This window comes from Salvelinus namaycush, chromosome 23, assembly GCF_016432855.1.
Source record: "Salvelinus namaycush isolate Seneca chromosome 23, SaNama_1.0, whole genome shotgun sequence".
Classification (NCBI taxonomy): domain Eukaryota; kingdom Metazoa; phylum Chordata; class Actinopteri; order Salmoniformes; family Salmonidae; genus Salvelinus; species Salvelinus namaycush.
The window spans coordinates 15,353,214-15,497,392 of NC_052329.1; the positions used below are offsets into that span (position 1 = coordinate 15,353,214).

At 43.2% G+C, this 144,179-nt stretch overlaps 3 protein-coding genes across 3 annotated transcripts; 1 reads left to right on the forward strand and 2 right to left on the reverse strand.

Moving 5' to 3' along the window:
* Window positions 1-6,968: 6,968 nt before the first annotated feature.
* Window positions 6,969-105,298, forward strand: LOC120018111 (glycerophosphodiester phosphodiesterase domain-containing protein 5-like). Its single transcript, XM_038961105.1, has 16 exons — window positions 6,969-7,280; window positions 38,228-38,406; window positions 51,628-51,731; window positions 55,788-55,881; window positions 56,124-56,183; window positions 58,979-59,077; window positions 59,403-59,496; window positions 69,061-69,206; window positions 76,037-76,119; window positions 78,984-79,134; window positions 81,748-81,969; window positions 98,181-98,338; window positions 98,429-98,576; window positions 99,756-99,838; window positions 102,854-102,966; window positions 103,825-105,298. Exons 2-16 carry the CDS (start codon window positions 38,290-38,292, stop codon window positions 103,908-103,910), a joined length of 1,758 nt encoding a protein of 585 aa, XP_038817033.1. The 5' UTR covers window positions 6,969-7,280; window positions 38,228-38,289; the 3' UTR covers window positions 103,911-105,298.
* LOC120018112 (heat shock 70 kDa protein 13-like) lies at window positions 105,299-112,872 on the reverse strand. Its single transcript, XM_038961106.1, has 5 exons — window positions 112,754-112,872; window positions 112,160-112,500; window positions 110,145-110,358; window positions 109,348-109,515; window positions 105,299-108,132 (listed from the first exon to the last, which is right to left on the reverse strand). Exons 1-5 carry the CDS (start codon window positions 112,776-112,778, stop codon window positions 107,543-107,545), a joined length of 1,338 nt encoding a protein of 445 aa, XP_038817034.1. The 5' UTR covers window positions 112,779-112,872; the 3' UTR covers window positions 105,299-107,542.
* A 528-nt stretch (window positions 112,873-113,400) lies between these two features.
* LOC120018740 (SAM domain-containing protein SAMSN-1-like) lies at window positions 113,401-120,360 on the reverse strand. The gene is made up of 7 exons (XM_038961946.1): window positions 120,204-120,360; window positions 117,217-117,426; window positions 116,699-116,816; window positions 116,041-116,198; window positions 115,722-115,934; window positions 115,095-115,242; window positions 113,401-114,330 (listed from the first exon to the last, which is right to left on the reverse strand). The coding sequence occupies exons 1-7, from the start codon at window positions 120,258-120,260 to the stop codon at window positions 114,179-114,181; spliced, it is 1,056 nt and encodes a 351-aa protein (XP_038817874.1). The 5' UTR covers window positions 120,261-120,360; the 3' UTR covers window positions 113,401-114,178.
* Window positions 120,361-144,179: the final 23,819 nt, after the last annotated feature.

Here is a 144,179-nt window from a genome sequence, read left to right on the forward strand (position 1 = left end):
TCTGTCAAAATGAATTGATGTCAGAATGATAGCAATGGAAGCATTTGCTGTTTGCTTAGATACATATAAATAGATGTTCCTTTTCTGGCCACAATTCCCCTTCCGCTTGTGATAGGGATGCACTTTAATGCCAACCACAGATTAAACTACTTGATAAACAGAAAGTTATACCGAGTGGCGCAGCAGTCTAAGGCACTGCATCTCAGTGCAAGAGGCATCACTACAGTCCCTGGTTCGAATCCAGGCTGTATCACATCCAGCTGTGATTGGGAGTCCCATAGGGCGGCGCACAATTGGCCCAGCGTCGTCCGGGTTTGGCCGGGGTAGGCCGTCATTGTAAATAAGAATTTGTTCTTAACTGACTTGCCAAGTTAAATAAAGGTAAAATTACATTTTTTACAATTAAAAAATATATATATACATATATATACAGTGGGGCAAAAAAGTATTTAGTCAGCCACCAATTGTGCAAGTTCTCCCACTTAAAAAGATGAGAGAGGCCTGTAATTTTCATCATAGGTACACTTCAACTATGACAGACAAAATGAGGAAAAAAATACAGAAAATCACGTTGTAGGATTTTTAATGAATTTATTTGCAAATTATGGTGGAAAATAAGTATTTTTTCCAAAAATAAGCGGCGGGGGAACGACTCCTCCATTTGAGACAGGGGACGAGGAGCGCCCAGGAGTTCGCCCTGGAATTCCGGACCTTGGCTGCCGGAGCAGGATGGAATGACAGGGCCCTTATCGACCACTACCGATGCAGCCTGCGCGAGGACGTCCGACGGGAGTTGGCCTGCAGGGATGCCACCATCACCTTTGACCAACTGGTGGATCTTTCCATCCAGTTGGATAACCTGCTGGTCACCTGCGGACGTCCAGAGAGGGCTCTGTTGGTTCCATCTTCCAGCACCCCCGCTCCGGTGCCCATGGAGCTGGGAGGGGCTGCGCTTAGGGTGGCTGGAGGAGGGGCCTTCACGTGCACCATCTGTGGCCGCAGAGGACACACTTCCGGTCGGTGCCGGGTTGGTCCCTCTGGGAGTCGAGGCAGCAGGCAGGGCACTCTAGCGTCACCCCAGGTGAGTCTGCACCACTCTCATCCAGAGTCCTCTGTTGTCCACCTGTTTGTACCTGTGTGTTTTCCTGAGTTTTCCCCGCATTCCCAGCATAAGGCGCTCGTCGATTCAGGCGCGGCTGGGAATTTTATCGACAGAGCGTTCGCCCTTAGTTTAGGGATCCCCATTATTCCTGTGGTTAGACCTTTCCCGGTACACGCTCTGGATAGTTGACCATTAGGGTCCGGGATAATCAGGGAAGCCACCATCTCCCTGGTCATGGTGACGCGGGGGGGTCACAAGGAGATAATTAGTCTCTTCCTCATTGACTCTCCTGCGTTTCCTGTGGTACTAGGCCTTCCCTGGTTAGCTCATCATGACCCCACCATTTCATGGCAACAGAGGGCTCTCACGGGGTGGTCGCGAGAGTGCTCGGGGAGGTGTGTAGGGGTTTCCATTGGTGCTACCATGGTGGAAAGTCCAGACCAGGTCTCCACTGTGCGCATCCCCCCAGAATATGCCGATTTGGCTCTCGCCTTCTGTTAGTAGAAGGCGACTCAATTACCACCCCATCGACGGGGGGATTGTGCGATAAATCTCCTGGTAGACGCTGCACTTCCCAGGAGTCACGTGTATCCCCTGTCGCAAGCGGAGACGGTGGCTATGGAGACATATGTCTCTGAATCCCTGCGTCAGGGGTACATTCGGTCCTCCACTTCACCCGCCTCCTCGAGTTTCTTTTTTGTGAAGAAGAAGGAGGGAGGTCTGCGCCCGTGCATTGACTATCGAGGTCTCAATCAAATCACGGTGAGGTACAGTTACCCGCTACCTCTCATAGCCACGGCGATTGAGTCAATGCACGGGGCGCGCTTCTTCACTAAACTGGATCTCAGGAGCGCGTTCAACCTGGTGCGTATCCGGGAGGGAGACGAGTGGAAGACAGCGTTTAGTACCCCCTCAGGGCATTATGAGTACCTCGTCATGCTGTACGAGTTGATGAATGCTCCATCAGTCTACCAATCCTTTGTAGACGAGATTTTCAGGAACCTGCACGGGCAGGGTGTAGGGGTGTATATCGATGACATTCTGATATACTCCGCTACACGCGCCGAGCATGTGTCCTTGGTGCGCAGGGTACTTGGACGACTGTTGGAGCATGACCTGTACGTCAACGCTGAGAAATGCCTGTTCTTCCAGCAGTCCGTCTCCTTCCTAGGGTATTGCATTTCCACATCAGGGGTGGAGACGGAGAGCGACCGCATTTCAGCCGTGCGTAATTGGCCGACTCCCACCACGGTAAAGGAGGTGCAGCGGTTTTTAGGGTTTGCCAATTACAACTGGAGATTTATCCAGGGTTTTGACCAGGTGGCTGCTCCCATTACCTCACTGCTGAAGGGGGGACCTGTATGTCTGCAGTGGTCGGTTGAGGCGGACAGGGCTTTTGGGCACCTAAGAGCTCTGTTTACCTCGGCTCTCGTGCTGGCCCATCCGGATCCCTCTTTGGCGTTCATAGTGGAGGTGGACACGTCCAAGGCTGGGATACGTCCAAGGCTGGGAGCCGTGCTCTCTCAGCGCTCGGGCACGCCACCGAAGCTCCGCCCCTGTGCTTTCTTCTCGAAGAAGCTCAGCACGGCGGAGTGGAACTATGATGTGGGGGACCGGGAGCTGTTGGCTGTGGTTAAAACTTTGAAGGCATGGAGACATTGGCTTGAAGGGGCTAAACACCCTTTTCTCATCTGGACTGACCACCGCAACCTGGAGTACATCCGGGCAGCGAGGAGACTGAATCCTTGTCAGGCAAGGTGGGCCATGTTCTTTACCCGTTTTGTGTTTACCCTGTCCTACAGACCAGGTTCCAGAACATGAAGGCAGACGCACTGTCCCGGCTGTATGACACAGAGGAGCGACCCATGGATCAGACTCCCATACTCCCGGCCTCCTGCCTGGTAGCGCTGGTCGTGTGGGAGCTGGACGCGGACATTGAATAGGCGTTGCGTACAGAGCCCGCTCCCCTCCAGTGTCCCGTCGGGCATAAGTACGTTCCGTCTGCTGTCCGTGACCAGTTGATCTATTGGGCCCACACGTCACCCTCCTCTGGTCATCCGGGGATCGGTCGGACAGTGCGCTGTCTGACTGGGAAGTACTGGTGGCCCACCTTGGCTAAGGACGTGAGGGTTTATGTTTCCTCCTGCTTGGTGTGCGCCCAGTGCAAGGCTCCTAGGCACCTGCCCAGAGGTAAGTTACAACCCTTACCCGTTCCACAACGGCCGTGGTTGCACCTGTCGGTAGATTTCCTGACCGATCTTCCTCCCTCACAGAGTAACACCGCGATCCTGGTCGTTGTGGATCGTTTTTCTAAGTCCTGTTGTCTCCTCCCTTTGCCCGGTCTCCCTACGGCCCTACAGACTGCGGAGGCCTTGTTACCACATGTCTTCCGGCACTACGGGGTGCCTGAGGATATAGTGTCTGATCGGGGTCCCCAGTTCACGTCGAGGGTCTGGAAGGCGTTCATGGAACGTCTGGGTGTCTCGGTCAGCCTTACCTCAGGTTTTCACCCCGAGAGTAACGGGCAGGTGGAGAGAGTAAACCAGGATGTGGGTAGGTTTCTGAGGTCCTATTGCCAGGACCGGCCGGGGGAGTGGGCAGCGTTCGTGTCCTGGGCAGAGATGGCCAAGAACTCGCTCCGCCACTCCTCCACTAACCTCACCCCCTTCCAGTGTGTATTGGGGTATCAGCCGGTTCTGGCTCCTTGGCATCAGAGTCAGACCGAGGCTCCTGCGGTGGACGACTGGTTCCCGTGCGTGGAGGAAACATGGGACGCCGCCCATGTCCACCTTCAGCGCGCTGTGCTGCGCCAGAAAGTGGGCGCAGACCGTCACCGCAGTGAGGCCCCGGTGTTCGCACTGGAGGACCGGGTCTGGCTCTCGACCCGAAACCTGACCCTCCGCCCACCCCGCCGGAAGCTGGGCCCGCAGTTTGTGGGGCCATTCAAAGTCCTGAGGAGAGTGAACGAGGTGTGTTACAGGTTCCATGTGTCTCTCCTCAGGCCGGTGGGGGTTGGTCCGCTCCAGGAATCTGAGGTACGGGAGGTTCCTCCGCCCCCTCTGGACATCAAGAGGGCCCCGGCGTACTCCGTTCGTTCCATCCTAGATTTGAGGCGTCGGGCAGGGGGCCTTCAGTACCTCGTGGAGTGGGAGGGGTACGGTCCGGAGGAGAGGTGCTGGGTGCCGGTGGCGGATGTGCTGGACCCTGAACTGCTGCTGGAGTTCCACCGTCGCCGGATCGCCCTGCGCCTCGCTCTCCGGGTCGTCCCCGAGGCCGGTGTCGGCGCGCCGCTGGAGCCGCGAGTCAAGGGGGGGGGGGGGCTGTCACGACTTCCGCCGAAGTCGGCTCCTCTCCTTGTTCGGGCGGCGTTCGGCGGTCGACGTCACCGGCTTTCTAGCCATCGCCGCTCATGTTCTCATTGTTCCATTTGTTTTGTCTTTTTCCCTGCACACCTGGTTTACATTCCCTAATCACACTGCATGTATTTATTCCTCTGTCCCCCTCATGTCTTTGTGTGAAATTGTTTTGCTATGTGTTTAGTGAGATGCGCCAGACTGGTTTTTCCCCCGGGTATCGTATTTTTTACCCGTTGTATGTTTTTGTCATACATTTGTATATTTGTGAGTATTTTCGCGCTTATTGACTTTTATCTGTGGCTGAAGGATTTTTGACTCAGTTGCATCTGTCTTTTGTGCTTTTGCCAAATAAAAGTGCGCCTGATCACAACTCACTGATCTCCTGCACCTGACTTCGTACCAGTAGCGCACAACATCGACAGAATGAGTGGGCAAGAATGATCCACTACTGCTTCTCTCACCACTGCCAACAGTAGCCTACAGTACATCACCCTCAAGCTGCCATAGTTTACATTTTGAATAAAAAAAACTTTCAATCACTGCCACCCAATCATGCATGATGGGCCTTATCCCGACTTATGAATTTATGATTTATGTCTTTCCAACATACACCTTTCCTACACACTTCTCAGTATTTTGTATTCAGACTTGTGTTTTTTAGCCGTGTAAGGGAGCCCTGCAGCTCTGGCTACCTTGAACATCCTGAATAAATTTCATTCAACCACTGAAAACTCTCCCACTTACTGATCAACACATTTTCTCGTGGAGATTTCATTCAATGTGGTTTCCAGTATATTTATCTTAAGCCATCCCTTTGAATACAGTGTACCATTAATTATAATTTTGTCTACAGACTCAATGGAATACATAGAGAAAACGAGGTCAGAATATAAGGATCAATGAAAGAAAGCCATCTATGCATATTTGTCTGTTTTAGCACCAACTGGTAGACTTAAAAATACTCTGATCTTGTAGATTATTTAGACACATTTTTTGGTTAGGAATAAAAAATACAGTGGTTTGATTCACCCTGAAAATTGTTATATTCAAGCTCAATCCATAAAATATTGGAAGGTGGAAAAAAAGTGTACAATAGGGGTTGAACAATAGTCCTACAAATCCACCCTAATTCTCACTAATCATGGAACTGTATGACAACAGTCCAATCTTCATGAACCGTGCGCCAGGCTCCAGGTTTAACCTGCTACGTGTGGTATGAGTTCCATAATGATTCAAAAGGCTACATGTCCCAAATTATTGCACAACGTTTGCCTAATATGATCCACTAATGCTAGCGACCCCCAGGAACAACTACACAGACATGACAGAGGAAAGAAAGATAATACAAGTATTTTGCTAAATCTGCTAAACACGTTTATGTGACAAATAAAATGTGATTTGATTTAAACAGAATGGAATGGAATGATTAAAAAATAAATGTATGTAGGTATTAGTGACTGTGGCTCCTGATAGTGGCTAATAGTTAACATGATACAAATGATAAAATAAAACAGAGTAAAGCCCAGGCATATAATCAAAACATTCTAAAGCGCATACATCAACTCGGCAGGTCCCAATAGAAGCCAATAGCTTGGGTCTCCAAATTTCATCCACGCAAATTATGAGGCCACACAATTAAAATTCGGAATTACGGCACAGCTATTAATATTCTATTTGTGCAAAAGGGTCCGCAATACATTTGTTTCGAAATGGATGGTTTCACATTAATCTCCAGGGATCATTAAGAAAAATCATCTAAAACAATTGCTATGTGTTTTTACAATCCCCTTCTCCAAACTGATTACTCCTTTACCTTGCTCTTATCAATTTATAAATTACAGTGCATGGAGAATGGTGTTATTTCTATAAGAAAAAGAAAGTAGATGATTTCCCACTTAGAACCAGCAGCTTCGCTCAACCTTATTTATGATTTATTCAGTGTAAAGATGGTGGAATTATATGAGGGAATTTAGTCAAGGTCGGAATACAGGTATCTGTAGTGTAGACACCTCTGCCACACCTTAATTTATTCGTGCTTCACCTCAAACGACTAGTGGGTCAATAGAATGCTATTCTCGTGCTGAAGTTCAAGGTCAGAATACACATAGTGAGAAAAGCACATAAAAGGGTAATTACTCTCCATTTACACGCACTTAACTTGGGTCGGAATCGGGCCACGGATGTGTTTAACCCTTTTTCTTTATTAAATGGATATTGAGTCAGTGATGATTTTGGCAATGCCCCATCAGAGCCACTTTATATAATATTTTACTGTATCTATGTTGTGGGTTATAGAGCTATTTTTGATTAATTTAACATTAACATAACCGCATCCATTGTTTTTTTTTGCCTTTTGAAGCTTCCTACAATGGGAGATGTCGCGTACCGGAAGAGGGGGGACGCTCTTTCACTGTAAATACCCGTTCTACAAGAGCGCAGGCGATAAAAGCTACAACTCCGCCCACTGGTAGTCATTCAATTGATTTACTCGCCGGGTGTTCATAGACAAGGCATGCTTTAAACTCAGAGGATTGACCCTGGAATATTATGTTAAACTGATACACACTTCAATGTAGCATAAACCCACGAAGTGGAATTTAACAGAATATCTCTGGGTCGAATGTTTTTACCTTTGTTGCGGCAGGACACATTTCATTTTGTCCTCGGTAGTATTTAACAACCTTTGGCGGTCACCCACCTCAACACGTTTGACACAGGCAGCAGCCCATTTACTGAGTGGTGTGAGGGCAGTTGTTCGGAGGACTTCGTAAAATTTTCCTACATCTTCACTTGGGAGAAAAAGCCTGAAATAATTGATAGAGGTAAGTAAGTCTTGTCATATCTAAACGGCGGGTAGCGTTTGAATTACTAGCCTATTCGAGTATCTGAGCAGTTTAAGTAAGTAAGTGGTTGCCATGCCATGGTATGAAACACTTCTTTGTAAAGTAGTTTGTTGTTGAAAATTATCAAAACACGGTGGTTATTTACCTTGTGACTTAAAATAACCTACCTATTCGTCCATTCACTCAAATGTCCTTTTTATTTCTGTAATTCAGAAGTTTACATGCAGAGGTATACTTATCATTAAATATTAATTCACACCTTGTATTAACCCAATAGGCTACAAAGGACACGCCCGTGTATGGCGAGACATAGCCTATGGGTGGAAAACACTGACTGTATTTAGTTATGGATGTATTATGTATCTATCTATAGGCTACACACCACCGCAGACAACCAGCCTATACAGGCATTTTCATCTGCCCATTTTACAGTCAAAGCAGCAATAAAATATTGTCAGGTGGTGGCTTTTATCATAACGCCCATTAGGTCGTTAGGGGCGGCGCCCCACTTGTGATGGCAAAATCTATATATTATATCATTCATGGATTCTGTTTTAAATGCTTATACAAGTGTGGTAAATGTGTACATTTTCCTGTTTCAAAAATATATTGTTCTAACAAGCTGTTCAGTTACTGCCCCTCGGTGTCTGCCAGCAGCAGCAGTTCCGCCTCAAGGGGCGCATAGGCTGTGCGTGCGAACATTGCTTGGGTTGTTATGACAGCTATTTGCTTTGAGGAGAACTGCTAGCATAAATTATAACCGCACAAAGTAAATGGACCGTCCTGCGTCGCTCAAATGGGCGTTTAGTCAGAACTTCTATGTCGGCTCTAGTCTTCATCAGATTGTACTGTTGGTGACAGTGCGACTAAAACACCCGGTTTTATGCTGTATCTCAAAGCATGATCAAATTAATTAGGCAGCTACAGTAATTTTGAGAAACATAAATACATTTTTTTTATTTAAAGTTTTAGTCTAATCTACCTTTGATAAACAGCTAGCTAGTTGATAGCTTGCTAGCTCCCATGACAATTTCAAGTCTTTCAAAACTAATATTTGACTAACTCGGAAATATGAAATATAAGTTATTTCAAAATGCTTTGTGACGTGATTAGCTAGCTATCCCCATTTAGATAATGTGTTTTCAGTTATTGTATTTGCATGCTTGTTGCGTTCTACCTGGTGCACTCGTTTGCTGGCTGCTCGTTCTAAATAGTGTAATCTAATCTGTTCAAAACAGTGGCAGCATATGCAGCAGTGAGCATCAGGTTTTTGACATGCAAAAGTGAAATAGGTGTATTTATGCTGTTGTTCAAATGCGCAGATCACTTTATGCATCTTCCCCAATAAACTACCAGTAGTTAGAAAACTTGGCATAATATTTCTGTCATGATGCTTTGTTGACAACTCAAACCACATCGCGCCCCGGGTATTCAGCCAATCAGCGGCCACCACTGAGGTATGGAGCATTTCAAAATGCATAACAAACTGCAGAGTTAATCAACCACACATCTATGACCATACAACTGTCTGTGAGCTTTTGAAGGTATGTGATCGATAATCTGTCAAGTATGCTATCAGCGTTGACTGACAGTGAGTCATCATATTTGTTGTGTAAAGCAATGCATTTTATTTTGACACACACAACTCAGGTGTTTGATGGCAATTTCTCCACTCCTGATGTAGACAGACTAGATGTCTAAAGTTATTGGCGGGTGTCAAAACTTAACATAAAACATCATTCATTATAGATATTGGTGTTTAAATGCTGAAATCTTTAATTTTTAATGCTTAACTCAGCATTATTGCAGCAGTCTGGCTAGGACAGACATACTGTAGGAGATTGGACTAGAACATTCCATGGAATGCACTGGTGTCCTCAACAGTTATTGCTATTATGTGTTCCATATACACACACACACACACACACACACCAGACACACTGATAGGGGTGCCCAAAGCCCACTCCTTGACTGGAGTTTGAGTCAGTTTGAGTTTCATTGTAATTGATTCTGAAGAGAGTATCAGTCTCACTATCCTTTGTGTATTTATAAATATCATAATACAAATGTAAAGATGACTAATATCTGGAACCTTTTCTCAGACTACAGGTTTTTCTGTATTTCGAGCATGAGCTGTGTTCATTGCACTGGTGCGGTTCTCAACATTTATCTTTACCTAAGAATATCATGCAGCCCATCTTGCTTTTGGGGGCACAAACTGCCGGAGGAATGTTCATCCCATAAATGGTGCCATCGTTTTTTTTATTTTTATATAGCCATTGTGTGTTCCTTGAGAAAGACGACAGTCAAGATCTGCTGTTGGTCTTGCATCTATAATAAAAGCTTCTATCACTAAGGCAACAACTGCGTGTTTCCCTCAATTTAGCAGGCGAGATGAAATGGCAGTGTGGTATTATCCTAATTAACATGTGGGAGCGGAAGACTGTGAGAGAGCCTGTTATTACAGCCTGTCCTGTGGGAGGTAAGCCCTCCACCACCCACCCTCTCTCCGACCCTCTATCTCTAGTTTAGACACACCCTCTCTTTGATTTCCCCCCCATGTATCCTGGTGTGATGAGTAGGCCTAATGTAAGAACGGAGTCACAGCTTGCCAAACCACACCCCTTTAGCAAAATATAAAGGCAACAATTTCAAAGATTTTATGCAGTTACAGTTCATAGAAGGAAATCTGTCAATTTTAAATAAATTCATTAGGCCCTAATATATGGATTTTACATGACTGGGCAGGGGTGCAGCCATAGGTGGGCCTGGGAGGGCATAGGCCCACCCAATTGGGAGCCAGGCCCAGACAATCGGAATTAGTTTTTTCCCACAAAAGGGCTTTATTACAGACAAATATACTTCAGTTTCATCAGCTGTCCGTGTGGCTGGTCTCAGACGATTGAGCAGGTGAAGAAGCTGGAAGTGGAGGTCCTGGACCGGCGTGGTTACACGTGATCTGCAGTTGTGAGGCCAGTTGGATGTACTGCCAAATTCTCAAAAATTTAGTTGGAGATGGCTTATGTTAGAGAAATTAACATTTAAATTCTCTGGCAACAGCTCTCGTAGACATTCCTGCATTAGTCATGCCAATTGCACTCTCCCTCAACTTGAGAAATCTGTGGCGTTGTGTGCCAAAACTGCACATTTTAGAGTGGCCTTTTGTCCCCAGCACAAGGTGCACCTCTAATGATCAAGCTGTTTAATCATCTTCTTGATATGCCACACCTGTCAGGTGTATGGATTATCTTGGTAAAGGAGAAATGCTCACCAACAGGGAAGTAATCACATTTGTGCATAACATTTGAGAAAAATACACTTTTTGTGTGTATGGAACATTTCTGGGATCTTTTATTTCGGCTAATGAAACATGGGACCAACACTTTACATGGTTTATATTTTCATTGTGTGTGTGTGCGTGCGCACTACTGTTCAAAAGTTTGGGGTCACTTAGAAATTTCCTTGTTTTTAAAAGAAAAGCAAAACAAATTGTACATTAAAATCAGAAATACAGTGTAGACATTGTTAATGTTGTAAATAACAATTGTAGCTGCAAACGTCTGATTTAAAATAAAAATGAAATATCTACGAAGGCGTACAGAGGCCCATTATCAGCAACCATCAAGCCTGTTTTCCAATGGCACTGTGTTAGCTAATCCAAGTTTGTCATTTTAAAAGGCGACTTTGGGATGCTGGCCTTCTAGGCAGAGTTACAAAGAAAAAGCCAAATCTCAGACTGACTAATAAAAAGAAAAGATTAAGATGGGCAAAAGAACACACACTGGACAGAGGAACTCTGCCTAGAAGGCCAGCATCTCGGAGTCGCCTCTTTACTGTTGACGTTGAGACTGGTGTTTTGCGGGTACTATTTAATGAAGCTGCCAGTTGAGGACTTGTGAGGTGTCTGTTTCTCAAACTAGACACAAATGTACTTGTCCTCTTGCTCAGTTGTGCACCGGGGCCTCCAACTCCTCTTTCTATTCTAGTTAGAGCCAGTTTGCGCTGTTCTGTGAAGGGAGTAGTACACAGCGTTGTACGATATCTTCAGTTTCTTGGCAATGTCTCACATGGAATAGCCTTCATTTCTCAGAACAAGAATAGACTGACCAGTTTCAGAAGAAAGTTCTTTGTTTCTGGCCATTTTGAGCCTGTAATCAAACCGACAAATGCTGATGCTCCAGATACTCAACTAGTCTAAAGAAGGCCAGTTTTATTGCTTCATTAATAAGCACAACAGTTTTCATCTGTGCTAACGTAATTGCAAAAGGGTTTTCTAATGCTCAATTAGCCTTTTAAAATGATTAACTTGGATTAACTAACACAATGTGCCATTGGAACACAGGCCCGTTATCAGCAACCACCACTCCTATGTAGGTATTCCATTAAAAATCAGCTGTTTCCAGCTACAATAGTCATTTACAATTGACAAATGTGCTTTTCTAAGTGACCAAACTTTGAACGGTAGTGTGAGGATACATGCATGCATACACACAATACATTGGTAAAGTTTTCAGACCCCTTGACTTTTTCAAAAATATGTTTACATTGCAGCTTTTTATAAAATGGATAAAAATAATAGTAATCCTCAGCAATCTACACACAATACCCCAATACACACTTTTTTCTTGAGGCAAGCCGAAGTGTATGCCCCTTCGTCGGTGATTGGTCAATAGTAGGGGGTTCTTGAATAAAGTCTTTATTGTCATTCAATGAGAAATGACTAGTTTTCTTACTAATTTTGTCATTGAGAAATACTGCACCAAACATCTTAGTTAGATGTAAAATTGTGCGACTAATATCTCCTCGGCAAAAACAACTCAAGAAATGTCATTCATTTTATCTTAGATCAAAATATTCAGAATTAAAGAAAGTGTGTACTGGCTCTGGCATCTCAAAATGGAAAAACAGTAGTATTGCTGCATTTTTTTCTCTGTTTTTCAAGCGAAGTTCTTTTAAGGGAGTATGGGAGCACACTCGTTCGGATCGCTAGCCGAACTGAAGCGTGCTGACGCCTTTACCTTATTAGATAAGTACAGTTTGCACTGCTTTTTGCCAGAAATGTAAGCTTATTTGAACAACCGTGACATTGGCATTAAGGCTGGGGATTGCCAGGGACATCACAATATATGTATTGCGATTCCCTCTTTCTATATGTTGTGATTCAGTACTGTGATTTTATTGCGTTTTGATGTTCTAAACAAATTGCTCACCTGTCTACTGCACAAGGACGAGAGCCGTGAGGAAACAAGTTCTGACCTGTCATGGAAATAAGTGCTGAAAACAAATTGGCTCCTTATTGAAAAGAAGATGGACCACACGCAATGAGGGAAAAATGCTGGAGTTTTGCTGCAGGTATAGCCAACTAGCGCAAAAATAATATTGCAATATTGTCAATCCGATTTATTGTCAAATAATATCCTGATATGTTTCTGTATAGATTTTGTTTTTTACATCACTAATTGACATGTTTTCTTAGTCTCCATAGCTTGATGAGAATATTACCTAGACCCAAAGCAAAAGGCACCCAATTATGTCATATTTCTACCCCAAAGGTGAAAGGGAACACTAGTTTAACAGAATATCAAGGATAATTGTTTTTATTTCACCCTGAGAAGTAGGAGTGTGCTAAAATCCCCACCATATGGTAAGTCTGAGCCAAGCGTGTTCCTTGTCTTTGCAGATGCAAATGTTTATCCTGTAAAACAAGGATGAAATGAACCTTCCAATGATTTGAAGAGTCAGTAGTGCCCCATCTCTCTCTGCATGGGACCAGTGGAAAGGGGGAGAGGGAGATGGACAAGGACTGCATCACAGACTGGGCTTGTCTGTCTGTCCCTGACTCAGTCTACCTCAACTCTGAGGAGAAAGTCACCTGACACAGATCAGTCACCTGATGAGGACATAGCTCTGTGTGATGCCAAAAACAGACAGATGGCTACCGAACAGACCAACCACCTATCACCCAGGCATACAGATACTGCCTGCGTCCTACATTCAGGACAGTAAAATACGGCTGTACTGTAGAGCACGGAATGAGTTAATGAGAACCGTTAAACACCAACGGCGAATGGCATTCATTCGTTCACTCAACAATAGTTCCCCCTGTGTCTGCATGCCACGGAGGCCTTTGTCAGCAGTTTCCTTTCTAGGCCATAGTATCAGCACCTATGACTAGGCGCCAACACCAGAATTACTTTCTCTGGCCTACCTCGACCTGGGAGGGAGCCATTGTTTTAATACTGAGCAGGCAGTACCAGCAGGAGACACTGGGAACATTGTGTGAGGCAGACGGGACAACGTTTGAGGAAGCGCCCCAGGTGGGGGGAGGGGGGGGCCTGCAACTTGAGACCGGCCGGTCAAAGCACTGTTTGTTCAGACGGAGGGCCTGGTTGTGTTGCTCCTTCATCTGAGATGCTGCTTCAGCCAACAAACTAGAGGCAGTAAAAACTGAAAGATTTTTCTAGGGGTTATTTTTCATGTGGAGGTATAACCCAGCCACTGAGATACTACATCTCTACAGTCTTTGACAGGGGTTATCTGCTGGCATAACCAAGGGCCTTTTTTGTTGTAAAAGAGCATGAAGGATTTGTTAGGTAAGAATCCCCAGTTATGTGGCGAGAGGCGACTCGCCCGTTGGGAAGAGTGTATCGAGAATTGTAAAGAGTTCTTGCTGAACAATAGTCCTACTGCTTCAGTCCTGGAGTGGCTGGGCAAATTGTTGCAATTACATATTATGACTTGCTATATAATTTGTAGTTTTATAAAATGGACCATAGCATAATTTAATGATCTCTCCATTCCACTATCTATGTCCTGAGTATCCAAAAACAAGTGTAATTCCGGATTCAATTTCAAACCTAAAACGTCATGGTCCATAACACGTATTTAAAAAATAAATAAATAGACAATTATGTGGCTGAGTGAGTATTATTAAGTCTCCTTTAGTCATGTAGCCTAATCCTCCTCTGTATCTAAAATAGTTCTAAAAACCAACCACAGGGGACATCCCCTCACACAAACTGCTGCTACTGTAGTAATACGATTTAAAATACTTTCATAGCTTCTTGAGACTGCAAAAAAATAAATAAATACAAGCCTTGTTATGAAGCTCAGGTGGAGAGGAGGGATCCCGAGATGGCCTGCACCTGCTGTCAGTTTTGGTATAGTAGAGAACCAGCCATAGAGGCAGATGCCAGCCTGCCAGCAGGACGGTGTTTGAACACACCAGACTGACTTCTGTTCTGCATGGAGATTGCCAGCCAGCAGCGCATGTTACATCATGTCTGGTTGATGGTGAGGAAGGCTGCAGGTCTCATATAAGCCTGCAGGCAGAAACAGCCTCTAAAATACCTGAGGGTAACGATCATTAAAGGAAAGGTTCACCCATTTGGAATGTTATATTGTTTTTGTGCATCTCTGTGATATTCTGTCAATTCCTTGGGTCATTTCAGGTTTTCATGTGTATCTGAGTTATTGGCATTCAAGCAGGCAGAAAATTGTCCGGTATGACGTAGGACTGTGAAAATGTCTATCGTACATGTCAGATTTCAATACTGTCCATTGTCATAATTTGGGAGGATGTCTTCTCTCGAATGGGAAATGTGTAATTTAACGGGTCTAACACATTTTTCCTACTAATCCATGGTGCCGTTGCCAGAGATATTATAGAAAGGACATAGGAATCCAATGAAGGAATGTATAATGTCCCACCCAGCAGACTGGTTGACAATCTCATTCATGTTATCAAGCTGCGTCACGCGGCTGCGAAACTCATCGTCACGCAATCCCTTCTCAAACTGTATATGTTGAGAAACGTGCCTATTCTTCTCAAGTACAGTCGTGGGCAAAAGATTGGAGAATGACACCAATATTAATTTTCACAAAGTTTGCTGCTTCAGTGTCTTTAGATATTTGTCAGATGTTACTTTGGAATACTGAAGTATAATTACAAGCGTTTCATAAGTGTCAAAGGCTTTTATTGACAATTACATGAAGTTGATGCAAAGAGTCAATATTTACAGTGTTGACCCTTTTTCAAGACCTCTGCAATCCACCCTGGTATACTGTCAATTAACTTCTGGGCCACATCCTGACTGATGGCAGCCCATTCTTGCATAATCAATGCTTGGAGTTTGTCAGAATTTGTGGATTTGTGTTTGTCACCCACCTCTTGAGAATTGACCACAAGTTCTCAATGTGATTCAGGTCTGGGGATTTTCCTGGCCATGGACCCAAAATATTGATGTTTTGTTCCCCGAGCCACCTAGTTATCACTTTTGCCTTATGGCAAGGTGCTCCATCATGCTGGAAAAGGCATTGTTCGTCACCAAACTGTTCCTGGATGGTTGGGAGAAGTTGCTCTCGGAGGATGTGTTGGTACCATTCTTTATTCATGGCTGTGTTCTTAGGCAAAATTGTGAGTGAGCCCACTCCCTTGGCTGAGAAGCAACCCCACACATGAATGGTCCCAGGATGCTTTACTATTGGCATGACACAGGACTGATGGTAGCGCTCACCTTGTCTTCTCCGGACAAGCTTTTTTTCCGGATGCCCCAAACAATCGGAAAGGGGATTCATCAGAGAAAATGACTTTACCCCAGTCCTCAGCAGTCCAATCCCTGTACCTTTGCAGAATATCAGTCTGTCCCTGATGTTTTTCCTGGAGAGAAGTGGGTTCTTTGCTGCCCTTCTTGACACCAGGCCATCCTCAGTCTTCGCCTCACTGTGCGTGCAGATGCACTCACACCTGCCTGCTGCCATTCCTGAGCAAGCTCTGTACTGGTGGTGCACCGAACCCCGCAGCGCAATCAACTTTAGGAGACGGTCTGCTAACTGCTAGCTTGCTAGCCCCGGTCTGCTAACTGCTAGCTTGCTAGCCCCGGTCTGCTAACTGCTAGCTTGCTAGCCCCGGTCTGCTAACTGCTAGCTTGCTAGCCCCGGTCTGCTAACTGCTAGCTTGCTAGCCCCGGTCTGCTAACTGCTAGCTTGCTAGCCCCGGTCTGCTAACTGCTAGCTTGCTAGCCCCGGTCTGCTAACTGCTAGCTTGCTAGCCCCGGTCTGCTAACTGCTAGCTTGCTAGCCCCGGTCTGCTAACTGCTAGCTTGCTAGCCCCGGTCTGCTAACTGCTAGCTTGCTAGCCCCGGTCTGCTAGCTTGCTAGCCCCGGTCTGCTAGCTTGCTAGCCCCGGTCTGCTAGCTTGCTAGCCCCGGTCTGCTAGCTTGCTAGCCCCGGTCTGCTAACTGCTAGCTTGCTAGCCCCGGTCTGCTAGCTTGCTAGCCCCGGTCTTCTTGAGTACTTGATGATCCGATAAATGGTTTAGGTGTAATCTTACTGGCAGCAATATCCTTGCATGTGAAGCCCTTTTTGTGCAAAGCAATGATGACGGCACGTTGTTTCCTTGCAGGTAACCATGATTGACAGAGGAAGAACAATGATTCCAAGCACCATCCTGCTGCCAGTAAGATTACACCTAAACCAAGCTTCCAATCTTATTTGAACTCAACTGTCTGAAGCGCTGTGTCCCCAGCCAGCCCAACCACTCACTGGACCCATATGATCACTTGGCTATGCATGCCTCTCTAATATCAATATGCCTTGTCCATTACTGTCCTGGTTAGTGATTACTGTCTTATTTCACTGTAGAGCCTCTAGCCCTGCTCAATATGCTTTAACCAACCATGTTGTTCCACCTCCTACATATGCGATGACATCACCTGGTTTAAACATCTCTAGAGACTATATCTCTCTCATCATTACTCAATGCCTAGGTTTACCTCCAATGTACTCACATCCCACCTTACCTTTGTCTGTACACTATGCCTTGAATCTATGCTATCGTGCCCAGAAACCTGCTCCTTTTACTCTCTGTTCCGAACGTGCTAGACGGCCAGTTCGTATAGCATTTAGCCGTACCCTTATCCTACTTTTCTTCTGGTGATGTAGAGGTTAATCCAGGTCCTGCAGTCCCAGGTGCTCTCATTTGTTGACTTCTGTAACCGTAAAAGCCTTGGTTTCATGCATGTTAACATTAGAAGCCTACTCCCTAAGTTTGTTTTAACCTGGATGTCTTAAGGTGACTTCCAGGTGGCTTAGGAAAACCACCAAAACCCCTGAAATCTCCATCGCTAACTAACATTTTCTGCCAAGATAGAACTGCCAAAGGGGGTGTTCCAGATCTGTACCCAAACAATTAGAGCTTCTACTTCTAAAAATTCACCTTTCCAGAAACAAGTCTCTCACCGTTGCCGCTTCCTAGCCCCATACACTACCCACCACTGCGACCTGTACGCTCTCGTTGGTTGACCCTCGCTTCATACTCGTCGCCAAACCCACTGGCTACAGGTTATCTACAAGTCTCTGCTAGGTAAAGCCCGTCCTTATCTCAGCTCACTGGTCACCATAGCAGCACCCACTCGTAGCATGCGCTCCAGCAGGTATCTCACTGGTCACCCAATTCCTCCTTTGGTCGCCTTTCCTTCCAGTTCTCTGCTGCCAATGACTGGAACAAACTGCAAAAATTACTGAAGCTGGAGACCCATATCTCCCTCACTAGCTTTAAGCACCAGCTGTCAGAGCAGCTCACAGATCACTGCACCTGTACATAGCCCATCTGTAAACAGCCCATCCAATCTACCTCATCGCCATACTGTATTTATTTATCTTGCTCCTTTGTACCCCAGTATCTCTACTTGCACATTCATCTTCTGCACGTCTACCATTCCAGTGTTTAATTGCTATATTGTAATTACTTCGCCACCATGGCCTATTTACTGCCTTAACTCCCTTACCTCATTTGCACTCACTGTGTATAGACTTTTTGTTTTCTTTTTTCTACTGTATGTTTTGTTTATTCCATGTGTAACTCTGTGTTGTATGTGTCGAATTGCTATGCTTTATCTTGGCCAGGTCGCAGTTGCAAATGAGAACTTCTTCTCAACTAGCCTAACTGGTTAAATAAAGGTGAAAAAAATATATAATAATGGCAACCAACCCTGGCTGTTGTCTTTAGCTGATGAGTGGGGTGATAATCAAACATTCCACCGTTTTCCCTAGCACCATCCTGTTGGTTAGCGCTGCTATCCTCCGCTGTCTCTGTGTTAACCTTAATCACAGGCTTTCACTTCTCAGGGAGACGAGGTCTCTGCAAACACCTTGTGCCCACATGATAATCGAGAGGCTGCTGGGAGGGACGGGCTCACTGTTCCTGAGACTGCATGACTCATTGAAACGCACCACCCCTTTACAGGCTGAAAGTGCGCTACTGCTGATTTAATGCCAATCTGATTTAATTGGCTGTTTGATCAAGGAGAACTAAACTGTGTTTGAAACCAAGCAGTGTGCGATTATGTAAAATTCTTTGCCTTGTGTATCCATGCAATATCTTCTTTGCATGTTTTTTCCCCCCATGTGATCTCCACTCTAGTGCATATTTTAGAATTTTCATCTTAATATGTGATCCTTAAAAATCTGTAGAAAATATGGAAGGTAATTCTGGATTACAGCATATCCGCCTTGCCTGCCTTTGTATGCCCGCAGCAATATGAGGACACCTGTTGTAACTGATGGTTTGGTGCCCCAGCAGATGATGCCTCCCTCTGTCTCCCCAAGGATTAGGCTATATTTACCTAAATCTATTGTCTGATCTGAGCTCCATCAATCACCTTCTCCTGCAGCTCTGACTCCAATTGCACCCTGGATGCAGTATAACCCAGCATTACCAGCCGGCTGACTCGGCTCTTCTCATCCTGCCTGCGTCAGATCACACCTCTCCTTGGCCCATGAGGAGACCGGGCCTGATCCCTTCCTCTGAGATTTATCCTTTTCTCTGATAATAATTGAGAGGACGATCTCTTTATGGCATTTGACCCACTTCTAATGTAACTCTCCTCTCCTGGCATACTTTTGGTGCTCCATGATCCCAATGCTGACCTTTCCTGGCAGACTTCCAGCGCGCCATCATGATCCCAATGAGCTGGGTGATGGCTGTTCCTTTATTTATTCATTGTATTAACATTAAATTAAATGAATGACCCAGTGGCACACCCTCTATCATTCTCAGTAATACCAAAACATTATTAGACTTACCAGTGACCCATTTATCAGAATGATGAATCTGGTTTAGTATCAGCCTTGCCTTTCATGCTGTACAGTATTTCGAAGAATTTAGAGCTGGGGAAATTCAGTGCTTGCAAATGTTGAATCTGTTAATGAGGCAAACCGCATTGACTGTAAATCTTAAGAAATGAAGATACTTCTTCATTGCTTGCTTCAGTGTTATTATTGCCAAGGGAAAAACGTTGCTGCCAGCTTTCCCCATGACACTGTTTGCAACGTATTAGATTATACTCTCGCACACAGATGTCAGCAGTTTGGAAAGTTTCCCTGTGACTACTCCGTGAAATATTAGGCTTTACTGCAGAGGGACTTTGCTTCAGGTTACTGTGACGTTTCCTGTGCCTTCTAGCAATATGAAGACGATGCCTTTCGGACATTCTCTTTCTGTAATGCCTCACTTGATGTTAGTTGTGGAATGATATTTGAGTGAATGTACCATCTCGCAGTCTGTCTCCTGACTCTCCTCACTGGATGCCTGCCTATGACAGTGGCACTTAAACAAATTGCGCATTTTATATTCCATTTGTGGAATTCAAATGCATTCACACATGTTAATCTACGGTAGGCCTACTTCCTTTTTTAGCTGTAGCTGAAAAATATTTATATTTTACTTAGAATATCTTTAATCTGTAGGATTTTGCATATCTAATATCTGTCTAGATCATTACGAAATGGAGGTTAACATGCTCTAAGACTGGATCATTAGTTCATCTTGAGTAAATACAGTGCTTGAAGTCACATGTTCACAATTTTAGCAGAGATATCTGGAAACTTGTCGGACAACATTGCACCTTTTCAGTGGTGAACAATATTGAGTAACTGTGTCAAAACAACTGTTCTACTGTAATTACCCACCACCTCTTTGAACTTTGTTTTCACATGCTTATATTGAATATAGTGTGTCTGACTCAATCACCTTTGCCTTCCTCACCAGAAAGGTAAACCGATCAACATGTCTATAGTTTCATCAGTATCACACGATAAGATGGGCCTATTCCATCAGGCGCCCTTGTTTGACTTTTGAAAACCTGCCGGCTCAAGTCTTCCTAGAAAGGTGTTTCACAAGCACTGCAGTCGGTGCAACATTTTTTTTTTTTTACCCACAAAGTCGACACCTCCCTCGGAACACTCTTCAAAGCTCTGCCCTGGCTCCTTTGTGCTTGTGTAGATAGGGACTATGGGGAGCAGTGGTGGTGAATAGTTTGCTTTGAGGTAGGGGCCTAAACTCTACTTTTCTGATTCTTCTGGTAGTAGCTAGCTAGCCCTGGTCTCACAGTCCCTGGCATAGAGGCAGCTCTCCTGGTGTGTCTCTGGTAACAGCTAGTAGATAGCTTGCTAGATAGCTATCCCTCAACAGGCTGACTGGGAGGCTTTATTTCCCTTGACTCCAAGCCTTCCTGTTACAGTTTGAATTGATGCATGATTCATCTTCTGCTAGCATATTGAAGGCAACAGCCTGTTCGCCTGCTTTCAATATGCCAGGCAGCAATCCACAAACTAGTGACTGTATTAGGCTTGTCACTCATTCTTTACAGTGCACACAGCTCTTAAAGCACTTATTGCTCTTTCCTGTCTGCAGGGCGTGCACAGTGAGCGAAATGACTTGGTAATAGATATCTAGTAGTGCTATCTTGCACAACATCTCAGGTAGAATAGACTATGGCTTGTAGCTTCACCTAATGGTCATGATTATGAATCAATAAAAATGACTCGTCAAGTGCTTGTTGAAATGTGCAGAATGTACATGTTGACAGATCCAGGAGGACATATTATGCAACTTTATATGGGCCTCTCCAATAGAGGTCAAAATGTTCTGACAGCCAGGTTTTCTTAACAAGCTGGTGTTGAATACTCTGAGTTGTTGTTTCAACCCAGTGTCGTGGGGTATAGACGTCAGAGAGTTGAGGTACCTTGAACTGCCATGCCACCGGTCTTGTGTGCTTTCTGTACATAAAATCTGTATTCATTCATGTGATTGTTTTGAAGGACATGCTTTGTAATGAGTCAACCATTTCAAGGATAGCAAGTAAAACAAGACTCATCACCTTAATTATTCTTATTGAATAAGATGTTCACATTGTGATGGATTTTCTTTACTGTGACATTCTCAAAAGGTTCACAAATTTCTGAGACATTCTCAAAATTTGCTGAAATAGTGAGATTGTATACTCAGAAATGATTCCCCCTTGAAACATAAGGTTGCAATTAGTATAGTGATCTACAGCCAGTATTAAAGGCCCAGTTCAGTCAAAACGGTGAATTTCCAGTGTTTTTATGTTTTCACACAGGTTGGGATAATATTATGAAAATGATAATGCCCCTTTTAAGTAAGAGCTGTTTGAAAAGACTGCCTGAAATTTCAGCCTGTTTTAGTGGGGTGGAGATTTGACCTTCAATGGTGACATCACCATGCGGTAAATTGGTTAATAGACCAATAAGAGTTCCAAACCTCTCTGCCAATAATAGCACATTTTCAGTTTTCCCCTCCACACTCTGACAGTCCTAGTGAAATTCTTGCTTGAAAAATGGCTCTTTGCTAAGAAGCTATTTGTATTTCTTTTTGACAATTATAATTGTCTGACTAACTCTGGCATCATAATTGAGAAGAATGGGATAAGTGATGCTTTTTATTTTAGAGAAACGATGGTGTATTGACCCTGGTCAGTCAATCAACTGCTTTTCCCTCTACCACCCTCAGTGTTTTTATTACGTTTTTATTTTTATTTTACCAGGGAAATTGACTGCGGACACATTCTCATTTACAGCAACAACCTGGGGAATAGTTACAGGGGAGAGGGGGGCTGAATCAGCCAATTGCAACCTGGGGATGATTAGGTGACTGATGGTATGTGGGTCAGATGGGGAATTTAGCCAGGAGGGGTTAACACCCCTACTCTTACGATAAGTGCCATGGGATCTTTAGTGACCACAGAGAGTCAGGACACCCGTTCAACATCCCATCCGAAAGACGGCACCCTACACAGGGCATTGTCCCCAATCACTGCCCAGGGGCATTTGGATATTTAAAATAAAAAAAATTAGACCAGATGAAAGAGTGCCTCCTCCTGGTCCTCCAACACCACTTCCAGCAGCATCTGGTCTCCCATCAAAGGACCAACCCTGCTTAGCTTCAAAAGCAAGCCAGCAGTGGGATGCAGGGTGGTATGCTGCTGGTTAACCCATCATCTTCTAGTGAATCTTTGTTTTCATTTCAGCAATTTACTATCTGTGATGTGCTATATACCTTGCTTAAGATTGATGTATATGCCTTGCTTAAGATCTGATATGCATGATCCGTTTTTGCTGCGGACTGTCTGCCGCCCTGATTGCTGAATCATTAACCCATATTTTAACCTGACGATTATATCTGGTACTATCACCAACGTTTGGAAGGCGGCCCATGTACTCCCCCTTCACAAAGGTGCTGACCCTTGTGCCCTATTTTAATTATCGGCCTATTTCTAAACTTTCTTGCCTAGCTAAACTATTAGAATCTTTGCTAAATACGATCTTGGCTGAGAATTAATCTTTGAAATGTATTCTAAATGTACATCAGTCAGGTTTTAGGCCAGGTCATAGCACTATCTCTGCTGCATTCTTAGTTATAAATGATGTGGTTAACTGTTGATAAAAGGCAACATTGTGCTGCACTCTTCATTGACCTGTCAAAGGCTTTTGATACTGTTGATCACTCAATGCTAATTGAGGCGTTCCTCAATTGGCCTAGACCAGGCTGCATGTAACTGGTTTAAAAGTGATTTAACAGTTCGAACTCAATATACTTCTACGGATGGCGTTAAATCAGGTTTCCTGGATATTATGGTGTCCTGCAGGGGTCCATTCTGGGTCCTGTACTTTTTACTGTCTACATTAACAATATCGACTTCTCTGTAAAAAAATGTTACCTGCACATGTATGCCGATGATACTGTTGTGTATGCTATGTTCTGTTCGGACTGCGCACGTTACAAAAAGTCATGCCACAGCGCACTGTTACAGCCACGTGCATTATTTGAATATTCCAGGCTTGTTGGCTACAAAATCAAATCAAATTGTCACATGCGTCGAATACAACAAGTGTAGACTTTACCGTGAAATGTTTACTTACGACCCCATTCCCAACAATGCAGTTAAGTATGAAAATTAACAAATAGAAAAAAGAAAAAAAAAATAGTAAACCAATAACCCCCCCCCCGCATCACCCTGCACACGAGTGTGCAAAGCTGTCAAGGCAAAGGGTGGCTACTTTGAAGAATCTAAAATCAGAAATATAGTTATTTTTTCAACACTTTTTTTGGTTACTACATGATTCAATGTGTTATTTCATAGTTTTGATGTCTTCACTATTATTCTACGATGCAGAAAATAGTAAAAATTAAGAAACGCGAGTACGTGTCCTCACTTTCGACTGTTACTGTATGTAAATACGGTATTTTTGTTTTTTTAATAAATTAGAAAAAATGTCCACCTGTTTTTGCTTTGTCATTTTTTAATAAAAAAAAAAAAAAAATGTAATCCATTTTAGAACAAGGTTGTAAAGTGGAAAAAGGGAAGGGGTCTGAATACTTTCCCAATGCACTATACAAGGAGTACCGATATCTAGTCTGTGTACTGTGGTACGAAGTAGTTGTGGTGGTTAATTGAGATAATATGTACACTACCGTTCAAAAGTTTAGGGTAATTTAGAAATGTCCTTTGTTTTTTAAAGAAAAGCTAATTTTTCATTAAATAGTACCTGCAAAACAGCAGTCTCAACGTCAACAGTGAAGAGGTGACTCCGGGTTGCTGGCCTTCTAGGCAGAGCTCCTCTGTCCAATGTCGGTGTTCTTTTGCCCATCTTAAACATTTTCTTTTTATAGGCCAGTCTGAGATATGGCTTTTTCTTTGCAACTCTGCCCAGAAGGCCAGCATCCCGGAGTCACCTCTTCACTGTTGACGTTGAGACTGCTGTTTTGCGGGTAGTATTTAATGAAGCTGCCAGTTGAGGACGTGAGGTGTCTGTTTCTCAAACTAGACACAAATGTATTTGTCCTCTTGCAGAGTTGTGCACCGGGGCCTCCCACTCTTTCTATTCTGGTAAGAGCCTGTTTGCTCTGTTCTGTGAAGGGAGTAGTACACGAGATCTTCAGTTTCTTGGCAATTTCTCATGTGGAATAGCCTTCATTTCTCAGAACAAGAATAGACTGAGTTTCAGAAGAAAGTTATTTTGTTTCTGGACATTTTGAGCCTGTACTCGAACCCACAATTGCTGATGCTCCAGATACTCAACTAGTCTACAGAAGGCCAGTTTTATTGCTTCTTTAATCAACAGTTTCATGTGTGCAAACATAATTGCAAAAGGGTTTTCTAATGATCAATTAGCCTTTATAAAATGATAAACTTGGATTAGCTAATATGATGTGCCATTGGAACAGGAGTGATGGTTGCTGATAATGGGCGTCTGTACGCCTACGTAGATATTCCATTAAAATCAGCCGTTTCCAGTAGAGGTCGACCGATTATGAGTTCAACGCCGATACCGATTTTATTGGAGGACCAAAAAAGCCGATACCGATTAATCGTTAAATGAATTTTTTTATTTTTTATATATATGTGTAATAATGACAATTACAAGAATGCTGAATGAACAATGAACACTTTTAACTTAATATAATACATCAATAAAATCAATTTAGCCTCAAATAAATGAAACCTGTTCAATTTGGTTTAAATAATGCAGAAACAAAGTGTTGGAGAAGAAAGTAAAAGTGCAATATGTGCCATGTAAAAAAAAAAAAAAAAGCTAACGTTTAAGTTCCTAGCTCAAAACATGAGAACATATGAAAGCTGGTGGTTCCTTTTTAACATGAGTCTTCAATATTCCCAGGTAAGAAGTTTTAGGTTGTAGTTATTATAGGACTATTTCTATCTATACCATTTGTATTTCATATACCTTTGACTATTGGATGTTCTAATATGTACTTTAGTATTGCCAGCCTAATCTCGGGAGTTGATAGGCTTGAAGTCATAAACAGCGCAATGCTGCTGGCAAACACAGTAAAGTGCTGTTTGAATGAATGCTTACGAGCCCGCTGCTGCCTACCAACGCTCAGACTGCTCTATCAAATCATATACTTAATTATAATATAATAACACACAGAAATACGAGCCTTAGGTCATTAATATGGTCAAATCCGGAAACTCTCATTTAGAAAACAAAACGTTTATTCTTTCAGTGAAATAGGGAACCGTTACGTATTTTATCTAACGGGTGGCATCCATAAGTCTAAATTATTCCTGTTACATTGCACAACCTTCAATGTTATGACATAATTACGTAAAATTCTGGCAAATTATTTTGCAACGAGCCAGGCGGCCCAAACTGTTGCATATACCTTGACTCTGCGTGCAATGAACGCAAGAGAAGTGACACAATTTCCCTAGATTAATATTGCCTGCTAACCTGAATTTCTTTTAGCTAAATATGCAGGTTTAAAAAATATATACTTGTGTATTGATTCTAAGGAAGGCGTTAATGTTTATGGTTAGGTACACATTGGTGCAACGACAGTGCTTTTTTCGCGAATGCACTTGTTAAATCACCCGTCTGGCGAAGTAGGCTGTGATTCAATGATAGATTAACAGGCACCGCATCGATTTATATGTAACGCAGGACAAGCTAGATAACTACACATTGTTGATGATATTACTAGTTTAACTTCTTATGGCTGCAGGGGCAGTATTGAGTAGCTTGGATGAAAGGTGCCCAGAGTAAACGGCCTGCTCCTCAGTCATAGTTGCTAATATATGCATATTATTATTAGTATTGGATAGAAGACACTCTGAAGTTTCTAAAACTGTTTGAATTATGTCTGTGAGTATAACAGAACTCATATGGCAGGCAGAAACCTGAAGTTCCACTTCCTGTTAGGAATTTTTCTGAGGCTGGTAGATTTTCAACCAAGCTCCCATTGAAATTACAGCAAGATATGGATGAGTTTTCACTTCCTACGGCTTCCACTAGATGTCAATAGAACTTTGTCTGATGACTCTAATGTGAAGGGGGGCCGAAGGAGACAGGAATGATTCACCACTGCCATGAGGTGACCACGCATTGAACACGCGTGTTCACGTGAGAGGCAGCTCCGTTCCATCGCTTAACTGAAGTCAATGTAATTCTCCGGTTGGAACGTTATTCAAGATGTATGTTAACAACATTCTAAAGATTGATTCAATACATCGTTTGACATGTTTCTACTGACTGTTATGGAACTTTTGGACATTTCGTCACGTTATAGTGGACACGCTTTGACTTTGGAATTGTTTACCAAATGCGCTAACCAAAGTAGCTAATTGGACATAAATAACGGACATTATCGAACAAATCAAGCATTTATTGTGGACCTGGGATTCCTAGGACTGCATTCTGATGAAGTTCATCAAAGGTAAGGAAACATTTATCATGTATTTTCTGGTTTCTGTTGACTCCAACATGGTGGCTAATTTGGCTATTGTTCTGAGCCGTCTCAGATTATTGCATGGTTTGCTTTTTCCGTAAAGTTTTTTTGAAATCTGACACAGCGGTTGCATTAAGGAGAGGTATATCTATAATTCCATGTGTATAACTTGTATAATCATCTACATTTATGATGAGTATTTCTGTTGAAACGATGTGGCTATGCACTATCACTGGATGTTTTTGGAACTAGTGAATAACGCGCCAATGTAAACTCAGATTTTTTTTATATAAATATGAACTTTATCAAACAAAACATGCATGTATTGTGTAACATGAAGTCCTATGAAGATCATCAAAGGTTAGTGATTCATTTTAGCTTTTTTTCTGCTTTTTGTGACTGCTATCTTTTGCTGAAAAAATGTCTGTGCTTATTGTGGTTTGGTGTGACCTAACATAATAGTTTGTGGTGCTTTCGCTGAAAAGCCTATTTGAAATCGGACACTTTGGTGGGATTAACAACAAGATTACCTTTTAAAATGGTGTAAAACACATGTATGTCTGAGGAATTTTAATTATGAGATTTCTGTTTTTTGAATTTGGCGCCCTGCATTTTCACTGGCTGTTGTCATATCATCCCGTTAGCGGGATTGCAGCCATAAGAAGTTAACTAGTGATTATGTTAAGATACAATGTTTTTTATAAGATACGTTTAATATGCTAGCTAGCAACTTACCTTGGCTCCTTGCTGCGCTCGCATAACAGGTAGTCATGCCATGCAGTCTCCTCGTGGAGTGCAATGTAATCAGCCATGATCGGTGTCCAAAAATGCTAATTACCGATTGTTATAAACTTGAAATCGGCCCTAATTAATCGTTAAACCTCTAGTTTCCAGCTACAATAGTCATTTACAACATTAACAATGTCTACACTGTATTTCTGATAAATTTGATGTTATTTTGGACGAAAACAAGGATTCCCTAAACAGGATTTACCTAGAATGATTGCCCCTGAAATAGGAAGAGGATTTGAAATGTGAGAGGGTGGGCTACATAATAGCTTTCTCCATTATCACTCAATCTGCTGTTTTTTGCAAATGATTGTACGTTTCACATTGTGCCTTTTGAGATTTCCCTCGTTTCATTGTGGTCCCATTTTATAGACAAAGTTCAAATTTTATTTCAAAATGGAATGCCTAAATGCAGAATAGTGAATGTTTCCTTGAAGAAATGTGTCATTATTATAAATCAACCACTTTGATGGTGCTTTTGTACCTCAGTGGGTTGATGTGGAGTGTGCAGGCACTCATGAATACTTCCACTAGATCTACTCCCTAATGTATTCTGGGGTGCCCTTTTACTAGGCCTGAAGAATCTAATACAGGACTGGAAATGGAGAAACCAAATATTTCTGCCCACGGAACTCTATCAAACCTGCACAGAGTGAGGCTGAAGCCCACACACCTAAACAGGCAGTCGTAGCGTGCCACTCTGCGCCTCGCGGTGAGCTCTCTGGCTCATGAATATGCGTCACAGTTCCTGGCGAGGGATTTAGAGCGAATGGGACAAGGAGCTGTGTCAGCGTTTTGGAGCTGTGTGGGAGAGTGACTGACTCGGAAGTAACTTGTTTCGCATTTGACCAAATGAAAACCAACCATCTGTTAATTAAATGTGTTGAATCACAGAAGGCAGACGTTGCACTGAGTGACAGGGTGAGACTGTCATCACTCCACTGATGCATCAACTCTGCCCGAGATTGAGCTGCTTTTAACGTCTGTGATCTGAGCACTATCAGCCTGCTCGTTAAAATGGACTCCTCACAGGGCATTTAATTAACCAAAGCCTCCCCTATTCATCTATGAGCTTGATGGCCTTAGCTCAATTCTCCAAGGAGATGATGGTGGTTTTTAATTGCAATGAGGAGAGATTTATTAAAGCCAATAACATCCTTTTAATGAGGTACAGTAGTCTTATGATAGAATGTCTGCTACTAATAAATGGACCAAAGTCATCTATCAATTGAAAAACAGAATCCATGCTTGGAGCTCAGAGCTCCATCTTAACAATTGACCCTTCGCTAAGCCCCGCCTCCCTTGGTTACTGTTGCAACCTCAGACAACATTTTCCCGGGAAGGCCAATTCCCCATTCAACCACTTGCGAAATCCCCTGATCTCAAACTGTTTCTAATACACAATTAAATTAAACACAGACTACCCCTTCCTAATCGGGAAACTCTTGGGTATGTTGTGGTGGACTGCATTACAATGTTGAATAGCCCTTAAGTCACTGTCAGCATGCAGTCAAAGCTATAACCACTTTTGGAGCTAACTAGTGTTCTCAAATCATATCCTGAGGGCGACAGCAGATGGGAGCTAGCTTAGCTAGCTAACGTACATTTAGAAAAAAACAAGTTGTATTAAGTGGCTAGCTAGCTTTAGCAATGCTTGGGGGTCAATGAGACTGAGCTAGCTAACCAGCTGAGCTAGCAAACAATGTAACATCAATTTCAGATTAGAAAAATACTCAGGTTCTGCACATCTGCACAGGTTCTGCACATCAGGATTCACAGCAAGTACTCCTGGTGCACTGTACAATTTGTTTAGCCATTTGAAACATTTATTTTATTAGAGAACTATTTTTCCATAGCCCTCATTGGCATTCCTGCAATTATAAGGAAAATTTAAGATTTGATCTTTTAGAAACGATACAAAACATACACATACAAACGACTACATCATACACACATCACTACAACACACCTGCGCAGACCCACTAGCCCTCACCATTATCTTCAGCGCTCTTATCACTTTCTGCCACCTGGCCTCACTGCACCATTTTGTTTCTCTGTCACCCATGCACTTAAAAAAAAATATAAAGCATTTGACCATTCCATTGCGTGAACGACAGAGGATTGGTTAATTTCCAGTTTCATGTGATTTAAAACGTGAGATTGTCCGAAATATCAGACTCAACGACAGTTGCTATCTGTTGGAGTGCTGCGATTGGTTGCCCTAAATTCTGGGGCGGGGCTTAGCGAAGGGTCAATTGTCCATAGACTTTGTGTAATCTTAAACAGCCTTCGGAATCCGACTGACACTGTGAGCTGTGAAGTTTAGCAGCCTCTTGCGTCTTTGAGCTCCTGCTGATTCCAGTGTGTTAGGTCAGCTATGAGAGTCTGAGAGGTGTTCTCTGTAACACTCCAACCCAATAGCTGTGGCCTGGCATCTGGTCATGCTGAAGGCCTGTGCTACTTGGTCTGTCTCCTTCCAATCTGTTTGTTGGTTAAAGGAGTCTCCCCTCTGTCTGCTGGCCTGGGAAAAGTGCTGAAGCATTTCCTACCCTGCAGACTGTTTCTCTCTACCTCTTTGATTGGAGGAAATGAGGCAGCAGAATCTAAGATGAACATTTTGGGGTCTTCCTCGCCCTTCAATCTTATTTTTCAGACATTAGGACAGAGGGCATTCAGGGCAACAAGTGATTTACTGTCCGCAACAAATATTTTGACAACCTTGGGCTTTATAAAGAAAGAGCTGGTCTTGTTTAGCAGACGGTAACAGACAATCTGTGACTTTGTTGGGGCAGCCCACTCTCCTAACTGTATGCTGCCAGGCTTCTTGACTGGCAATCGGTCACTATTGCATAATGCTCAGGAAAACTAACAGTGGTGAGAAGAATGCACTTCATACACATTTCAGTTATGCTTTTACGCAATTGGATCACAATGGATATGATGAGAACAAGATTGCTCTGCAATTAAATTCTACGCCGCATAGGCTATATTTATTCTGTCGACTCTGATCCAATACAGTATACACACAACCTTAACATGTACTGTATCTGAACACCAGTGGGAAATGTTTAGTTGTGAAGGTGCCATGCAGTGAGGGTTAGTAATTGGCATATTATGTTAATGCATATGGCCTTTAATAAGGAGGGACTGATATCACTAGTACTGACGCTGTGAGAAACATGACCATAATGCTTCCCTTGCACATCTCGGGTGTTAAAGCTGCTGCCTCAACACCCAGACCCCATGTTAGAGCTCAAACTCATCAAATTAAAGGTTTTGCTGACACTATTTGAATTACACATGTCAATATGTTTAATGTTGATGTTGTAATGATCCATCTCTACTCTCGAAACTGGACTGGAAGCCTAAATACAAATAATTATCATGATCCAAGATATTCACTACAGGCTGCTTATTAACCCTACTACATAATAGGATGACCTAGAATAGAGGTGTATATGTTTTACTTGAGCTCATATTTGAAGTTGGTTAGTTCAGTGTCATCATTCTGTCTATGGAACTAAGACCCTCCCAAGTCCTTTCTTCTCCATATTAATACACACACAGGATGGTGCCACAGAATAGAAGCCAGTACTACTTAATTATGCAGTACTCCCTTTAATACACTACCATTCAAAAGTTTGGGGTCACTTAGAAATGTCCTTATATATTTTTTTGTCAATTTTAAAATAACATCAAACTGATAAATACAGTGTAGACATTGTTGATGTTGTAAATGACTATTGTAGCTGGAAACGGCAGATCTTTTTATTTTTATGAAATGGCTACGTAGGCTGACAGAGGCCCATTATCAGCAACCATCACTTCTGTGTTCCAATGGCACATTGTGTTAGCTAATCCAAGTTCATCATTTTAAAAGGCTAATTGGTCATTAGAAAACCCTTTTGCAATTGTTAGCACAGCTGAAAACTGTTTAAAGAAGCAATAAAACTGGCCTAAAATGAAGAAGCTATAAAACTGAGAAATGAAGGCTATTCCACGTGAGAAATTGACAAACTGAAGATCTCGTTAGAGGTCGACCGATTAATCGGAATTGCCGATTTAGTTAGGGCCGATATACAAGTTTTCATAACAATCGGAAATCGGTATTTTTGGACACCGATTTGGCCGAATAAAAAAAAAAAAATATATATATATATATATATATGCACTGCTCAAAAAAATAAAGGGAACACTTAAACAACACAATGTAACTCCAAGTCAATCACACTTCTGTGAAATCAAACTGTCCACTTAGGAAGCAACACTGATTGACAATAAATTTCACATGCTGTTGTGCAAATGGAATAGACAAAAGGTGGAAATTATAGGCAATTAGCAAGACACCCCCAATAAAGGAGTGGTTCTGCAGGTGGTGACCACAGACCACTTCTCAGTTCCTATGCTTCCTGGCTGATGTTTTGGTCACTTTTGAATGCTGGCGGTGCTTTCACTCTAGTGGTAGTATGAGACGGAGTCTACAACCCACACAAGTGGCTCAGGTAGTGCAGCTCATCCAGGATGGCACATCAATGCGAGCTGTGGCAAGAAGGTTTGCTGTGTCTGTCAGCGTAGTGTCCAGAGCATGGAGGCGCTACCAGGAGACAGGCCAGTACATCAGGAGACATGGAGGAGGCCGTAGGAGGGCAACAACCCAGCAGCAGGACCGCTACCTCCGCCTTTGTGCAAGGAGGAGCACTGCCAGAGCCCTGCAAAATGACCTCCAGCAGGCCACAAATGTGCATGTGTCACTTTTTTTTCCCACCTTTTGTCTATTCCATTTGCACAACAGCATGTGAAATTTATTGTCAATCAGTGTTGCTTCCTAAGTGGACAGTTTGATTTCACAGAAGTGTGATTGACTTGGAGTTACATTGTGTTGTTTAAGTGTTCCCTTTATTTTTTTGAGCAGTGTGTATATATATATATATATATTTTACACCTTTTATTTAACTAGGCAAGTCAGTTAAGCACACATTCTTATTTTCGATGATGGTCTAGGAACGATGGGTTAACTGCCTTGTTCAGGGGCAGAACGACTGATTTTTACCTTGTCATTTCAGGGATTCAATCTTGTCCTGCGTTGCATATAATCGATGCGGTGGCAATTGTGAAAAAGGACTGTCGTTGCTCCAACGTGGACATAAACATCAATGCCTTTCTTAACCTGTCTGGCCGAGGCGTTCCGCTAGCGGAACTCCTCCCACATTCCACTGAAAAGGCAGAGCGCGAAGTTCAAAAAATATTTTTTAGAAATATTTAACTTTCACACATTAACAAGTCCAATACAGCAAATGAAAGATACACATCTTGTGAATCCAGTCAACATGTCCGATTTAAAAAAAATGTTTTACAGCGAAAACAGCACGTATATTTATGTTAGCTCACCACCAAATACAAAGAAGGACAGACATTTTTCACAGCACAGGTAGCATGCACAAAGCCAACCTAACTAACCAAGAACCAACTTCATCAGATGACAGTCTTATAACATGTTACACAAATCTATGTTCGAAAAATGTGCATATTTGAGGTATAAATCAGTTTTACATTGCAGCTACCATCACAGCTACCGTCAAAAATAGCACCGACGCAGCCAGAGTAATTATAGAGACCAACGTGGAATACCTAAATACTCATCATAAAACATTTCTGAAAAATGCATCGTGTACAGCAAATGAAAGACAAGCATCTTGTGAATCCAGCCAATATTTCAGATTTTTTAAGTGTTTTACAGCGAAAACACAATATAGCATTATATTAGCTTACTACAATAGCCTACACACAACCGCATTCATTCAAGGCACGTTAGCGATAGCAATAGGCACGTTAGCGTTAGCGAATAAACCAGCAAAAGATATCAATTTTCACTAACCTTCATAAACCTTCCTCAGATGACAGTCCTATAACATCAGGTTATACATACACTTATGTTTTGTTCGAAAATGTGCATATTTAGAGCTGAAATCAGTGGTTATCCATTATGCTAATGTAGCTTCCTTTTCCCAGAATGTGCGGATATTTCTATTAGACTCTCACCTATTCTGACCAAATAGCTATTCATAAACATTACAAAAAAATACATGTTGTATAGGAAATGATAGATCCATTAGTTCTTAATGCAATCGCAGTGTTAGAATTCTAAAAATATCTTCATTACGACATAAGGCTTATGTTATAGCGAGAGAGTGGCCAAAACCGGGGCGCAAAACTACTAGTATACAGTTCGACAGATATATGAAATAGCATCATAAAATGTTTCTTACTTTTGGTGATCTTCCATCAGAATGTTGGACAAGGGGTCCTTTGTCCAGAACAGTCGTTGTTTGGATTTAGAACATCGTTTTCCCCTCTTGAACTAGCAAGCACACTGGCCAAGTGGCGCGAAGCTCTCCTTTCTGAAAAAAGGCACACAACGCAACACGCCTAACGTCCCGAATAAATTTCAAAAATCTAATAAAACTATATTGAAAAAACATACTTTACGATGATATTGTGACATGTATCAAATAAAATCAAAGCCGGAGATAGTAGTCGCCTATTACGACGGCTTTTCAAAAGGCAATTCCAGGTCCATCTGCGCGCTTTCCAGAAAACAGGAAATGGATGACTCGTCGTGCCAAGAGGATATATTCCACCTCAGACCAAGATAAACACTTCATTTTTTCTCTCACATCCTCTTGACATCTAGGGGAAGGTGTATGACGTGCATGTATACTCATACGTATCATGCCCATTTATAGGCAGGCCCTTGAACAGAGCATAATTTTCAGACTTTCCACTTCCTGGTCAGAAAGTGTGCTGCCAAATGAGTTCTGTTTTACTCACAGACAAAATTCAAACGGTTTTAGAAACTAGAGTTTTCTATCCAATAGTAATAATAATATGCATATTGTACGAGCAAGAATAGAGTACGAGGCCGTTTAAATTGGGCACGTTTTTCCCCCAAAGTGTAAATAGCGCCCTCTATCCTCATCAGGTTTTAAAATCAATACACAGAAGTATATATTTTTAAGCCTGCATATTTAGCTAAAAGAAATCCAGGTTAGTAGGCAATATTAACCAGGTGAAATTGTGTCACTTCTCTTGCGTTCATTGCACGCAGAGTCAGGGTATATGCAACAGTTTGGGCCGCCTGGCTCATTGCGAACTAATTTGCCAGAATTTTACATAATTATGACCTAACATTGAAAGTTGTGCAATGTAACAGGAATATTTAGACTTATGCATGCCACCCGTTTAGATAAAATACAGAACGGTTCCGTATTTCACTGAAACAAATGTTTTATTTTCGAAACCAGAGTTTCCGGATTTGGCCATATTAATGACATAAGGCTCGTATTTCTGTGTTATTATGTTATAATTAAGTCTATGATTTGATAGAGCAGTCTGACTGAGCGATAGTAGGAACCAGCAGGCTCGTAAGCATTCATTCAAACAGCACTTTACTGCGTTTTGCCAGAAGCTCTTCGCTGTGCTTCAAGCATTACGCTGTTTATGACTTCAAGCCTATCAACTCCCGAGATTAGGCTGGTGTAACCGATGTGAAATGGCTAGCTAGTTAGCGGGGTGCGCGCTAATAGCGTTTAAAACGTCACTCGCTCTGAGACTTGGAGTAGTTGTTCCTCTTGTTCTGCATGGGTAACGCTGCTTCGAGGGTGGCTGTTGTCGATGTGTTCCTGGTTCGAGCCCAGGTAGGAGCGAGGAGAGGGATGGAGGCTATACTGTTACACTGGCAATACTAAAGTGCCTATAAGAACATCCAATAGTCAAAGGTATATGAAATACAAATTGTATAGAGAGAAATAATCCTATAATTACTATAACTACTACAACCTAAAACTTCTTACCTGGGAATATTGAAGACTCATGTTTAAAAAGAACCACCAGCTTTCATATGTTCTGAGCAAGGAACTTAAACGTTAGCTTTCTTACATGGCACATATTGCACTTTTACTTTCTTCTCCAACACTTTGTTTTTGCATTATTTAAACCAAATTGAACATGTTTCATAATTTTTTTGAGGCTAAATTGATTTTATTGATGTATTATATTAAGTTAAAATAAGTGTTCATTCAGTATTGTTGTAATTGTCATTATTACAAAAAAAGAAAAGAAATTGGCCGATTTTTATTATTATTTTTTTTATCCTCAGCGGCTTTTTTTTGGTCCTCCAATTATCGGTATCGGCGTTGAAAAATCATAATCGGTCGACCTCTAGATCTCGTACAACGCTGTGTACTACTCCCTGCACAGAACAGCGCAAACTGGCTCTAACCAGAATAGAAAGAGGAGTGGGAGGCCCCGGTGCACAACTGAGCAAGTGGACAAGTAAGTACATTAGTGTCTAGTTTGAGAAACAGACACCTCACAAGTTCTCAACTGGCAGCTTCATTAAATAGTAACTGCAAAACACCAGTCTCAACGTTAACAGTGAAGATGTGACTCTGGGATTCTGGCCTTCGTTCAAAAACAAGGACATTTCTAAGTGACCCAAAACTTTTGAACGGTAGTGTATATCCATTCCTCACTAGACCCTTGAAGTACTAGTACCCCCAGTTCCTTCGATACGAAGTGCATGTGGTCCCTTAGTTACAGCCCTGAGCCAAAGGATTCTGATGGAAGCAGTGCAGCCTGGGAGGATGAAGACTTTGGACAGCAGTTTATTGCCATAGCAGATTTTATAAGCTTGTGCTTGTGTTATGCAGCCATCCACTGCTCTGATGTGATTTATTTAGACAAACAGATGATCAAATAACTGCTTCTGCGAGGCAGGGCAGGCAGCAGTGTCTGATCCTCAGCTAAACCCTACAGCGCCCTGAAGCTCCTCAACCAGGACTAGTCTAACTCCACCACAGTGCTCAGCCTGACTGGTCTGCTCACGGAGCTGCACCACAGGGTAAGCTGGGGTGTGACAGAGTGGTCTTGATGAGCCCACTGCCCTCCTCCCGGTAGTTCCACTAATGACAGGAAGCACAACCCCCTCTGAGGCAAATAAACAGCTGTCCAAAGCCGCAGAGCTCACGCTGCCCTGATTGCATGCTGATGGGTGTAATTAACATGTATTTCAAATCCCTCATGAAACATAGCGCTGCTCACAGACGGCCCATAGGATAGCTGCAATTTAAAACCGGCACAGTGGGAGGACTAGCAAATCAGGCACAGTCTTCAATTGAGAAACATGCTGATAATATTGCATTCTAATCTTCATTTGTAGTCATTTTTGTTAATCATGTTTACTTGGAGTTTAAACTTACATCTTGGGTTGTAATCTTGTGTACAGGTCAATTATTTACACTCTTGATAACATATTGGGTTGTTTCACTTTCAGATTGTAATCAGCATGCGTTTTTCAGAGTTAACTTGATCAGCATGCTCCTTCATACCCCAGGAGGACGGTGACACTTATTGAGCCAGCCAGGCCCTGGCTTAATGTTATTGCCATTATTATTGTTATTACAGCTGAAATGAGTTGCTGCTGAGCCATTAGGACCTTTAGTCATTCTCTGAGTAATTCATCTGGGATTAGTCAGAGTAGACCTAGGCCAAGGCTGGATCCTGCCCCGCCTGCCCAGTGGGCACCACACACACATCTAGGCCGACAAAGTCCTGGTGCCCTCTACTCTGCCATAGAACCCAGCCAGGCTGTGACCCTCTGAGAGTAAAGGGATATTCAACAAATTCAATGTCATTGTAGTTTAATGTAATGTTCAATAGACACTCTATGCACCTAGTCCTTTCAATTAGATTGTCATTTAGCTCTGACCTTGTATCGATGGAAGCCACGGGAGGCAGCCACAGTTGTCATTGGAAATGGGGCTTGACAATGGCAATTCAAATTTGTGGCTTGGCATCAAAGCACTGAAGGTGCTTTTCATTGTACTGTGCAGGGGCGGACTGGGACCAGAATTTGTCCCTAGCATTTATAAAACACCAGACCACCCCCCCACCCCCCCCCCCCCCCCCCCCCCCTGAAGCCTCCATTACCAGCCAGATGATGATCAGTTTGCGCAATAAAACCAAATTAGACAGGCCCGCTGGACTAAAAATGGACCAGCCCAGTGGCATGTGCCTGACATGCCAGATGGCAGTCTGTCCCTTTTATTCTGTGTGTTCTATTTTACTGAAGTACTTCAATTGTAACATGTTTTTTATGCTTTGATGGTAGATCTTTAACTAAAGATAACAACTAAAATATCCATCAAGAAGGCTCTCATATTCTGGGGGAATTGTTGAATCGAAGTTTAGCAATGTTCAAATTGTAAGCCGATTTTTCTCCCAGGGGGTAGTGAAATTAATCTGCCATAATTAATTATTGTGAGGTAATAGTTCAATCTATTCTAATTCAACGACCACTTTCTTGTCTTTCTAGTTCAGTGCAATATGTTGGTATTAGTGCCTAGATATGCGTGTGGCATGTTGATATTCAAATGTCTTCTCTTGCTGACTGTTGATATTCAAATGTCACCTCAGTGAAATACCCACAACAATCACCCATACACCTGTCATGTCCTAATGGATGCAATATTTCCTTGTTGAATGTATTGAAGGCAATACTGATGTTTCTGTTTCCTTGTTCCGCTCCCAGGCAGGCTCCAGTTTGGTCAATGGGATGTTAGTGGTCTGGAGGCGTGCCAGAACTGAAGGAGCATGGTGAAGCACCAACCCCTGCAGGTCTATGAGAGGCAGCTGTGTTTGTCATGTCTCACAGGGATCTATGGGTGCCGCTGGAAACGGTACCAGCGGTCACATGATGACACCACCAAGGTGAGTTCTGCCCAGCAGACCTTATGTTTGTACCTAAATGACCATAATGGACATGGTGTATCTATATGGTAGTTATTTCTGGAAGGTCTGTTATGGCCCAAATGTCTGTTGGTTGAAGGGAGCGAGTGTTATTGAATGGTACCGGACAGTTTATTTTTCTGTGCAATTTCACTGCAGGATTACAGTGCCACACTGCATCTTGTATCTCACTATTAATTAAAAACACTTGAATTTGGTGTATGTGTGAACGTGCATGTGGGCAGTATTCCTCTCCCATGCCTTCCCTTACCCTACAATAACCTTCTTTTAAGATGTATTTATAAAGAGCCATGTAGGCCTATCTCTTACCAGATAACCTTGCAGCCCATCCCTAATAACATGTCCTTGTGCTCTCACTTAAGTTGTCTTTGACCTTGGGACTGTGTTTTAAGCCTGTAAGTGCTGCAGATAGTGGGTTTTCCGTATGCAGCCCAGGTCTGTCTGTCAGTGATTTAGTATTGCATGATAAGTCATTTAGAGAGAGCATGAGGGCTGGATCACGATAGTCCATCACTTAGCTAGCCTGGGACATGGAGACAGAGCTGAGGGGGCTGAAATGTGTGTGAAATATAATGTACCATACATGTTTTATATGGCTTATAAATGTGATATAAGGCTTGGAAAGATCCATATGGGGAGAGAGAAAGGGAAAACACACCATTCCCTCAGGGGTATTGCATACAATTTGACACATCATAACATGCATTGCAGTGTCATCCTACAACTCCCACTCACTTCAAACAAAAATATGTTCAAGTACCCTTTTTCTATTCGTAGGAACAAGCTCTCATCCGGTGAGCTTTACTTGCAGGCTCTGCTGAATGGTGGATGGATGAGCTATACATTTGGACCTTTCATTCCTACCCTATTTGCCCTCAGGATGGGAATGCTGCAGTTTAAACCTTCCGATAGACGGAACACATTCATATTTGACTGGACCAAGGCCACATGAAAAGAAAATCAGCACAGAGAAACAACAAAATGTATCTGGATTTTTTGTTTTCATCCTTCGATGGGAATAGGATTCTGTGTCTGTTTCCTGTCTCTGAGATGGATAGCTATGGTACTGCAAAGTTAGTGTGTGTGTGTGCGCGCAGTCCTGGCCACCATGGCCATGTGTGGTGGACTCTTTGACCCGCTGGGGGAGAATTGGACAATCAGCAGCCTGTCTGTGCACAGTACCACAGGATTATATTGGACCTTCCATGGTGCTACTGAGTCTTTGCCAGTCTCTTCCTCTGCCAGAATCTGCATCCCAACCTCCCACCCCCACTATGCCATGTTTCAGTAGCTTATTTTTCTGGGTCTGCCCACAAGCCTATTATTGAAGTACTGTACATTTGAATGCTGCTAACTAAGCGTGAATAAAAACTCGGTGACGGAAATATACCAGTAAAAATTCAGTTAAATTGGATGTCTGTTTTATGCAGCTCCAACAGCCGAGGCCCTAGGGCTACAGCACCAAAGGGTCTCTGCAGAGATGGACTGACGTCCAGGCCAACATCGAATACAATTATGTCCCACAGGGTAGAACCGATGCACAGTCACACACAGCCCTTTCCTTTGTCACCATTTTGTTCTCTTTCAAATCAATTCAGTGTCAAAGGATGAATTTAAAGGAAACTTCGGGATTTTGGCAATGAGGCCCTTTATCTACTTCCCACAGTCAGGTTTTTATGTCTCTGCATGTGGTTTCAAGGAAGTTGCTAACTAGCGCAATTGCTAGCAGATACCCATAGACTTCCAGTCATTGTGCTAATGCTAACTAGCATTGGCACATGAAACTACCTCTAACATCCTTCATACTGGACACAGGGCCATAAAAATACTATCAACAAGATCATATGACTCTGGGGAAGTAGATCAAGGGCCTCATTGCCAAAATCCCGAAGTATCTCTTTAACTATGGCTGCTGTGCTGCCTTGTATTGGAGGCCTATAGTCATCTTAGATTGGGAGATTTCCTGTTTGTGTGCCAGCACTGCCAGGTCAGATGACGTCATACTGTAGATGCATATTTAATGACCAAAGTGCCCAATCAGTGTTGGTAATCAAAAAATGGTATCAGTTACATGATGTGATGTTTTGAACCTGGTCATGGTTCAGTGATGCTGCCCGCCATGAGAAACCACAGGTCTTACTGTGACATGCACTCCCTTCATAATGCCCAGATTCCGAACAGAACAGAAGTGGTTGCTGTCGTCTCCTCTCAGAGATGGATAATGAACAGGCCAGTTTGCCTGAGCCTCCCTCTCTTTGTGAACCTGGCCTCTGTGTTAGAGCTGTTTGTAGAAAGGCCGCCCACGTCACTGGCACTGCAAGTTGATCTGGCCTCGGTAATAATTGAGAGTTCTTCCATTTAGCCAGTCTTTACCTGGAGCACAATGCGTCTAGAAGTAGGAATGAGCATCATTCTGTGGCATTGGTCTGTCAAATGACTTACAGGGACATGTGAAATTGAAATTCTGTTTTCAAATCACTCGCTACTATTGCTATTTTACCTCACAGCTAAAGACTGCACTAGACTAGAAAACAGGTGTTGTAGATTCTAATATGGCAGAGAACATTCAGCCAACATCATGCAGGAAACATTCTCTGAGCAGAATGTAAATTATGAATTTCACTCCCCTACTAACGCTCTTGTCTTCCATTACCTTTTTAGTTCCCTACAGAATGAAAGGTCAAAAGCTTCAACACCTCTGTCAGAGCTGTAGAAGTAACTGGGACACAAGTTAACAAGCGTTTAGGAGAATGTCTCTATATTCTTGTTCATGTTCATAGAAGACTTTCAGTTAAGCATTTGCATTAATACCCTATGGTGGAGGTCATGATCAACTGTCTTTGAAAACAAATTTACTGGTAACCTTTGCTAATAGCTCCTTGTCTACCCGTCTCCATAGTTCAATAATCATATCTATGAACCTTTCAGTCAGTCTGCACTTCCAGGAGTGCTGACATTCAAACAAGTCTCTAATATTGGGTGAGGGGAATAGCCTAATCTTCCTGAATCCTGTCTCTCCAAAGGGAAATGTGTTCTGTCTGTCGGTTTTAATCCCTCTCCGGCTGTCTGTCTACTCTACCCAGATTCTCTGGGAGTTTTCTAGTTTCACAGCGGCAGGAGGGGACTGTTTACACACTATAATTGCTGACTATTTTGAGGGGAATTATACCATGTAGACGTGTTATTAAAATCTGTACAGCACTTCCAACAACATAAACAGCCAGGCCTGGCTGCCAAACTAGCTCTGTTTTTTCCTTTATAGACTAGCCTATTAGGTGGTTTTCTGTTGTCATCAACCATATGGCTAATGCCTTGTCATATCCTTTCTGTGTGTAGAGCTAAGCAATGAAAGATTGATATGACACCAATTTATACATGGATGGTTCTCATTAGTTAAGTACTTGTCACCAGCTCTTGGTACTGTTAGTGTAAAGACATTCTATGGGTTTGTGCTTTAAAAAAAAAGTTGGACACGAACTTCAAGAGAATATTTGAAGCACTGTTTTTCATTTTGTTTAAAATAATCATATAGCTTTCGTTGGTTGGTGGAAGTGTAGGCTACCTTCTAGAAGATGTTATGTTCAAAAGGCTAACTAGAGAGAACATACTTTCAGCAGTAGTGTGTCTTTTACCACATTCAGTGTGATTTTTATCAGAGGCTGTATTCTCTCCCTTGTGCTAGTGTTCAGTGAGTTCAGCCAGTCCGTGAGGTTACCAAGGTCTCCAATGTTTTCCTGAACTTTTCAACTCTTCAGATATGAGCGTCCAAGGACAACACAACATGCTGTTTCAGATCAAGAGCTGACCAAGAACAGGCAAGAGCAAAATCTCTAGGGCATTATTGTATCATATTATTTGTTGCTATGAGGTCAGCAGCTCCGAAGAAGTTGTTCTGTATTAAGTGAAGCCACTGCCTGTTGGTGCTCCAGACAGTTCTGCCATTACTGGAGAGAGGTTGGAGGAACAGAGGGCTGGAACACTCTAACCCTGGTCTTCTCAGGGTAATGCTGTTGGTCTGATAGGTGGGCCTGGGCTGGGTGGGGAAACACACTAGTGATTTTCTACAGCAGCAGGAATTGTGAAGGGATTTGGGCTGTGAGGAGCTTTGGGACATTCAGTGACAACTCCACCAGCTGCTGGTCTGGCCCAGGACACTTAGCCAGGACAACAAGGAGACTGGGGCAGACCACTGCCTGAGGAAAGGGTGGGTGATGGTAGGGAGGACACATTCTCTCTGTGTTGTGGTCTGTGTCCCTCTCTCTGTGGCTAGCACACTCTCTAGCCCGATCTCTGTCACTCACGCTTTCGGTACTAGATTCATTCTCTGATCCTTTGATTGTGTGGACATGTTAGTTCATTCTGCAAGAGCTCTGATAGGTTGGAGGATATCCTCCAACCTTTCATAATGACTGTGCAAGTCTATGGAAGGGGGTGAGCCTCCTAGGTTTTCTATTGAAGTCAATGTACCCAGAGGAGGACAGAGGCTAGCTGTCCTCCGGTTACACCATGGTGCTACCCTACAGACTGCTGTTGAGGGTACTGTAGACCTTCATTGGAGAACTGTGTGTTTTAATAAATGATTTGATGACGTGTATGTATTTTGTGTAGTTTTATCTAAAAAATAACTTTTGGTCCTCCCCTTCCTCCTCTGAGAAGCCTCCACTGTTTCACATGTACGCACATACATAAACTCGATCCACAGAAATACTACTTTTGCACATCAACAGTCCTCGGACTGAATGCACTTACGGAACACTTTGAATGACACTTATTTCACATGGCAATGCTGTGCAAGCAAGATGAGAGGCGTGAGGAGTAACCCACCCATTACTCATAACATACACGATAGCACACTTGCAAATATCCATGTAAGTCTCCATATAAATGTGTTAAGTGTTCTATCCCAGAGAACCAATTCCTTCTAGCATTCACACTCCTCAATCTCATAGGATAATGCTCTGGTTAATTTCTGTACATCAAAACTATGCATCTGTCCAGTCCTGTATTAAAACGCTCTTCACCACTTAACACTACGGTCCAAAGTGTGTTATCATATAATTATTTGGAATGTGCCAAACGACAGAGATGGAGGGAGACACCTATGTTGAAGTCATAGGCTAGTTTATAGCAACCTCAGGATGGGTGTAGAGAGATGTTGAAGTCATAGGGTAGGTTGTAGCAACGTTAAACTGGGTGAATGGAAAATGTATGACAGTCATCCAATGTGCTCTAATAGAAATAAGACCATGCTCATGAAATCATTTTCCTCCCTCATCTTAAACGTTCCCGACCGCCACTGATGTGGAAGCTCAAGTCTAGCAGCATTCATTATCATTTCCCTGCCTGTGATGTATTTTTTTTGATGATTGTGTTGTGGGAGGACTGACTCGCTTGCTGACCTGCAGTGAAGGTGGATTGTGCTGTGTGCCATGCTAGGTGTGGGTGTGCTTGATCAATGTCTTCCTTGCAGCCATATGCTTGGTAGGTCCATCTATAGTCATAATCACACTATAGTAGCCTGGACTCCTAGCAGGCATGGGGCAGCGGCAGCTTCTATAATGACTTTGGTTCTGTCAGGTAATGAGAAGAAGTGACCCCACGAGAGAAGTCAATTGAATCATAATACACTACACTGCTGACTGCTGGCTGTTTAGATGGAGCCACTGGAGAATAGTGGAGAATACCCTGCTTGCCTTGGTGCTAGCCGGTAGGAAGGGAATTGGATTGCATGCAAGCAGCTTTTGTGGAGTAGCCCCAGTTGGGCACAACAAGATGGCCTTAAACTAGAGGTCGACCGATCTAATCGGAATGGACGATTAATTGGTGGTCCCGTGTGGTCCCGTGTGGCTCAGTTGGTCCCGTGTGGCTCAGTTGGTAGAGCATGGCGCTTGCAACGCCAGGGTTGTGGGTTCAATTCCCACGGGGGGACCAGGATGAATATGTATGAACTTTCCAATTTGTAAGTCGCTCTGGATAAGAGCGTCTGCTAAATGACTTAAATGTAAAAAAATGTAAAATGTAATTAGGGCCGATTTCAAGTTTTCATAACAATCGGTAATCGGCATTTTGGGACACCGATCATGGCCGATTACATTGCACTCCACGAGGAGACTGCGTGGCGGGCTGACTACTTGTTATGTGAGTGCAGCAAGGAGCCAAGGTAAGGTGCTAGCATTTAAACGTATATTATAAAAAACATTCAACGTATATTATAAAAAACATTCAATCTTAACATAATCACTAGTTAACTACACATGGTTGATGATGTTACTAGTTTATCTAGCGTGTCCTGCATAGCATAAAATCGATGCGGTGCCTGTTAAATTATCGTTGAATCATAGCCAACTTCGCCAAACGGGTGATTTAACAAGCACATTTGCGAAAAAAGCACTGTCGTTGCACCAATGTGTACCTAACCATAAACATCAACGCCTTTCTTAAAATCAATACACAAGTATATATTTTTAAACCTACATTTAGTTAATATTGCCTGGTAACATTAATTTCTTTTAACTAGGGAAATTGTGTCACTTCTCTTGCGTTCTGTGCAACAAAGTGGGCCGCCTGGCTCGTTGCAAACTGTGTGAAGACTATTTCTTCCTAACAAAGACAGCCAACTTCGCCAAACGAGGGATGATTTAACAAAAGCGCATTTGCGAAAAAAGCACAATCGTTGCACGAATGTACCTAACCATAAACATCAATGCCTTTCTTAAAATCAATACACAGAAGTATATATTTTTTTAAACCTGCATATTTAGTTAAAAGAAATCCAGGTTAGCAGGCAATATTAAACTAGGGAAATTGTGTCACTTCTCTTGCGTTCATTGCACGCAGAGTCAGGGTATATGCAACAGTTTGGTCTGCCTGGCTCATTGCGAACTAATTTGCCAGAATTTTACATAATCATGACATAACATTGAAGGTTGTGCAATGTAACAGGAATATTTAGACTTATGCATGCCACCCGTTAGATAAAATACGGAACGGTTCCGTATTTCACTGAAAGAATAAACGTTTTGTTTTTCGAAATGAGTTTCCGTATTTGACCATATTAATGTGAAATATCGTACCAGTTCTAATGCCATTTTTTTTTAAATAATTCATAGTAGAATGATTGTGTGAACCTTGTTTTTGATTAACCTCCTTTAAATGTTCACACCCAATGGAACAAACATGTTCTTCGATGTATGCCCATACTTAAACATTTTGTCATTTGTTTTCTTGGACATAAGGCTCGTATTTCTGTGTTATTATGTTATAATTAAGTCTGATTTGATATTTGATAGAGCAGTCTGGCTGAGCGGTGGTAGGCAGCAGCGGGCTCATAAGCATGCATTCAAACAGCACTTTTGTGCGTTTGCCAGCAGCTCTTCGCTGTGCTTCAAGAATTGAGCTGTTTATGACTTCAAGCCTATCATCTCCCGAGATTAGTCTGGTGTAACCGATGTGAAATGGCTAGCTAGGTGTAACCGATGTGAAATGGCTAGCTAGTTAGTGGGGTGCGCGCTAATAGCGTTTCAATCGGTGACGTCACTCGCTCTGAGACCTTGAAGTAGTTGTTCCTCTTGCTCTGCAAGGGCCGCGGCTTTTGTGGAGTGATGGGTAACGATGCTTCGAGGGTGGTTGTTGTCGTTGTGTCCCTGGTTCGAGCCCAGGTAGGGGCGAGGAGAGGGACGGAAGCTGTACTGTTACACTGGCAATACTAAAGTGCCAATAAGAACATCCAATAGTCAAAGGTATATGAAATACAAATGGTATAGAGAGAAATAGTCCAACAATTCCAATAATAACTACAACCTAAAACTTCTTACCTGGGAATATTGAAAACTCATGTTTTAAAGGAACCACCAGCTTTCATATGTTCTCATGTTCTGAGCAAGGAACTTAAACGTTAGCTTTTTTACATGCCACATATTGCACTTTTACTTTCTTCTCCAACACTTTGTTTTTGCATTATTTAAACATGTTTAAGTATTTGAGGCTAAATTGATTTTATTGACATATTAAGTTAAAATGAAAGTTTTAATTCAGTATTGTTGTAATTGTCATTATTACAAGAAAATAAGAAGTCGGCATCGGCTTTTGGTCCTCCAATCGGTATCGGTGTTGAAAAATCATAATCGGTCGATAATCGCTCTACCTTAAACCTACAAATATTTTGCTTCACCAAAACTAAAGGCGTTTTTACCTAAACTGATTAGAAGAAAGCTTCTGTAATGTAGTGTAGAGCTCTTTACAGAAATTTCATAAATTCAATCTCATTTTTTGATTGAGTAACAGTGGAGGATCCTGTGTCAGATTTTTTTGCAGTAATTCTAGTGTTTACGGTTCCACAGAAGATAATTATCCCCTGATCCTTTTTATCCCCTGATCCTTTTTATCCGTCTATTTTTAGCCTATGTTGGTCAATGACGCTTAGGCTATGATGTATTCCATCCTAATTCAGCTGCCTGCCTGCCTAGTGCCCTTTAGCCAAGCAGAACAGCAATTTTCATGGCATTTCCCCCAAAAATATCTCCCCGGTAGAGGAAAGTAATTTGCCCTCCCCGCTCCCACTAGGAGAGTACAAGGCTGAATGAGTCGGCTCTGTTGGGCTTAAACCGCTCTTTCAATACAATATAAAACCTTTATTTCCCCTCAAACCAATTAAATACGTTGACCATTTTTTCCCTGACCCATCTTGACCATTTAACCTCACTTGGACACAAATGTCTTGTGGGAAATATAACAAAAAGGTTGCATCCCTCATGTCCCCCATTTTGAGTGGAAATTCATCATACAGTATGATTCAACAGACTACTAGATGTATTACTCAGTACACTAAGTTGGTTCCTTGTTTTGACACTAGTTAGAAAGCAGTTTTTAATGCTATGGTGTCAGCCATGCCCTGAAGGCGTATGTTCCACCCTAACTAAAGCAAGCCGTGCAGAATGTGATGTCATCATAGGTCAGGCAGGCTGTATCATGCCAGAGTGCTCTGGTTTGATCTGCTCCTAAACAGCAGCGGAGAAGAACAATGAGACAGGATTAATGTTCAGTCATATACTATACACATTGCACATACTGTACATGACACTGACTTGACTGAATATTAATTTAACCTCACTAGGGTATGTGGAACGGTACCCACCTCGTCAACAGCCAGTGAAACTGCAGGGCGCCAAATTCAAAACAACAGAAATCCCATAATTTAAATTCCTCAAACATACAAGTATTTTACACCATTTTAAAGATCCAGCCAAAGTGTCCGATTTTCAAAAAGGTTTTACGACGAAAGCACACAACGATTGTTAGGTTAGAGCCAAGTCACAGAAAAAGACAGCCATTTTTCCAACCAAAGAGAGAGTAACAAAAAGCAGAAATAGAGATACAATTAATCACTAACCTTTGATCTTCATCAGATGACTTCATGTTACACAATACATGTATGTTTTGTTCGGTAAAGTTCATATTTATATCCAAAAATCTGAGTTTAGGCACGACGCTACTGTCTCACTTGGCAAAAATGCAGAGCGCCAAATTCATATGAATTACTATAAAAGTCAAACTTTCATTAAATCACATATGAAAGATACCAAATTAAAGCTACACTGGTTGTGAATCCAGCCAACATGTCAGAATTCAAATAGGCTTTTCGGCGAAAGCAAACGATGCTGTTATCTAAGGATAGCACCATTGTAAACAAAGAGAGAGAAGCATATTTCAACCCTGCAGGCACGACACAACGCAGAAATAAAAATATAATTAATGCCTTAACTTTGACGAGCTTCTGTTGTTGGCACTCCAATATGTCCCATAAACATCACAAATGGTCCTTTTGTTCGATTAATTCCGTCATATATATCCAAAATGTCCATTTATTTGGCGCGTTTGATCCAGAAAAACACCGGTTCCAAATTATCTCAAAGGTTACCTGTAAACTTTGCCAAAAAATGTCAAACTACTTTTGTAATACAACTTTAGGTATTTTTTAACGGAAATAATCGATCAAATTGAAGACGGGAAGATCTGTGTTCAATACAGGATTAAAACCAACTGTAGCTAGCTTTCTGGTCATGCGCTTCTAAAAAACAGGACACTTCGAGTGACCCTCCTTCAAAATGGCCGTACTTCTTCATTACACAAAGGAATAACCTCAACCAATTTCTAAAGACTGTTGACATCCAGTGGAAGCGGTAGGAACTGCAAGAAGGTCCCTTAGAAATCTGGTTTCCCAATGAAAACTCATTGAAAAGAGAGTGACCTAAAAAAAAAAAAATCTGAATGGTTTGTCCTCGGGTTTCGCCTGCTAAATAAGTTCTGTTATACTCAGACATGATTTTATCAGTTTTAAACTTCAGAGTGTTTTCTATCCAAATCTACTAATAATATGCATATCTTATCTTCTGGGGATGAGTAGCTGGCAGTTGAATTTGGGCATGCTTTTCATCCAAAATTCCGTATGCTGCCCTCTACCCAAGAGAAGTTAAGGAATAAATGTGGCAGTCAGCCTAAATATGCTCCTAACATGTAAAAATATTAGCTTTTATTATTTGAGATTTGAATTGCACATTGTATGCAATATTTGCCACTTACACAACTGGCTTGGCAACTCGGTTAGCTCCCAAGCAGCCAGTTTAAAATGATCCCAAACGTTTAGTCTCATTGTTGTACAAACACTACCTACTAATAGACAATCCAATCCCTCCTCTCCCAGGGGTGTCACCTCTGTAATCCATCTTGATCTCAGCAGGTGAACAATGCCCCCTCACATGCCCTCAAGGTGTCCCTCTCCCAGGTGTTTCTGGGTAGTCATTAAAAGCCAGGGGGACAGTGCCAGAGCAGTTGGATCAATGAGCAGGGTTGCCATTCAGACCCCAACCTGCCATAGGGTTAACCCTATGGTTACCTTGACGTCTGGCTTTCTCACATTGCAGTGAATTATTATTATTATTATTATTATTATTTTAAATTTTTATTTTACCGTTATTTTACTAGGTAAGTTGACTGAACATATTCTCATTTACAGCAACGACCTGGGGAATAGTTACAGGGGAGAGGAGGGGGGATGAATTTAACCGAATACGAGACTTGGAAGTGTAACCATGTGAAACTAACCCTATGGTAACCATTCTGGAGTCTGTATTACTATGATTTCTGAAAGGGAGTGATTTTCTTAGTACGGTCATAGAAGGAAGTAGTAAATGTTCTAGGTCAGAAAATAGGAAATAGCCTAATCTTCATGACTAATGTTCAAACTTATGCGTCAAACAGTATCAAGTTTCTGGTCTATATTATTAATATTAATTTGTCTTTATTATTATAATTTAACATAAATGTTGTTTTCACGACTTTAATTCCTTATCTGGAAGAGATTGATGACTAAAAAGAATCGCCACATCCAAATCCCACAGGCTTCCTTCCATCATACTACTACATTCCCAATCCCTGCCCCAAATCAACAACTTTGGTATGTAATAATCCTCATACCATCTCAAACATGTGCTGTAGTGTCCCCCTAGTTTAACCGCTGTTTGGCCTTTCCACAACTCCACATAAACACATTAGGCTCTCCTCTCCAGTGCCCAGGGAGACGGTCAGAGTGGAGGGCAGAAGGTATACAAAGGGCTCAGGCTGGTATGTCACCACCCAGCCATTAGACCTGGCCCTGTCTGACATCCTGTGCCACTGCCAGCCAATGCACTCCATGGAACAGTCATCTAAGGTGAATGTCCAGACATTTGTTTGTGCTCTCATATCACCTTGATATCTCCTATCACAGCAAGGCTAAATACAGGGTCAACCGGGGCTTATTTTGAATGGTGCTATGTAAGAACATTATTGCATTAACATTAATGTAATGTATAGAGCTGGAACAACTTGTTATTTTGCAAAACAGACTCATGTCAGTTCTATTCATACATTTCTATCTAAGCGTTCTCGAGTCCTCCGGGCTCTGTGAGTAAGCCTGATTTCATTGTGTGCTAATTTGTGGGCTGGTATGCAAATAGTGTGAGGAGCAGCCAGTCGTGCTGTCTTTGTAGAGTCCAATTCTCAGTAGGATGAGGGGTTATCACATCAATTAAAGTTTAATTAATTATAAGGAACATTTTGGGCACTTCTGTTCTTTATTTATGTGGTGGTCTTAACTGTTACAATTCTGTCTGAGCGAGGAGCGATATTTGTACTTTTAAATAGATTGGCCAAAAAGGTCTTGACTGTCTGGAGAAGTTTCAAAAGCTAACTTTGTGCTTTGTCATCCAAGTCGTGTTCACGTCTGCGTGCGAATATTCTATCTCTTGATTAGAGCTCTTATTACAGCTTGCGGTGGCATTGGAAGGCTGAACACTAATCGGCTCATGGCCTCATTGGCTATTAAGTTAATGTGAGTAATTACTTGATAATGAGGACAGTGGATTGGGAGGTTGGGAGCTTTGAGTCCCTCTGCTTTTTTTTTACTGAGACAATATGGCCCTATGACAGTTTCTGCACGAATGGTTACTGCATATTGCCTCTACCGCAACTGATAACAGACATGTGGTTCTCTCTTTTCAATCACAGTTGTAAAGCGGCATGAATGTTGTCTCGTCTTTGATGCAGGCTTTGTGAATGCCTACACAAAGTGGGAGTGTGAAATTATTTATGAACAGAATTGACATTACATTCACTATAAACCATGAGCGTTATTGTGTTGAGTTGTTCTCCAGACCATTCCTCGTTTGTGGTTTACCACCTTATTTTGATGCAGCTAGCAAATTGTGTTTTCAAATGTTTGTCATGACTCCAGGTTTGAGCCATCAGTCTGTGTGCCAGCCCTGGCTGCATCGTCATCAGTCTCTCAACATCCTGATTCTAGTCTATAGGCTCTCACTTTTGCTGGATTAGAGCAGATTGCCCAATGACTACTCTGCCAGACTTTTAGGAGACTGTTGTTGCTTGCATTTGTGTTGTCAGTGTTTATTATGATGTTGACGTAAGGGCGTAATGTTAAGTGGTATGCCATTCTGGTGTGGGCAAAGGACTTTCTAATCAGCTCACTTGCAATCAAAGAAAGTAATACAATGAATGCACCAATAGTATTCCAATGTTTCCTCACCTGTTTCAACACAACACTGGCCAAAGTGCTTTGTTAATCTGATGATATTTGACTAATGATACTGTGGTAAAGGTAATAATGGTTCCTGTGTGTTTGTTTCCCAGTGGGAGTTCCTGTGGTCTCTCATCCTCTTCTTCACCTTCTCTCTGCTCCTGGTCTGGTTCTACTTCTGGTGGGAGGCACACAACGACTACAATGAGTTCAACTGGTGAGTACTGCTGTACAGTGTGTGTATGTGTGTGCACTCTAGTTATGCAACTCATAGATTCTTGTCTCTCAGTATATCACCATCATCAGTCAGTGTTCCATTCAAATAAATTAGTTCCCCACTAAATGCTCCTCTGACCTTCCCTTTGATTCTCTGGCATTTACTTACAGTAGATTGTTTTACTTTTAAAGGCTGCCATTTATCTTTATGTTTTTGCTTTTAACCAAAAATGCTAACTCTAGAGTTGTCCCCCCCCAGTTATTCACTCATCATGGTTGGTCTAATCTGGGTGGGGATGGATTGGCTTTAGGGCGTCTATCACTGCAGATTATAGTGAGCATGATTACATAAAGCAGGAATACCTTTTGACCCCAAATAACCTCTCGGATCATTCCAGTCATGTCTCCCTCACTGTTACCATAAAACCAATCATGCTTGGAAACAATACAGGCATTAGTTCTGTCATGAGACATTGCACATTCAATTGAAGGATATACTACCACTGAAATTATGAATTATGTTTATTTAGTTGAGCTCTTGACCAAGTTCTCAAGGCCTTCTACATTTTATGTGCACGCTATGCCCCAGTGGTCCCTAAAACACAATTGGTGCAATATGTGCGAGCCATAAGAGAGAGAAGCTTTGTGTTTCTTCTTGTAAGGTGCAATTTGCTTTGTCCCCCCAAGTCATTCCCCTCGCTCTCTCTGTCCACCACCTCCTTTCTCTTCCTGTCATTAGCGCTCAATGTCACCTCTGCTTCCCCCATTGTCCTTCGCTCCTTGTTTATCTCTCCCTGCCCCTCATCCCACTTTCTCCCTCTCCTTCCATACTCTTTGTCTCTCTGCTCCTCTCTCCTTCTCTCTCCTTTAATTTTATCACTCTCTCTGCACACTCTCTAAAGGCGTCGGCATGTTTCAGTCTAGCCTAACCGAACGAGTGTTTGCATACTCCCTTAAAAGACCTTTACTTGAAAAACAAGAAAAAAGCTGCAATAGTACTGTTTGTCCATTTTGAGACACCATAGCCAGTACACACTTCCTCAAAATAGTCAGAACTAAACTCAAATTAATTTAGTTGTTTTTGCCAAGGAGATCTTAGTTGCACAATTTTACATCTAACTAAAATGTTTGCAGTATTCTTCAATAAAAAGTTGTAAGAATCCCTACTGTTGACCAATCACCGAAGGGGCATAAACATTGGCTCTGAACTTAGGCTTGCCTCGAAAAAATATTGTGTGCCCAAATAGCTGAAAAACCCCAAACCAAAGTCCAAAACGAACAAAAGCGTCACCATGTCAAAATATATGCACAAACTCTTCTGAACTGTTTTGGCTGGGAAGCTAATTCCCAATGTCTACCACTCCTATGGCCTAGCATCAGTAAGATATCCTGTCTTTTTCTAGTGTGTGACCTGGCTTTAGTGTAGCTCTGCTGTAGTTGTAGGGGCTGTCAGGCTCTGCCAACAGAGCACAGATAAGGATTGGGATGTAATTAGCGGTTTTGATGCTTCGTGCTTCCCCCCCTGCTGGCTCTGCAGCTGTGTCATCCCAGGCCCTCCGAGACCCCCTGTCACACCGCTCAGGCTAACAGCCAGCACAGCCGTGTGTGTGTGTCCGTCCGTCCGCGGGTGTGTCCCCCCGTGAGTTTGTGTGTGTGTCCCTGTGTCCCCGTGAGTTTGTCTGTGTCCCCGTGAGTTTGTCTGTGTCCCCGTGAGTTTGTGTGTGTGTGTCCCCGTGAGTTTGTGTGTGTGTGTCCCCGTGAGTTTGTGTGTGTGTGTCCCCGTGAGTTTGTGTGTGTGTGTCCCCGTGAGTTTGTGTGTGTCCGTGTGTCCCCGTGAGTTTGTGTGTGTCCGTGTGTCCGTGAGTTTGTGTGTGTCCGTGTGTCCGTGAGTTTGTGTGTGTCCGTGTGTCCGTGAGTTTGTGTGTGTCCGTGTGTCCGTGAGTTTGTGTGTGTCCGTGTGTCCGTGAGTTTGTGTGTGTCCGTGTGTCCGTGAGTTTGTGTGTGTCCGTGTGTCCGTGAGTTTGTGTGTGTCCGTGTGTGTCCGTGTGTGTCCGTGTGTGTCCGTGTGTGTCCGTGTGTGTCCGTGTGTGTCCGTGTGTGTCCGTGTGTGTCCGTGTGTGTCCGTGTGTGTCCGTGTGTGTCCGTGTGTCCCCGTGAGTTTGTGTGTGTCCGTGTGTCCGTGAGTTTGTGTGTGTCCGTGTGTCCGTGAGTTTGTGTGTGTCCGTGTGTCCGTGAGTTTGTGTGTGTCCGTGTGTCCGTGAGTTTGTGTGTGTCCGTGTGTCCGTGAGTTTGTGTGTGTCCGTGTGTCCGTGAGTTTGTGTGTGTCCGTGTGTGTCCGTGTGTGTCCGTGTGTGTCCGTGTGTGTCCGTGTGTGTCCGTGTGTGTCCGTGTGTGTCCGTGAGTTTGTGTGTGTCCGTGTGTGTCCGTGAGTTTGTGTGTGTCCGTGTGTGTCCGTGTGTGTCCGTGTGTGTCCGTGTGTGTCCGTGAGTGTCCGTGTGTGTCCGTGAGTTTGTGTGTGTCCGTGTGTGTCCGTGAGTTTGTGTGTGTCCGTGTGTGTCCGTGAGTTTGTGTGTGTCCGTGTGTGTCCGTGAGTTTGTGTGTGTCCGTGTGTGTCCGTGAGTTTGTGTGTGTCCGTGTGTGTCCGTGAGTTTGTGTGTGTCCGTGTGTGTCCGTGAGTTTGTGTGTGTCCGTGTGTGTCCGTGAGTTTGTGTGTGTCCGTGTGTGTCCGTGAGTTTGTGTGTGTCCGTGTGTGTCCGTGAGTTTGTGTGTGTCCGTGTGTGTCCGTGAGTTTGTGTGTGTCCGTGAGTTTGTGTCCGTGTGTGTCCGTGAGTTTGTGTGTGTGTGTGTCCGTGAGTTTGTGTGTGTGTGTGTGTCCGTGTGTGTGTGTGTCCGTGTGTGTGTGTGTCCGTGTGTGTGTGTGTCCGTGTGTGTGTGTGTCCGTGTGTGTGTGTGTCCGTGTCCGTGTGTGTGTGTGTGTCCGTGTGTCCGTGTGTGTGTGTGTCCGTGTGTGTCCGTGTGTGTCCGTGTGTGTGTCCGTGTGTGTGTCCGTGTGTCCGTGTGTCCGTGTGTCCGTGTGTGTCCGTGTGTGTCCGTGTGTGTCCGTGTGTGTCCGTGTGTCCGTCCGTGTGTGTGTGTCCGTGTGTGTGTGTCCGTGTGTGTCCGTGTGTGTCCGTGTGTGTCCGTGTGTGTCCGTCCGTGTGTGTCCGTGTGTCCGTCCGTGTGTGTCCGTGTGTGTGTCCGTGTGTGTGAGTTTGTGTCCGTGTGTCCGTGAGTGTGTGTGAGTTTGTGTCCGTGTGTCCGTGAGTGTGTGTCCGTGAGTGTGTGTCCGTGAGTTTGTGTCCGTGTGTCTGTCCGTGTGTGCGCGCGTCCGTCCCCGCGAGTGTGTGCGCGCGTCCGTCCCCGCGAGTGTGCGCGCGTGCGTGTCCGTCCCCGTGTGCGTGTCCGTCCCCGTGTGCGTGTGGAGACACAGCCTTAAGGAAACAACGTCCTTTTAGAACAAGGCCTCTAACTCGCAACACGTTAACATAGTTATTACAATCTCTTTGTGCGCCAATATTCATTACAGAGAAGAAGTGACTGCAGCCATTTGCTCTGAGCAGCTTCCTTTGTTGTGTTTATTTGTCTCGGTTTGCTTTGTTTTATGGGGATAATAAAGTCTTACGATCCTGGACAAGGACACTAGAACACATTATGCCTGCCCTGGGAGTTCAGGCCTTCCGGTTTAAGCATCAGTGTCGGCTGTTAGATCATTTATAGTCAGCCAGTTAATTTTACAAAGAGACCTTTGGGGCTAGGAGCTTGAGGTTGCCCGTTAGGCACAGATATAGGATCCGCTTCCCTTCCCCCGAATCTAAACCTTAGCCACTAGAGGAAACGCAAAACTGACCTTAGATCAGTGTCAACAACTTCTCCTGCTAGACCACTCGGCTTGTTTCTACAATCTGTCCTCTATCTCTCATCTCAGAGACCAGAGGAGCACAAGCTGCAGCCTGCCCTGAGATCGATGAGACGCTACTATTGTGCAACTGACTTCCATCCATTTTGCTCTGTTTTACAGGTTTTTATATAACCGTTCTGGAGAGTGGATCGACGGGACTGTTCCAATCCTAGCCACTACCGCTGCCGGCTTCACTTATATTGCATTTTTAATGGTGAGTTGTCATCTCATCAAACATTCACTGTGAGATGATATTGATATGGTGTCTAGGCCATGGTAACAGCCAGGTAATGTTAGTGGTATAACCTGGCAGGGCAGAAACGTGTTGCCAGGCATGTCTGTGCCAAGTCTACACATGACAGTTAGGATGGCCCAGGCAGCTGTTGACCTTTTTTGAAAACAGTGGCTGTGGATTTCCATGTGATGTGATTTATTTATCTGTTTCTATTCTTTTAGATTTTAGCACTTTGCCACATAGCAGTGGGACAACAGCTGAACTTGCACTGGCTGCACAAGGTAATGCTCAAATGTGTGATTTTTGGTGTGTTTGTTTATGTACAGTGCCATGGGAAAGTACCCTTGACTTTTCCCAAAATTTGGTGTTACAGCCTTATTGTAAAAAGGATAAAAAATACTAATAATCCTCAGCAATCTACACACAATACCCCATAATGACAAAATGAAAACTGCTAAAAAAATACTTTATTTACATAAGTATTCAGACTCTTTGCTATGAGACTCAAAATTGAGCTCAGGTGCATCCTGTTTCCATTGATCATCCTTGAGATGTTTCTACAACTTGATTGGAGTCCACCTGTGGTAAATTCAATTGATTGGACCTGATTTGTCACATCTGTCTATATAAGGTCCCACAGTTGACTGTGCATGTCAGAGCAAAAACCAAGCCACGAGGTCGAAGGAATTGTCTGTAGAGATCAGAGACAGGTTTGTGTCGAGGCACAGATCTAGAAGGGTACCAAAACATTTCTGCAGTATTGAAGGTCCACAAGAACACAGTGGCCTCCATCATTCTTAAATGGAAAAAGTTTGGAACCACCAAGACTCTTCCTAGAGCTGGCCGCCCGGCCAAACTGAGCAATCAGGGGAGAAGGGCTTTGGTCTGGGAGGTGACCAAGAACCCAATGGTCACTCTGACAGAGCTCTAGAGTTCCTCTGTGGAAATGGGAGCACCTTCCAGAAGGTCAACCAACTCTGCAGCACCCCACAAATCAGGCCCTTATGGCAGAGTGACCAGACGGAAGCCACTCCTCAGTAAAGGCACATGACAGCCCGCTTGTTTGATGAAATCAAGTTTTAACTTTTTAGCCTAAAAGCCAAGCATCACGTCTGGAGGAAACCTGGCACCATCCCTATGGTGAAGCATGGTGGTGGCAGCATCATGCTGTGTCAATGTTTTTCAGTGGCAGGGACTGAGAGACTAGTCAGGATCAAGGCAAAGATGAACGGAGAAAAGTAAAGAGATCCTTGATGAAAACCTGCTCCAGAGCCCTCAGGACCTCACCTTCCAACGGGACCAAGACCCTAAGCACACAGCCAAGACAACGCAGGAGTGTATTCGTGACAAGTCTGACTGTCCTTGAGTGGCCCAGCCAGAACCCGGACTTGAACCTTATCGTACATCTTTGGAGACCTGAAAATAGCTGTGCAGCAATGCTCCCCATCCAACCTGACAGAGCTTGAGAGGATCTGCAGAGAAGAATGTGAGAAACTACCCAAATACAGGTGTGCCAAGCTTGTAGCATCATACCCAGAAGGCTCAAGGTTGTAAAGGTGCTTCAACAGTGTACTGAGTAAAGTGTCTGAATACATACACTACCGTTTAAAAGTTTGGCGTCACTCAGAAATGTCCTTGTTTTTGAAAGATTTATTTTTTTTTGTCCATTAAAATAACATCAAATTGATCAGAAATACAGTGTAGACATTGTTGTTGTAAATGACTATTGTAGCTGGAAACAGCTGATTTGAATGGAATATCTACGTAGGCGTACAGAGGCCCATTATCAGCAACCATCACTCCTGTGTTCCAATGGCACGTTGTGTTAGCTAATCCAAGTTTATAATTTTAAAAGGCTAATTGATCATTAGAAAACCCTTTTGCAATTATGTTAGCACAGCTGAAACTGTTGATTAAAGAAGCAATAAAACTGGCCTTCTTTAGACTAGTTGAGTATCTGGAGCATCAGCATTTGTGGGTTCGATTACAGGCTCAAAATGGCCAGAAACAAAGAACTTTCTTCTGAAACTCATCAATCTATTCTTGTTCTGAGAAATGACGGCTATTCCATGCGAGAAATTGACAAGAAACTGAAGATCTCGTACAATGCTGTATACTACTCTGGTCACAGAACAGAGCAAACTGGGTCTAACCAGAATAGAGGAGTGGGAGGCCCCGGTGCACAACTGAGCAAGAGGACAAGTACATTAGTGTGTCTAGTTTGAGAAACAGACACCTCACAAGTCCTCAACTGGCAGCTTCATGAAATAGTACCTGCAAAACACCAGTCTCAATGTCAACATTGAAGAGGTGACTCTAGGATGCTGGCCTTCTAGACAGAGTTGCAAAGAAAAAGCCAAATCTCAGACTGGCCAATAAAAGAAAAGACTAAGATGGGCAAAAGAACAAGGCCAGCATCCCGGAGTCGCCTTTTTAAAATAATGAACTTGGATTAGTTAACACAACGTGCCATTGGAACACAGGAGTGATGGTTGCTGATAATGGGCCTCTGTATACCTATGTAGATATTCAATTAAAAATCTGCCGTTTCCAGCTACAATAGTCATTTACAAATATTAAGAATGTCTACACTGTATTTCTGATCAATTTGATGTTATTTTAATGGACAAAAAATTTGCTTTTCTTTCAAAAACAAGGACATTTCTAAGTGACTCAACTTTTGAACGGTAGTGTATGTAAATGTGATTTTCCGTTTTTTTATAATGTATTAGCAAACATTTTAAAACCTTTTTTTGCTTTGTCATTATTGGGTATTGTGTGTAGATTGATGAGGGGGAAAAACAAGGCTGTAACATAAAAATTTGGAAAAAGTAAAGGGGTCTGAATACTTTCCGAAGGCACTACGTGGTGTGTGTGTGTCTTCAAGTGGCCAACTGAACTCTGCCTGAACCCCACATTTGAGTTCATGTTTTCCTGCGGGTTGTGAAAGCAGTGACATCATGCCCCAGGGTGCTGTTATCTGGCCAAACACACTACAGAGGGTTGGAATGGTTAGCCTGGGGGAGCTGTGTGTGTGCGTGTGTGATGGTCTGTAACACTCTGTTTGCCCCATTAGATAGGCGTGAGTACTGCTCTGCTGACCACTGCCATCGGATTCATATCTGTCAATCAAACATGGGGGGAGGAGTGGGCAGTCATCCCTATATCACTCCAGGTCAGTTCAACAACAAACCCCTCCCCATTTAGGGCTGTGCATCAAACTGTATTATACAGGACACTTTCTTGATATGTGGTAATATACTTGATAAATCACATGTTAATGACTATATTGAACTACATACAAAGGCAACAATATTTCAATATATAAATGCATCTAACAGATGTGTTAAGACTGATTCAAGGGGTTAATTTACGTATTTTTGTTGAATTCTTCATACAGTAGCCTACCATTACCACTGAATTATTTTGTTAATGTCGTACCATTTAACAACTGTGAATGACTGTAGCAATGCCACACCTTTAACACTGAATGATGTCAGGCCACAGGTCCCTTCCTACACCTAGGAGCCCTGGTGGCTGTCACCGCTCTGGCCTGGCTGGTGGCTGGGCAGATCGCTCGCGCCGAGAAAACAAGTAAGACCTGACCGTTTTAGTGTTGCATGCTATACTGAAAATTTTGTACTTTTTTTATACTAGAACATGAAAAATTGTCCAGTACTAGCATTTGTTACTTTTGGTACTTCTCATGTGTCTCACACCATCTAAGGATTGAGAGGATTGAGTCTGTCTAGTAATTTGTTTGAATCTTCTCAAAGGGGCAGTAATAAGCTAGCCAGCTAACTCTGCGCAAGCCACTATTTAAGAAGCAAGCGAGAGGAGAGAGAAAATTCCGACAGCATGGCTTCTTCAAAAGAAAACATCATACCTCCACGCCCACAGCTCGTTGACAAAACTGGCTGTAGGGGTGAACTATGGGAATACTTAGCTTGCAGAGCAGATGATGTGGGCAAGCCTACCGAACCAACTAAGAAAAAGGTGTTACAAAGCAGTAGAGTGCAAGGGAGGTTTAGTTCCAGAACATAAAAAATAAGCAATTTTACACATGACGTTTGCATTATAACTTTGTCGTTATTCTACTAAATTTTTATTATTTTTCAGTGACAATGACATGAACATCTTCTAGTAATCCTGGTTTATAAGCACGGATATCGACTCTGCCACTCGAGCATGCTTTTGTGGCACAGTAGATGGCTGGCTAGGCTTCGGGCCATACGGTTGAGGGTTCATTACATTGGTTTCGTTACATTGGTGTCGGAAGTGATCGGACCTCGCATCCACGACAGCGTGTGTGTTGGCCGGTGAACATTTTCCTGTAAGACGGAGTCCTGTGAGGTCTAGCGTGAGGACGCACTCTTTGAAAGGAGGGAGTTGTGTAGCGACCCTGGTTTATAAGCGAGGATATCCACTGCCACTGGAGGATGCTTTTGTGACCCAGTCGATGGCGTGCTGGGCTTCGGCCAGAACGTTGTTCGAGTCATTCATTATAATATACCAATGTTCCCCTGGGACTGCTGCGCAGAAGATCTATCAGCTGGAGAGAAGGACACGATTGAACTTCACTCAACTTTTTTGAGTTTTCCCTGTTAACCTCTCTAGGGTATGTGGGACGGTAGCGTCCCACCTCGTCAACAGCCAGTGAAACTGCAGGGCGCCAAATTCAAAACAGAAATCCCATAATTTAAATTCCTCAAGCATACAAGTATTTTACACCATTTTAAAGCTACACTTGTTGTAAATCCAGCCAAAGTGTCCGATTTCAAAAAGGTTTTACGACGAAAGCACACCAAACGATTATGTTAGGTATGAACCAAGTCACAGAAAAAGACAGCCATTTTTCCAGCTAAAGAGAGCATTAACAAAAAGCAGAAATAGAGATAAAATGTATGACTAACCTTTGATAATCTTCATCAGATGACACTCATAGGACTTCATGTTACACAATACATGTATTTTTTTTGTTCGGTAAAGTTCATATTTATATCCAAAAATCTGAGTTTAGGCAAGACGCTACTGTATCACTTGGCAAAAAGCCTGAGAAAATGTAGAGCGCCAAATTAAAATTATTTACTAAGAAAATTACTATAAAATCAAACTTTCATTAAATCACACATGAAAGATACTAAATTAAAGCTACACTGGTTGTGAATCCAGCCAACATGTCAGAATTCAAATAGGCTTTTCAGCGAAAGCATACGATGCTATTATCTGAGCATAGCACCATAGTAAATAAAAGAGAGAAAACATTTCAACCCTGCAGGCACGACACAAAACGCAGAAATAAAAATATAATTCATGCCTTACCTTTGACGAGCTTCTGTTGTTGGCACTCCAATATGTCCCATAAACATCACAAATGGTCCTTTTGTTCGATTAATTCCGTCGCTATATATCCAAAATGTCAATTTATTTGGCGTTTGATCCAGAAAAACACCGGTTCCAACTTGCTCAAACATAACGACAAAATATCTCAAAGTTTACCTGTAAACTTTGCCAAAAAATGTCAAACTACTTTTGTAATACAACTTTAGGTATTTTTTTCCGTTAATAATCGATAAAATTGAAGACGGGATGATATGTGTTCAATACAGGATTCAAATGAAATGTTGCATGCCTTCTGTTTGATTGAAGCGCATGTCCAGGACACCTGGAGTGCCTCGACTTCAAGATGGCCGTATTTCTTCATTACACAAAGGGATAACCTCAACCTATTTCTCATGACTGTTGACATCTAGTGGAAGCCGTAAGAACTGCAAGCAATTCGCTTAGAAATCTGGTTTCCCAATAAACTCATTGAAAAGACAGTGACCTCAAAAAAAAAAATTCTGAATGGTTTGTCCTCGGGGTTTCGCCTGCTAAATAAGTTCTGTTATACTCACAGACATCATTCAAACAGTTTTAGAAACTTCAGAGTGTTTTCTATCCAAATCCACTAATAATATGCATATCTTATCTCCTGGGGATGAGTAACTGGCAGTTGAATTTGGGTATGCTTTTCATCCAAACGTGAAAATGCTGCCCCCTACCCTAGAGAAGTTAACACTATCAACTTTTCCCTTTACTGTGGCAATTGTGATTGAATCAACACAATATTAGTCACTTTCAATTTTGTTGAAAGCAGAACGCATAGAAATAGGATTCTATTGCATTGACATGCACAACTCAGCTCTTACTCTACCCAGACCGGTGCGGCATAACAAATCAGAGCTGCAGTAGGCCTATATGCAAATACACCATTGCTATATATGGATCTGTGCCATTTACTTTGAACTGGACTGTGTTTACGAGTAGATGCGCTTGTTTTGAGATCAACGCAAGTGCTGAATGCAGCTACGTGTGCACATTTTGTTCTTGTCCTTTGCTAGTTAGTGAGTTATTAGCTCAGTTATAGATCATTTGTAGTCTACAATAGGAGAGTGATAGCTTCTTACAAGAGCATAAAACGTGTAGATTTTTAGACATCTTTGAAAAGCGAGTCAGATAAAGAGCTTGTTTGTGTCTTAAAGGGGCAGTGTTGTATTTTGAGACAGGCTTGATAAGGTAAGTAGCCAATAGGCAGAGGGAAGCATAATTTGCATGATTCTCTATAATAATAATAATAATAATAATAATAATGCATTTTATTTTGTAAAGTGGTTTCTTGCCTCAAACAACAAACATTTTCAGTTACCTCCTTGTCTGAAGGACAAATGGATTAACAGGTTAATGTCGAGCCCTGCATGTTTTTTTCCCAAAAGTCTCATGGAATGTAGGCCTAATTGTACACCACACACTGGCTGCTACAGTTGGCTGAATGATAGAACAGCTATTTCCATGTAAAAATTGGCAAGGGTCCTCAGATCCTCAAAACGTTATACAGCTGCACCATCGAGAGCATCCTGACTGGTTGCATCACCACCTGGTATGGCAACTGCTCGGCCTCAGACTGCAAGGTGCTACAGAGGGTAGTGCGTACCGTCCAGTACATCACTGGGGCCAAGCTTCCTGTTTTTTTACGCAGCTGCTACCTGATGTTTATCATCTATGCATAGTCACTTTACCCCTACCTACCTTGACTAACCTGTACCACCGCACATTAATTCAGTACCTGTACCCCCTGTATATAGCTTCGTTATTTTATTGTTGCTCGTTTATTTTTTATTTTAGTTTATTTCTTAACTCTTATTTTTCTTAAATGCTTTGCTGGTTAAGGGCTTGTAAGTAAGCAGTTCACCGTAAGTCTACTACACCTGTTGTATTCGGCTCATGATAAATAACATTTTATTTTAAATGTTATGGAATGCATTTTATTCATTGTTTTTGATGGTAGGCCACTCGGGTAGGCCTACATTACGATAAAATAGCCACAGTAGCCTACTTGGCCACTTAACTGTAACTTAGCTTCAGTGTTCACAGTAAACGCGTGCTGGAAGTTGCACAGAACTTTCATAACGTTCAAGTTTGCGCTCAGCAGACCTGAAATTTGCTCAGTGACAAAAAATAATTAACACTCATAACTTGACCACAATATATTTAAACTAATTCACGTTTGTCTGGGCTTGCTAGCAGTAGCCACTAGCCAGCCAGCAGCCCATTGCACCATGGGAAGTGAAATGCACTTTGGGAATCGTAGTATAAATTCCATTGTACTTCTATGGCGTGTAGACTTTTGCAATATAGAAGCTTCAGAAATTATCTTTAAAGTGTTTTTTTTTTATGTAGTTTTGGAACTAAACTATTTATTTACTATATATTATTTTACTATATTATTTAGCTGTAATGAATTTTAGGTCTAATGAATGTAATTTGACCAAGTATTATGGCCATAGATTATTAAAATTAACCCTTTTTTATTTATTTTACCAGGTAAGTTGACTGAACACGTTCTCATTTACAGCAACGACCTGGGGAATAGTTACAGGGGAGAGGGGGATGAATGAGCCAATTGTAAGTTGGAGGTGATTAGGTGACCATGATGGTATGAAGGACAGCTTGGGAATTTAGCCAGGACACCAGGGTTAACACCACTACTCTTACGATAAGTGCCATGGGATCTTTAATGACCTCAGAGAGTCAGGACACCCGTTTAACGTCCCATCCGAAAGACGGCACCCTACACAGGGCAGTGTCACCAATCACTGCCCTGGGGCATTGGGATATTTTTTTAGACCAAAGGAAAGAGTGCCTCCTACTGGCCCTCCAACACCACTTCCAGCAGCATCTGGTCTCCCATCCAGGGACTGACCAGGACCAACCCTGCTTAGCTTCAGAAGCTGTCTGCTCTGAGTGTCAGATATGGTTGGCATCAGGAACATTTAAGTTATTCTTGTTATTTAATATGGTGTTTTATTTTAGCAAGAAATTGAATGTAGAATAGAAGATATTCAATTTGTTATTTTAGTTCTACCAGTTATCAACATATTATTTAATGTTAAAAATAATTAAATCCCAGTTGTTATTCTGACTTTAGCTAATCCGCATAATTTTTTTTGTTGCCATGGTATCGTTTTGGTATTGAGTATTATGATACTAATAAACCTGGTTATCGTGACAACACTAGACCATGTTACTGACTCCCACCTCACTGATCAAAGCTCAGGTACTACTGTCAGACGACTTAACAGCCTCATAGAGCTGTGGGCGTTAAATGATTAACCCCATGTACACAAAGGGCAAGCCCCTGTCATAGTGGCAGGGATACTAGGCATACCTCTGGCCTCACGTGACACCACCAGTCCACAGGACATTATTAGGCCCCTGAGGTCCGTGGACACGGCGAGTTAGACATCAAGTACTGGGGTATTTCTGCCTTCCTTTAAATCTGTCAGACTAGTACAAGGGAGGCAGAGTAGTGTTTGAGGTGCTTTGAGATCCCCTAGATTAAATACTGAATTGTCATTGCTGTTGTTTCTGGAGGAAAATAACTTTCATGAATATTCAGTTGTAGTTTATAGACACTTCATTTCCATTTTTTTATACTTTGTATTTGGGTAGAACAGTGGATTTCTGTGAAAGGACACAACACCTCAGCTGTCTGTTTACTCTCACTGTAACTCGTACAAAGAGTTGCATTATTAATGTGTGCTGTAATATCGCTACAATAAAAAAAACTATAATTTATTCATCCTTAATTTTTCCAGGCTAATCTTATTGAAATACAGTATATGTCTCTTTAACAAAGAATATCTGTTTCAGTGTAGCAGACATTAGCTTGTGGTCCCCTGTGGCTTACAGGTGGTGCCTGGACGTGAGGTTAGCTGTGTGGCGGACCTCTGTCTGAATGCCAGAGAGGTTCTGAGGGTGAAGGCTTTCAGCTTTGTAACGAGTTCTTCTGACGCAGTCATTCTGGCCTAAGCACTGACCTTGAAATGAATCTGACCTCCTGTGTGAGTGATGTACTCTAGTTACATTAATCATCACTTACCTGCACTACAGCACACAGAGATGGATAATGAGAAAGTGTGGCTAGAGGCTGGCTGGCTTTGACACCATATACAGTACCAGTCAAAAGTTTGCACACACCTACTCATTCAAGGGTTTTTCTTTATTTTTACTATTTTCTACATTGTAGAATAATAGTGAAGACATCAACACTATGAAATAACACATATGGAATCATGGAGTAACCAAAAAAGTGTTAAACAAACTGGACAGGTATCTCAATCTCTTCATTCAAAGACTCAATCATGGACACTCTTACTGACGGCTGCTTTGCGTGATGTATTGTTGTCTCTACCTTCTTGCCCTTTGTGCTGTTGTCTGTGCCCAATAATGTTTGTACCCTGTTTTGTGCTCCTACCATGTTGCTATCATGCTGTGATGTCATATGTTTCTGCCATGCTATGTTGTCTTAGGTCTTTCTTTATGTAGTGTTGTGTTGTCTCTCTTGTCGTGATGTCTGTGTTGTCATTTATTTTTAATCCCCGTCCCCGCAGGAGGCCTTTTGGTAGGCCGTCATTGTAAATAAGAATTTGTTCTTAACTGACTTGCCTAGTTAAATAAATAAATACAAATATATTTTAGTTTCTTCAAATGGCCACCCTTTGCATTGATGACAGCTTTGCACACTCTTGGCATTCTCTCAACCAGCTTCATGTTTTAGTCACCTGGAATGCATTTCAATTAACAGGTGTGCCTTGTTAAAAGTTAATTTGTGGAATTTCTTTCCTTCTCAATGTGTTTAAGCCAGTCATTTGTGTTGTGACAAGGTAGGGTTGGTATACAGAAGATAGCCTTATTTGGTAAAATATCAAGTCCATATTAGGGCAAGAACAGCTCAAATAAGCAAAGAGAAGCGACAGTCCATTACTTTAAGACATGGAAGGTCAATCAATTCGGAAAATGTCAAGAACTTTGAAAGTTTCTTGAAGTACAGTTGCAAAAACCATCAAGCGCTATGATGAAACTGGCTCTCATGAGGACTGCCACAGGAAAGGAAGACCCAGAGTTACCTCTGCTGCAGAGGATAAGTTCATTAGAGTTAACAGCCTCAGCAATTGCAGCCCAAATAAATGCTTCACAGAGTTCAAGTAACAGACGCATCAACTGTTCAGAGGAGACTGCGTGAATCAGGCCTTCATGGTCGAATTGCTGCAAAGAAACCTACTAAAGGACACCAATAAGAAGAAGAGACTTGCTTGGGCCAAGAAACACAAGCAATGGACAATAGACCGGTGGAAATCTGTCCTTTTGGTCCGAGTCCAAATTTGAGATTTTTGGTTCCAACCGCCGTGTCTGTGAGATGCAGAGTAGGTGAACGGATGATCTCTGCATGTGTGGTTCCCACCGTGAAGCATAGAGGAGGTGTGGGGGTGCTTTGCTGGTGACACTGTCAGTGATTTATTTAGAATTCAAGGCACACTTAACCAGCATGGCTACCACAGCATTTTGCAGTGATATGCTATCATATCTGATTTGCACTTAGTGGGAATATCATTTGTTTTTCAACAGGACAATGACCCAACACACCTCCAGGCTGTGTAAGTGCTATTTGACCAAGAAGGAGAGTGATGGAGTGCTGCATCAGATGACCTGGCCTCCACACTCACCCGACCTCAACCCAATTGAGATGGTTTGGGATGAGTTGGACCGCAGAGTGAAGGAAAAGCAGCCAACAAGTGCTCAGCATATGTGGGAACTCCTTCAAGAGCATTCCAGGTGAAGCTGGTTGAGAGAATGCCAATAGTGTTCAAAGCTGTCATCAAGGCAAAGGGTGGTTACTTTGAAGAATCTCAAATATAAAATATGTTGATTGGTTTATCAATTTTGGTTACTACATGATTCCATAGGTGTTATTTCACACTTTTGATGTATTCACTATTATTCTAAACTCAGCAAAAAAAGAAACGTCCCTTTTCAGGACCCTGTCTTTCAAAGATAATTCATAAAAATCCAAATAACTTCACAGATCTTCATTGTAAAGAGTTTAAACACTGTTTCCCATGCTTGTTCAATGACCCATAAACAATTAATGAACCTGCAGCTGTGGAATGGTCGTTAAGACACTAACAGCTTACAGACGGTAGGCAAATAAGGTCACAGTTATGAAAACTTGGGACACTAAAGAGGCCTTTCTACTGACTCTGAAAAACACCAAAAGAAAGATGCCCAGGGTCCCTGCTCATTTGTGTGAACGTGCCTTAGGCATGCTGCAAGGAGGCATGAGGAATGCAGATGTGGCCAGGGAAATAAATTGCAGTGTCCGTACTGTGAGACACCTAAGACGGCGCTACAGCTGATCATCCTCGCAGTGGCAGACCACGTGTAACAACACCTGCACAGGATCGGTACATCCGAACATCACACCTGCGGGACAGGTACAGGATGGCAACAACAACTGCCCGAGTTACACCAGGAAAGCACAATCCCTCCATCAGTGCTCAGACTGTCCGCAATAGGCTGAGAGAGGCTGGACTGAGGGCTTGTAAGCCTGTTGTAAGGCAGGACATGACCGGCAACAATGTTGCCTATGGGCACAAACCCACCGTCGCTGGACCAGACAGGACTGGCAAAAAGTGTTCTTCACTGACGAGTCGTGGTTTTGTCTCACCAGGAATGATGGTCGGATTCGCGTTTATCGTCAAAGGAATGAGCGTTACACCGAGGCCTGTACTCTGGAGCGGGATCGATTTGGAGGTGGAGGGTCCGTCATGGTCTGGGGCGGTGTGTCACAGCATCATCGGACTGAGCTTGTCATTGCAGGCAATCTCAACGCTGTGTGTTACAGGGAAGACATCCTCCCTCGTGGTACCCTTCCTGCAGGCTCATCCTGACATGACCCTCCAGCATGACAATGCCACCAGCCATATTGCTTGTTCTGTGCGTGATTTCCTGCAAGACAGGACTGTCAGTGTTCTGTCATGGCCAGCGAAGAGCCCGGATCTCAATCCCATTGAGCACTTCTGGGACCTGTTAGGCTAGGGCCATTCCCCCCATAAATGTCCGGGAACTTGCAGGTGCCTTGGTGGAAGAGTGGTGTAACATCTCACAGCAAGAGCTAGCAAATCTGGTGCAGTCCAAGAGGAGGAGATGCACTGCAGTACTTAGTCTCTGGTTTGGCCACCAGCTGCATTGACTGTTACTTTTGATTTTGACCACCCCTTTGTTCAGGGACACATTATTCCATTTCTGCTAGTCACATGTCTGTGGAACTAGTTCAGTTTGTCTCAGTTGTTGAATCTTATGTTCATACAAATATTTACACGTTAAGTTTGCTGAAAATTAAAACGGTTGCCAGTGAGAGGATGTTTTTTTGCTGAGTTTAAAATGTAGAAAATAGTAAAGATAAAGAAAAACCTTTGAATGAGTAGGTGTGTCCAAACTTTTGACTGGTACTGTATCTCAACCCAAACTGGCCGTGTAAAATGTTTCGAAACATTCTGTGAATTGTCTTCTTGCACATAAAGAAGCTATATTCAGGTGTGCTATTTATTTGTCCTTGACCATCTCCGTACAATAGACAACCGTGACGAGCAAAAAAGTATTCCATGACATTGAGCCTTTCGGCCATAGCTATTCTATATACTTGGGTATTCTATTCATTCTATGTTTTATTCGTCACCCTCCCCATGGTTTCTATTCATTCTACATCTATTGCGTTCTACCCCCTCCCCAGGGTTTCTATTCATTCTATATCTATGTTGTGTTCTACCCCCTCCCCAGGGTTTCAGGTGGTGGTTCTCCTGCTCTACCTAAGTGTTCTACTGGGCCTCTACATGGCCCCCCTTTCCATCACCTCCCCCTGCATCATGGACCACGCCAACCTCACACCACGCCCTGACGTCATTGGCCACCAGGGCGCACCCATGGTGAGTCAGCTGAACCAGCTGCCCAATCCGAGGGCATGTAACGGGAGGCACCTCATACGTTTTGCATCTAGATTATACAATAACAGACCCACAGAGATGTAACCTTCATGGAGGGCACAAGAGAAATCATGCTGGCCAACAGTTTATATTTCCCCCCACTCACTTCCTTCACACTATCTAGGGCTATTCTAGTGTATTAATGACCCTCTGGACCTAAGCTGAAAATAGCCCAGGAATAGATGGTAAACAGACTTCTGGGCTTTGTGTAAGCACTATCTGGAAGATATAGGCTACTGTATGTGAGAGCACTTAACCTATAGAATAAATATTTCATATGATTCCATGTCTAGCATTTCTTCACTTGTTTTCTTAATTCATATCATGTTATGCTGCATTTCTCTCCAGGCAGATATAGATATACAGTGCGTTCGGAATGCATCAGACCACTTCCCTTTTTCCACATTTTATTACGTTACAGCCTTATTCTAAAATTGATTTTTTTTAAAAAACGTTTCCTCATCAATCTACACACAACACCCCATAATGACAAAGTGAAGACAGGTTTTTAGACATTTTTGCAAATGTATTAAAAATAAAAAACAAACACCTTATTTACATAAGTATTCTGACCCTTGGCTATGAGACTTGAAATTGCGCTCCGGTGCATCCTGTTTCCATGGATCATCCTTGAGATGTTTGTACAACTTGATTGGAGTCCACCTGTGGTAAATTCAATTGATTGGACATGATTTGGAGAGGCACACACCTGTCTATATTTGGTCCCACAGTTGACTGTGCATGTCAGAGCAAAAACCAAGCCAAGAGATCGAAGGAATTGTCCGTAGAGCTCTGAGACAGGATTGTGTCAAGACACAGATCTAGAAGGGTACCAAAAAACATCTGCAGCATTGAAGGTACCCAAGAACACAGTGGCCTCCATTATTCTTAAATGGAAGAAGTTTAGAACCACCAAGACTCTTCCTAGAGCTGGCCGCCCAGCCAAACTAAGCAATCGGGAGAAGGGCCTTTTTCAGGGAGGTGACCAAGAAACCATAGAGTTCCTCTGTGGAGATGAGATATCTTTCCAGAAGGACAACCATCTCTGCAGCACTCCGCCAATCAGGCCGTTATGGTAGAGTGACCAGACGGAAAGCCACACCTCAGTAAAGGCACATGACAGCCCACTTGGATTTTGCCAAAAGTCACCTAAAGGACTCTGACCATGAGAAACAAGATTCTCTGATGAAACCAAGATTGAACTATTTGGCCTGAATGCCAAGTGTCACGTCTGGAAGAAACCTGGCACCATCCCTACGGTTGTGGCAGCATCATGCTGTTGGGATGTTTTTCAGCTGCAGGGACTGGGAGACTAGTCCGGATTGAGGGAAAGATGAACGGAGCAAAGTACAGAGAGATCCTTGACGAAAACCTGCTCCAGAGTGCTCAGGACCTCAGACTGGGGTGACGGTTCACCTTCCAATAGGACAACGACCCTAAGCACACAGCCAAGACAACGCAGGAGTGGCTTCCATACAAGTCTCAATGTCCCTGAGTGGCCCAGTCAGAGGTCGGACTTGAACCCGATCAAACATCTCTGGAGAGACCTGAACATAGCTGTGCAGCGACGCTCCCCATCCAACCTGACAAAGCTTGAGAGGATCTGCAGAGAAGAATGGGAGAAATTCCCCAAATACAGGTGCCAAGCTTATAGCGTCATACCCAAGAAGACTCTAGGCTGTAATTGCTGCCAAAGGTGCTTCAACAAAGTACTGAGTAAATGGTCTGAATACTTATATAAATGAGATTTATGTTTTTTTGTTGTTACAAATTTCTAAACAGTTTTGCATTGTCATTATGGGGTATTGTGTGTAGTAGATTGAGGAAAACCGTGGTCCCGTGTGGCTCAGTTGGTAGAGCATGGCGCTTGCAACGCCAGGGTTGTGGGTTCATTCCCCACGGGGGGACCAGGATGAATATGTATGAACTTTCCAATTTGTAAGTCGCTTTGGATAAGAGCGTCTGCTAAATGACTTAAATGAAAACAAAACTTAATCAATTTTAGAATATGGCTGTAATGTAACAAAATACTTTCCGAATGCACTGTATGCTACTAAACAGTGCTAGTATGAGCCCACGCCTGCTTTATGTGTTTGACTTGATATGTTTGACTTGTCAGCCAGACACTGTGTGACTGGATATAAGCCTAGTATATGGCAAATTCCCATGCTGTTGCCAAAAGCCTCAACTCATAATGCAGTGTTTCCCAAACTTTTTTTGCCCACGACCCCATGTTGATCTAAAAATAATGTGAGACCCCCACCATGTAAAAAAAGTTATTTAATCAACGGCCAATGTTAACTTTTTTATTTGGGCTATAGCAGTCTTACAAATCAGTCTATTTTTGACAGTATTTCAATCTGAAGACAATATATGGTTTGAAGTGGTGAGGGTAGGTAGCAACAGATCTGCCACGCTGACCCTCAACACTGGAGCCCCTCAGGGGTGCATGCTCAGTCCCCTCCTGTACTCCCTGTTCACCCACGACTGCGTGGCCAGGTATGACTCCAACACCATTTAAGTTGGCAGACGACACAAGTGGTAGTCCTGATCATCGACAATGACGAGACCGCATTTAGGGAGCAGGTCAGAGACCTGGCTGGGTGGTGCCAGAATAACAACCTATCCCTCAATGTAACCAAGACTAAGGAGATGATTGTGGACTACAGGAAAAGGAGGACCGAACACTCCCCAATTCTCATCGACGGGGCTGCAGTGGAGCAGGTAGAGGGCTTCAAGTCCCTTGGTGTCCACATCACCAACACACTTGAATGGTCCAAACTTATCAAGACAGTCCTAAAGAGGGCACGACAAAGCCTATTCCCCCTCAGGAAACTAAAAAGATTTTGCATGGGTCCTCAGATCCTCAAAAGGTTCTACAGCTGCAACATCGAGAGCATCCTGACTGGTTGCATCACTGCCTGGTACGGCAACTGCTCGGCCTCAAGGCACTACAGAGGGTAGTGCGTACGGCCCAGTACATCACTGGGGCTAAGCTGCCTGCCATCCAGGACCTCTACTCCAGTCGGTGTCAGAAGAAGGCCCTAAAAATTGTCAAAGACCCCACCCACCCCAGTCATAGACTGTTCTCTCTACTACCGCATGGCATGCGGTACCGGAGTGCCAAGTCTAGGACCAAAAGGCTTCTCAACAGCTTTTACCCCCAAGCCATAAGACTCCTGAACAGGTAATCAAATGGCTACCTGGACTATTTGTATTGTGCCCGCCCCCAACACCTTTTTTTTACGCTGCTGCTATTCTGTTTATCATAAACTCAGCAAAAAAAGAAACGTCCTCTCACTGTCAACTGTGTTTATTTTCAGCAAACTTTACGTGTAAATATTTGTATGAACATAACAAGATTCAACAACTGAGACAAACTGAACAAGTTCCACAGTCATGTGACTAACAGAAATGGAATAATGTGTCCCTCAACAAAGGGGGGGTCAAAATCAAAAGTAACAGTCAGTATCTAGTTTGGCCACCAGCTGCATTAAGTACTGCAGGGCATCTCGTCCTCATGGACTGCACCATATTTGCCAGTTCTTGCTGTGAGATGTTACCCCACTTCCACCAAGACACCTGCAAGTTCCCGGACATTTCTGGGGGGGGTGGCCCTAGCCCTCACCCTCCGATACAACAGGTCCCAGACGTGCTCAATGGGATTGAGATCCGGGCTCTTCACTGGCCATGGCAGAACACTGACAATCCTGTCTTGCAGGAAATAACGCACAGAACGAGCAGTATGGCTGATGGCATTGTCATGCTGGAGGGTCATGTCAGGTTGAGCCTGCAGGAAGGGTACCACATGAGGGAGGGGGATGTCTTCCCTGTAGCGCACAGCGTTGAGATTACCTGCAATGACGACAAGCTCAGTCCGATGATGCTGTGACACACCGCCCCAGACCATGACGGACCCTCCACCTCCAAATCGATCCCGCTCCAGAGTACAGGCCTCGGTGTAACGCTCATTCCTTTGACGATAAACGCGAATCCGACCATCAACCCTGGTGAGAAAAAAATGTGACTTGTCAGTGAAGAGCACTTTTTGCCAGTCCTGTCTGATCCAGCAAAGGTGGGTTTGTGCCCATAGGCGACGTTGTTGCCGGTGATGTCTGGTGAGGACCTGCCTTACAACAAGCCCTCAGTCCAGCCTCTCTCAGCCTATTCCGGACAGTCTGAGCACTGATGGAGGGATTGTGCGTTCCTGGTGTAACTCGGGCAGTTGCCATTCTGTATCTGTCCCGCAGGTGTGATGTTCGGATGTACCGATCCTGAGAATTGCAATGTCCGTACTGTGAGACGCCTAAGGGCACTACAGGGAGACAGGACGGACAGCTGATTGTCCTCGCAATGGTAGACCACGTGTAACAGATACGTGTTGTTACACGTGGTCTACCATTGCGAGGACAATCAACTGTCCGTCCTGTCTCCCTGTAGTGCCCTTAGGCATCTCACAGTACGGACATTGCAATTCTCAGGATCGGTACATCCGAACATCACACCTGCGGGACAGATACGTGTTGTTACACGTGGTCTACCACGCCCTTAGGCGTCTCACAGTACGGACATTGCAATTTATTGCTCTGGCCACATCTGCAGTCTTCATGCCTCCTTGCAGCATGCCTGAGGCACGTTCACGCAGATGAGCGGGGACCCTGGGCATCTTTCTTTTTGGTGTTTTTCAGAGTCAGTAGAAAGGCCTCTTTAGTGTCCCAAGTTTTCATAACTGTGACCTTATTTGCCTACCGTCTGTAAGCTGTTAGTGTCTTAGTGACTGTTTCACAGGTTCATGTTCATTAATTGTTTATGGTTCATTGAACAAGCATGGGAAACAGTGTTTAAACCCTTTACATTGAAGATCTGTGAAGTTATTTGGATTTTTACGAATTATCTTTGAAAGACAGTCCTGAAAAATAGACGTTTCTTTTTTTGCTTCGTTTATAGGCGTAGTCACTTTAACTATACATTCATGTACATACTACCTCAATTAGCCAGACTAACCGGTGCCTGTATATAGCCTCGCTACTGTATATAGACTCGCTACTGTTATTATTCACTGTCTTTTTACTGTTGTTTTTTTCTTTCTTATCTATTGTTCACCTAATAACTATTTTTTACTTACAAATTGCACTGTTGGTTAGATCCTGTAAGTAAGCATTTCACTAAGTTCTACACCTGTTGTGTTCGGTGCACGTGACAAATATATTTTGATTTGATTTGAAATGCATCAAAGCTATTGGGAAGTTCAGAAGATCATCAGGCAATGACGTATGATATTCTGTGTAGAAAATAACATCATGAGCTAGGTTTCCATCAAACAGATTTTTGTGCGAATATAAAAAAATCTGCATAAAGAAAATATGCGCATTTTCTTTCAGACGGACTTGTTGCTGATAAAAATGATTGCGTCATGTGGACGCACACAAGGTCGTTTTTTGCTTCTGTTTTGATGTACCGAATAAAAATTGTATGTTCAGTGTGTTCCCATCGCATTTTCAACTCTACAGATAGTTTTTTCACAAACTGTTGCGTTAAATAGTAAATGTTCCTACTCTGGTCTTGACACATGTGCTCTAGCCAACCGCTTGCAGATACAGTGCACAAATCAATATTTGCGCATGAAGGTGTTTCCACAATACATTTTACGGACACAAAAAGAGCCCACCATGTTGAACGAACAAATGTACCTGTTAACGTTCATAATATTGTATCGAAACATCCTGTTTCCATCACAGCTGTTGTGATTTCTTTTTTTTATACAGTGCTTTACTTGCATAAAACTGTGGATGGTAACGTGGTTACAGATGTTATTTTTACCCCAGTCTAATTTAGTGCTTGGTCTTGTCCTCTCGGTTCTAACAGCTTGTGGGCATAGTAGAGGGTAACGGTACGTACCTACCTGTTCCTGAGATTCATGTCTTTCAGTGATGGGTTCATAATATTTGGAGCTTAAACCATTGAAAAGATAGAGATACATTCGTAGGAAGAGAACAGAAACCGCTCTGTTCATTACAACCTCATATAACAGCTACCGGAGGTTACTGATGTAACCCCGGGTTCGATGAACCAAGCGCAAGTTTTCTTTCGCCACCCCATTTTCAAATCAGGCGACCCCTAGTTTGGGATACCCTGTCCTAACGACTCGCATACACAAAAACATGACCCATCCATCCAGCGAACTGCAGACAGATGCTCCCCAGCCAACCGGTTGGGGCATGTTGGAGTAGTTGATCACCCCAGAAGTTAAATGCTGTGGAGGAATTAAATCTTAAAAACCTGAACTCCCCCAGGACACACCACATGACCCACTCTGTTTCCCAGCAGCACTTTACATTGCTTGTCCCAGGTGTACAGTCCCCTCACAGTATTAGACAGTTTGACCTACAGTATCACTGACCATTATTAGTTCGACCAATGTGCCCTAGTATCTTGTATTGCACCAGTCAGTATGTGTTCAATAGTCTGTTGTTTATCAATAATAATTATGAGCTCATAACTCATTACTTTTAACTGGAATACATTCTCCATTTCCTCACACCCATATTAAAGGGAAATTGAAAAAAATGTATACTTAATTTTCATCATCTCCAGCACCACCTCAACAACATGTGGGAAAATGGCATGTTTCAAAGGAGTGTTAAACTTCTGAAACCTATATGAACCTGTGAACTCTGATTGCAGTAAGGTATACGAAATGTCTCTGACTTCCATGAAACATCAATATACGTCTAGACAGTGTGCTGATGATGTTCCTCTCTGTCTGTCGGTAGCTGGCTCCAGAGAACACCATCCTGTCCTTCCAGAGGGCTCTGCAGATGAACGTCAGTGGGCTGGAGGCTGACGTGGCCATCAGGTACACACACACACCGAAAGAGACTCACAGTGTAGCCAAACTAGATCAATGGGGAGCTGCAGGGAAAGATGGCAAGAAGTCAAGTCTGTTGTAAGGTAGTTGATTGAGGAGTACAGCCAAGCACAGGTCAGCCAGTGTCATAATGCTGGTCTGGGCTTCCTGTCCAGGATTCAGCCGCTTATTACCATTCAGTGAGCAGCATCCGTTTTAGTAACAGTAGCAGCATCCGTTTTAGTAGCAGCGGCGTCTTTGGCTGCGGCGGACGTTTTTAGAAGGAGCGATGTCTTTGGTAGCGGCGGCGGCCGTTTTTAGTAGGAGCAGCGGCGGCCGTTTTTAGTAGGAGCAGCGGCGGCCGTTTTTAGTAGCGGAGCGGCGGCGGCCGTTTTTAGTAGCGGAGCGGCGGCGGCCGTTTTTAGTAGCGGAGCGGCGGCGGCCGTTTTTAGTAGCGGAGCGGCGGCGGCCGTTTTTAGTAGCGGAGCGGCGGCGGCCGTTTTTAGTAGCGGAGCGGCGGCGGCCGTTTTTAGTAGCGGAGCGGCGGCGGCCGTTTTTAGTAGCGGAGCGGCGGCGGCCGTTTTTAGTAGCGGAGCGGCGGCGGCCGTTTTTAGTAGCGGAGCGGCGGCAGTAGTAGCATCAGCATCAGCGGCGGGGGTAGCATCAGCATCAGCGGCGGGGGTAGCATCAGCATCAGCAGTGGTAGTAGTAGTAGCATCAGCATCAGCAGTGGTAGTAGTAGCATCAGTAGTAGTAGCATCAGCAGTGGTAGTAGTAGTAGCATCAGCAGTGGTGGTAGTAGTTGCATCAGTAGTAGTAGCATCAGCAGTGGTGGTAGTAGTAGCATCAGTAGCATCAGCATCAGCAGTGGTGGTAGTAGTATCAGCATCAGCAGTGGTGGTAGTAGCATCAGCAGTAGTAGCATCAGCAGTAGTAGCATCAGCATCAGTAATAGTGGCGGCGGCGGCCAGGACAGCACTTTCATAGACTCATGGCTGTTTTTAGATGACATGACAAGATGAGCTAGAAGAGCAAATCCAATAGAGAGATGTTTGAATGAGTTGGATGCTGTGTGAATGTGTACGCACATAGATGTATGCTTACAGGTACAACTGTGTCTGTGTGCTTTTCATTTTGTGCCATGTTTATCAAATCAAATTTTATTTGTCACGTGTACTGAATACAACAGGTGTAAACTAAAATAACAATAGCGAGGCTATATACAGGGGGACCGGTACAGAGTCAATGTGTGGGGGCACCAGTTAGTCGAGGTAATTGAGGTAATATGTACATGTAGGTAGAGTTATTAAAGTGACTATGCATAAATAATAACAGCGAGTAGCAGCAGAGTAGAAGAGGGGTGGAGGGGGGGGCAATGCAAATAGTCTGGGTAGCCATTTGAGTAGATGTTCAGGAGTCTTATGGCATGGGGGTAGAAGCTGTTTAGAAGCCTCTTGGACCTTCTCTCTGCTACCGCATGCTGTACTGGGCCATACGCACTACCCTCTGTAGTGCCTTGCGGTCGGAGGCCGAGCAGTTGCCATACAGTGATGCAACCCGTCCGGATGCTCTCGATGGTGCAGCTGTAGAACCTATTCAGGATCTGAGGACCCACGCCAAATCTTTTCAGTCTCCTGAGGGGGAATAGGTTTTGTCATGCCCTCTTCATGACTGTCTTGGTGTGCTTGGACCATGTTAGTTTGTTGGTGATGTGGACGCCAAGGAACTTGAAGCTCTCAACCTGCTCCACTTCAGCCCCGTTGATAAGAATGGGGGCGTGCTCGGCCCTCCTTTTCCTGTAGTCCACAATCATCTCCTTTGTCTTGATCACGTTGAGGGAGAGGTTGTTGTCCTTGCACCACACGGTCAAGTCTCAGACCTCCTCCCTATAAGCTCTCGTCGTTGTCGGCGATCAGACACTGTTGTGTCATCGGCAATCTTAATGATGGTGTTGGAGTCGTGCCTGGCTGCGCAGTCATGAGTGAACAGGGAGTACAGGATGGGACTGAGCACGCACCCCTGAGAGGCCCCCGTGTTGAGGATCAGTATGGCGGATGTGTTACAATCACACATTCATAACGGTAGGTATGTAGCCACGTGTGTTTCTGTCAGTATGTGCCTTTGTGTTAGTGAAAGCTCATTTAGCGTGTGTATACATTCCTCCACTCCCTAATTAAGATGAATGGGAGGTGGAGACGTGCGTGCTGATGACAGGTAGGCTGGGCTCTGGGCTGCATTGAGCTCATGCTGGAGCTGACTAATGAAACCTGAACAGGGCCAGGCTCTATACATCCTCCTGACCAGAGATGCGTGTACACACACACACCCGAAGGGACAGGGGTCATTCAGGCACTAATTGAAAGTTTCAGTCACGCTATATGGTCACTGAAAACGATAATGAATGATAGACATAAATTATGTAGACAAATTATGTTTTTGGTCCGATTTAGTTGCTTGGGATGCAATCTTACGAAAGCGTTGTGATTCTAGTTGTGAATTTGACTAACAATTTCAAGTGTAGGTAATGTGTTTTTGTTTTCCATGTCTTACAACCTGAGGTTAACTGAAAAGGTGGGGAAATTATTTGGCATTCAAAGTGAAGGTGAAGCAAGCAACATGAAAGTAGCTTTCATGTAATGTGAGTTTTGCCTCAAACAGCTCTAGTCTTTTCCCTTCATGATTGAAGGTTTTTGGCGCTTCCCTAGAGAGCATTCAGTATTTCAATTGTCAGAACTTCCACTTAGAATCACAAAATATCAGGGGATATAAACTTCTGAGAAATAAGATGATCATATGATGTTGAACAACACTGTACGGCACTGAATATACTATTGTATTGGTAGACCTGACTGTTTAACTCTTTCCTGTCCTAGCCTTGACGGGGTGCCGTTTCTGATGCGAGACCTCACCTTGAGGAGGACTACAGACGTGGGGAAGGTGTTTCCTGCCAGACAGCTGGATGATGCCTCCTCCTTTAACTGGACAGACTTACACAGCCTCAATGCCGGCCAGTGGTTCCTCAAGGTACCACAATGTTACTCACACCCCCGCTAGGTAGGAATGCCACATTCGCCCCCCGCTAGGTAGGAATGCTACATTCGCACCCCGCTAGGTAGGAATGCTACATTCGCACCCCCGCTAGGTAGGAATGCTACATTCGCACCCCCGCTAGGTAGGAATGCTACATTCGCACCCCCCGCTAGGGAGGAGTGCTACATTCGCACCCCCCGCTAGGGAGGAGTGCTACATTCGCACCCCCCGCTAGGGAGGAGTGCTACATTCGCACCCCCCGCTAGGGAGGAGTGCTACATTCGCACCCCCCGCTAGGGAGGAGTGCTACATTCGCACCCCCCGCTAGGGAGGAGTGCTACATTCGCACCCCCCGCTAGGGAGGAGTGCTACATTCGCACCCCCCGCTAGGGAGGAGTGCTACATTCGCACCCCCCGCTAGGGAGGAGTGCTACATTCGCACCCCCCGCTAGGGAGGAGTGCTACATTCGCACCCCCCGCTAGGGAGGAGTGCTACATTCGCACCCCCCGCTAGGGAGGAGTGCTACATTCGCACCCCCCGCTAGGGAGGAGTGCTACATTCGCACCCCCCGCTAGGGAGGAGTGCTACATTCGCACCCCCCGCTAGGGAGGAGTGCTACATTCGCACCCCCCGCTAGGGAGGAGTGCTACATTCGCACCCCCCGCTAGGGAGGAGTGCTACATTCGCACCCCCCGCTAGGGAGGAGTGCTACATTCGCACCCCCCGCTAGGGAGGAGTGCTACATTCGCACCCCCCGCTAGGGAGGAGTGCTACATTCGCACCCCCCGCTAGGGAGGAGTGCTACATTCGCACCCCCCGCTAGGGAGGAGTGCTACATTCGCACCCCCCGCTAGGGAGGAGTGCTACATTCGCACCCCCCGCTAGGGAGGAGTGCTACATTCGCACCCCCCGCTAGGGAGGAGTGCTACATTCGCACCCCCCGCTAGGGAGGAGTGCTACATTCGCACCCCCCGCTAGGGAGGAGTGCTACATTCGCACCCCCCGCTAGGGAGGAGTGCTACATTCGCACCCCCCGCTAGGGAGGAGTGCTACATTCGCACCCCCCGCTAGGGAGGAGTGCTACATTCGCACCCCCCGCTAGGGAGGAGTGCTACATTCGCACCCCCCGCTAGGGAGGAGTGCTACATTCGCACCCCCCGCTAGGGAGGAGTGCTACATTCGCACCCCCCGCTAGGGAGGAGTGCTACATTCGCACCCCCCGCTAGGGAGGAGTGCTACATTCGCACCCCCCGCTAGGGAGGAGTGCTACATTCGCACCCCCCGCTAGGGAGGAGTGCTACATTCGCACCCCCCGCTAGGGAGGAGTGCTACATTCGCACCCCCCGCTAGGGAGGAGTGCTACATTCGCACCCCCCGCTAGGGAGGAGTGCTACATTCGCACCCCCCGCTAGGGAGGAGTGCTACATTCGCACCCCCCGCTAGGGAGGAGTGCTACATTCGCACCCCCCGCTAGGGAGGAGTGCTACATTCGCACCCCCCGCTAGGGAGGAGTGCTACATTCGCACCCCCCGCTAGGGAGGAGTGCTACATTCGCACCCCCCGCTAGGGAGGAGTGCTACATTCGCACCCCCCGCTAGGGAGGAGTGCTACATTCGCACCCCCCGCTAGGGAGGAGTGCTACATTCGCACCCCCCGCTAGGGAGGAGTGCTACATTCGCACCCCCCGCTAGGGAGGAGTGCTACATTCGCACCCCCCGCTAGGGAGGAGTGCTACATTCGCACCCCCCGCTAGGGAGGAGTGCTACATTCGCACCCCCCGCTAGGGAGGAGTGCTACATTCGCACCCCCCGCTAGGGAGGAGTGCTACATTCGCACCCCCCGCTAGGGAGGAGTGCTACATTCGCACCCCCCGCTAGGGAGGAGTGCTACATTCGCACCCCCCGCTAGGGAGGAGTGCTACATTCGCACCCCCCGCTAGGGAGGAGTGCTACATTCGCACCCCCCGCTAGGGAGGAGTGCTACATTCGCACCCCCCGCTAGGGAGGAGTGCTACATTCGCACCCCCCGCTAGGGAGGAGTGCTACATTCGCACCCCCCGCTAGGGAGGAGTGCTACATTCGCACCCCCCGCTAGGGAGGAGTGCTACATTCGCACCCCCCGCTAGGGAGGAGTGCTACATTTTCACCCCCCGCTAGGGAGGAGTGCTACATTCGCACCCCCGCTAGGTAGGAATGCTACATTCGCACCCCCGCTAGGTAGGGTGGTGCTACATTCGCACCACCCTTTCTTTCACTAGGCCTATATTTCTCCTCCATGCTTTGGGTCCATTTCATTGCCACTCGGCTGATAGGAAATCTCATTAATGAAGTGGAGATCTGAGGACCCATGCCAAATCTTTTCAGTCTCCTGAGGGGGAATAGGTTATGTCATGCCCTCTTCATGACTGTCTTGGTGTGCTTGGACCATGTTAGTTTGTTGGTGATGTAAATTTATCAATCAAGATTACTTCCCTGGTTTGAGTTAAAATAAAATTGACCCAAACCCTGATCTCATAAAGTGATGTATTATTACGATTGCCATGTAAACCTAGAAATACACTAACTTGATTAGCTTGACTGTGAGTACCTGTGTGCATTGTCCTCTAGGATGACCCATTCTGGACGGTCCAGTCCATGGCTCAGAGGGAGGTGATGCTGGTGGGGAACCAGAGTGTGTGTAGTCTGGAGCAGCTGCTGAGGCTAGCCACCATCCATAACCACACAGTTGTGTTCGACCTGCGCCGACCCCCGCACGGACACCCCTGCTACCACAGCTGGATCAACGATACCCTGGAGGTCATACTCCTGTCTGGGATTCCACAGCACCTGGTGAGACCGGCATCACACACTGTTCCCCTGGGGGGTTGTAGTAGAGGAAGATAACACTAGTGTACACGACTGAGATAGTGGTACTTTGGTAGAGCAATGGCGCTTGTAATGCCAGGGTAGTGGGTTTGATTCCCGGGACTACCCATACTTAAAATGGATTCACACATGATTGTAAGTCGCTTTGAATAAAAGCGTCAGCTAAATGGCATTTATTATTATTATTATTATTATTAGTTAGTGGACAGAACCTTGTTAGGGCTCAGACACGGTCCCCTATGGAAATCAAGAGGAGGAAAACACAACTCATAGTAGAGAGATGGAACTGTCAGCTTGAGGCTGACCTGAAGATTGCCTCATCAATCAATGTCACAATCATTACTCTATCATCTGATGTCACATCTACATCCATGTCACATAACTAATATGAGCTCTGTCTGGGTCGCTCTCTCTCTGTGTCGGCCGGCCGGCCGCTCTCTCTGTGCCGGCCGGGCGGCCGCTCTCGCTCTGTGCCGGCCGGCCGGCCGCTCTCGCTCTGTGTCGGCCGGCCGGCCGCTCTCGCGCGCTCTCTCAAATTCAAATTCAAGCTGCTTTATTGGCATGAAAAACATTGTGTCAATATTGCCAAAGCAACAATGTATACAATATACATTGTATTAAAATTATAATAATTTAAATAACAAATAATAAATATGAAATGGTAGTAAATAATAATACAAAATTAAATACAAAAATAATAACAATAAAATGGTAACAGTCAATAGTAGAAATGTAATAATTATAAATATGGAAAATGAAACTATAACTAACTTATAACCTCACTTTATCACGAACCCCATCAAACGGCCTATGCACCCATGTTCCTCTTGCGAACGGTGGATAAAGAGTAACAGCAAAGCTTTGGAATGTTTGGAATGCGCACAGTGGATTAATTTAAAATGCAGCAACTCTAGCTTTGGACATGGGGTAAATGAAGCTTACCGTTGCTGTCGGTGTGCTGTACCCACGGGGTGTGTGAGCACTGAAGGTGGAGTGGGACCAGAGGACTTACCGAGGGTGGAGATTGCACCGGAGGAGGGGGGGTCCACAGGCAACCAGAGGCGAGTGACGGGGGACATGGTGGTGAGGATGATGGCGTGGCACCTGGGGAGAGGTGCTCCATGGCGACAGAGAGGCCACCGGAGGCAGGGCAGTGGGAAGATGGCAGCGCAGTGGGAGGCGAGTTACAAGTGGATCGGGAATTCAATGAGGCCTTTGGGAAGAAGGGCTTACATTTTGTGCACTTAAACGTCCGAAGCCTACTACTGAAGATCGATGAGATACGCCTGTTGGTTTGCAAATCAGAGGTGGGTGTCTTATGTTTTACTGAGACATGGTTGGATTCATCTGTTTGTGACTCAGACATTGAGATAAGTAATTACTCTGTTGTCAGGAAGGATCGGAACGGTGGGGGAATATGTGCGCTTGTAAGATCAGACATTGCTTTTAACGTCAGATCAGATTTAAACGCTGATCTGGAGATTGTCTGGCTGGATATCTGCCTTCCCAAAACCAAGCCGATTTTGTTGGGGGTGTGTTATAGGCCGCCCAAGCAGAATGCATTCTATGAGGGTCTTGAAATTGTGTTGTCAAACTGTAATGATTTGCTGTTGAAGGAAATCATTTTGTTAGGGGATTTCAATACTGATGTCTGCAAAAAGAATAGCCCAACCCACAATGTATTTATGCACTGTTGTAGATCACTTGCTCTGACCCAAATTATAAAAGATCCCACCAGGATATGTGAAACAGTGCAAAGTACAATTGACTTAATATTGGTGTCTGATAAATCTAAAATATCGCAGAGTGGAGTAATAGTCTATGGCATCAGTGATCATTTTATTACATTTTGCACAAGGAGGATTTTTAAAGATATATTTTAGAGTCACAAAACCGTTAGAATCAGGACTCAAAAAATATTATGTAGAAAAGTTTAGGGAGGAAGTGGGTAAAATTGACTGGTCACCTGTGCTAGATAGTGTAGGGGTAGACAGTGCCTAGGAAGCCTTTAAATGTAGATTCCTTGATGTGATGGCTCCCATTAGACGGGTCAGGGTAAAGCAGAGATCTAGCCCTTGGTTTTATCATGAGATTCTAGAATCTATCCAAGCAAGGAATAAGGCCTTTAAGAAATGTAAGAACTCTCAAGAGCAGCATGATTTTGTCCTATATAAACGTCACAGAAATGAAGCACAGAGCATGAGCAAATGTATGAATATGTTAACAAACAGGGTCTAATGTATGATTTTCAGTCAGGTTTTAGAAAAACATACTCCTGATTCATGTCTACTTTACTTGACTGACTTCATCAGGAAAGAGATTGATGAGGGAAATCTGTGTGGAATGGTACTGCTTGACCTACAGAAGGCCTTTACAGTTAACCACTGTCTCCTAATCTCCAAACTGGAGGCACTGGGGTTAAGCAGTATCCCTCTAGGCTGGGTAAAGTCCTATTTATCAGGAAGGGAACAAGTAGTAGAGGTTAATGGTTCGCTGTCTCAGGCAAAACCAATGAGTTGTGGCGTTCCGCAGGGGAGTGTGCTTGGGCCTCTGCTGTTTTTATTGTATATTAATGATATGAAAGATGCTTGTTCTTGCTGTCTTTTTCTTTATGCGGATGACTCTACACTTCTGGTGTCTCACAAAAGTAAAACTATGTTGGAGAGCATACTTAGCACAGAGCTTACTAACATTAGCAAATGGCTTGGAGATAATAAGCTATCTCTGCACTTAGGGAAAACTGAAGCAATTCTTTTTGGATCCAGACCTAAATTGTGTAGGTTGTCTGAAATCAGAGTGGAGTTAGGGGGTGAGGTGCTGACTACTAAAACCTCTGTTAGCTACTTGGGATGTATCCTTGATGGTAGCTTGGGAGGTGTGACTATGGCCAATAAGGTGCTAGGGAAGGTTAATGCCAGGATTAAGTTTTTGGTTAGAAAGTCCAAGCTGCTTGATAAGGACTCCATGAAAGTGCTAGCTACTGCCCTCATTCAATGCCATTTTGACTATGCTAGTAGTTCCTGGTTTGGGGGCTTATCTAAACTTATGAAGGGGAAGCTCCAGATAGCCCAGAATAAGTTTATCAGGGTAGTTTTTGAAGGTGAGTCCACGTACTCACATAGGCAGGAGCTGCTTTCAGGAACTAAACTGGCTGCCTGTTGAGGCTAGGGTGTCCCAGATTAGACTAGGTTTGGTTTACAGGAGTATTTATGGTCCTGCTCCCAGATATTTAAGTGATTACTTTCCTCATGTTAGGGATGCACACAATCACAGCACCAGATCAGGTGTTGCTGATGTGTGCTTATACAGGTTCAGGAGTAATGCTGGGAAAGGTACTTTCTTGTATACTGGAGCCTCAGAATGGAATGAGTTGCCTCTGCCTATAAAAACAACGTCCTCTCTGGACAGCTTTAAAAAATAAAGTAAAAATATGTTTGATGTCCTCTGTGCCCATACGAATAACCCCTATGATGTAACTGGAATGATGAGATAGATGTTCTTCTTTTATGTTTTTGTTTTATTATTTCACTGCCATACTGTTTGATTTTGTCTAGCCATCTTGTCTCAAGAGGACCACAATGGAATTAAGTCCCAGACTTTATTGTGTGATATCCTCGATGATTTTATTAATGTGCATGTATGGCTTAAGTTTTATGTGTGCTTGTTTTTTTAAATGGTCGAATTAATAAACTAAACTAAATAACGGTCATCTTCACCATTACATCAGTACTACAACTACCATCATCATCATTACAACTACCACCACCATCACTAAACTGCTATCATTACCATTACTACCCATACTACTACTATTTGGAATGATAAACAACAATAATAATAGTAATAACAATAATAGTAATAAAAAGTAAGTTACTGCTTACTATGCAGATGTTATTATTCAGTGTCCCTCAGGCTATGGCAGGCAAATACATATTTGGCTGCAAGAGGAGCCATTGCTCCTTCGCCCATGAGTATTTTTAGTTTTTCCTCTGGGTTTAATAAGTAAAAATTTGGAATAAATGTAGTCATTTCTGTGAATAATGAATCTCTTTGTGAGGAATATTTATCACAGTAAAGGAGAAAGTGCATCTGTCTCTACTTCCCCTGTCGTGCAGTGACCACATACACCCTCCTCTTTGGGTAGCCATGTCTTTTTATGTCTGCTGGTTTCTATTGCCAATCGGTGGTCACTCAGCCTGTACTTGGTAAGGGTCTGTCTCTGCTTCGTATCTCTGACAGAGTAGAGATAATCAGCCAATTCATATTCTCCGTTTAGGTTCAGATAGCAATTTAGTCGGCTTTGGGATTTTGTTTAATTTTTCCAATGTTGTAAATATGAGTCCTTTGATTGGTTCATGATTTTGTTTATTGGAATTCTTTCTTTTAAAGCAGTGCTGGTGTCAGCTCGGTTGGTTAGGTCCAACACCAGCTGACTGAGGGCTCGTTTCTGGGCTCAGCTCTTGGGTTTGAAGTGCTTTAAATTGCACACTTGAATTTGTACTTGAATTTAGATGTAGCCAACATTTTTAATGATCTTTTTTGTATTTTCATTATTACTGGAAAGCGGCCCAATTCTGCCCTACATGCATTAGTTGGTGTATTTCTCTGGACTTGGAGGATTTTCCGACAGAATTCTGCCTGTAGGGCTTCAATTGGATGTTTGTCCCACATTTTAAAGTCCAGTTTATTGAGTGGCCCCCAAACCTCACTTCCGTAAAGAGCTATTGGTAGGATTACACTGTCAAATATTTTGGTCCAAATTATAATTGGGATGTTGATTTTGAACAATTTCATTTTTATTGCATACAATGTGTATAGTGTGTTCAATGATGGTGTTGTTCAGGGTGAATTTATATTTGTGTTTCTGACATCTGTTTTTTGGGGGGGGAATAATGATTTTCGTTTTTTGGAAATTTACTGCCAGGGCCCAATTATGGCAATATTGCTCTAGAATATTAATGTTCTGTTGAAGACCTTCTTTGGTTGGTGATAGAAGTACCAAGTCATCAGCATATAGCAGGTATTTCACCTCTGTGTCAAATAGTGTGAGTCCTGGGGCTGGAGAATGGTCCAACATGTCTGCTAATTCATTGATATAAAAGATTTGGACTCAAACTGCAGCCTTGTCTCACACCTCGACATTGTGAAAATAATTATGTTCTTTGGTTTTTGATTTTTATTGCACACTTGTTTTCTGTGTACATACATTGTATTAAGTCATACACCTTACCACCAAGCCCACTTTGGAGAGTTTTGTAGAATAGCCTTTCGTGCCAAATAGAATCAGATGCTTTTTTAAAGTCAATAAAGCAAGCAAAGATTTTGCCCTCTTTTTTTTGGTGGATGTGTTTATTAATTAGTGTGTGTAAGGTGTGTGTATATATGGTCAGTAGTGCGATGGTTAGGGAGAAAGCCAATTTGACATTTACTTATTACATTTTTTTTCTTGAAGAAAGGTTTGAATTCTTGAATTCGAAATGCTACAGAAAACCTTTCCCAAGTTATTGTTTACGCAAATTCCCCTGTAATTATTGGGGTCTGATTTGTCTCCACTTTTGTGGATAGGGGAGATGAGCCCCTGGTTCCAGACATCAGGGAAGCAGCCAGAAGTTAAGACCATGTTGAACAATTTAAGCACAGCATCTTGCAACTCAGGTTTGCTGTTTTTCAGCATTTCATTTCTGATGTTGTCTAGACCACAAGCCTTCTTTGATTTAATGGATTTGAGCTTTTCATTTAGTTCCTGTTGGGTTATTGGGTAATCTAATGGATTTTGGTTGTTTTTAATGACTGATTCAAGGATGCTCAATTTTTCTTTAATTTCTAATTGGTTGTGTTGTAAGTATTTTTGTGGGATGTTTTTGTATAGATTATCAAAATAAGTTTTCCAAATTCCTACATCTTGTATGGCTAATTCTTGTGGCTTTGTTGTGCTTAAATTGTTCTACATGTCCCAGAACTGATTTGTCATTTGCGTTTTCAATTTCATCAAGTGTCTTGTTGGTATAATTCAATTTCTTGCGTTTCAGTGTTTGTTTATACTGTTTCAGAGTTTCAAAGTATTCATAGCGTAGCTCTGGGTTGTTTTGTTGCTTATGTTTTCATTTGACATTTGTCTTAGGTGTTTTCTAATTGTTTTACATTCATTATCAAACCATTTTTCAGAAACATTTTGTGTTTTGTTTCTGATGTTGCATTTCTTTGGTTTTCTCAAATTTGCTTTCGATGCTGCTTTTTGGAATATGCGGTTGATGTTTTGAGTAGCCGAATTGACACCATCTTTATTGTTTTGGTATTGTGAGTTATTGAAAAACTGTATAGAGTTCATCATTTCATTTGCGTTCAATGTTTCAATGAATCTCTCTGCACTGTTTTTAGCCCATCTGTACGATTGGTTTATGTTGTAGAGTTTATTGTTTTTTTGAATGAATATTGCTGGTTAATTTCTAAAGAAACACGTTGATCTGACTGATCTGACAATGGTGTCTGTGGTCTGACAGTGAATGCACTAATAGAGGAGGGGTCAATGTCAGTGATGGCATAATCGACTACACTTGTCCCAAGAGCTGAGCAGTAAGTAAACTGACCTAAAGAGTCCCCTCTGATTCTACCATTAAGCATGTACAGGCCTAAGGCTCGACAGAGATGCACTAACTCCTTCCCCTTTTTGTTCAGTATTTGGTCAGGACTGTTTCTATTATTTATAATAGGGCTACTGCACAAGGAGGGGTGTCCAAATATGTGGTGGTTACCTCCCGCACCAGTGTAGTCAGGCTCAGAACGTGTTCTTCCATTGAAATCTCCACAAAGAGGCACTTTACCCTCTGCCTGAAATGCAATGATTTCTGTATGGAGATTGTCAAAAAACTTATCATCATTATATGATGAATCTGAAGGAGGAGCATAAGCGGCACATATGTATACGTCATTGTCACAATAGATTGTACCTTTGTTAAGTTTTAGCCAAATGTGACTGGTACCTTTTTTCATTTCATTCAGTGCTTAGTCCTGCTTATGCCAAATGATGAGTCCACCTGAGTCTCGGCCACGTTTAACATTTTTATGTTTGATTGATGGAAGTAAACTTTCTCTATAGCCTGAGGGACACACTGAGTATCTATGTCTCCACGACACCATGTTTCCAGTAGGATTATGATGTCCTGTCCCTTGATGTTTTTAATCAATTCTGGATTTGTTGTTTTATAACCAAAATGTGAAGAGTATCGGCCATGAATATTCCAAGAGCTGATAGTTAATGATCTCATTTATAATAACTGATATTCAGTGGTTTGAGTAAAGTACATTGAAAATAAACAAGATAATATATATATATATACACACACACATATACACACACACATACATACATACATACATATGTGCGCATACACACACCATTACATATAATTATTATTAGAATACCAGTGCCAATAAAATTAGGAATAGTTGTAAACAAATTAATAAGAATGGAATAAGATTACACAAAAAAGAAGTACAATGCAATCTGCAACCCTGTGTGTGCGTGTGAATTAAAGGGTCTGTCTAGCTCAGTAGTCTGCAAATTAGTTGGCGCACCTCTCCAATCTCTGATTGTTCTAGGTGTCTTTTGCCAGAGGTTACCTCAGCAAATGTAGGCTGATGATCTGAATGATACATGGTGTGGAATGCATCATGTGGTGTACTTCTCTGAAGGACAGTGTTCTGTCTGACCCTGGAGTAGTGGTCAGAGCTGTGTTGTGATGGGCCAGGTCCAGTAGAGCTGTGTTCTGATGGGTCTGGTCTAGAAGAGCTGTGATGGGTCTGGTCTAGTAGAGCTGTGTTGTGATGGGCCTGGTCTAGTAGAGCTGTGTTGTGTTGGGTCTGGTCTAGTAGAGCTGTGCTGTAATAAGCCGTGTCTGGCTCTTTTCTCCTGGGGATGGTGGAGGTACTGTTGTTTCAGAATGTGGGGCGGGGGACCTTTGTTGTTGGGGTGATGGGTGTGTGGGTCCCTGCCAAGTGTTGCATCTGTTAGGTCCTTGGCAAAGGTTCTGATAGTGTCCTGATCAAGATGTACATTATCGTATAAGTGTTGACATGTCAGAGTGGGGTGGTGAGCCGTTCTGACGTTGAGCAGTGAGGCACAGTCCACAGTGATCTGTTGATTTATTTTGTCGATCAACTCTCCTGGGAAGTCTTTTCTTGGTAGGAGGGTGGACACAACTATATTGGTTGTTGGGAACATAGCCTGTATCTGTTCTGCCACTCTTCTCACTGCCCCAGATACATTTTCACCTTTGGCATGAAGGTCGTTTGTGCCAGTGTGGATGATGATGTTGTCGGGGGTGTCAATCCTGGTCTGACTGAGTAGCTGCATTGCACTGTCAGTTGTAGGACACCAGAATACACCAGAATATACACCTGGTGTCTAGGGAATTCTGACCTGGGCTGGTATTCTGACCTGGGCTGGTATTCTGACCTGGGCTGGAGCAGACTGGGAGGCTGGTATTCTGACCTGGGCTGGAGCACACTGTGCTGGAGCAGACTGGGAAGCAGGTAGGCTGACATGGGCTAGAGCAGACTGGGACGCTGGTTGGCTGATCTGGGCTGGAGCAGACTGGTAGGCTGGTGCAGTGTCATCAGGCTGTGTGGTGGAGGCCATGCTGGTCTCAGGTTCTGCTTGTGTTATGCCAAGCTGGTGGACATGTTCTCTAGATGCAGAGGACATAATGACTCGCTGCTGGTTGAGAGTGTCAATGTAGAATAAAAAGAAACGCACACCTATTTAGGCGAGGTGCTGGCTAGCGGAGTAGAAAACTTAAAAATAAAGGAGAGCCGCACACTCTCTAGGAGCTCAGATGCAAAAATTGGGTGTCAATGTACCTCTCTGTTCTAGCTTCTTTCTTGTTGTGCTCAGATGGTCTCTGAGGTCATCATTTGTCTGACTCAGTTTGTCCATTCTGCTTTCTAATTTAGCAATAGATGCTCTGCTCTCCTCCCTGAACTGGTCCATGTCTTCTTTTAGTTTCTGGACAGTGTTCTCCTCTTGAAGCTTGTTCTCTCTGAGTTCTATGACCTCTGCTTCGACTAGAGAGAGGGTGTTGTGGAAACGTTGTGTTGTAGGCGTTCTGTAGGCATGTCCTTGGCTCTGTCTGCTGCAGGTGAGGTAGGTAGAGGGACACTGAGGGCTTCTTGCTGGGTCACAGAGACCGTTGGGGCCTGCTTTTCTCCATCTCCATCCTTGACTTTTTCCTCAGTTTCTGAGATGATTTCAGCTTCTGCTTTTAGGGTAGCAAACCTATTCTCAAAAGCCTGGAGGCTTGAATCATTGCCTTGTATCAATACAGTTCCATTATTATATAAGTTTACTGTTTGATACGTGTTGCTCTGGTCAGCTTCCTCAAATGCTGATCTGACATCCTTGGCTGATGCCTCTCTTTTTTTGAGAAATGGAAATTGTTGCAAATAACCCTTTTCCATATGTGCCCTTGTTTGGTATTAAAAATTAAATTTGCTCTTGTTTTGCAACTGGTAAGATCTGCAAACAGGCATTCATGGTTCTGTCCCATCAACAAACCTTTTAAACTTTTCTTAGCTTTCTTTTTCTGTTTGGATGTCTGGTGGGTAAGCAATTTCCATAGCAACAATGTTGCAATAGAAGCGTTGTTTCTTGTATTATTGTCTCTTGTGTCTTTAGAGGACTGTATCACTTTGATGTCCTTTTTCTTCTGTCCTTATTTTGTCTTTCTTTTCTTCTGTTAACTAGATATTCTTTGTTAACTAGCTAGCTTCTTCCAGGAGAGTCCCTAGCAACTGCTTAGCAACTGGTAAACAATTCAGCTAGCTAAGATAACTGTACAATTTTATGAAAATTAGTTACTTTTTCAAAAGCCTATCTTTGTTTGTTGCTTGTTTTGTCTCCAATTCAGTCTTGCAGTTTTCTTTTGCTTTTTTCCAATGTACTTCACTCTAAAAACCATGTAAATTGCTGCTCAATTTGGAACTCCGGAACTCTCTCTCTCGCGCTCTCTGTCTGTCTCTGTCTGTCTCTCTCTGTCTGTCGCGCTCGCTCTGTAGGTCGCTCTCTCTGCCCCTCTGTCGGTCGCTCTCTCTGCCGCTCTGTCGGTCGCTCTCTCTGCCTCTCAATTCAATTCAAGGGGCTTTATTGGCATGGGAAACATGTGTTAACATTGCCAAAGCAAGTGAGGTAGATAAGATACAAAAGTGAAATAAACAATAAAAATGAACAGTAAACATTACACATACAGAAGTTTCAAAACAGTAAAGACATTACAAATGTTAAATGTCTATATACAGTGTTGTAACAATGTACAAATGGTTAAAGTATACAATGGAAAATAAATACGCATAAATATGGGTTGTATTTACAATGGTGTTTGTTCTTCTGGTTGCCCTTTTCTTGTGGCAACAGGTCACAAATCTTGCTGCTGTGATGGCACACTGTGGAATTTCACCCAGTAGATAAGGGAGTTTATCAAAATTGGGTTTGTTTTCGAAGTCTTTGTGGATCTGTGTAATCTGAGGGAAATATGTGTCTCTAATATGGTCATACATTGGGCAGGAGGTTAGGAAGTGCAGCTCAGTTTCCACCTGATTTTGTGGGCAGTGTGCACATAAGACTGTCTTCTCTTGAGAGCCATGTCTGCCTACGGCGGCCTTTCTCAATAGCAATGCTATGCTCACGGAGTCTGTACATAGTCAAAGCTTTCCTTAGGTTTGGGTCAGTCACAGTGGTCAGGTATTCTGCCACTGTGTATTCTCTGTTTAGGGCCAAATAGCATTCTAGTTTGCTCTGTTTTTTTGTTAATTCTTTCCAATGTGTCAAGTAATTATCTTTTTGTTTTCTCATGATTTGCTTGGGTCTAATTGTGCTGCTGTCCTGGGGCTCTGTGGGGTGTGTTTGTGTTTGTGAACAGAGCCCCAGGACCAGCATGCTTAGGGGACTCTTCTCCAGGTTCATCTCTCTGTAGGTGACGGCTTTGTTATGGAAGGTTTGGGAATCGCTTCCTTTTAGGTGGTTGTAGAATTTTAACGGCTCTTTTCTGGATTTTGATAATTAGTGGGTATCGGCCTAATTCTGCTCTACATGCATTATTTGGTGTTCTACGTTGTACACGGAGGATATTTTTGCAGAATCTCAATTTGGTGTTTGTCCCATTTTGTGAAATCTTGGTTGGTGAGCGGACCCCAGACCTCACAACTAGAGGTCGACCGATTAATCGGAATGGCCGATTTAATTAGGGCCGATTTCAAGTTTTCATAACAATCGGAAATCTGTATTTTTGGACACCGATTTGGCCGATTTGTTTATTTTAATTTTATTTTTTACACCTTTGTTTAATCTTTATTTAACTAGGCAAGTCAGTTAAGAACACATTCTTATTTTCAATGACGGCCTAGGAACAGTGGGTTAACTGCCTCGTTCAGGGGCAGAACGACAGATTTTTACCTTGTCAGCTCGGGGGATTCAATCTTGCAACCTTACAGTTAACGATCTAACCACCTGATTACATTCCACTCCACGAGGAGCCTGCCTGTTACGCGAATGCAGTAGAAGCCAAGGTAAGTTGCTAGCTAGCATTAAACTTATCTTATAAAAATCAATCAATCATAATCACTAGTTAACTACACATGGTTGATGATATTACTAGTTTATCTAGCGTGTCCTGCGTTGCATATAATCGATGCGGTGCGTATCGTTACTCCAATGTGTACCTAACCACAAACATCAATGCCTTTCTTAAAATCAATACACAGAAGTATATATTTTTAAACCTGCATATTTAGCTAAAAGAAATCCAGGTTAGCAGGCAATATTAACCAGGTGAAATTGTGTCACTTCTCTTGCGTTCATTGCACGCAGAGTCAGGGTATATGCAACAGTTTGGGCCGCCTGGCTCATTGCGAACTAATTTGCCAGAATTTTACGTAATTATGACATAACATTGAAGGTTGTGCAATGTAACAGGAATATTTAGACTTATGGATGCCACCCGTTAGATAAAATATGGAACGGTTCCGTATTTCACTGAAAGAATAAACGTCTTGTTTTTGAGATGATAGTTTCCGGATTCGACCATATTAATGACCTAAGGCTCGTATTTCTGTGTGTTATTATAACTAAGTCTATGATTTGATAGAGCAGTCTGACTGAGCGGTGGTAGGCAGCAGCAGGCTCGTAAGCATTCATTCAAACAGCACTTTCCTGCGTTTTGCCAGAAGCTCTTCGCTGTGCTTCAAGCCTATCAACTCCCGAGATTAGGCTGGTGTAACCGATGTGAAATGGCTAGCTAGGTGTAACCGATGTGAAATGGCTAGCTAGTTAGCGGGGTGTGCGCTAATAGCGTTTCAAACGTCACTCGCTCTGAGACTTGGAGTAGTTATTCCTCTTGCTCTGCAGGGGTAACGCTGCTTCGAGGGTGGCTGTTGTCGTTGTGTTCCTGGTTCGAGCCCAGGTAGGAGCGAGGAGAGGGATGGAAGCTATACTGTTACACTGGCAATACTAAAGTGCCTATAAGAACATCCAATAGTCAAAGGTTAATGAAATACAAATGGTATAGAGAGAAATAGTCCTATAGTTCCTAAAACTTCTTACCTGGGAATATTGAAGACGCATGTTAAAAGGAACCACCAGCTTTCATATGTTCTCATGTTCTGAGCAAGGAACTTAAACGTTAGCTTTCTTACATTGCACATATTGCACTTTTACTTTCTTCTCCAACACTTTGTTTTTGCATTATTTAAACCAAATAGAACATGTTTCATTTTATTTGAGGCTAAATTGATTTTATTGACATTAAGTTAAAATAAGTGTTAATTCAGTATTGTTGTAATTGTCATTATTACAAATACATTTTAAAAATCGGCCGATTTTTTTTGGTCCTCCAATAATCGGTATCGGCGTTGAAAAATCATAATCGGTCGACCTCTACTCACAACCATAAAGGGCAATGGGCTCTATGACTGATTCAAGTATTTTTAGCCAGATCCTAATTGGTATGTTGAATTTTATGTTCCTTTTGATGGCATAAAATGCCCTTCTTGCCTTGTCTCAGATCGTTCACAGCTTTGTGCAAGTTACCTGTGGCGCTGATGTTTAGGCCAAGGTATGTATAGTTTTGTGTGTGCTCTAGGGCGATGGTGTCTAGATGGAATTTGTATTTGTGGTCCTGGCGACTGGACCTTTTTTGGAACACCATTATTTTGGGCTTACTGAGATTTACTGTCAGGGCCCAGGTCTGGCAGAATCTGCAGAATATCTAGGTGCTGCTGTAGGCCCTCCTTGGTTGGTGGCAGAAGCACCAGATCATCAGCAAACAGTAGACATTTGACTTCAGATTCTAGTAGGGTGAGGCCGGGTGCTGCAGACTTTTCCAGTGCCCGCGCCAATTCGTTGATATATATGTTGAAGAGGGTGGGGCTTAAGCTGCATCCCTGTCTCACCCCACGGCCCTGTGGGAAGAAATGTGTGTATTTTTTGCCAATTTTAACCGCACACTTGTTTGTGTACATGGATTTTATAATGTGGTATGTTTTACACCCAACACCACTTTCCATCAATTTGTATAGCAGACCCTCATGCCAAATTAAGGCTTTTTTGAAATCAACAAAGCATGAGAAGACTTTGCCTTTGTTTTGGTTTGTTTGGTTGTCAATTAGGGTGTGCAGGGTGAATACATGGTCTGTTGTACGGTCATTTGGTTAAAAGCCAATTTGACATTTGCTCAGTATATTGTTTTCATTGAGGAAATGTACGAGTCGGCTGTTAATGATAATGCAGAGGATTTTCCCAAGGTTGCTGTTGACTCATATCCCACGGTAGTTATTTGGGTCAAATTTGTCTCCACTTTTGTGGATTGGGGTGATCAGTCCTTGGTTCCAAATATTGGGGAAGATGCCAGAGCTAAGGATGATGTTAAAGAGTTTTAGTATAGCCAATTGGAATTTGTTGTCTGTATATTTGATCATTTCATTAAGGATACCATCACCACATGCCTTTTGGGGTTGGAGGGTTTCGCTCTCGCTCTCTCTCTTTCGCTCTCGCTCTCTCTCTTTCGCTCTCGCTCTCTCTCTTTCGCTCTCGCTCTCTCTCTTTCGCTCTCGCTCTCTCTCTTTCTGCTCTCGCTCTCTCTCTTTCTGCTCTCGCTCTCTCTCTTTCTGCTCTCGCTCTCTCTCTTTCGCTCTCGCTCTCTCTCTTTCGCTCTCGCTCTCTCTCTTTCGCTCTCGCTCTCGCTCTCTCTTTCGCTCTCTCTTTCGCTCTCGCTCTCTCTTTCGCTCTCGCTCTCTCTTTCGCTCTCGCTCTCTCTCTCGCTCTCGCTCTCTCTTTCGCTCTCGCTCTCGCTCTCTCTTTCGCTCTCGCGCTCGCTCTCTCTTTCGCGCTCGCTCGCTCTCTCTTTCGCGCTCGCTCGCTCTCTCTTTCGCGCTCGCTCGCTCTCTCTTTCGCGCTCGCTCGCTCGCTCTTTCGCGCTCGCTCGCTCGCTCTTTCGCGCTCGCTCGCTCGCTCTTTCGCGCTCGCTCGCTCGCTCTTTCGCGCTCGCTCGCTCGCTCTTTCGCGCTCGCTCGCTCGCTCTTTCGCGCTCGCTCGCTCGCTCTCTCTCTCTTTCGCGCTCGCTCGCTCGCTCGCTCTCTCTCTCTTTCGCGCTCGCTCGCTCGCTCGCTCTCTCTCTCTTTCGCGCTCGCTCGCTCGCTCGCTCTCTCTTTCGCGCTCGCTCGCTCGCTCTCTCTCTCGCGCTCGCTCGCTCGCTCTCTCTTTCGCGCTCGCTCGCTCGCTCTCTCTTTCGCGCTCGCTCGCTCTCTTTCGCGCTCGCTCGCTCTCTTTCGCGCTCGCTCGCTCTCTTTCGCGCTCGCTCGCTCGCTCTCTCTTTCGCGCTCGCTCGCTCTCTCTCTCGCTCTCTCTCGCTCTCTTTCGCTCTCTTTCGCTCTCTTTCGCTCTCGCTCGCTCTCTTTCGCTCTCTCTTTCGCGCTCGCTCGCTCTCTCTTTCGCGCTCGCTCGCTCTCTCTTTCGCGCTCGCTCGCTCTCTCTTTCGCGCTCGCTCGCTCTCTCTTTCGCGCTCGCTCGCTCTCTCTTTCGCGCTCGCTCGCTCGCTCTTTCGCGCTCGCTCGCTCGCTCTTTCGCGCTCGCTCGCTCGCTCTCTCTCTCTTTCGCGCTCGCTCGCTCGCTCTCTCTCTCTTTCGCGCTCGCTCGCTCTCTCTCTCTCTTTCGCGCTCGCTCGCTCGCTCTCTCTTTCGCGCTCGCTCGCTCGCTCGCTCTCTCTTTCGCGCTCGCTCGCTCGCTCTCTCTTTCGCGCTCGCTCGCTCGCTCTCTCTTTCGCGCTCGCTCGCTCGCTCTCTCTTTCGCGCTCGCTCGCTCTCTTTCGCGCTCGCTCGCTCTCTCTTTCGCTCGCTCGCTCGCTCTCTCTTTCGCTCGCTCGCTCGCTCTCTCTTTCGCTCGCTCGCTCGCTCTCTCTCTCGCTCGCTCGCTCGCTCTCTCTCTCGCTCGCTCGCTCGCTCTCTCTCTCGCTCGCTCGCTCTCTCTCTCGCTCTCTTTCGCTCTCTTTCGCTCTCGCTCGCTCTCTTTCGCTCGCTCTCGCTCGCTCTCGCTCGCTCGCTCGCTCTCTCGCTCGCTCTTTCGCTCGCTCTCGCTCGCTCTCGCTCGCTCTCTCTTTCGCTCTCTCTCGCTCTCGCTCGCTCTCTCTCGCTCTCTCTCGCTCTCTCTCGCTCTCTCTCGCTCTCGCTCGCTCTCTCTCGCTCTCTCTCGCTCTCTCTCGCTCTCTCTCGCGCTCTCTCGCGCTCTCTCGCGCTCTCTCGCGCTCTCTCGCGCTCTCGCGCGCTCTCTCGCGCTCTCTCTCGCTCTCTCTCTCGCTCTCTCTCTCGCTCTCTCTCTCGCTCTCTCTTTCGCTCTCTCTTTCGCTCTCTCTTTCGCTCTCTCTTTCGCTCTTGCTCTCTTTCTCTTTCTCGCTCTTGCTCTCTTTCTCTTTCTCGCTCTTGCTCTCTTTCTCGCTCTTGCTCTCTTTCTCTCTCTCTCTGTGTCGGTCGCGCTCTCTCTCGCTCTCTTTCTTGCTCTCTTTCTTTCTCTTTCGCTCTCGCTCTCTTTCTCGCTCTTTTTCTTTCTCTTTTGCTCTCTTTCTTTCTCTCTCTTTCTCTTTCGTGCTCTCACTTGCTCTGTGTGTGTCTTTGTCTGTATGTGTGTGTGTTGGCAGGTGATGTGGACCACAGACTGGGACAGAGGGCAGGTAAGACAGGTGGCTCCAGGGCTGCAGCAGACGTCAGTAGAGAAGCTGCCTCCTCAGGTCCTTCACCAGCAGGGAATCAGCAGACTACTGTTACGTTACAGCCAGGCCAGCCTCTATGACATCCGGTGGGTTAACACACACACATACACGGACACGCACACACTGTGTGTGCTTCTGTATATGTGTGTATGAATGTGTCTGTCTGCACCCCCCAGAGAGTTCTCCAGGAGCAATGTGAGTGTGACTCTGTACACGGTCAACGAGCCCTGGCTGTTTTCTGTACTCTGGTGCAGCGGGGTCTCCTCTGTCTCCTCTGAAGCCCCCAACATCCTCAGAAAGGTGCCTTACCCCATCTGGCTCATGGTAAGTCCCTCACAGCACCCTCTAGCACCCCCACCATTACCCCCACACCATTACCCCCACACCATTACTCCTACAGCCCCCACACCATTACTCATACAGCACCCACACCATTACCCCCACACCATTACCCCTACAGCACCCACACCATTACTCCTACAGCACCCACACCATTACCCCCACACCATTACTCCTACAGCACCCACACCATTACCGCCACACCATTACTCCTGCAGCACCCACACCATTACTCCTACAGCACCCACACCATTACCCCCACACCATTACTCCTACAGTACCCAAACCATTACCCCTACACCATTACTCCTACAGCCCCCACACCATTACTCGTACAGCACCCTCACCATTACCGCCACACCATTACTCCTGCAGCACCCTGCATAGTCAATATGGCCACTACCTACACCCACCCTGTCTGCCTCTGTCTGTTAGCTAGTCAATATGGCCACTACCTACACCCACCCTGTCTGTTAGCTAGTCAATATGGCCAGTACCTACACCCATTTTGTCTGTCTGCTAGCTAGTCAATATGGCCACTACCTACACCCACTTTGTCTCCCTGTCTGTTAGCTAGTCAATATGGCCACTACCTACACCCACTTTGTCTCTCTGTCTGTTAGCTAGTCAATATGGCCACTACCTACACCCACTTTGTCTGTCTGTTAGCTAGTCAATATGGCCACTACTACACCCACTTTGTCTCTCTGTCTGTTAGCTAGTCAATATGGCCACTACCTACACCCACTTTGTCTCTCTGTCTGTTAGCTAGTCAATATGGCAACTACCTACACCCACTTTGTCTCTCTGTCTGTTAGCTAGTCAATATGGCCACTACCTACACCCACTTTGTCTCTCTGTCTGTTAGCTAGTCAATATGGCCACTACTACACCCACCCTGTTTGGTAGTATGGGATCTAGGTGTATGTGGAACTTCTTTTAAATTGTCCTTTCACTCCTAGTTACATTATTCTGACTAGATTATTCTCTTTTGTTAACCTTTGAATAACTAGTCCATTATGCATTGAACATTAATTACTGTACCACAATATTACATGAATTTCATTATTACATAATTTTAGGAAAGTATGCTTTGTTCTAAGTTTGAGTTGTTTTAGGAGACGGTGCCACCTGGTGGTCTAATGCTGCCATGTTGTGTTTCAGAGTCCAGATGAATACTGTCTGATCTGGGTCGCTGCTGATCTCATCTCCTTCACTGTAGTTATAGGAATTTTTGTATTCCAAAAGTAAGTCTCCTTTTCTGCTGATGTTTATTTTCTCAGGATGTAATTTTTAAATGTAGTACTCTGTAGTAATTAACCTTAGTGTTTTTACTGGATATTTATTAGTCAACTGATTTTAAAGGAGGAAGAAAGCAGATGAAAGCGTGTTTTTTACTGTGCCTACATAACACTGGGCATGGGAATATTGTCAACTCTCACTCACTCACACACAGACAATGACCTGTTATTACTGCTGTAGTTCCTCTGGCAGCCTTTACACGGTTAACACATCTCTTCCTCCCTCTGTGTGTCTGCTTCACACCCTCTCCTTCCACCCAGCGGTGTGTCTGCTTCACACCCTCTCCTTCCACCCAGCGGTGTGTCTGCTTCACACCCTCTCCTTCCACCCAGCGGTGTGTCTGCTTCACACCCTCTCCTTCCACCCAGCGGTGTGTCTGCTTCACACCCTCTCCTTCCACCCAGCGGTGTGTCTGCTTCACACCCTCTCCTTCCACCCAGCGGTGTGTCTGCTTCACACCCTCTCCTTCCACCCAGCGGTGTGTTCTACCTCTCAGGGGCTTAATGTTCAATAATATAATGATATCTGCCATTTAGCAGACGCTTTTATCCAAAGCGACTTAGTCATGCATGCAACCATTTATTACGTATGGAGTGGTCCTGGGATTCCAACCCACTATCCTGGCATTGCAAGAGCCATAAACTACCAATTGAGCTACAGAGGACCAGCAGGCTCCTGTATATTGTACAAGCACACATTAACGAAACTCTGCATACACAGATGACCGTTATATTACGTTAATTAGGGTTTCCCCAAGGGAAGATTAAACATGATTTCTAAGGTCATTGTTGATCTTCAACAGTGAATCTACTACAGTATTTTCTACACCCTCCTCCTCCAAATAACTTCAGTGAAAGGCAAGAGTCCTTTAGCAGAGGAATACCATCCAGCCAATGGGAATGCAATTGTGTAGTGGGTATTCACAGGCCATTTTCCAGCTAGTGTGTTAAAACACAGGGATGGGTGAAACTGTAGTTATTTGATAAAGCTCATTTACAATGTCAACACCGTGGCTTGGAGAATTGGCTAGAGAAGTATCTCTCGTCAACCAAACAATGTTTCCCCTTGCAGTTGTTTGTACTTTTAAGTTACATGAAACCAGAAAGTATGCTTCCTTGAATCTTCTGAAAGACTGTAGGAAGCTGTTGCTATGGGAGTTTCTCTATGCTAAAAGGAATTTCACTTTCCTTCCTGAGCCATACCGCTGTTGTGGGATGGAGGACAGCAGAGCAAGATCTCCATCCTCTATAGTCTTATGGTGTGGGGTTTGCTATGCTTAGCAAAGTGCTGGCTGCTGCAGCCTTCTAAACTGACCTCAATCTCTCCACCTTCTTTTGTCCTTGTTCCCTTCTCTTCCTTCTTTGTCTTCTTCCTCTCCTCTGGCTGATGTGCATGCTCCTCTTCTCTGCTGCATTCTGGCATCTCTCAGCTATCACATTATCAGGTAACTGGGTCACTATGCGTTTCCTTTTTCTCCCTCTTCCACTCTCTCTATTTCCCTTTATTTCTATCTCTGTGTAGCCAATTTTTCTGTATAATTTCATCCTTTCTGTATACGTCACCCTTTAAATCTTTTGTTTCTGTTTTTCTCCTACCTGTATTGTTGTATTTCACTGCTGCCACTTCTCATTCTCCTCACTAGAGGAGAGAATAAATACAAGCGAGCCTACCAGTATTGGCCTTTTAGTGGCAGACAGCATTGCTTTGTCCCTCACAGCACAAATGCTTGTGTTCACTTTTATCCCACTTGAGTTTTACTGTTTACATTATTGACCGAATGACAAAGTCTGCAAATTAATTATAGAATTGTATTAAACAAGGAAGAGCTCTTTTTCATTTATGGTGTTGATCTGGACAAGAGCTCTGCTTTGCTGTTTAAGTGCATTGATGCATTAGCCAAGACACAATATTGCTAATGTAATAATTACATTTATGTGCCTATATTTGTTAATTACCATAACAAAATGTTGTGGAAGTAAATCTTCTTGCCTCCGATATTACTCCAGTTAGTGTTGTGATGCTCAAAGCTAGTCACAACCAATGATGTATATAAACCCTGGATGGCTGATGCTATGTATTGGCCATTAAGAGGCATTGAAGCCACCGGTTGGCCATATTGGCACTCCCCAGTAGGCGCAGTCCTTCATAGGAATGAATGGAATTCGACAGTATTTCAATTAAATGTGATCAAGGAAAAAATGACATGTATTTAAGTATAAAAAATATATATTTTTATGTTTAGCTCACATCATATAATGTACGAGTATGCATTAAGGTGTCTGTAATAGAATAAATGGGGCAAAAACTAATGTAGACATTAATAAAGGAATTTCTATAGCTTCCCTACCATTGTAAAACATATTTTGGGAGTGCCAAGATGGAGGCACGGTGGCTTCAATACAACGCCCCCTATCAGTCATCTAGTGTATATATAAATCATTGGTCACAACTAGTCAGTAAAGGATCACAACTAGTTTATTAACTGAAGTATGTTCTTTCAGAGAAGTGGAGAAGTCTTTGGCTCAGACTCTGGTCTATTTGTACATGTCCTTGTAGATTCAGTACAGCAACCAACTTCAATATCCGTCTGTTTGCTTGGTGTCATTTTGAGGTCAGCCAAATAGAAGTACCGGTAGAAGAATTTGAGGCAAAATGGTGTTCAGGGCCCACGCACGTTGACCTAGAGTAGCAATCTCCACACAAAATGGCTGACACATAGGACAGGTCCTTGAGACCAGAGGCTCTATATCAGGGCTCTCAACCCTGTTCCTGGAGAGCTACCGTCCTGTTGGTTTTCACTCCAACCCCAGTTGTAACTAACCTGATTCAGCTTATCAAACCGCTAATTATTAGAATCAGGGTTGGAGTGAAAACCTACAGGACGGTAGCACTCCAGGAACAGGGTTGGAGAACCCTGCTCTATATGATGTCCTGCCCTCTGTGTGACCTTTCCTCTCCAGGTGGAGGTTGAGTGGCATGCACAGCTACAACCCTGAACAGATCATGCTGAGTGCCGCGGTCCGGAGGTCCAGCAGAGACCTCAACATCATGAAGGAGAAACTCATCTTCTCCGGTAAGGAAGGACCCCACAGAGGAGAGCTGCACGGCCTGTGTTTACTGTATTGTGTGTTTGTTTCTCTGGCTGTTTCCCAGTACTCTGAAATGGCTTCCTCTCCTTTTCTCCTCTCCTTATTTATTTACCACTGATCTGATGACATTGGATAGATGAAGTGGATGCCCGATTGTTTTGGCCAGCCATGTTGCTTTCACCTATTAATCAGTGGTCACAGAAAAGGAGACAATGAAAGGCAGCCATTTTAGGAGTGTCTGGGGATGTCGGTGTGTTACCCTATCCCAGCATGCATCTCTCTGAGTGTTTGTAATGTAATTATCCTTTCCAAGGTCAACCGCAGTAGCAGTCTCAACCTGTGTGTGTGTGACCTGCACTCCTCTCCACCTCCACTCCTCTTCATCCTGCCATCTCTCCATCCTCCTCTGCCTGCTGTGACCATTCCTCCTCCATTCCATCCCTCCCTTCCCCTCTCTCTCTGCCTGCCCCGCCTTCCCCCCTCTCCTCCCCAATCACCCACCAGAGACCTGTGTCATTTAAAAGGGTGCCTAGACAGCCCACTGAGACCCACCAGCCTCTCCTGGTGGGTGGTGAAAGGTACGTCTGATGAGGGTCTTCAATGACCATCAGTCAGTCCAAACCACTCTAGAATAACCACTAGTAGGTATAGTCACTTAGAAGAGATGTGGTGACATACAGAGCAAAGAAAACCTAAGGGATTTCTCTGGTGTGGTTTGGATATGATGCTGCAGTGATATTGTTTTGGATGATCTGTGTATTGATGTGGTCTGTGTTGTACACTCAATCAGTGAAATACCCTGTGAACACTGACTGATGTCCCTTCTCTCTTCTGCCTCCCAGAGGTGAGCAATGGTGTGGGCAGTGCTGAGGACCTGTACATGGAGAATGGCTTCGACTACTACAACAACGAAGGCATCTCCCATTGACTCTTACTCACCTAATGTGAATCTACTGAAAGACACCCGACTCTACTAGCATATGGAAACTGAGTAAATTAAGACTTCCAAGTGACTGTCTTGTGATTAGCTTATCTGTTGTTATGCTTACTCTTGTTTTACTCAGTGTATCCAGATAGTTATTGGTTTGTTCCTCCTACTTACTGACTGACTGATTGACAGGCTGCTGTATTGCTGAAGAATCCAAGGCAAGCACCACCCATTGCTTTGTACATTCTGTAAATAGGTTTGTTTTTGCTTGTTATATACAATGTGGGACTAAATGCACTTTTTATTGATGAACTGATTGCTTCGTCAGATCTATGGCCTCTTCTCCTCATCTCTGTGGGCTCGAGTTCCACATCAGGATTTCAGAATTCAGTGGAGGGTCGTACATTGTATTTTTTTTACCAATTTGTTGGCCAGAAAAAGGGCAATTATTTAAAAATATATTGGTCCATTTATATATATATATTTTTACTTAAACCTTCCGTGTGCTAGGATTGAATGGGTTCATAGGCCGGATCTGGCCCTCGGCCGTAGTTTTTTCCCACCCCTGCTCTAGATGCTTGGAGGCCCCCCCCCCCCAGTTATCAATGCTTATTTGTTTGTTTCTACACTGTTATTTGGATTTCTTGCAATCACTTTATAGCACAGCCAATTCTTATTATTTACAGGAATTACTATTTGTGCAGCATGCTCCTTTTTCTTGCCTTTGGGCGCTATTATAATTTCTAGGAACAAAAAGAACATGAACAAGCTGTTTACAGAAGTCCTGCCTTCTCCGACTGAAATAGTTACATGATGTAAGATAATGATTTGAATAGCATATGATAGACAATATTAAGTGACTTGTGGAGCTGTGCTGTCTCGTGCCGGGCTTGTGTTCAGTTCAGGCAGAACTGATGTTTACTCAGTGTTTTTGTGATGTTTTCGGTTCATTGTGAATGGTGTTTTGATTTAAGGATGTGTACAGTGCATGTATTATGTAGAGATTTCACCCCTACCCTCAGTGTGCAGTCCTACATGGAGTGTGTACATATTACAGATGTTTTAGGTGCTATGGCTGGAAATGTATAATAATAGCAATAGTGTTGAAAAGTTTATGAAAGTAATTGAAATACTTTGCCGACCCAACTTCTCAATGGCATTTGAACTCGTGGTGTTTGAAAAGCAAAGTGCATCAAATCAATTGGTTTCTATAGGGGGACATCAAAGGGTGTCTGTGATGCGATGAAGTGAGGTGTGCTATATTAACTGTGAAAATAAAGCTGGAGGCTGTTGAAGGGATGACACTGAGTATCGGAATGGATAGACTTGTGTTAATTTACTCCTTTGGTATTTATGTGCCTCAAAGTCAATAATTAAAATGCTTCTGATACCAAAGTGATATCCTTTTATTGTGATTTTTTTGTTGGTGGGGTGCAGAGTATTTTTGTAGTTAGAACATAACTAACAAACCATTTAGGTTGGCGTTACTGTTGACAATGTGAATGCTTGATGTACAGTGGCTTCAGAAAGTATTCACACCCCTTGCCTTTTTCCACATTTTGTGTCACAGCCTGAATTTAAATTTAGATTGTCACTGGAATGTTTTTACAAATGTAATGAAAAGCCTTGAGTCATGTATTCAACCCCTTTGTTATGGCAAGCCTAAATAAATTCAGGAGTAAACCGTGCTTAAGTCACATGGACTCAATCCAGGTGTGCAAAACTCACAAATAAAGGTGATTCTAAGAAGTATATTTGAACACCTGTTTTCACAGGATATTGTGTGTAAAAATCTATTTAATCCAGGCTGTAACACAATGTGGAATAATGAATCTTTTCTGAAGGCACTGTATGTTATATTACTGGCCCGTGCCAGTAATAACACCATTGTGGATCTCTGTTATACTGACATTATTTCCCCTCAGTTATGGAGTGAGGCGGCAGGTAGCTAGATCGAATCCCCGAGCTGACAAGGTAAAAATCTGTCATTCTGCCCCTGAACAAGGCAGTTAACCCACTGTTCCCTGATAGGCTGTCATTGTAAATAAGAATTTGTTCTTAACTGACTTGCCTAGTTAAATAAAAAAATTGTAAAGTTATGCGGCAAGATGTTACCACATTGCTGAAGAAACTAGTGATGATGCTAAATGCATTTTGCAAGATTTTAGCACTCAATGTTCTGGGAACATGATCAGAAATGTCCTTTTTACCTGTACTAGAAAGTCTGTCATGGAATGAGGATCACGAGATGCATCTGAATGTTGATATTTTCCCTTCAATGGCAATCTCTGTTTGAAATAAAGCTCCACTACAGAAATTCAATAATGGTATTTAGGGAAATTCTGATTATTTTTTGTTGAAAAGCAGCATGTAGTACAAGCAGATATGAGAGGGGTGCTTTGAAGAGCATAAGCAAAACGTGCAGTACAAAAACATGATAAATTCCTATAGCATATTGCTACAGAGAACTGCAATCAGTACATTATCTGAGGCACGTTCAACAAGGAATGCATTCAAAAAGGTAAGGGCATACAGTAGTCTGCTGCATCAGCCCTGACTAGACTGGTATTTTGGAATGTACATTCCATACATGAGATAATTAGAATTGACTAATAGTAGTAAATTATTAACCAACATGTTTGTTCACCAATGCCAGGGGCTCTAACCAGCATAAGCCTTGGGTCTTTTCATGACACTTACAATAAGTACTTCTATATACAGGTAGTTTAGTGGTTAACAGCGTTGGGCCAGTAACCAAAGGGCGCTGGTTTGAATCCCCGAGCCGACAAGGTGAAAATTGTCAACGTGCCTAATCCTAATTGCTCCTGTAAATCACTCTTATACAGAGTGTCTGCTAAATGACTCAAATATAGAAGTACTAAATGTCAGACCGTGTACTCTGTGATTCTTATAGTTCAATTGCACCAGAATGATGATGCTGGCTAACAAGTTATCATTTTCAAAGTGCAATATTTAGCTTAAGTTGGTATGCCCCTTATTTTGATAATTCATCAGTTATCCAATACAAAGCTGAACATAGGCTACTGCTTGAATGTAAAGCTACTAACAATATGTGCAAACATATTTGGTCCACAACTCTAATAGAATACTGCCCCAGTCAATAAGACTGGTAGTTCTTCATATCAGGTGACTTAAAAGCACAGATCCTAACAGTGCAGCTCCACACAACCACAGCAGCTCTCTGAAAAGGCACAAGCGTGTTGTCATCCACTGAAAAACAAATTCTCCTAATGTGCTGTACCCCCCCACCCCCACGCAGTACAAACACGCTCGCACACATGCACTAGAAATAAATAAATAACTGAAAGTGTATTGGCTGGTCACAGTTCTGTAGAAATAAAGGTTGTTCCCTGAATTGAACACCATTTCAATCTACCAGTTGGTCCAATAAATTGGGCCAGCAGTAAACAAGTGATGGTGTAATTTCAGCTTCTCTGTGAGAATATATTTCAGTATCTATTATTAGAGCTGAAGAAGATCATATTTTAACATCAACTATTGCACACGTGGTGGAGAAGGACAATTAACAGTTAAAATGCAGACCATCCTTTATTATGGCAAGTCTCTGTCTGGTGGCATCCTTATGTCCCTTGCCACCTCTCTAGACTAGATCAATTGAAGTTGGTCTTGCGGAGGTGTCTGTTGGGGATCTCTATAGCGCTGACCTGTAGGGGCCAGGAGCCCCCCATGATGCCAGCCTGGATGGCCACCCCAGTCACCACTGCCAAGTCTGGGTCCACTGAGGTGTTGGGCTCCTTCCCAAAGTATTCACTGATCAGCTTCCTGATCCAAGGGATGCGGGTGGAGCCTCCCACCAGAACTATCTCATCCACCTCCTCCTTCCCCAGGTGGCCCTCGGCCAGCACTGTCTCTACAGGTGCCAGAACCTTCTGAAAGAGGTCGCCGTTCAACTCTTCAAACAGCTCACGGGTGATGACTGCTTGGAAGATGACTGGGATTGGGTCCTTGGCGGGCCCCTGTGGTGGTTCCTTGGGGTTCCCTTGGGGCTCCAGGTGCAGGGGTACCCTGAGGTGGGCACTGAGCTGCAGGGTGAGGTTGAGTTTGGCAATCTCCACGGCCTGGCGGAGGCGGTGGATGTCCTCTTTGAGGGTGGGGGGAACGCCATACTGCTGGCGGACCCTCTCCATGGTGTACTGGAGCAGCCTCTGGCTGAAGTCCTGCCCCCCCAGCTTGTTGTTACCTAGGAAACAAGGGTCATTCTCTGAGTCCAAGAATACTATTCATCTGTTAGTTGTATTGGGATAAATTCCATTTAAATTCATTATCATGTATGGTTTGAATTAGTTGTGCCAATTGGAACTGGTCCTCCAACTACACTGAACAAAAATATAAATGCAACATGTAAAGTGTTGGTCTCATGTTTCATGAGCTGAAATAAAACATCCCAGAAATGTTACATATGCACAAAAAGCTTATTTCACTCCAATTTTGTTTACATCCCTGTTAGTGAGCATTTCTCCTTTGCCAAGATAATACATCCACCTTACAGGTGTGGAATATCAAGAAGGTGATTAAAGAGCATGATCATTACACAGGGGCATCTTGTGCTGGGGACAGACCAAAAAGGCCACTAAAATGTGCAGTTTTGGCACAACACAATGCCACAGATCTCTCATGTTTTGAGTGAGCGTGCAATTGGCTTGCTGACTGCAGGAATGTCCACCAGAGCTGTTGCCAGATAATTTAATGTTAATTTCTCTACCATAAGCCGAGACGTCATTTTAGAGAATTTGGCAATACGTCCAAGCGGCCTCACAACTGCAGACCACGTGTAACCACAACAGCCAGCTTCTTAACCTGCGGGATCATCTGAGACCAGCCACCCAGACAGCTGATGAAACAGGAGTATTTCTGTCTGTAATAATGTCCTTTTGTGGGGGAAAACTAATTCTGATTGGCTGGGCCTGTCTCCCCAGTGGTTGGGCTTATGCCCTCCCAGGCCCACCCATTGCTGTGCCCCTTGCCAGTCATGTGAAATCCATAGAGTAGGGCCAAAAGAATTGATTACAATTGACTGATTTCCTGATATGAACTGTAATCGTTGAAATTGTTGTGTTTATATTTTTGTTCAGTATACAATATGGCAAATGTTCCACTTGTACTGCCCAATTTAATTCCAGAACATTTGATATTTAGTCATTTGTGTCATTTAGCAGACACTCTTATCCAGAGTGACTTACAGGAGCAATTATGGTTAAGTGCCTTGCTCAAGGGCACATAAACCGATTTTTCACCTAGTCGGCTCTGGGATTCGAACCAGCGACCTTTCGGTTACTAGCCCAACGCTCTTAACCGCTCAGCTACCTGCCACCCTACCTACCAGAAGAGAAATGAAAGTGACACCAACTAAACCATGCGTAACTACAACATGATAAGGAGTTGATTAGTGTCCTACCTGCCATGGCTCTGGTGAGGAACATGCCCCCTTGTTTATTGAGCAGAGAGACGTCCAGCGTTCCTCCTCCCAGGTCTACCACCAGTACGTTGAACACGTCCACCTTGTGTAACCCATACGCCATCGCTGCAGCCGTGGGCTCGTTGATCACACGCAAGATGTCCAGTCCTGTGTGGTGTGAACAGAACAATCATATGTTACAGTTCTTACAGTGGGTAGTGTAGATTTGGTCACATCTTTGGATTAGGTGTCCAATATTCTACTCACACTTTCTCTGTCTATAGAATAAGTAACACAGTTATGGGCATAGAGCAAACACCTAATTATATCAGGGATTGACATTAAAGTCTAAGGTACATGCCCATCAGAATTGTTTTATTAGCTTTTTACATGCAGAAGCGTTATACATTGCCTGCCTTTCACCTACACATAGGAGAGGAATCAAAGATCAGTAAAAAATAAATAGAGCGAGCTCAGCTCACCTAAAACTATCTGTCTTTCACTTACACAATGTGGAGGAACCAGAAAGATCAGTTTTAAGACAGGAATTATTTGCAGTTTGGTTGTTTTCACTTAAACAACAACAAAAAACACCTCAGAGCAGGCTCAACTTGCGTGACTGCTCAGTTTACATGCCCCAGGCAATAGGGCAACCCTTAATGTCAATCCCTGTATGATAAACTGTTTCTTAATGAGAATACAATAAAAACCTAAACAGTGTAAGATATTCCTGTAGCAGTGTTTACACATCATATATTGTATGACTGTTGATACAGTTTTGCCAGACAGAGACTGACCGGCCAGGTTGGCAGCCCTGATGGTGTAGTTCCTCTGTCTCTCATCAAACTCAGCAGGGACAGAGATAACAGCCCTCTTGATGGGGACACCCAGGTGACGCTCCGCCATCTTCCTCATCTTCAGCAGCAGCCGAGAACCAATGAACTCGGGAGTAACTGTGAACGTCTGGTTGGTGGAGACCAAGAACTCTGCACTGCCATTGTTATTTATTACCTGAAAGAAAGGTATGTTATTACAAATGAAAGACAGCAGTCATTGATATAGCATATTTATACACCTGCAATCACACAGCTTATGCAGCCAAATGCTAATGCTGTATTCAATCATTTTCACTGTGGTGTACTGACTGTCAAAGTAACTAAAGGAGTATGTACTGTACAGTTGAAGTCGGAAGTTTACATACACTTAGGTTGGAGTCATTAAAACTCGTTTCACAACCACTCCACACATTTCTTGTTAACAAACTATAGTTTTGGTAGGTCGGTTAGGACATCTACTTTGTGCATGACAAGTCATTTTTCCAACAATTGTTTACAGACAGATTATTTCACTGTATCACAATTCCAGTGGGTCAGAAGTTGACATACACTAAGTTGACTGTGCCTTTAAACAGCTTGGAAAATTCCAGAAAATGATATCATGGCTTTAGAAGCTACTGATAGGCTAATTGACATAATTTGAGTCAATTGGAGGTGTACCTGTGGATGTATTTCAAGGCCTACCTTCAAACTCAGTGCCTCTTTGCTTGACATCATGGGAAAATCAAAAGAAATCAGCCAAGACCTCAGAAAATAAATTGTAGACCTCCACAAGTCTGATTCATCCTTGGGAGCAATTTCCAAATGCCTGAAGGTACCACATTCATCTGTACAAACAATAGTACGCACGCATGAACACCATGGGACCACGCAGCCGTCATACCGCTCAGGAAGGAGATGCATTCTGTCTCCTAGAGATGAACGTACTTTGGTGCGAAAAGTGCAAATCAATCCCAGAACAACAGCAAAGGACCTTGTGAAGATGCTGGAGGAAACAGGTACAAAAGTATCTATATCCACAGTAAAACGGGTCCTATATCGACATAACCTGAAAGGCCGCTCAGCAAAGAAGAAGCCACTGCTCCAAAACCGCCATAAAAAAGCCAGACTACGGTTTGCAACTGCACATGGGGACAAAGATCATACTTTTTGGAGAAATGTCCTCTGGTCTGATCAAACAAAAATAGAACTGTTTGGCCATAATGACCATCGTTATGTTTGGAGGAAAAAGGGGGAAGCTTGCAAGCCAAAGAACACTGTCCCAACCGTGAAGCACGGGGGTGGCAGCATCATGCTGTGGGGGTGCTTTGCTGCAGGAGGGACTGGTGCACGTCACAAAAAAGATGGCAACATGAGGAAGGAAAATTATTTGGATATATTGAAGCAACATCTCAAGACATCAGTCAGGAAGTTAAAGCTTGGTCGCAAATGGGTCTTCCAAATGGACAATGACCCCAAGCATACTTCCAAAGTTGTGGCAAAATGGCTTAAGGACAACAAAGTCAAGGTATTGGAGTGGCCATCACAAAGCCCTGACCTCAATCCTATAGAAAATGTGTGGGCAGAACTGAAAAAGCGTGTGCAAGCAAGGAGACCTACAAACCTGACTCAGTTACACCAGCTCTGTCAGGAGAAATGGTCCAAAATTCACCCAACTTATTGTGGGAAGCTTGTGGAAGGCTACCCGAAACGTTTGACCCAAGTTAAACAATTTAAAGATGATGCTACCAAATTCTAATTGAGTGTATGTAAACTTCTGACCCACTGGGAATGTGGAGAAAGAAATAAAAGCTGAAATAAATAATTCTCTACTATTATTCTGACATTTCTCATTTTTTAAATAAAGTGGTGATCCTAACTGACCTAAGACAGGGAATTTTTACTAGGATTAAATGTCAGGAATTGTGAAAAACTGAGTTTAAATGTATTTGGCTAAGGTGTATGTAAACTTCCGACTTCGACGGTATGTACTGTACCTTGAATGGATAGCGAGCACTTTCCTGTTCAAGGAGCTCTTGTTCGAATATCTTTCCAATAAACCGCTTGGCATCATAGATGGTGTTTTGAGGATTGTTGTCGGCCAGATCCTGACCCTCGTAACCGGCGAGAACTTCGGTAGGGGTGAACGACACCGCACTAGGGATGCTCTTCCGCCCCTGCTCATCCCCTATCACCTCCACATCCCCGGTACCCGGGTGGAATACTCCCACGGAGCAGAAAGTGGTCCCCAGATCTAGGCCGATTACTTTTGGTTTCGGTGGAGGCAGATAATGTTGGCCCAGATAGCCAGCTAGAAAAAGAGCCAGAATGACCGATCCTGCGACATGGAAGATATAGAAAAAGACGTGGGTTTAGGTATGGATGTTGTTTGCGTAGCTAGCTCGTAATTAGCCTAATTATTTACATATTCACTCAGCGTTGACAGTTTGACACATTTTCAGCTAATTGACTACTAATAATGATTTAGGTAGCAACTAACCAGCTACAGGTAACTTGTCAGCCCACTTGCTAGCTAGCTAAACAGCTGGTTACACAACAACAAGCACACGTTACGGTTAAATCTTACTTACCGATCATAGACATTTCCCCAGCCATTGTCAAGGACTGATCACCCCCGAACTGAGACGTAGTGAAACGTAATCTAGGCTAATATGTTGTCACCGCTTGACGGTCGTCACTAGTTACCACAGCCACTAAGTCATAAACCCCGCCTATTTGTAACATGTATCTTCTTAAAATGTGATTTTAAACCTAACCCTTAACCACACCGCTAACTTTATGACTAACCATATCCTTAAATTAAGACCAAAAATACATTTTATGTTATCATTAAGTTTTACGATATATGATGTTGTGACTGTGGTAACTAGTAGAAACCTCTCTTGACGGATTCTCCATTCAGCATAATATGGACAATCCACAGAACTACACGTCACCATTATAATATGGTAAAATGTTTCTGGGTAACGTAGTCCAATCCATTCGTTATCGCTTATACATACACCGGATGAGAAAGCAAAGTAACAACCTTTCCCATGAACACTAGTCATATATGACGTATTGAAATATGTGTTCAGTGTCTTGCAACATTTAGCAATATTGTACAACCGCAACGCCTTGCTCTCTTCACATTTTGCTTGAAATTATATTATAAATTATACATTCAGTACAAATTAATGGATTAGTGAGACTAATGACAGATGACTCTTGATGCATAAATACTTTATTAATGTGTGACATATTGCACTAACAGTATATTGAGTTCTATAACTCTGTACATTTTGTTAAACCAGGATTGTTAAAAAATATATGTACAAACTCCTGCCCACGCACTCACACACACATATTTGTTTTACTATCCTTGTTGGGACCAAACAATTCATTCCCATTAAAAAATCCTATTTTTCCTAACCCCTAACCTTAACCTAACCTTAACCCCAAACATCTAACCCTAATCCCCTAAACCTAAAATAGCCTCCTTCTGGTCCCCACAATGATAGTAAAAACCAAACACACGTCATAGTTTCCAGCACAATACACAAAAAAACAAGATATAATTTGTCATAAATATTTTGTCAGGTGTGTCAAACTCATTCCATGGAGGGGCTAGTGACTGCAAGGTTGAGTTTTTTTCCCTTTCAATTAAGCCCTAGACAACCAGGTGAGTGGAGTTCCTTACTAATTAGTAACCTTAATTCATCATTACAAGTGCAAGGGAGGAGCGAGAACCCGCAGCTCTCCGTGGAATGAGTTTGATCCCTGTGCTTTATGTGAATTAATAGGTTAAAGAAAAAGGTTCATAAATGGAGGCTTATGAGGAACAACTTCATTGGTTTTAAGAAAAATTGCCTACATTTAACATTTAATTAATGAAATCCCACCTTGTTAAACCAAATACAGACGAGACAAACTTGGTGAGCCATCGTAATTTACATGTCAAAACATAATAGTTAATAAACTCTATACTGGTATGTTAATTAGGATAGTGCAGCCTATCAGCGTGTGACTGGTTGGCTCTCTGTGTCCTCTTTGCTGTTTTCAGAGCACTCTGATGGAATAAAGCAGCCTGAGTCTCTGGGACAGTCACTCTTCTCCTCCTTCAGGCTGTGTGATGAAGAGGGCTCCTCACTCTCCCTCACATCATCGCCTGCGAACCCAAGAACAAAACAGTCTGGTTGGTTGGATCCTCAGACACCTGCGGGTTGCAAGGTTGGCTGCCCCGATCCCAGTCAATTAAAATTAATTAGGGTTGCAATTCTCACACCATCTAAATGGAATTAAGCTTGATTTAATGACTACATTCCTCCCTGGCTGATAACCTCTGCCATGGTAATCCAACAGCCAGTCACGATATCTGGTTCAGCCAGGGTGGCAGTGCCATTGTTTGGTCAGGAACTAGCCCACAGTCACGATATCTGATTTAGCCAGGGTGGCAGTGCCATCTGTTCTGTTCGAAATTAGCCCAAACACACATTTATGACCTTCATTTAGACCAACATAAATGGTGTTATGTGAGAACACAAACATTAATAAGCCTTATGCTAATTGAACACATCCTGTTTTGTAAGCAGCTGACAGAAACTGGCTAGTATTGTTCATTTCTTAATCTGGATTGGAGACCTATCTTTCTGTTTCATTTGTGTTTCAGAGCCTTACAGTGTTTTTATAGAGGATTAGAATAGAGGAAGACATTGTGCTCTCTCTGACAGGTGTCAACTCTGCCGGATGGGCACGTCTTAAATGATAGCAGTTATAAGCATCTGCCAATCATAACACACAAAGATCAAGATGTTCCTTTCTGAGCGTAGTGCTGCGTTGCACAAAATGTCTGTGGTACAATTGGCCATTTCCTTTGCCCCAGTAGAAATCCAGTAGGGTTAAGCTACAGTAGAAATTGGTTTTGCTACTCACTCTCTGTATATCTGCAGTCTGCAGCAGCCAGCAGCCTGCCTCTGTGTTCTGGATTCATCACGTTCAGCTCTATAAGGTGTTTCTCCTGCAGGTGCCTCAGGTCCTCTACTGTCTGGTAGCCATTCAGAAGCAGTGCAGATGCATACTCCTGGAATAAACAAGACATAGTTCCATTGTCAATGTCATCTCATCTACCTTTCATAATCTTATACTAATTTGTTCACCTTTGAGTGCTTTAGGTTATGTTTATGCATATTATAATAAAAACATTTTTTTGGGGGGGTAATTGAGACAACACCGTTCTCAATACTGTGTGTCTGGTAGTGTTGAGGGACACTTGACATTGTTTTCTCAGTGTAGGTTTCATTGGTTACTGGAAAGAGGATAGAAAAAATGTGGCTGTATTTGGCAGTCATTTTAACAGGCCATGGCTAGATCCAGCTTTTGTCAAATTAACGTTCAAAGACAACATTTTAAAAAAATTAGCTAACCCTAACCCTTTTCCTAACCTTAACCTAATTATCCTAACCGGCTAGGTTAATTTTCCAAACATGCTATGAAAAGTCAAATCTGAAGTTAATTTGACAAAAGCTAGATCCCTTCTAGCCATGACCTCTGAGCCCTCACCTCTAGATGAAGACGCTCCAATAGTTCCAGTAGTGTCTTTGGTCGTGGTCTCTTGCTCATCCTCTGAGGCCTGATCTTTGGCGCCTCCTCCTCTCTCTCTTTCTCCATGAGCATGTCCACGTAGATGAACTTGAAGTTGCCCACTTTGTAGTTCAGCATCCCTGTCCATATGCCCATGGGAGGTTTACTGATGATGCTGATAATGTCTCCAACCTGGCAAGAGACATCAAGAGATTTCATGAATCATGAAACAGCTTTTAACAACATCTTTCATGACATTTCACATTACCCCAATCTAAAGGCATTATCTTCTGTCTACCTTGAGTTTGAGGGAGTCAGTGTCATATGGGCTGGGAACAAAGTCTGTGTGGACCCGTGCTCTACCACAGAAGTGTCCGTTGTAGGAGCCATTCTCTTCTAGTCTCAGACTGTCTCTGGTACTGGAGCCATTTGAGAGGCAGGCCACACTACCTGAGCCTACAGGGGACAAGACAAGACAGACAAGACAGTATGATTACACTGCACAGATTTACCACTGGACTATGAGCGTGCGTGTTTAAAAAAAAAAAGTAACCTTTATTTAACTAGGCAAGTCAGGTAACACCAAATTCTTATGTACAATGACGGCCTACCGGGGAACAGTGGGTTAACTGCCTTGTTCAGGGGCAGAACGACAAATTTTTACCTTGCCAGCTTGGGGATTTGATCCAGCAACCTTTCAGTTACTGGCCCAACACTCTAACCACTAGGCTACCTGCCGCCCCTATCCTTGTGTATCCTTGTGTTGGAGGGAAGGTTACAAGCCTATGATAATATTGTAATATAATAGTAATGATATGGTAATACAATGGTAAAATAAAACGCATGAAAACACATCATATTTGCTTATTCTTCATTTACAAACGTGTATCTTCATTTACAGACTTGTATGAGGGGAGACATGACATTGTGTTGACATCCCTGTGGAGAGGACTTACTGGAGGAGCTCTGTCCGCTGTACAGGCTCTCCAGAGAGTTGTTGGTCTTTTCAGAGCCTTTCTCTAAAGGAGGACCACACTCTGTTTCCTCTTCTAGGTCTCTGTCAGTTTCTTCACCCTACATGTGGAAATACAAGATGGACAAGCCACTTTGTGAGTCAGTCAAACTGAATGTGATTCCTTACTATATACTATACATAACTGTGCCATTTATATAAGGAAGTGCCATTGAGTTAACAATTCAACATAGACACTTGCAAATACTGACCAGGTTGATGGATACTATTTTGTCACTTAGACCTAATTTCAACACAAATTGAGTCTTGCTTGGCCAGACTTATTTTACAAGAGTATTCTTATGACATAGGTAGACATCACAATGTTGCATTTGAGGATGTGGGTTATAGCCAGTCAGAGAGGAAAGATACAATATTTTAAGAGCCTCTAGATGCTTTGATACACTACGCAGAATACTAAGTTCTGTATAGGAGGAAGAGGCAGTCTGTAGTGTGACTCACAGCTTCCTCAGAGAAGATTTTGGAGTGCTTCTTGCCCATCTTCCTGCGCATGGTCAGAGAGATGGCCTTCATCTTCTTCCCCAGGCTGCCTTGTTTGGTCTGATCAGAACTCTCACATCCAGACTCCTCTGCCACTGTTGTTCCATTTTCCTCTAGTCTGGCTGGTGAGGGTTGTCTGATGCCCTCAAATCGCCCAAAACTAGTGGAGCGCTGCATGGAGAGATTACAGATGACAGATTGAATGTGCGTTTACTACAGTGGCAGCAGGAGTCAGGACCCAATCTGGAACATTATGCAATGCATGTTGCACCCTCATCCCACCCAATCACTATGTGTTTATGATTTCCTTTTATATGTTTCATATTATTCTAATGAAGGACCACTTCCGTGGTAATGAATTATGTTCTCCTACTCCCTTGATTTACAGGAATACTGTGCTATTGTCTTGAGCAATGTGTCTTGAGCCTAGAAGTCTGGCACATGAGGCTACTTGAACTCAATCTCATTTGCTTGCACGTCCTGACCATAGAAAGCCTTTGTTTTCTATGGTAGAGTAGGTCAGGGCGTGACTAGGGGGGTTAGTCTAGTTTATATTTTTTTGTATGTGGGGTTCTAGGTTGTTTTTTCTATGTTGGGGTTTTGGTATGATTCCCAATTAGAGGCAGCTGGTTATCGTTGTCTCTAATTGGGGATCATACTTAAGTAGCATTTTTTCCACCTGTGGGTTATGGGATATTGTCTGTTAGCACTGCATTGTCGTCACCTTTCGTTTATTCTTTATTTGTTTTGTCTTTGCTAAAGTTTCACACTATTCTTTAATAAAAATGTGGAACTCTACATACGCTGCGCCTTGGTCCGACCATCATTCAAGAGTTCGTGACATTTGCACTATAAATGTATCTCTATCATGATGAGCTTGTGATGTACAGTTCATAGATTTTTCAAAATTTTCATGAACCTAAAAGTAATTCTAATCTGTCCAAATTCCAGTATTTCCACATCAGAGCACCAAAATAATTATATAAATGAATAATCCCAGTAAATCCCTATTAAAATATCAGAACCACACACTCTGCAGCAATCTAGGGAACCTTTTGAGTAATCTGACGGACCCTCCCCCTTTTTACAACTTTGACCATATACAGTTGAATTCGGAAGTTTACATACACCTTAGCCAAATACATTTAAACTAAATGTTTCACAATTCCTGATATTTAATTCCAGTAAAAATTCCCTGTTTTACGTCAGTTAGGATCACCACTTTATTTTAAGAATGTGAAATGTCAGAATAATAGTAGAGAGAATGATTTATTTCAGCTTTTATTTATTTTGTCACATTCCCAGTGGGTCAGACGTTTACGTACACTCAATTAATATTTAAATTGTTTAACTTGGGTCAAACGTTTCAGGTTGCCTTCCACAAACTTCCCATAATAAGTTGGGTGATTTTTGGCCCATTCCTCCTGACAGACCTGGTGTAACTGAGTCAGGTTTGTAGGCCTCCTTGCTCGCACACGCTTTTTCTTTTCACAAGCTAGTTCTGCCCACAAATTTTCTATAGGATTGAGGTCAGGGCTTTGTGATGGCCACTCCAATACCTTGACTTTGTTGTCCTTAAGCCATTTTGCCACAACTTTGGAAGTATGCTTGGGGTCATTGTCCATTTGGAAGACCCATTTGCGACCAAGCTTTAACTTCCTGACTGATGTCTTGAGATGTTGCTTCAATATATCCACAATTTTCCTTCCTCATGATGCCATCTTTTTTGTGACGTGCACCAGTCCCTCTTGCAGCAAAGCACCCCCACAGCATGATGCTGCCACGGCCGTGCTTCACGGGTTGGGACAGTGTTCTTCGGCTTGCAAGCCTCCCCCTTTTTCCTCCAAACATAACGATGGTCATTATGGCCAAGCAGTTTGATTTTTGTTTCATCAGACCAGAGGACATTTCTCCAAAAAGTACGATCTTTGTCTCCATGTGCAGTTGCAAACCGTAGTCTGGCTTTTTTATGGCGGTTTTGGAGCAGTGGCTTCTTCTTTGCTGAGCGGCCTTTCAGGTTATGTCGATATAGGACCCGTTTTACTATGGATATAGATACTTTTGTACCTGTTTCCTCCAGCATCTTCACAAGGTCATTTGCTGTTGTTCTGGGATTGATTTGCACTTTTCGCACCAAAGTACGTTCATCTCTAGGAGACAGAATGCGTCTCCTTCCTGAGTGGTATGATGGCTGCGTGGTCCCATGGTGTTTACACTTGCGTACTATTGTTTGTACAGATGAACGTGGTACCTTCAGGCGTTTGGAAATTTCTCCCAAGGATCAACCAGACTTGTGGAGGTCTACAATTTATTTTCTGAGGTCTGGGCTGATTTCTTTCGATTTTCCCATGATGTCAAGCAAAGAGGCACTGATTTTGAAGGTAGGCCTTGAAATACATCCACAGGTACACCTCCAATTGACTCAAATTATGTCAATTAGCCTATCAGAAGCTTCTAAAGCCATGACATCATTTTCTGGAATTTTACAAGCTGTTTAAAGGCACAGTCAATTTAGTGTATGTCAACTTCTGACGCACTGGAATTGTGATACAGTGAATTATAAGTGAAATACTCTGTCTGTAAACAATTGTTGGAAAAATTACTTGTGTCATGCACAAAGTAGATGTCCTAACCGACCTACCAAAATTATAGTTTGTTTAACAAGAAATTTGTGGAGTGGTTGAAAAACGAGTTTTAATGACTCCAACATAAGTGTATGTAAACTTCTGACTTCAACTTTATCTGCTGCACTTCCACACAGATGACCAATGTCTTCTTTCTACTGACCATCAGTCAAAGACATTGCTTCTTCTTTTAATTAGAATCACATTTTAGTGCTAACTATTGTAGGTAGTTTGCACTAAACAGTTAGTTATCCATTCTACACAGTTAGTTATCAATTCAATGTATTTGGACGCGCTACATAGAAATCATTTGTTTTCACCTACCTTTGGTTTACTGAGCTTTGGTTTGTCTGAAACATTTGAGGCTGCCCTCTGTAGCATTTTGGGTTGATGTTGGTTGGTTTTAGAGTTCAGTCTAATGAAATCTTAAAGAAGCATATCTGTACTCTGACCAACTCTGATGGTAGCTAAGTGTTAACTGCACTAAACTAACCCAGACCGAATGCTTGACTTCCTCAAAAGAACAGGATGTGACATGTGAGGCAATCAACATTCTGTCTATTACCATGGAATCGGTTTCAGAAGGGGAAAAAAACACATGCTGCTAGATTAACATTTTGTGGTCTCCCTCTGAAAACATTTTCACTTCTAGTAACACTGTGATGATGGTGATATAATTTTGGAACCTAGTTAACATTTGTGTTTGGGCTACATTTGTTGCATAACTTACACCTGGCGTAGGCTATATATTTTGTTGTGTTACAGCCTGAATTCAAAATGGAATAAAAAATAAAATAATCTCATCCATCTACATGAAATACCCCATAATGACAAAGTCAACATTTTGGGAGGGATATCTTTGCTAATTTATTGGAAATGAAATACATAAATATCTAATTTTTAAAAGTATTCACACCCCTGAGTCAAAACATGTTAGAATCACCTTTGGCAGTGATTACAGCTGTGATTCTTTCTAGGTAAATCTCTAAGAGCTTTGCAGACATGGATTGTACAATATTTGGAAATTAGTATTATTTAAATCCTTCAAGCTCTGTCAAGTTGGTTGTTGATCAATGCTAGACAGCCTTGACATAGCTTTTTAAGCCAATGTAAGTCAAAACTCTAACTAGGCCACTCAGGAACTTTCAATGTCATTTTGGTAAGCAACTCGTGTATATTTGGCCTTGTGTATTAGGTTATTGTCCTGCTGAAATGTGAATTTGTCTCCTAGTGTCTGGTGGAAAGCAGACTAAACCAGGGATTCCTCTAGGATTTTGCCTGTGCTTAGCTCTATTCCGTTTCTTTTTATCTTAAAAAACTCCCTAGTTTTTGCCGATTACAAGCATACCCATAACATGATTCAGCCACTACCATGCTTGAAAATATGAAAAGTGGTACTCATTGATGTGTTTTGTTGGATTTTCCCCAAACATAACGCGTTGTACTCAGGACATTAAGTTCATTTCTTCTAGTGCCTAATTGAAAACAGGATGCATGTTTTGGAATGTTTTCATTCTGTACAGGATTCCTTATTTTCTCTCTATTCACTCTATTAGGGTTAGTATTGTAGAGTAATTACAATGTTGCTGATCCATCTTCAGTTTTCTTGTATCACAGCCATTAAACTCTGTAATTGTTTTAAAGTGACTAATGGTCTCATGGTAAAATCCCTGAGCTGTTTCCTTCCTCTCTGGCAACTGGGTTAGGAAGGACGGCTGTATCTTTGTAGTGACTGAGTCTATTGATACACCATCCAAAGTTTAATGAATAACTTCACCATGCTCAAAGGGATATTCAATGTCTGTTTTGTTTTTTTACCCATCTACCAGTAGGTGCTTTTCTTTGCGAGGCATTGGAAAACCACCCTGGTCTATGTGGTTGAATCTGTGTTTGAAATTCACTGCTCGACTGGGGGACCTTACACATAATTGTATGTGTGGGGTACAGATATGAGGTAGTCATTAAAAAATTATGTTAAACACTATTATTGCACACACTTATTATGTGACTTGTTTTGCACATTTTTACTCCATAACTTATTTAGGCTTGCCATAACAAAAGGCTTGAATACTTATTGACTCAAGACATTTCAGCTTTTTATTTTTTATTAATTTTGTAAAAATGTCTAAAGACATAATCCACTTTGACGTTATTGGGTAGTGGTGTAAAAAGTACCCAATTGTTATACTTGAGTAAAAGTAAAGATACCTTAATCGAAAATTACTCAAGTAAAAGTGAAAGTCACCCAGTAAAATACAAGTATTTGGTTTTAAATATACTTAGGTATTAAAAGTAAATGTAATTGCTAAAATATACTTAAGTATCAGAAGTAAAAGTATTATAAAATTGTGGACAGAAATTGTGGAATAAACAATGTTTTGAAACCTTCATCAATGACTGTTATTTGGGTTCAGTTCTTTCCAAAGTTATTTCACACAACACATTCCAGTAAGAAAAAAGCAGGAAATAGAATTATCATAAATTATCTTGTCAAGGTTGAACTTTTCTTTGCTCAAATGTCAAAATCTCGGGTGATTGGTTGAGAAAGTGTTGAGGCTATGAACGGCAGACACAGGAAGAGAGGAAGACGGCAACTCTGTGATGTCGAAACAGTTTCCGCTTGATCATCTGCACTCAGTATGGACATGTTACTAAAACGAGCTACTTTTGATCTACTTGATAACACGTTTGACACATTAAATGTAATTTACTGCCACATTAAATCAAACATGCTGTGATTATCTTACATTAGGCTATATAAATGGCTATTATAGGATACATTTTGCACATAAAAAAATATGGAATCAGTCAGAATCAATGACCTTTTTAATTCATACTGTGGTTTATAACTTTTTAACAAGCTAGTATGCGGGTTATTAGGTTACAGCAAGCTGTTCTACATGACTTCTTCTTTGCAGTGGAATGTTCCAAACTGTTAATCATTTTCATCATTACTCATAGGCCTCAGCTTGGGGAGGTTTCTGTTGTCTAATACAAAGTAATTAAAGAGAAGTAAACAAACATTCTCCTCACAAATAATGGTCAAATTCACATCAGAAACAAATAAGATAATGAGTTCATGCAGAGTTTGTATAGGCACGTCGGGGTCCTCCTATATATGTATAATCAGTCCTCTGACGTTATAGTGAGGGGATTAAACTACATTTTTAGAATGCAGAACTACAATCGATCAATGGCAAATAAGAGAAAAGACTATGGACAAAAACATTTCCTAATCCCACACTGCTTGCAATCAGTCATGTTTGTCTCAATCCAGGATTACAGTTTCTAATCTATTTCTTCAGACCTTCCAGGCTGACCCTTGGTAATACTCAGCAGTTTTTCACATGAGGAGGCTTGGTATTGTTCTTAAATGTTATATGAAATGATTTTCATAAACTAATCCTACATGAAGTCACTAGAGGGCAGCATACGATTGAAATGTACCAACAGTACAAACACACATTTATATTGAACTCCCTAAATACTCCTACTGATAAATTAGGAATGCTTATTTTTTCAATTAATGCTGTTGACAGATATAATCCTATATTTTTAGACATGACACTATTTTCTATATTATAACCCTGTTTATTAGAAAGAAAAATCTGAAATAGCCATATTATGGATTCCTGAAGATAAACATTTGTCCAAATACTAGCCACTCCTTTTGCCTAGTTTTGCCTTCAATGGCCTGTAACCCATAGATGTTGATCCCTCTACAGGAATCAAAGGAGAAGATAAATCTATAGGAGCCTATACAATCACAACACTGGAGTAATCTGAAATAATCTGCCCCAATGTCACGTAAACCCCAAACAATAGCTTTGTCTCACACAAACCACTCAGAGCATGTGAGTGGTTTGTGGTTTAGGGCTGTGGTTTACGGCTGCTAGAATCCTGACTAGAACCAAAAAATGTGATCATATTACTCCAGTGCTAGCCTCCCTACGCTGGCTTCCTGTTAAGGCAATGGCTGATTTCAAGGTTTTACTGCTAACCTACAAAGCATTACATGGGCTTGCTCCTACCGATCTTTCCGATTTGGTCCTGCCGTACATACCTACACGTACGCTACTGTGACAAGACGCAGGCCTCCTAATTGTCCCTAGAATTTCCAAGCAAACAGCTGGAGGCAGGGCTTTCTCCTATAGAGCTCCATTTTTATGGAATGGTCTGCCTACCCATGTGAGAGACACAGACTCGGCCTCAACCTTTAAGTCTTTATTGAAGACTCATCTCTTCAGTAGGTCATATGATTGAGTGTAGTCTGGCCCAGGAGTGTGAAGGTGAACGGAAAGGCACTGGAGCAACGAACTGCCCTTGCTGTCTCTGCCAGGCCGGTTCCCCTCTCTCCACTGGGATTCTCTGCCTCTAACCCTATTACAGGGGCTAAGTCACTGGCTTACTGGTGCTCTTCCATGCCGTCCCTAGGAGGGGTGCGTCACTTGAGTGGGTTGAGTCACTGACGTGATCTTCCTGTCTGGGTTGGCGCCCCCCCTTGGGTTGTGCCGTGGCGAAGCTCTTTGTGGGCTAAACTCGGCCTTGTCTCAGGATGGTATGTTGGTGGTTGAAGATATCCCTCTAGTGGTGTGGGGGCTGTGCTATTGGCAAAGTGGGTTGGGTTATATCCTGCCTGTTTGGCCCTGTCCAGGGGTATCATTGGATGGGGCCACAGTGTCTCCTGACCCCTCCTGTCTCAGCCTCCAGTATTTATGCTGCAGTAGTTTATGTGTCGAAGGGGCTAGGGTCAGTCTGTTATATCTGGAGTATTTCTACTGTCTTATCTGGTGTCCTGTGTGAATTTAAGTATGCTCTCTCTAATTCTCTCTTTCTCTCTTTCTTTCTCTCTCTCGGAGGACCTGAGCCCTAGGACCATGCCTTAGGACTACCTGGCATGATGACTCCTTGCTGTCCCCAGTCCACCTGGCCGTGCTGCTGCTCCAGTTTCAACTGTTCTGCCTGCGGCTATGGAACCCTGACCTGTTCACCGGACATGCTACCTGTCCCAGACCTGCTGTTTTCAACTCTCTAGAGACAGCAGGAGCGGTAGAGATACTCTCAATGATCGGCTATGAAAAGCCAACTGACATTTACTCCTGAGGTGCTGACCTGTTGCACCCTCGACAACTACTGTGATTATTATTATTTGACCATGCTGGTCATTTATGAACATTTGAACATCTTGGCCATGTTCTGTCATAATCTCCACCCGGCACAACCAGAAGAGGACTGGCCACCCCTCATAGCCTGGTTCCTCTCTAGGTTTCTTCCTAGGTTTTGGCCTTTCTAGGGAGTTTTTCCTAGCCACCTTGCTTCTACACCTGCATTGCTTGCTGTTTGGGGTTTTAGGCTGGGTTTCTGTACAGCACTTTGAGATATCAGCTGATGTAAGAAGGGCTATATAAATAGATTTGATTTGATGTGCTCACTGAATATCACTGATTGGATATACTGCATGTATAGAAATATCTAAATGAGTGCATGTGAGCACATCCTCTTTCCTAATGTTTGTTTACCCAAACCGTAATATTTTTAGCGGTCACTTACTATGTGTTAAAATAAAACAATCATCTATTTCAATGGAACATTTTGATTGTTTGGTAGGGTATAGATTGGAATAAACATGTCCACAAAATTCCCAATCTACTATAACAGATCTACTATATAATCTACTATAATCTACTATAGCATATCTACTATATAATCTACTATAACAGATCTACTATATAATCTACTATAATCTATTATAACAGATCTTCTATATAATCTACTATAACAGATCTACTATATAATCTACTATAATCTACTATAACAGATATGCTATATAATCTACTATAATCTCCTATAACAGATCTGCTATATAATCTACTATAATCTACTATAACAGATCTACTATATAATCTACTATAATTTACTATAAGAGATCTACTATATGATCTACTATAATCTACTATAACAGATATACTATATAATCTACTTTAACAGTGTTGTTGTTTTTTTGCCATTAACTCACATTGCGGTCGCATAGTTTCACATCAGTAACAGAGAGGGGGAAACCCTGGGGCGAGGGGTCCCGTTTCAGGCTCCCATCTTGGGCCAGCCCCTGGTGCTTGTCCCAGGCCTTGGCCCGGGGCAGGGTGTAGTCATGGGTATAAACGGGGTACTCTGTGAGGGGCCTGCGGCAGATGTGGTAGGAGGTTCCCCAATCTGGAGCGTTCTCGGCTGGGTTGCTCCAGCGCTGGTTCCTGGGAGGAGCTCCAGGGCCTCCAGGCCCGGTCCTCAGCTCCATGGCCGCCGGGGCTAGGGTAGAATTCTCCTGGGCTGATGTTAGTACAGACTCACAAACAGGAGCTGACCTCCGGACCACATCCAGATAGGGTCCCGCTATCACTGGGATGGGCCCTGCTGGGTGGTGACCCGAGAAGGAGGCTACAGAAATGAACATCTGACAAGTATGGACATTCATCAAAATTGTATAGGACACTTATGTTTTGTCATGCATTGTCATGTTGTTACTTTCTATGTTAATATGACCAAGGAGACATACCATAAGTGTCATTGTCTGTGGTACATTTTCTGAGTTCCTTATTCCTTGTGGTGTCCTGATTTTTCTTGGCCCCTTCTTTTCCATTTTTTGCACTCCCTTTCTTCCCAGTCTTCTGACTCCCAGGCTTTTGACTCTTTTTGATGGGAACTCTGGGCTTGGCCACTTCCCCGTTGGCATGGACAATCTGGAGCATCACAAAAATCAAACACATAATAAAAACATGTCAATAACCGCATTTCCATCCACAGTTTTTATCCAAGCAAAGTCATATCGCATAAAAAATCTGGGATGGAAACAGGAAGTTTCGGTACAATTTTATAAATGGCGACAGATAGTTTGTTTGTTCGACATGGTGGGATCTTTCTGTGTTGGTCAAATTAATGATGCCAGAAATGCCTGTGGAAACGCCTTTATGTGCAAAAATGTATGTAATATCCATCGTTTCATAGTAAACTTGGAGTAACGCGATGTTATGGTGTGTGGTCCTCATCCCACTGCGACTCGGGAAACCATGCAGTTTATTAGGCTAAAGATGAAATACGTTTGATGAATATCAGAGGGTGGTAGGTATACTGTGATATTGATGCTCCTTTTCCATAAATATCGAGGGTCTTATTCTAGTGACATGATGATTGATGCTTGACAGCCGTTTAACAAATACAAATATTCTCGCTTTTATCCATAACAATGTCATCATGTAGACCAAGGGTTTCTAAACTTTTTCATTGGGGAACATCCAGTGCCTCCCACGTCTATTTCTATGGGGACAAGCATAGTTCATGACACAAACTGTTCACACCCCTCTTGTTGGTGGAGAGAAAATGTTGCAGGTTTAAAGCTTATTCCCTGAAATTCAATACATTTTGCCATGTTTATTCATGTGATATTTTTAGTGACTCAAACATTACAACAAAATCTATGGGGGAAAAAGTTAGCTGACATGGGCTAGTTGATCTGGACATTTCTGACAAGTTATAAATAGTTCTTTACGGTATGCAATAACTGACAAGACAAGAGGAAAACTGCACATTGTGCATTCTACTATTACAACTTTCAAGAGTAAGTTGAAAATCAGACTGAGTTCCTACTCCTACAACAACAACAACAACAAAAAGTTTGGGAACCACTGATGTAGACTATACCCACCACAGGAGGTTGGTGGCACCTTAATTGGGGAGGACAGGCTCGTGGTAATGGTTGGAGCGGAATGAGTGGAATGGTATCAAATGCATCAAACACATGGTTTCCATGTGTTTGATGCCATTCAATTCGCTCCATTCCAGACATTATTATGAGCCGTCCTCCCCTCAGCAGCCTCCACTGATACCCACACAGCCTACCCACACAGCCTACCCGCACAGCCTACCCGCACAGCCTACCCGCACAGCCTACCCGCACATCCTACCCACACAGCCTACCCACACAGCCTACCCACACAGCCTACCCGCGCTGTATCTGTGAGCTGCTGGCTAGAGCACATGTGCCAAGACCAGAGTAGCACATTTACTATTTAACGCAACAGTTTGTGACAAAACTATCGGTAGAGTTGAAAGTGCGATGGATTTTTATTCAGTACACTCAGAAAATTAGGGGTTCAACAAGTGTTCTTCTAAGATCCTCAGAGTTCTTCGAAGAACCTTAGGGTTCTTGGCACTGAAAATTGCCCCCAAAAGGTTCTCCCAATAACCCCATAGGAGGTGGGGTTCATCAAAGAACCTCCTTAGTTGGTGGGTGTTCTTGCAGGAACCTAACTGCCCAACTGAAACATTTTTATTTTTATTTGAAAGGACAGCAGGTGCAGGCACTTAACTGAAAAATGTAAAGATCTCCTCAATTTAAGGTAAGGTTTATTTCTTATATAATCTAAATTGATATTGTTTTGTGATGATAACTTCTTATGGCTGCAGGGGAAGTATTGAGTAGCTTGGATGAAAGGTGCCCAGAGGTGCCCATAGTAAACTGCCTGCTCCTCAGTCCTAGTTGCTAATATATGCATATTATTACTCATATTGGATAGAAAACACTCTGAAGTTTCTAAAAGTGTTTGAATGATGTCTGTGAGTATAACAGAACTCATATGGCAGACAAAAACCTGAGAAAAAATACAAACATGAAGTGGGAATTCTGAGGCTAGTCGATTTTCAACCAAGACCCTATTGAATTCACAGTGAGATATGGATGAGTTTGCACTTCCTACGGCTTCCACTAGATGGCAACAGTCAATAGAACCTTGTCTGATGCCTCTACTGTGAAGTGGGGCCGAAGGAGACAGGAATTAGTCAGGTCTATCATGACCTGACCATGCTCTGACCATGCGCGTTCACATGAGAAGGAGCTATGTTCCATCGCACATCTGAAGTCAATGTAATTCTCCGGTTGGAACGTTATTCAAGATTTATGTTAAAAACATTCTAAAGATTGATTCAATACATCGTTTGACATGTTTCTACTGACTGTTACGGAACTTTTGGACATTTCGTCTGCTTTTAGTGAATGCGCTTCCTGACGTTGGATTTGTTTACCAAACACGCTAACAAAAATGGCTATTTGGACATAAATGATGGACATTACCGAACAAAACTAACATTTCTTGTGGGAGTCCTGGGAGTGCATTCCGATGAAGATCAGCAAAGGTAAGTGAAGATTTATAATGCTTTTTATGAGTTTTGTTGACTGCACAATTTGGCGGGTAACTGTATGGCTTGCTTTTGTGGCTGAACGCTGTTCTCAGATTATTGAATATTGTGCTTTTGCCGTAAAGCTTTTTTGAAATCTGACACAGAGGTTGCATTAAGAACAAGTGTATCTTTAATTCTATGTAAAACATGTATCTTTCATCAAAGTTTATGATGAGTATGTATGTTATTTGACGTGGCTCTCTGCAATTTCTCCGGATATTTTGGAGGCATTTCTGAACATGGCGCCAATGTAAACTGAGGTTTTTGGATATAAATATTAACTTCTTATGGCTGCAGGGGCAGTATTGAGCAGCTTGGATGAAAGGTGCACAGAGGTGCCCATAGTAAACTGCCTGCTCCTCAGTCCCAGTTGCTAATATATGCATATTATTTTGTATTGGATAGAAAACACTTTGAAGTTTCTAAAACTGTTTGAATTATGTATGTGAGTATAACAGAACTCATATGGCAGGCAAAAACCTGAGAAGTTCCACTTCCTGTTTGAATTTCTTCTGAGGTGGCAGATTTTCAACCAAGCTCTCATTGAAATTACAGCGAGATATTGATGAGTTTTCACTTCCTACGGCTTCCACTAGATGTCAACAGTCAATAGAACTTTGTCTGATGACTCTAATGGGAAGGGGGGCCGAAGGAGACAGGAATTAGTCAGGTCTGCCACGAGCTGACCATGCTTTCACATGCGCTCTCACATGCGCGTTCACATGAGGAGGACCTCCGTTCCACCGCTCTTCTGAAGTCAATCTAATTCTCCGGTTGGAACGTTATTCAAGATGTATGTTATTAACAACATTCTAAAGATTGATTCAGTACATCGTTTGACATGTTTCTACTGACTGTTACGGAACTTTTGGACATTTCGTCACGTTATAGTGGACGCGCTTTGTGACTTTGGAATTGTTTACGAAAAGCGCTAACCAAAGTAGCTAATTGGACATAAATAACGGACATTATCGAACAAATCAAGCATTTATTGTGGACCTGGGATTCTTAGGACTGCATTCTGATGAAGTTCATCAAAGGTAAGGAAACATTTATCATGTATTTTCTGGTTTCTGTTGACTCCAACTTGGCGGCTAATTTGGCTATTGTTCTGAGCTCCGTTTCAGATTATTGCATGATTTGCTTTTTCCGTAAAGTTTTTTTGAAATCTGACGCAGCGGTTGCATTAAGAGAGGTACATCTATAATTCCATGTGTATTATCATCTACACTTATGATGAGTATTTCTGTTGAAACGATGTGGCTATACAAAATCACTTGATGTTTTTGGAACTAGTGAATGTAACGCACCAATGTAAACTCAGATTTTTTGTTATAAATATGAACTTTATCAAACAAAACATGGATGTATTGTGTAACATGAAGTCCTATGAGTGTCATCTAATGAAGATAATCAAAGGTTAGTGATTAATTTTATCTCTATTTCTGCTTTTTGTGACTCCTGTCTTTGGCTGGGAAAATGACAGTTTGTCTGTGATTTTGCGGTGACCTAACATAATCGTTTGTGGTGCTTTCACTGAAAAGCCTATTTGAAATTGGACACTTTGGTGGGATTAACAACAAGATTACCTTTAAAATGGTATAAAATACATGTATGTTTGAGGTATTTTAATTATGAGATTTCTGTTGTTTGATTTTGGCGCCCTGCACTTTCATTGGCTGTTGTCATATCATCCCGTTAACGGGATTGCAGCCATAAGAAGTTTAACATCTATCTTTTAATATTTTTGCAAATCTTTCTAAAACAGAAAATGTACACAATTCAATGGATATCAATCAACAAAGAGGTAAGAAAAGGTACTGTATGCTATAAGAATATGTTGAAGGCTAGCTGCATTGAGTGCAGATGACTGAACTGCTCAATTTTGTGTCTGTGTCTGCAGGTATACAGACGAGGAGACATACGAAGGTATGTCAATTGGAATTGGTATGTTATGCAGAACACATGTACCATCCTCCTCCCTTATCTTTTCAATTAAAATCCGAAAGGCCTCTACATTATGGACAAGGTATGTGTATAAAAACAATTATCAAAACAGTTTTTTCATTCACATTTACCACAAAAACCAAGGTATGAATACTGCCGTGTTCATGTTTTGTTTGGATTTACAGACTTCACCCTCCCTACACCTCTGATGAATATAACAGGAAACCTGTTCAATCACCATGCACTGCTAAATCATTCTAGCTATGGATACAGAGAACATCAACACATCAACATCAACACGCCAGAGGATATACCCATTGGACTTGGGGCTCTGCTGGGAGTTTAGCTCATATTTGGATTTGTTTATTATGCTTTGCCACTGAAATCATAATAAACACTGACAACTAAAATATTGTATTATTGTTATGTGTATTATTAATAATAATAGGGGAGGGGATAGCTAAAAAAGGAACCCCAAAAGGTTCTTCAAAAGGTTCTTCAAAAGGTTCTTAGAGGATCCATTAAAAAGGGTTCTTCGAATAACTTATAGGGGTTCCCCCACATTTTCAATTTGAAGAACCCCTAAAAGACACGCCAGGAACCTTTTATTTATAGAGTGTACATGAAAACTTAAGAGAAAAAGTACATTTTGTGTGCAATACTTCACCATGCACTGATTGTTATACAAAAAAAAGTCAATTTCCACTGGTGGAAAAATGTGCATATTTTCTTTATGCGGATTCTACAGTAGCCTATTCATGTGAAAATCTGTCACCAATTGGATGGAAACCTAGCTATTGTCAGGTTCACAAAGCTCAGTCCTGTGATTATAGTGATTTTACCCATGATGATTATGAACAGCTAGCCAAGCATGGACACACACACACACCATGCATTTTCTCTGGGTGAGATGCTGGCACTACTGGTGTCCAAATCCCATTTAGGATACCAGCACTCTGCACTAGTCTTGTTAGCCTCTGGGTGAGATGCTGGCACTACTGGTGTCCAAATCCCATTTAGGATACCAGCACTCTGCACTAGTCTTGTTAGCCTCTGGGTGAGATGCTGGCACTACTGGTGTCCAAATCTCATTTAGGATACCAGCACTCTGCACTAGTCTTGTTAGCCTCTGGGTGAGATGCTGGCACTACTGGTGTCCAAATCCCATTTTAGGATACCAGCACACTGCACTAGTCTTGTTAGCCTCTGGGTGAGATGCTGGCACTACTGGTGTCCAAATCCCATTTTAGGATACCAGCACTCTGCACTAGTCTTGTTAGCCTCTGGGTGAGATGCTGGCACTACTGGTGTCCAAATCTCATTTAGGATACCAGCACTCTGCACTAGTCTTGTTAGCCTCTGGGTGAGATGCTGGCACTACTGGTGTCCAAATCTCATTTAGGATACCAGCACTCTGCACTAGTCTTGTTAGCCTCTGGGTGAGATGCTGGCACTACTGGTGTCCAAATCCCATTTAGGATACCAGCACTCTGCACTAGTCTTGTTAGCCTCTGGGTGAGATGCTGGCACTACTGGTGTCCAAATCCCATTTAGGATACCAGCACTCTGCACTAGTCTTGTTAGCCTCTGGGTGAGATGCTGACACTACTGGTGTCCAAATCCCATTTAGGATACCAGCACTCTGCACTAGTCTTGTTAGCCTTTGGGTGAGATGCTGGCACACTGGTGTCCAAATCCCATTTAGGATACTAGCACTCTGCACTAGTCTTGTTAGCCTTTGGGTGAGATGCTGGCACTACTGGTGTCCAAATCTCATTTAGGATACCAGCACACTGCACTAGTATTGTTAGCCTCTGGGTGAGATGCTGGCACTACTGGTGTCCAAATCCCATTTAGGATACCAGCACTCTGCACTAGTCTTGTTAGCCTCTGGGTGAGATGCTGGCACTACTGGTGTCCAAATCCCATTTAGGATACCAGCACTCTGCACTAGTCTTGTTAGCCTCTGGGTGAGATGCTGGCACTACTGGTGTCCAAATCCCATTTTAGGATACCAGCACTCTGCACTAGTCTTGTTAGCCTCTGTGCCAAGCTGCCAACACAGGGACTGAGAGAGGCTCTGAGTGGCCAAATGTCGATCCACTCCCACACAATTGGCAAGCAGTACCATGTCTGATCTTCACTGTGAATTAGTGAGAGTAGGCACTCCCCTGGTGCCACCCCAACAACCCACCCCTCTTTGCCATGTGGCCCAGAGATTATGGGGGCATAGTGATACCCCTCTCCCAGCTCAGCCATCTGTACAGTATTAAAACTCAATCAGCATTTGTGTTAAGTGATTGCCCAATTTAAGGCCAAGAGGCTCTTTGGATGTAAAAACAGGCAGACCGCCGTATCATTATAAGACTGTAAGACTCTGGGCTGGCATGGGATGGGCAGCATGGGGTCTGCTGCTGGGCCGATCACTCACCAGGTCTCTCTGCCTGCTGTTGGGCCGATCTGCGTTCTGAGCCCATCGCTCGTAACTCACCACCTACATACAACCACAGAAAGAAACAATTTATTAATTCAATCAAGTTTTGGAACAAATAGATAGGGGAAAATATACATTCGTAAATTAGAAATAAATTGTATAAGCTCAAGGTACTGGACAAAATGAGGGACAGTTCTTTTTCCCAACCTGAGTTGGTGGTATTGGTGGGGTTGGTGATTTTTCATTCTTCTTTATGCTCGACTTACGTCCTCCTCTTCCCTTTTTGGTCTTGACATCGGTTCTGATCGAGGCTTTGGCCTGAATCTCAGTTCTGACCATGGGCTTGATCATCTCTGAACAACAGAATCACACCAGTCAGAAGTCTCTTTAAACTCCTAAACCCTGATAGGTAATGTTCCAATACAGCACTGTGATTGGGACTTTTGTTCTGAGATGTAATGTCTTGTATCCATTCATGATCACATTCAGTTTCAGTGCTATGCAGTGAAGTCTACCCTGTGTCTCATGTACTACACACTAATGCAATGCCCCCACCACAACCTCATGTACTGTAGTACACTGACTAAATGACACATGCCCTGCGTTGACCCCAGTGTTTCTACACTAATATCCTGTTGGCACTTAATTAATCCAAGGCCTGACAGCCAAGTGTGTTAAGAAAAGCTCCAGTCTGCACAACACTCTCCGTAAGAGGGATTTGGGTGCTATGGGAATCTCTTCAGACACCACAGCTAGATCCCATGTGGTGGAGTGTCCAAATGAACGCAATAGATCAGCTTAACCTCAAAATCCCCAGACAATTTACCTTCATTTTGATTGTTCTTGATGTGGACTAAATCTAAATCTTCTTCTGGGGGGATTTTGGCTGGCAGCCAGAGAGCAGTATTGCAGACGGCAGAGGCTTGATCTGCAGGGAGAGAAATCAAAACCATGAAGGGGTTTATTTGGCTGACCAAGGTCAGGGCACACCCCAGTGAAATCAAAATGGAGGCCCTAAGTACCACAGACAGCCAAGTAGGTAACTGTGACTGGCAATGAGAGTTTAAGCTGGGCTTTCCAATTGTCTTTTTTAATCTGTCCTCCCTCCCAAAAGTAATTGCTGTAGTAGACTCCTGGGACAAGTCCCAATGATCGTTTTACCTCATTCAGCACAAAAACATCCAGAGGTTTTGGTGCAATGCTCTCTTGGTAATGTAACTTCTTGTCTGTGCATTGCTCAGGTTTGACTATTTGGTTGTAATTGTATGTCCGGCTAATGCTAAACTGTTGATTGATCGTCTTTCAGATGTGACGTTAAGCGGGTGTCCTGACTCTCTGTGGTCACTAAAGATCGTAAGAGTAGGGGTGTTAACCCCGGTGTCCTAGCTAAATTTCCAATCTGGCCACCTAATCATCCCCAGCTTCCAAAAGGCTCATTTCATCCCCCCTCCTCTCTCCTGTAACTATGCCCCATATCGTTGCTGTAAACGAGAATGTGTTCTCAGTCAACTTACCTGGTAAAATAAGGGTAAAATAAAATAAAAATCAATTTTTGCTCTTAGTGGTACAGTATATCATTAAGTATTGAAAAAAATCCGCATGGCTAGCACATTCTTTCTTTTTATTTATTTTATATTTAAAGTCTTTATATATATATATATATATATATATATTTTATATTTCTCTCCAATTTCGTGGTATCCAATTGGTAGTTACAGTCTTGTCCCATCGCTGCAACTCCGTACACCTGGCGATCGTGTCAGCTTGCATTGCGCCCGGCCCGCCACAGGAGTCGCTATAGCGCGATGGGACAAGAACATCCCTGCCGGCCAAACCTTCCCCTAACCCGGATGACGCTGGGCCAATTGTGCGCCGACCTATGGGACTCCCAATCACGGCCGGATGTGATACAGCCTGAATTCGAACCAGGGACTGTAGTGACGCCTCTTGCACTGAAATGTACTGCTGCGCCACTCGGGAGTGCAGTACACCACACAAGCAGACCTTTATCATACATACCTAAAGTTCTGTTTTCTGATGCTGATTTGGATACATGTGTTCTGAAATTAAAGGACAGAAAAAAGTTCAGGATTAAGCCACAATCTGCCATTTCAACAGCCTGATTGACCCAAAGGGATACTGTACACTTAAGACAGCAAGTCCCAGGGATCTTTTCAGTAGATCTGACTACATTTTAAGTGGATATTGTTTTAATCCCCAGTCTAACCACAACACAATTGTATTAACAAAAGGATGTGAACCATATTGTGGTCTACTGCTACATATGTATTTAAAGAAATTCCTGGTATGTCTTCAAGTGAGAGAGAATCCCCATACAGTTCAATCATGTAAGTTGTAGTGTTTCAACATTTCTCTTTGTAGTTTATAGCTGTCTAACAAAAGAAAGTCATAGAGTTTGCTCTTAGGCACTGCTTGCGTAGCTTTTGAAGTGGGACATCATTTAGAAAAGCCAAAAGTGTTGACTGAGACTTTACTGAGAATTGTACTCAAATTAGCACAGAACCTTGCGCTCCCTGCTTTCTTGGCAACCAACATAAAAGGGGCACCTCTTCATCTGATCACATAAGATTGGTTTGACAAGTGACACTGAAATGAAAATTACATTTTCCAGTGTGTAATTGATTTGGATTGTGATGTTCCTTCCTTCCCAATCTTTCGCTTTAGAGAGCATTGTATAAATAGACAGATGCTTGGGGGCTTACAGTGTGAAATCTACATAGGGGCAGAAAGTCAGGAAGCTTGGTAAAGAGCTGCGACTTAAAGTATTATCCCTTGGGAGGATAGAGCGCCTTTGGAGCCATTTTACTCTACTGACTAAGGCTGAACTCAGGGCTGCTGCACTTTCACTGTGCTTTTTATTATGGATACACTGCCCTGCACGCACACTCTGTCAATAGAGACAGATCAGAGCAAATGACATAAACTCACATTCTTTTCATTTTTTTGGTGTTGTTGGTCTGCATTTGGGAGATCTCCTGAAAGCAAAAGAGAACATTATCAATATTTGAGCATTGTTCTACATGCTTAAATGTGGAAGAGTTTACCTATTGGTATGAAAAGGTTTGCATAAATATGACAAAACTATTGGTTGTGATGTCCATGCTAACTTAGAAGAACTGAATGGATTGGTGGCTAATGGTTATGACTTTAGGACCAGCAGTAAATTGATTGTTTTCATCATCATAATTTCATAATCAGCTTTATTGTTTCCGTCCAATCTGATCCTCTGGCAGACCACAAGTCTCAACTCCTGCGAGAACAGGTACCCCACAAGATTTAGCTCTGGTTTGTCCAGATAGCTAACTTATACCCATGACATGGCATTATATAAATTATAAACTATACAGTTGACAATTTCCTGTCATGAACGCACTTATCAGTGAGTATGTTGGGCACACAGAGAAGAGGAGCTACAGCTTTTAACATTTGGTCTATTCAAGATCAAGAGCTTCATTCTAGAAAATTGACTTCCCAATGAACACTCAATCTAAGGGTACAAAGTGTGTGTGCGCTTGTGCGTGTGTGTGTGTGTGTCTGTATGTGTGCGTGCGTGTGTGAATGCATGCATTTGCATAGGTATGTGCATGCGTTTGTGCACAAGTGTGCACAAAGCATATGTATGTGTACTCACAATGGAAATGGATCGTCCCGAGCCACGCCATTTGGGGTTTTCATCCAGCAGCACGGCAAGGCTACAGGAGCGGCTGGAGGAACGGCTGGGGATAGTGTAGACCTGGGCATCACTGGAGTCCTGCACAGCCTCATACAGACTGTCCGTAGAACCCTCCTGGACAGACACACACACACACACACACACACACACACACACACACACACACACACACACACACACACACACACACACACACACACACACACACACACACACAGTTAGTCAGGGACACACTGTAGACTGCGTGGAATTGGCATGCTGACTGCAGCAAAGCCCACCAGAGCTGTTGCCAGATAATTGAATGTTCATTTCTCTACTATAAGCCGCCTCCAACGTCGTTTTAGAGAATTATGCAGTACATCCAACCGGCCTCACAACCGCAGACCACGTCTAACCACGCTAGCCTAGGACTTCCACATCCGGATTCTTCACCTGCGGGATTGTCTGAGACCAGCCACCCAGACAGCTGATGAAAATGTGGGTTTGCAGAAGCGAAGAATTTCTGCCCAAACTGTCAGAAACCGTCTCAGGGAAGCTCAACTGCGTGCTCGTCAACCTCACCTGACTGCAATTCGGCGTTGTAACCAGCTTCAGTGGGCAAATGCTCACCTTTGATTGCCACTGTCACGCCGGAGAAGTGTGCTCTTCACAGGTGAATCCCGTTTTCAACTCTACCAGGCAGATGTAGACAATGTGTATGGCATCATGTGGCAAGCAGTTTGCTGATGTCAACGTTGTGAACAGAGTGCCCATGGCGGCGGTGGGGTTAGGGTATGGCAGGCATAAACTAAGGACAAGGAACACAAATACATTTTATCAATGGCAATTTGAATGCACAGAGATAGCATGACAAGATCCTGAGGCCCATTGTTGTGCCATTCATCCGCCACCATCACCTCATATTTCAGCATGATAAGGCACGGCCCCATGTCGCAAGGATCTGTACACAATTCCTGGAATCTGAAAATGTCCCAGTTCTTCCATGGTCTGCATACTCAGACATGTCACCTGTTGAGCATGTTTGAGATGCTCTGGATCGATTTGTACGGCAGCGTGTTACGGTTACCGCCACTATCCAGCAACTTCCAGCCATTGAAGAGCGAGTTGACTGATTTCCTGAACTATAACTCAATAAAATCTATGAAATTGTTGCATGTTGTGTTTATATTTTAGTTCAGAAGACATCATTTCTCAGCAGCTCCTCTAGAACTGTCTTGATCCATTACATCTGGGCCACTACTGTGTATTACTATTTTGTAGTAGATCCACGTGGTGGTGAATAACAACAGAAACAACAACGCTGCAATCAAAAGCCTGAAGCAGCAATCACGCTTCTTCAACCTGATGACCTTGGATCAGTTCTAAAGACATGTCGGTCAATAATCCTGAACTGTGTTCAACATCCCCAACATCTGGCCAAGGAGAGGACTGTACTCCTCTAATACAGTTGTGCTTGTGATTATTTCCTTCTATAAATCTATGAAATCTCCTATATTTCGGTCATCTAAAAAAACACACGTCAAAGCTACTCTCTAGTGTAATAGTACTGTAATAACATCACTTAGTTGCTTCCATACACAATCACAGAAATGTACAGTACAAGACACAATTGCACTGCTTCCAAAGACTAAACTGAGATTTTATAGCACCATAACATTCATCAAAAGACGCTGAAGAAAAGCCCCACAGAAATCCTAGTCGGTTTCAGTCCCGCTGGGCTCAAATCCACCACCAAATCCTAGGCGGTTTCAGTCCCGCTGGGCTCAAATCCACCACCAAATCCTAGTCGGTTTCAGTCCCGCTGGGCTCAAATCCACCACCAAATCCTAGTCCGTTTCAGTCCCGCTGGGCTCAAATCCACCACCAAATCCTAGTCCGTTTCAGTCCTGCTGGGCTCAAATCCACCACCAAATCAAGCCATGACTCTCCAGTGGCGTAGCACAGTTTCGCGGGGCCCCCCGTAAGTTTCGAGCAAGCCCCCCCCCATTTTGTTGGAATTTCTTTTGCCATGGGGAAGAGACAAAAATGTCAAGTTGTATAGCTAATCTCATGCTATTTTACACATTCTGCAGTGTGGCTGAGAAAAAATGTTGCCGTTTTAAAGCAAATTTTCTGTCATAAAAATGATCAATTAACGCTCGCCCCCCCCTCTTCTTGCGGGGGGGGGGGGGGGCTTCGCTAGTGTGCCTCTCACGCCACTGTAATTTTAGGAACACATCAGCCCCTCTTCAACACACACGTCTGAGAGAGAGAGAAGCCCTACACTCTGAAGAGAAGTAAAAAAAGAGCCTTACCAGAGAGAAGCAGAAGAGGTTCATCTTTGTGGAGAGGAGAAACTATACCAGTCTCTTTCCCCTGGAGCTGGTGAGAGCAGTGTGGACTGGACAGAGCTGGTGAGAGCAGTGTGGACTGGACAGAGCTGTAGAGAGCGGTGTGGACTGGATTGAGATGTAGAGAGCGATGTGGACTGGACAGAGCTGTAGAGAGCGGTGTGGACTGGACAGAGCTGTAGAGAGCGGTGTGGACTGGATAGAGTTGTAGAGAGCGGTGTGGACTGGACAGAGCTGTAGAGAGCGGTGTGGACTGGACAGAGCTGTAGAGAGCGGTGTGGACTTGATAGAGCTGTAGAGAGCGGTGTGGACTGGACAGAGCTGTAGAGCGGTGTGAAGTCACTCCAACAGAAACACAACAGCCCTCCGCCAGTCGCTAGTCAAGGGCAGGCTGCCTGCCGTCTGCTCAGATTAATACCGCAATACCACACCCATCCCATAATCCAATAGAAGGAGGGACCATTACTCCATTTGACCAAAGAGACCTCACTCATTCACAAAAGAAGCCCCTCACTGGAGTACCAGAATAATAGATTAAGCCATGGGGTGGATAGAAAGTCAATGTTTCTGGGGCTATGCTTTCATAGGTTATTTCAGTGGATCACTAGTACTACTGCATGACGTGAACGGTGTTTTAGAGGTATTGAATTCATAATGGTGTGATGTTTTCCACTTTCAGCTTATGCATATTGCTGACGTATGTTCTTCTTTTAACAGGTCTGTTCGGGATGGATAGCTTTGTTCAGTATTTCAGAAGCACAGAGTCACTTCCTCTTTTGGTACCATTTCACAACCTTTATAATACTATTGAAAAGGCTTGAGCTCATTTGACTGTGCTGCTGCTCTTTGACCTCCACAACAGTTCAAATAGTGTCCCCAACACATTCTGAAATTGCATTTTTGTCCCACCCAGGTAAATAATTGGAATGTGACACAAAACAAGGCAACTGTGTGCTTTAGGACCATGCGGACGCCTCTGAGTGGTCGGGTAGGCTGTTTGGAGTGTTTTCCAACATTAAAAGAAAATATATAATAATAATAAAGTTATGTCCCCCCACTTCTAAAACCAAAGTTGCGCCCCTACAAATAGTGAAAACATTAGCTTTGTGATCAGCAATATTATCAGAAGTCTATTATTCATATCATTCACATTTGCAAACTAGCAATTTCCTATTTTCTGTAAACGATCAGAAATGTATTCTAAATAAATTGTACCTGGATAAGCCGATTCTCAATCAACTTCTGGGAAATCCTGGAAGCTCTTTGTTCAATTGGGTTTTGATGTTAATGTGATATGCACGCTACTTCCTTTTTTTCCCTTCCGCTTGGGAAATGTAAATGGTATAATTTAAATAAAAAAATGTTGGTAAGCTGCCATTTCATAAATGCATTACTCTTATAAGCATTAATACTACAGTATTACCACAGTTGGCTATCCCACAACTCCATGAGGAAATACTACCTTGTATTAAAGCGCAATGGAAAGGGTGGTGACATTGTTGAATACTGCATAAAAGGAATAGTTGAAAATGTTATAAGATTCTTAGAAAGGTTTTTGGGGTATGAATTAGTGTTCAGAAAATACCAGTCAAGTGATCCTCTCTCTCTCTCTCTCTCTCTCTCTCTCTCTCTCTCTCTCTCTGTCTCTCCATCTCTCTCGCTCTCTCTGTCTCTCTCACTCTCTCTCTCCTCCCCTTTTTATTCTTTCTTCAGGATTAAAGAAGTAGTCCATATCACATCTTAAGTTAAGTGTCTTTTAAGTGTATTTTCTGCACCGCTTTCATCTCTTTCCCCTTCACCTAACCTGAAATGAGCAGAGCAGCGTTACAGTAGAAGCCTACATTACATGCTCTTCCACAGTTGGCCTGGGGATGTGGACTTCCCAAAATAGAAAACCAGTGGGGTGCATAATAATGTTATAGACCCTACTGTGATTCAGTATATAGGATGAGAGACCTAGACAGGCGAGACTGTAGTATGTACTCTTACATCACTGTACAATATCCTCACTTCACTCTCACCCTGGTCAAGCACTCTCCCTCCCAGACACCCACCACTCAACACAGCAGGGGGCCTTAACAACTGACAGCTTTTTTACCCAAGTCATTTTCTCCACCCTTAATGTGTATATTTATGTTGTGTATGGTGCATTTGGAATGTATTCAGACCCCTTGACTTTTTCCACATTTTGTTACGTTACAGTCTTATTATAACATTTATTAAATAATTTTTCCCCTCATTAATCTGCGCACAATATGCCATAATGACAAAGCAGAAACAGTTTTTTGAAATCTTTGCACATTTATAAAAAATGTCAAATGGAAATATCACATGTACATAGGTATTCAGACCCTTTACTCAGTACTTTGTTGAAGCACCTTTGGCAGAGATTACAGCGTTGAGTCTTTTTGGGTATGACGCTACAAGATTGGCACACCTGTATTTGGGGAGTTTATACCATTCTTCTCTGCAGATCCTCTCAAGCTCTGTCAGGTTGGATGGGGAGCGTTGGTGCACAGTTATTTTCAGGACTTTCCAGAGATGTTCGATCGGGTTCAAGTCCAGGCTCTGGCTGGGCCACTCAAGGATATTCACAGACTTTTCCCAAAGCCACTCCTGTATTGTCTTGGCTGTGTGCTTAGGGTCGTTGTCCTGTTGGAAGGTGAAACTTCACCCCCAGTCTGAGGTCCTGAGTGCTCTGGAGCAGGTTTTCATCAGGGATCTCTCTGTACTTTGCTCTGTTCATCTTTCTCTCGATCCTGACTGGTCTCCCAGTCCCTGCCACTGAAAAACATCCCAACGGCATGATGCTGCCACCACCATGCTTCACCGTAGGGATGGTGCTAGGCTTCCTCCAGACGTGACGCTTGGCATTCAGGCCAAAGGGTTCAAACTTGGTTTCATCAGATCAGATAATCTTGTTTTCAAGGTCTGAATCTTTAGGTGTCTTTTGGCAAACTCCAAGCGGGCTGTCATGCTTCTTTTACTGAGGAGTGGCTTCCATCTGGCCATTATACCGTACAGGCCTTATTGATGGAGTGCTGCAAAGATGGTTGTCCATCTGGAAGGTTCTCCGATTTCCACAGAGGAACTCTGGAGCTCTGTCAGAGTGACCATCGTGTTCTTGGTCACCTCCCTGACCAAGACCCTTCTTCTCCGATTGCTCAGTTTGGCCGGGCGGCATGCTCTAGGAATAGTCTTGGTGGTTCTAAACTTCTTCCATTTAAGAATTATGGAGGCCACTGTGTTCTTAGGGACCTTCAATGCTGCAGACATTTTTTGGTACACGTCCCCTCGACACAATCCTGTTTCTGAGCTCATAGCTTGGTTTTTGCTCTGACATGCACTGTCAACTGTGGGAGCTTATATAGACAGGTGTGTGCCTTTCCAAATCATGTCCAATCAATTGAATTTACCACAGGTGGACTCCAATCAAGTTGTAGAAACATCTCAAGGATGATCAAAGGAAACAGGATGCAGCTGAGCTCAATTTCGAGTCTCATAGCAAAGGGTCTGAATACTTATGTAAATACTTATTTTTAATACATATGCAAACATTTCTAAAAACCTGTTTTCACTTTGTCATTATGGGGCACTGTGTGTAGACTGACGAGGAAAACATTTCATTTAATCAATTTTAGAATAAGGCTGTAACATAACAGAATGTGGAAAAAGTCAAGGGGTCTGAATCCTTTCTGAATGCACATATTGAGAGGTCTGTAGGTCTCAATATCTTCCCTGTTAAAATGAAGGTTGTGCTGATTCTGGTGACTTTTGTTCTTTACTGTAAGTTAGGCAACTGCATGGGTTTATCATAAAGCCTGCTTAATGACAGTGTCTCTTATGATTCAAAATAGATATTAAAACAATAATGGAAAGCTGTATACCAGGCCGCTAATTGTCTACATGTGATGTAGTTGTTGGATCATAATGGGAAAAGGAAACAAATAATTTAATTCATAAATTCATTTGTATAACATTTCGTTAATTTGGTTGAATGCCAAACATGACATTCATATCATAATGTATTGTTTTAATGCACAATGTCTAATCCATTTGAGTGCTGTTTCTGTAAACTGTAAATCAGTTCCTGCCTTTTCTGGGCAACTATAAATTGATAAAAGTGGTCTGTAAGATCAGAGAAAGCAAGGTTTTCTGGGATTACATTTGCTCTTTTGTTCATGGGATGTGTGTTTTATACTGAGCCCTTTATGAGGACTGAATGAAGCACCCTTCACATGATGTGTAAAGGAGTGAAGGTTGTCTGTCTAACGCTCCAGGGTTATTTTTAACACCCACAAATCCTCAATCTCCAAATTTTGGAGCTCTAATGGAAAAGGAAATAATGGCTGGAAGATAAATACATATCTAGACGGGACCATTATTACCCGTTTAATTAAGATGACCAGCCATAGACCACCCACTGGGCACGCACTGGCTGAATCAACATTGTTTCCATGTCATGTCAATGAAATTACGTTGAACCAACATGGAATAGACGTTGAATTGACGTCTTGACGTGTGCTGAGTGACGACATTTAAACATTTGCCTTATCTACAGTTATGCAGAATAAGATGATTTTATATGTATGAAGGCTTCCTCTTTTCTCCCTCAAAAACATACGCTTACTTCCATTTTCTTCGTTCTTAATCTCTCAAAAACAAAG

What these genes read in the sequence shown, in the direction of transcription:
- LOC120018112 (XM_038961106.1), bottom strand. Translation starts at nt 112,778, where the DNA reads ATGGCTGGGGAAATGTCTATGATCG. An exon ending in TGGGGAAATGTCTATGATCG is followed by an intron (nt 112,501 to 112,753) that starts GTAAGTAAGATT and finishes TCCATGTCGCAG; the next exon opens with GATCGGTCATTCTGGCTCTT. An exon ending in CCTCACCAGAGCCATGGCAG is followed by an intron (nt 108,133 to 109,347) that starts GTAGGACACTAA and finishes CTTGTTTCCTAG; the next exon opens with GTAACAACAAGCTGGGGGGG.
- LOC120018740 (XM_038961946.1), bottom strand. Translation starts at nt 120,260, where the DNA reads ATGCTACAGAGGGCAGCCTCAAATGTTTCAGACAAACCAAAGCTCAGT. An exon ending in CAAAGCTCAGTAAACCAAAG is followed by an intron (nt 117,427 to 120,203) that starts GTAGGTGAAAAC and finishes CTCTCCATGCAG; the next exon opens with CGCTCCACTAGTTTTGGGCG. An exon ending in CTGACTCCCTCAAACTCAAG is followed by an intron (nt 115,935 to 116,040) that starts GTAGACAGAAGA and finishes GTCTCTTGCCAG; the next exon opens with GTTGGAGACATTATCAGCAT.
- LOC120018111 (XM_038961105.1), top strand. Translation starts at nt 38,290, where the DNA reads ATGGTGAAGCACCAACCCCTGCAGGTCTATGAGAGGCAGCTGTGTTTG. An exon ending in TCATCCCTATATCACTCCAG is followed by an intron (nt 59,078 to 59,402) that starts GTCAGTTCAACA and finishes GAATGATGTCAG; the next exon opens with GCCACAGGTCCCTTCCTACA. An exon ending in GCCACCAGGGCGCACCCATG is followed by an intron (nt 69,207 to 76,036) that starts GTGAGTCAGCTG and finishes GTCTGTCGGTAG; the next exon opens with CTGGCTCCAGAGAACACCAT.